At 40.7% G+C, this 142,536-nt stretch overlaps 9 protein-coding genes across 19 annotated transcripts in view; 4 read left to right on the forward strand and 5 right to left on the reverse strand.

The window, feature by feature from the left end:
* Positions 1-12,303: 12,303 nt before the first annotated feature.
* On the reverse strand, positions 12,304-27,067 carry LOC133132127 (zinc finger Y-chromosomal protein 1). Of its 4 annotated transcripts, none has more exons than XM_061247312.1 (8): positions 26,775-27,067; positions 25,640-25,722; positions 21,016-21,351; positions 19,198-19,341; positions 18,825-18,962; positions 18,138-18,272; positions 17,904-18,056; positions 12,304-17,223 (listed from the first exon to the last, which is right to left on the reverse strand). In XM_061247312.1, exons 2-8 carry the CDS (start codon positions 25,704-25,706, stop codon positions 15,974-15,976), a joined length of 2,223 nt encoding a protein of 740 aa, XP_061103296.1. In that variant the 5' UTR covers positions 25,707-25,722; positions 26,775-27,067; the 3' UTR covers positions 12,304-15,973. The 4 variants fall into 4 exon arrangements, with proteins under 4 accessions (XP_061103296.1, XP_061103297.1, XP_061103295.1 ...); XM_061247313.1 differs by having other exon boundaries at positions 17,904-18,053; positions 26,775-27,046; XM_061247311.1 differs by lacking the exons at positions 25,640-25,722; positions 26,775-27,067 and adding an exon at positions 23,289-23,442 and having other exon boundaries at positions 17,904-18,053.
* On the forward strand, positions 26,203-40,701 carry klhl15 (kelch-like family member 15). 4 transcript variants are annotated; one of them, XM_061247317.1, is made up of 4 exons: positions 26,203-26,213; positions 36,851-36,938; positions 38,232-38,943; positions 39,266-40,701. In XM_061247317.1, the coding sequence occupies exons 3-4, from the start codon at positions 38,239-38,241 to the stop codon at positions 40,373-40,375; spliced, it is 1,815 nt and encodes a 604-aa protein (XP_061103301.1). In that variant the 5' UTR covers positions 26,203-26,213; positions 36,851-36,938; positions 38,232-38,238; the 3' UTR covers positions 40,376-40,701. The 4 variants fall into 4 exon arrangements, with proteins under 4 accessions (XP_061103301.1, XP_061103302.1, XP_061103298.1 ...); XM_061247318.1 differs by lacking the exon at positions 26,203-26,213 and adding an exon at positions 27,673-27,866; XM_061247314.1 differs by lacking the exon at positions 26,203-26,213 and adding an exon at positions 31,230-31,453.
* Positions 40,702-43,755: 3,054 nt separating this feature from the next.
* Positions 43,756-54,061, reverse strand: c7hxorf58 (chromosome 7 CXorf58 homolog). Its single transcript, XM_061247319.1, has 7 exons — positions 53,624-54,061; positions 48,590-48,684; positions 48,237-48,339; positions 45,566-45,697; positions 45,142-45,350; positions 44,886-44,985; positions 43,756-44,740 (listed from the first exon to the last, which is right to left on the reverse strand). The coding sequence occupies exons 1-7, from the start codon at positions 53,759-53,761 to the stop codon at positions 44,471-44,473; spliced, it is 1,047 nt and encodes a 348-aa protein (XP_061103303.1). The 5' UTR covers positions 53,762-54,061; the 3' UTR covers positions 43,756-44,470.
* Positions 54,062-57,066: 3,005 nt separating this feature from the next.
* apooa (apolipoprotein O, a) lies at positions 57,067-67,843 on the forward strand. Of its 2 annotated transcripts, XM_061247399.1 has the most exons (10): positions 57,067-57,255; positions 61,559-61,660; positions 61,786-61,905; positions 62,519-62,551; positions 64,897-64,951; positions 65,114-65,209; positions 65,666-65,757; positions 65,933-66,031; positions 66,896-66,964; positions 67,589-67,843. In XM_061247399.1, exons 1-9 carry the CDS (start codon positions 57,082-57,084, stop codon positions 66,947-66,949), a joined length of 825 nt encoding a protein of 274 aa, XP_061103383.1. In that variant the 5' UTR covers positions 57,067-57,081; the 3' UTR covers positions 66,950-66,964; positions 67,589-67,843. The 2 variants fall into 2 exon arrangements, with proteins under 2 accessions (XP_061103383.1, XP_061103384.1); XM_061247400.1 differs by lacking the exon at positions 62,519-62,551.
* A 1,346-nt stretch (positions 67,844-69,189) lies between these two features.
* On the reverse strand, positions 69,190-75,283 carry LOC133132169 (diamine acetyltransferase 1-like). Of its 2 annotated transcripts, none has more exons than XM_061247401.1 (6): positions 74,986-75,283; positions 74,454-74,505; positions 74,266-74,349; positions 70,607-70,708; positions 69,806-69,846; positions 69,190-69,497 (listed from the first exon to the last, which is right to left on the reverse strand). In XM_061247401.1, exons 1-6 carry the CDS (start codon positions 75,049-75,051, stop codon positions 69,330-69,332), a joined length of 513 nt encoding a protein of 170 aa, XP_061103385.1. In that variant the 5' UTR covers positions 75,052-75,283; the 3' UTR covers positions 69,190-69,329. The 2 variants fall into 2 exon arrangements, with proteins under 2 accessions (XP_061103385.1, XP_061103386.1); XM_061247402.1 differs by lacking the exon at positions 74,986-75,283 and adding an exon at positions 74,751-74,972.
* Positions 75,284-81,455: 6,172 nt separating this feature from the next.
* On the reverse strand, positions 81,456-87,184 carry LOC133133635 (diamine acetyltransferase 1-like). Its single transcript, XM_061249743.1, has 6 exons — positions 86,936-87,184; positions 86,748-86,799; positions 86,555-86,638; positions 83,104-83,205; positions 82,672-82,712; positions 81,456-82,020 (listed from the first exon to the last, which is right to left on the reverse strand). Exons 1-6 carry the CDS (start codon positions 86,999-87,001, stop codon positions 81,850-81,852), a joined length of 516 nt encoding a protein of 171 aa, XP_061105727.1. The 5' UTR covers positions 87,002-87,184; the 3' UTR covers positions 81,456-81,849.
* A 4,571-nt stretch (positions 87,185-91,755) lies between these two features.
* On the reverse strand, positions 91,756-99,243 carry prdx4 (peroxiredoxin 4). The gene is made up of 7 exons (XM_061250527.1): positions 98,962-99,243; positions 94,385-94,502; positions 93,987-94,103; positions 93,766-93,888; positions 93,152-93,282; positions 92,179-92,213; positions 91,756-91,902 (listed from the first exon to the last, which is right to left on the reverse strand). The coding sequence occupies exons 1-7, from the start codon at positions 99,173-99,175 to the stop codon at positions 91,852-91,854; spliced, it is 789 nt and encodes a 262-aa protein (XP_061106511.1). The 5' UTR covers positions 99,176-99,243; the 3' UTR covers positions 91,756-91,851.
* Positions 99,244-99,652: 409 nt separating this feature from the next.
* LOC133134103 (pyruvate dehydrogenase E1 component subunit alpha, mitochondrial-like) lies at positions 99,653-110,616 on the forward strand. 3 transcript variants are annotated; one of them, XM_061250524.1, is made up of 12 exons: positions 99,653-99,824; positions 103,529-104,596; positions 105,169-105,237; positions 105,378-105,551; positions 106,495-106,621; positions 106,787-106,878; positions 107,002-107,094; positions 107,186-107,341; positions 107,478-107,549; positions 107,801-107,868; positions 108,201-108,309; positions 109,505-110,616. In XM_061250524.1, exons 1-12 carry the CDS (start codon positions 99,768-99,770, stop codon positions 109,667-109,669), a joined length of 2,250 nt encoding a protein of 749 aa, XP_061106508.1. In that variant the 5' UTR covers positions 99,653-99,767; the 3' UTR covers positions 109,670-110,616. The 3 variants fall into 3 exon arrangements, with proteins under 3 accessions (XP_061106508.1, XP_061106509.1, XP_061106510.1); XM_061250525.1 differs by lacking the exon at positions 103,529-104,596 and adding an exon at positions 101,917-101,937 and having other exon boundaries at positions 99,663-99,824; XM_061250526.1 differs by lacking the exon at positions 103,529-104,596 and having other exon boundaries at positions 99,664-99,824.
* A 1,655-nt stretch (positions 110,617-112,271) lies between these two features.
* LOC133132396 (ribosomal protein S6 kinase alpha-3) overlaps positions 112,272-142,536 on the forward strand; it is a 33,731-nt gene continuing 3,466 nt past the window's right edge. The window contains exons 1-21 of the mRNA XM_061247821.1: positions 112,272-112,605; positions 117,304-117,348; positions 127,878-127,994; positions 132,279-132,360; positions 132,584-132,664; positions 133,283-133,362; positions 133,710-133,816; positions 134,523-134,560; positions 136,075-136,217; positions 136,765-136,835; positions 137,558-137,646; positions 137,935-137,999; positions 138,182-138,284; positions 139,481-139,608; positions 139,808-139,933; positions 140,041-140,130; positions 140,224-140,382; positions 140,675-140,836; positions 141,786-141,862; positions 142,000-142,117; positions 142,412-142,536. The exon at positions 142,412-142,536 is cut by the window's right edge and continues 16 nt beyond it. Coding sequence (XP_061103805.1) covers positions 112,543-112,605; positions 117,304-117,348; positions 127,878-127,994; positions 132,279-132,360; positions 132,584-132,664; positions 133,283-133,362; positions 133,710-133,816; positions 134,523-134,560; positions 136,075-136,217; positions 136,765-136,835; positions 137,558-137,646; positions 137,935-137,999; positions 138,182-138,284; positions 139,481-139,608; positions 139,808-139,933; positions 140,041-140,130; positions 140,224-140,382; positions 140,675-140,836; positions 141,786-141,862; positions 142,000-142,117; positions 142,412-142,536 — 2,069 coding nt within the window. The 5' untranslated portion in view covers positions 112,272-112,542. The remainder of the gene's footprint in view (positions 112,606-117,303; positions 117,349-127,877; positions 127,995-132,278; positions 132,361-132,583; positions 132,665-133,282; positions 133,363-133,709; positions 133,817-134,522; positions 134,561-136,074; positions 136,218-136,764; positions 136,836-137,557; positions 137,647-137,934; positions 138,000-138,181; positions 138,285-139,480; positions 139,609-139,807; positions 139,934-140,040; positions 140,131-140,223; positions 140,383-140,674; positions 140,837-141,785; positions 141,863-141,999; positions 142,118-142,411) is intronic.

Consider the following 142,536-nt stretch of genomic DNA (forward strand, 5'->3'; position numbering starts at 1 on the left):
AGAGTTTTAGTATCGCTTGGAGGACCTGAAAATAAGATGACAGTTACAATGTGCTTTGCACATCTACACCTTCAATGCTACAGCAAAGTACGTATTATGTGGATAGACGTGAGGTTGGGTTATCAACAAAAAATATATAATTCAAGAAAACAATCAAAAATGTAAACCATCTACAAATCAAAGGTAGCATGCAGAATTTGAGTTCTTGTTTTTCAGTAACAATAAACATAAGGATATGTATATATGTATCTGCTCATCCCCTTAAATGGTTCTGTGAGGGTGGGACATAAACATACCTTGTCTTACCAATATCAGACCAAGCGGGCAATCTACTAAATCCTGTACATGGGGTGATTAATTCACAGGAATTTTAAGGACAGGCTCTTGTAATCTCAGCTTTTACATTTGATTATTATATAGTCACCATAATCTTATGTTGCCACAGCTGAAACTGTTCAAATCTCTTTCCAGAGATTTTCAAACAGGTGGTTTCAATCTACACAAAAGGAGCGATTAAATCTGTTAATGTAATACAAAGGACAATTAAATATTAAATATTAAATACAAAAATGTATCTTTAATTGAGACAAAGCATGAAGAGGTTAAAAATAAAAACAAGCCAATTCATTTAAACTTGCCAAAAACAAAAACAAATTCAACTGAATAGTTGTTTGCGGAGTTTAACTAACTGCAGGCCCTGTGCTATACAACACCAGTAACTAAGGAAACCACCACGATTTGTCACATCTATCAGTCTGGTCAGTTACATTACATTGTTTTTGTGTTTAGTGATTGTGTTGAACTTGAAGTTATCTTAGTATGCGTATTAATATGCTTTATTTCAGGACTAATGTAAACTCACCATGTTCCGAACACCAAGTTCACTCACCATGTTCTCAACGAATAATGACAAATAAAAAATGTACTTCCAGATCTGCTTTGTTTTTTGTGTGTGTAAAGTATAATTTCTTCCATTTTCATAAAAACTTGGTATGAGTCACATACATAATCCATTTCAGCATACAGTGCTCCACTGTGACGTTGTGGTGGGGAAACTGTTGCTAATGAGAGACTGAACCGGGCAGGCATATACGACTGTGTTGTGACCATCGTGAGCTATGGTCTACCGAACACAGGGACATTGTGCAGTTATTTGTTGATTTCTCAATAATTATTGGTCCAATTCACATCAATCAAAGTGTTTTAATGCCTGGCCATATTCATAAACCACATTCCTCATGAGAAAAACGACCATTGAACGGATGTTAACTTCTGGTGGATGCAGCTGCTTCTCCATGTTCTGTTCAGAACACGGTGAGTTTACATCATTAGATTTCCGAGTTTGTAATTTTTTTGGACAAAAATTCTAGGTGGTGCTTTGGGCTATGATAGCACCACTAACTTTTTCCCAAGTGGTCCTATAGCACCAGTAGCATCACTTCATTTCTTTATCCCTCCCTCTTCTCCTCTCTGCTTCCGACACCTGATATCAGACCCCTACAACTCATCCAGATCGCCGCAGCTCGTCTGGTGTCCAACAGCCCCAGACACTCTCACGTCACCCCCCTGTTCACTCACCGTCACTGGCAGCCTGTTATGACTCAAATCCAATTTAAAACATTGGTGCTAGCATACCAGGCAGTTAAGGGATCAGCCCCAGCATACACCCAAAAGCTCATCAGACCCTACACGCTCCCTCCCTACTTCCCTGTAATTTCTAAGTAGCCATGTATGCTATATGTTGTTATGATCACACATGCATATAATTATTTTACCATCAGAAAAAGGGTTCAAGTTTTTATCTATGTGATCACTTTAGCACTTGGAACCGGACTTCCTTCTAGGGTTTTCAGCGCACTTGTCCCTGGTTATGATTTGCACTTTATTGTACGTCGCTCTGGATAAGAGCGTCTGCCAAATGATTGTAATATAATGACATGTAATATTTGAAGTAAGAGCTTCAAATTAATTGGGGTTTGGCACCAAATATGGCACTTCACCCACAGCATGTATCTCACAACTGCCGTTACGTTTTGTTTCACCAATAATTAAAAATTACTCTTTACTCTCAATTTTCTCCTCCACCTACTCTGAAGACAGTGATTATAGGTTTGTTTAGTGAATGATTTAGTGAATCTTAAGAGTCACCCACTGCTCATGCATACAATCTGGAAAAAAACTTAATTTGTGGCTGGAGCCAGAGATGATAGTGTTAAGGGGAATAGGGGTGCTGTTTCTCAGTACTTAACTTTTCTTAAATTCATAGTAATTTGTGTTAATGCCGGAGGACCTGGGAGTTGCCCTGTAATGAAATGGGCTATGAAAAAACAAGTGTGTGTGTGGGGGGAGCGACTTGGCTGTAGCAGCAAAGGCGAAAAAGGAGGAGATAGGGTAAGAACACAGAGACTGAAGAGGAACAGACCAAGGAAGAGAGGGACGAAAGATAGGAAATGGGAGGGAAACGACTGTGGGGGTTCAGGTGAAACAGAAGAGGGAAAGACAAACTAAGCACAGGTTCAAGAGAGGCAGAGACAAAGAGGATAGGGGAACAGATATTTCTATCCTCTACAATGAGGAGAGTGTTGCTATTACTGCTATTGGCTGCTCTGCTGATCCAGGAGACTGGTAAGTAACACTAAAGTCAAGAAATAATTGTTAGCCAGGTAGTTTCTTTTAGCAATGACACCCTGACTTATTATTACCATGATGCATTTGTTGACTTTCAGGACACATGCTTTATAATGTCAATGGTTTCAAATGTAGTTAATTACATGTATAACATTAAATAACCTGTATTTCTACTTACTGCTTACTAGATTTTATTTGCAATGATGTACATTAATGATTAACATTTGTTTGTTTAGTAATTATTTGAAATATGACTTTATTTAAAGATGTGTAGTTTAAATATGGCAAGACAACCTGTATGCCATGTTACTATATATCAGCATGTGTGGGTGGATGTGTGTATAAATATAGTATTAATCTTAAGGGCTGGTGAACTGATGTCAACATGTTCTCTTATATGGTGATGAAAAAATGATACAAAATTCCAAAATAGTGACACTAAACATGCACTAGATTTTGTTTCTGAGAATGTGGCAAATTGAAATAAGTTGGAATATGTCATAAAAGATGTTAATTTTCAGTCAACCATTTATCGGTTTATCAACCCTGGCCAGCAGCTCCCTTGGCAATGACTTAGGATCTATCCACAACATGCAGCAGACAACTATTTGATATGATTCTATTATTTTAAAACCCTTTTAGCATAGGATTTGTGTAATCAATAGCACAGAGACTGACTGGTTTCAGTACCACTGGTCTAATATAGACTGTTTCTATCCAGATGGAAAGCGTAAAGGAAGCAGCAAAAAGTCCAAGATTAAGGAATCCAATGTAGTGAAGAAGATCAAGAAAGCACTTGGTAAGTGTGTTCCCTAATGTTTTTCTGTCCTTCTTACCTACCAGCTCTTTTTCTTTCTCTCTTTTATTCGGGAAGATACATTTTAGTGCAAAAGTACTGTACATAGAAAAGAGCAAATTTGAGATTTCCAAATATTACATAGTAACATATTAAGTTATCGGGCGGCACGGATGGTGCAGTGGGTAGCACTGCCGCCTCACAGCAAGGAGGTCCTGGGTTCGAATCCCCGTCGGCCGGGGCCTCTCTGTGCGGAGTTTGCATGTTCTCCCCGTGTCTGCGTGGGTTTCCTCCGGGTACTCCGGTTTCCTCCCACAGTCCAAAGACATGCACGTTAGGCTGATTGGAGAGTCTAAATTGCCCGTAGGTATGAGTGTGTGAGTGAATGGTGTGTGTGCCCTGAGATAGACTGGCGACCTGTCCAGGGTGTATTCCTGCCTTTCGCCCAATGTATGCTGGGATAGGCTCCAGCCCCCCTGCGACCCTGATCAGGATAAGCGGGTTCAGATAATGGATGGATGGATGGATATTAAGTTATCGACCAGTTTCAAATAAAAACTTGATCGAGGCTGTCTGGGATAGCCAGAGGCAAGTGAAGCCTACAGAATAACTGTGGCAAGTTCTCCAATATGTTTGGTATGACCTACCAGGACTGTCGGACAGTGTAGCTAAGATAATTGATGCTATTTTAAATGTGGGTGGGTTTTAAAGGGTGGTCATAACTAGAGTTGCCAAGGGAGGGATTTTCAGCAATTTTCCATGACAGCTTTCCGTGGGCTCCAGAAGTATTGATAAATCTTCACAAAAAGTAAAAAAAAAAAAACCACTTATTGACATAAGCTTTATTTTCCAACATGCGTAAAGTAGTGCGCTTTATTAACGATTCAGTGGAATTAACCAAAAAATATAACATTTTTCAAATAAAAAAAATATTTCCCCAAAAAACTGGTTCCACAATTATTGGCACCCCTGGTTTAATAATTTGTGCAAAGATCCCTGGCTAAGATGACAGCCACAAGTCCTATAGGTTTCCTATAATTTGTGAAAATGTTAAGAGAACACATTTTTGACCATTCCTCCATGAAGAACTTTTAAGAATTATCGATATCCTTGGGATTCTTCAGTTCAGACCACACGTTTTCATGCGATTTAAGTCTGGAGACTAAATATGGCCATTGCAGACCATGCTTGTTGTTTTTACTTAACCATTTCTGTGTGGATTTTGATGTATGCTTGGAGTCATCGTCCTGCTGCAAAGTCAAATCTGTGACTTGGATAAACTGTCTCTGCACTGAATCAGCACTTTGTCCCACGTTTCAAAATGAAAACAATGGTTGTGCTCCTCAGTCTGCTGGATTGAGCGAACAGCTGAATCTGTCTCTTTGAAGAAGGTAGAGCTCTCAACTGATATTGACAGTTTTAATGCTGTACAGGCTATTTTAGTGGTTATACTGCCTTCCACAAATTGTGGTTTTACAGGCTGTGGGAAAAAGCCTCAAATAAAAAATCTGTCTCCTTTCAGGCTGTGTGAAAGCACCTTCTGCTCTATGGCTATTGCATTATGTGAGGAGCACTTTTCCAGTCGCAGCTTTAACCCCCAGATAAAGGAGTGCAGTGAGCATGTGCGAACGAGCACTGGGTCTCTCTCAGCAGTCCCCAGCACAGCACTGATTAGCCTATGCACAGTGAGCTAATGTGGGCATGGATGGCAGCACACAGCAAGGGGAAGATGGTGGCAATGGTGTTGTCCTTGTGATGTCCCTCTCTGCAAGGTGGCAGATGGCATCTGCTTCACAGAGTGGCATGACCTTCAGAGGAGACAAGCACTGAGGAGACAAGGACTGAGCATTCAGCCCAGTGTCTTATGTGTTATTTTTGAGAATTTTTCTTTTTACCTTTCAGTGTAAAAAATGTTATGCCTCCGAAAGTCCAACCCCTTGTCCACTCCATAGGAGGTGGTAACAGTGCGTTGTCCTATTACAGGTTGATATTATACAGTAGTGTGCAAATACAGTCCCCTCCAAAAGTATTGGAACAACAAGGTCACTTCCTTTGTTTGTTTACCTGACCTTTAAATGGTACAATGTTAAACACATTTTTTAAATCACCTTTTTAAGAAAGATTACTTGCAAAGGTTGGGTAGCCCTGTCAGTTAAACATTTCCTGTAGCCAGCTAAGAGTCTTTCAATTCTTGCTTTTGGAATTTTCCTTCCTGGCAGAACATCTCTAGCTCAGAAATATTCTTCAGCCTCCTTGCATGTACGGTATATTTGAGATCTCTCCTCAGATTTTCAATAATATTCAAGTCTGGGGACTGTGGTGGCCATTTCAAAACCTTCTTCCGTCTTTCCTGGAGGTACTTCATGGTTGATTTCGTTACCCACCCTCTTCAACCTTTGAACATTAGCATCTAGAATGTCTGGATAATTGGTTGAATCCATTCCATCCATATTTCCGGTGCCTTCAGCTGCCACACAACCCCAAAGCATAATGGATCCACCTCCATGCTTCACAGTTGGCAAAGTTTAAATAGCATTTATATAGCGCCTTTATCCAAAGCACTGTACAATTGATGCTTCTCATTCACCCATTCACACACACCAACGGTGATTGGCTGCCATGCAAGGCAACAACCAGCCCATCAGGAGCATTTTGGGGTTAGGTGCACTTTGACACAGCCCAGCCAGGGATTGAACCGGTGACCCTCCGATTTCCAGACAACTGCTCTTACCGCCTGAGCCAATGTCACCCCTATGGAAAGTGTTCTTCTCTACAAAGGCTTCAGACTTTTCTCCAAAAATACCTTCAATTTTGGTTTCATTAGTCCAAATCACAGGCTTCAAGCTCCTAATGTTTTTTTGTTTTTTTGCATACTTCAAGGTTCCTTGTTCATGTGAGTATTTTACATTGGAAGGAAGGTTCTGTGTTAATGTAAAGGTTCCATTTTATGGCGAACATTAATGTGAGGGTTCTGTGTTTGCATATGTTCATTTTTAGGTCCTAGAATATGATTTAAAGGTGTTTGACTTTCAGATCCTGTTGGGATTCTAAATTCCAAGAAAGAGAAATATGAAACCAAAGATCTTGGTGAGTAGAGCACCCTCTTGCATCCCTTTATATGCCATTAAACACCATCACAATACAAATATTGTATTTTTCATTTTAGCTAAAATAACGGAGGATGCCATTGTAAATGAACATTTACGATGTAAGTATCCAACAACATGATCAACTGAGAATATCTTATGTATTTCTTATGTATATTCATTATTTTGTCATATTAATTATTTTTTCTTTCTCCAGTGTCAACACAAGGTCAGTAGTCTGTGTGGCATTTTTATTTTTTGTTATCATAGAAATGTCTAGAATTTCATACCTCATTAAAAAAAAATGTTAATTGTTATATTTATTCGACAGTAATGAACTGGCTCCATAAAGTAGTGGATGTGGGTAAGGAATCCTTGTCATTTTGTAAAATGTTCTGCCTCTCTCACCATAAGACTCTTTCACTTTAACAAAGGTGCCTATTTGTTACTCATAAAATTGTAATCTTAACAGGTAAAGGCATCGCAAATGGTGTCTGCAGGACTGGTGAGTACTCAAGTACCTTCAGAGCTGCTATATATTGAACTTCTTGCCCTCCCACTTATTATTCTGCCACGCTTGTACAGTTTTGACAACAGTCCATTGAAATGTACCATCTGTTGGTGAGTCTGACAAAATATCTGCTGTATAATTGAATCAACTTTCTCTTTTTTACAATCCTTATGAAATGGATTTTAGCTTGCCTCGGACTATCTTTGAGGTCTTTTTCCTCTTTCATGAGAGAGATTAGGTGAGCATAGCCTGGCTGAAAAACCGGCCATCATAGGCTGACCTGGCTGCCCTGGGAGGATAGGCTGTGCTCCAACTGAATCAGGGAGACGTCGAGACAAAGCTGCATTTCCTAACAGAAATAATTTGAGGGATTGGCTGTAAGATATGTGGCCTGCCACAAAATGAGGGACAACCATTGAGGCACCATCTCCGTTATCTGTATTGTTAATAGTTTATTTTATTTTATTACTGTCCTTATTAGTGTTTGCCATTTAACATGTAGATTGTCTGTAGCTTTGGCATTAGTTATTTATTTGCTTACTCTGCGGAGGCGTTGGTTCTTCACCTCTGCATCGTGCGTTAAGAACAGTCTAATGACCACCTCGTTGTGGATTAGTCCTTACATGCAAAGGTGACAGTCTGCACTGCACATATTCTTTGTTTCATTTCAAATCCCATGTGCTGGAGAACAGAGCCAATAGAAAATAAATTGTAATGTCCAAAACATATAAATTGCACTGTCTATATAAAATGTCAAATTGAAAAAACTCAAACATGATCATTTTGTCTCTCTTCCCTACAGTAAAACACCTGTGATGAGCACAAGGTGAGGTGCGGATCAGCTTGGGGGTGATGCTTCCTGTATTTGTACTATTCCTGCAACTATTTTACCTGCAATATTACTCTTATACCTCAAAATATACTGAGTGGGAAATGTATTAGGTAGACCTGTACACCAGCTTGTTAATGCACATATTTAATCAGCCAATCATGTGGCAGCAACTAAATGTATAAAAACATGCAGACGTATTCAAGGTTCAGCTGTTGCTCAGACTAAATATTAGAATGGGGAAGAAATGTGATCTAAGCAAGTTTGACCGTGGAATGATTGTTGGTGCCAGACAGGGTGGTTTGACTATCTCAGAACTGCTGATCTGTGATTTTCATACAGCCTCTTGAGTTTGCAGAGAATAGTGTGAAAATCTAAAAATATCCAGTGAGTAGCAGTTCTGCAGGCAAAATTAGGCTGTTAATGAGAGAGGTCAGAGGAGAATGGCCAGACTGGTTGAAGCTGACAGGAAGATTTACATTTACATTTTAGTCATTTGGCAGACGCTTTTAATCCAAAGCGACTTACAAGTGCATAGGTTCTACCACAAGTCAAAGCATCAAGATGACAGTAACGCAAATAACAATGCATTACAACAGTTCGCAGAAGAGCATCTGTGTTACTAATCGAATGTTACAACCATCCCCGGTCTATATTGCTGTCTGTCTAGGTCAACTTGGACATGCCTGTCCTACATAGCCTACAACTATACAAGTGTGTATCTTGTGACGACAATAGGCGAGTGACTATGGGATGCAGGTAGCCAATCCTAAGTCCTGCATGTTTGTTTGGACTCTAAAACTGCTAGGTGTACAGTGGTGAGAGTCAGAGGATGCAGGTTAAAGTGAATGCAATTCATTATACAGAATTTTCAATTAAGTAATACACAATGTACTGTGAATAATGAATGGCTGTACGCAAATGGTGTGCAGGAGGTCATATTAGCGAGTCTCCTCAAACCATTCCATGTTTCCCCCCATATACAAGGCTCACCAAAAAACAACATCATGAAATACAGACAGAAGCATCTCAAAACACAGTCCATTTTCCTTTATGGGGCTGCTGAAAGGCACACTGGTGTAAACTACCCTCCTGAGCAGCTAGTAGGCAGATGTATGTATATTCCAACATAAATGGTCAAATAAATGCTTAAATCATCTTAATCTCAATCTAAATACTAAATCTCCATTGTTATATACTAAATGTCCATGTGTTAAGCACATACTTTAATCTGAGTTATTCCAAAAGGAATGATGATTACAATCATAAGATCAATGCTTTCCAGATTGTAAGCAAACAGGGCTTAATACCTTCACCCCCTACAATAAACTTGTGATTTTATCACGTGTTTATTATTCTTGTCTTTTATCAAAAATGTTATCGTCATTCTTTTTATATTCTCCCTTGAGAAATTTTAATGACTTGGAACCTAACCTCACTTGCCTCATTTCTTGTGCTAGTCCACACCTGAGAGAGCACTCTTTACCGCTTCGCATATGCAAGAGCAATTACACTACAAACCACTGGGGGGAATGAGATGGGGGGACAGTGGATGGAAAAGGAGGTGTAGTAAAACCAGGAAACAAGTCGAAGCCCTCCGATTACAATTCAATTAGAAATTACAACATTATTCAACTGTGCTGCACATCATGGGACTGTACAAACTACACAAATAATTATGCTAAATATGCTTTTAGTTGAGTGATATGTATTAGACTGTATTAGCTGTGCTCACTCTTCAATATGCTTTTTCCCCAGTCTCAGCCATGTGAAAACCAGTACAGGGAGAAGAGGAAAACCAGTACAAAGGACAGCACCAGGAAACTGCCAATGATGTGATAATTAATAAACTGCAATGTGTTTATACACAAACAGTCTGTTATATGATTACACAATATCAGTCTGCCTTTTTGATTGCACATTGACAACCTTTCCTAACATCTCATTTGATACTGGGAAATTGTGATCTGATAAGACATTGACAATGATCTAATTAGACATCGATAAGTCCTGATCTGATGAAACGCAACATATGTGACACGCTCTATGAAAATCCAGTCACATTGAACCCCAAAACATATTTTGGGTTTTAGAAACCACTTGAAACCATTGTAAGATTTTTAACGATACCAAAGTTATCCCACTTATCCTGATATCAAGGGAGTTGCATTTTCAGTGCCACCAAACCATGTTTTTGAGAAGAATGGCTTCAAAGTTTCATCTTGTGAGGCTGGGAGATGACTGACACTGGGCTAACAAACTTTGTCTTGTGAATAAACCCCTTAAAACGATATTTTTACTCTGAACATTTGAAAATTTACTCTTGACATTAAGACATACAGACCATGAAAGCAAATACAATAACAGGTATTTCTTTATATTTGTAAGTTTGTTTTAGTTTTTGCCTCTATATCCTGGGCCAGTATATGACCAGCACTGGACTGGTGGTTGCTGGAGCTTTCACACTATGAACAAGCACAAGCAGAGACTACTACCAGAAACCCTTGGAGTGTAGTGTATAGGGAATTAAACTATTTAGAAAAGATTAGAAATTATGCTTTAGTAATCCAGTGAACTTCCCCAATAGGTTTACTTGGATCAGTCCAGTCTGAACAGAATCTGAATCCCGAGGCAGGTTTGTTTAATTTCAAATAGAGATTTTGCGAGTTTGGCATTTTCTACGAGTGGTCTGTGTAAATCCAATAGGATCTATGACCTTTCAACAGTATTCAGTGGCATGAACCCAGAGCACTTGTGTGTTGTAACTCAGAAATAGCACTGTAATTTGCTGAGAACCAGGCTATCATTTTATATTACAATCCATTTGCACAGCTAGGCTACACATATAGTCCCCAATAGACTCTACCCACATATTCCTGGCAGTAGCTGTTAAGTTTTAACTGGTCTGTCATCAACTATAGACGGGGGGTGGGGGGGTGGGGGGGGTGCACCAGCCAATGCCCTGATGTAAGTACATATAAGAGAGCAGGCGAATGATCAAGAGAAGAATGTCATAGTTCCACCAAAATCCTGCTGGCTTTAGAAGGAATCCACTGTTGTTGCCATGCTACTGAGAATATATGGAGCCCCGAGACTATATTACAGAAACTTCCTTAAGACCGAAGTTAAAAAAAGGGTTTTTCACAAACTAAAATTACAGAAGCAAACTAACTTAATCTTATCTTATTCCGTTCTCTTATCTTTAGGTTAGGAAATCTTAACTATGCAACCAACGTCTCTTTTTTCATCTTGTGCACAGCTGATAGGTTAGGTAAATAAACAAACTGATGTTAGTTAGTGGGCTAGCTGCAAGCTAGCACTCATGTTATCTCCACTTTTTATTCTTTATTCCATCTTTATTACTTCGGTATACTTTCACCTAGAAACTTTGTTAAACTATTAAGCTTTCTTAGGAGAGGTGTGCAATTATCTTTTCCTTTTTGATAGCTTTTATACTTTTAGAATTATTTAACTATTAATTCTGATTTTCCCGTTAGTGAAATGATTGGTGGAATGTTAAGTTGCTAGAGTGGTGACAGTTGGAATTAGAATTTTTAGACATGTTTTTTTAAACTGCCATTTAAGTTCTCCCTCAATACTGGGATCCTTCCAGAGAACACTGGCGTCCTTCTAAAAAAATGGTAAGACCTGCAAACCACTCTGTCCCTTTCCTCTCCAATAGGTAAGCTTCCCCTATATGTACAGTAACAACACTCACCTGGCCATTTTCAACGGCCCCTTTGCAGAAGAATGCCCCATTCACACCCAAGTGGGTAATTTCTTCACTTTGAATCATACACTTGGCATCATGACAGCTGAATAATGACTGGAGACTGCAGTGCACTCACACCTGCCCTCATAGCTACCTGCCGTTATACACCTGGCCAGAGAACTCCTTCCCCAATCTCACAGGAAGCACCTGGTCACACACCATGTGATCCCCTGGGAGGGAGATGCGACACTTTTGGAATTTTCCCCGTTGTTTGCCGCATGGAGAGAGCACCCATTTACAAAATAAATTATAAAGTGTCTTCACCCTTCCACTTCACAGGTTCTGTGCAAAAATAATAAATTAACACAACAAATTAACAAACAATAAACAAAAATAAAAGTAAATCCGACACTTTTCAGCAGCGTCTTCTTCCCGAATGTTCAGTGAACCGAAGGATAAATGAAATGAAATGAAAACTCCACTACAAAGCTGTCTCTCTGGAGTGACCCCACGGTCTCGGCCCCGCACTGTGGAAACGAGCACACTTTAAGCACCTGTGCCGATACGTTCACGCAAACGCAGGTGCATGTGCCCTCTCCACCAGCAGGCGGGACCAAGACAATCTGCTTCTCCAGCAGACCGAAGCGCCCACACCCCTATTCCACTTATTTATCACCATACTTTAGTCTGAGTCATCAACCTCACAGTCACAATGCTGTGCCCAAGTCAGACAAATGTTCATCCAGGAAAAATAATCTGCTTTTTATTATCTTTTCTTTACAAATATGTCAGGTTACACCTATTACAATACACATTTCTTGGTATTTGTTGTCAAATGTATACATCAACAGATTTATTTTAAGATCTGTGTACAAAACCATAATTTAAACATTATATAATCCTAGTTACACTGAACTATACAATAGAACATTCAACAATAGTAAAATAAATACAATAATAATAAAAAAAAAAACTCAAGGATCACATGGGAGAAGCGTTTTCAAAAGCAAGAGATACACATCTGAATAAGTGCCTGATTGACACGTGCACTGACCAATAACACCAGCATGAGACCAATACCTGCCCTGACCAATTACATTTTTTTAAAGGAGGGGCAATAAACAGTTCATCAGGTTTCAGATCTCCACTGCGAATGTCTATGGTACCACAGATATGCACTCTCACAGAGTGGCTTCTCCATTGTTATTTACAGTATTGTAGCCTATTACACTAAAACTGCATACATTTTGCAAATCAACGCTCAGTCCAATTGAACACAGAGCAGATCTAAGGAGGTCTGGTGGGTGTCATTGCGGAGTCTGAACAAGTGCATGTTGGGAATGCTGAGGATGACAAACAGGTGTTGGAGTGGATTGAAGAGCAGTATTGGGAACACACACATATGCAACACTGACATGCTGTACAAAAGATTAAAAACTAATCCCAGAGGTTCACACTCTACACTCACCTGACGAAGAACCAACACCAATGACTGTCTTTGCCTGCTGAGTCTACATCATCTCTGAAATGTACATAATTTTTTTTTCTATTTCAAAAATTCCAAGTTATATCAACAGAAGATGTTTCCATTAACTAAAATTAGCACCAGGTCACATAGAGGTTTACCAGATAAGCAGGCCTGAGGGGCAGGAGCAGCCTCTGCAGGTTTAGTGCCTCCTACCCCTAAGGATCCAAAATGATTACCCCTGATCTCATACATACAAACACCACAGGGCTGTGTCACACACACTGACACCAAAACTCTCAGCTTTACAGAACCATGTGCCCAGAACAATACAAAGGAATTAAACGCCAGAAATGAATTAGTCCACTTCACTGCAATGAGTGTTAAGATAAATATGCAGTCTAAAGATGTGAAGCCCTGTGTAGCAGACACTGCAGTACTTCAGTTGATTGAAGGACATTTCCATGGTGGCTTTCACACCTATTTCATTTGGAGGGTGCAAGAAAGCCACACTTCATTAACAATAGGCCAATACACTTTAGACAGTTTGCTGTGACATGTATAAAAGGTTGGATTGGATAAATGCCTGAACAAAATTAAGAGACAGGGTCTGAAACTAACTTTTTGTTGAACCAAACACTGTTTCTGGTGGAAGAATCTTTTTTTTTTTACCAGACTCATGGACATTTTACCAGACATTTTTTTCCCAGCATACACATGAGCACGCTTTGTAAAACATTTTAAAAATATTTAAGACAAATTTGACGCACAATGCAATTAAATGAGACACTTTATAGTCTCCGACTGCCTCCAGTATAAGAGTTTTGGTGCCGGCTATAAAATTGTTTTAACTTCTGGGGGGCAAAAGGCAGTCAGCATAGAATGACTTGTTCAGCCTCAAATACCAGTATTTACAACATACATCATTATTATTCATTAGAAGTGGAAACTCAAAACACTATTGCTTTTTTTAACCTCAATTAGTCTTCAACATTATCATTGGTCTTCCCCTTTTCAACAGGTTTTAATTTTTTTACTCCAGTGATGTGTTGCCGTATGTTTTGTGACATCTGACCTGGGTTTGATCATTTTGGCCGTGATTTTGTGTGACTAACATATTCAAACTCTGCTGAAGCAGGAGTACAGACTGACGACTACCATCAAAAGCACACCGCAGACACCAATCAGAGTAGCCAAACGAATGCAAGGATTCTGTGGGAGATTCTGTTCGCATATTTTGAACCTATGCTTGCAACAGCTGTGAACTTCCTTTCTGGATTTGTTCGGCAGCTTGATTTCTACACAACGTCTGGTAAATTGTTCCCATTTCCCGATGTTGCCATAACCTACCCGCATTTGGTGGGTGGTTGGGAGCTAGTTCCAGACCCTGGACTCAGACAATGTGGTTGAGGATTACGCTGAAACCTTAATGTAAAAATGAAGCATACACTCAAATATCATGCTTGGAAAGTCAGTTGCCTGTTTCCAGGAGAGTAGCTGGAGTGAAGTAGCCAACAACACAATTGCCTACCCCACTTAAGAGAAGAAGCATTGCCATCAAGCCACTGTGCGATCCGGCATACTGTGGTATTTCACACAGAAAAATGGGACAGACATGGTGAACGCATGTCAAACAGCTTCTGTAAAAAAGAACCACTGGAAAAGGAAATAAAATTACACTGTCCACTGTAAAGAAAAAATAATAACTGCAGAAAAGGTCAAGGTAAACTCCCACAAGGGAATCTCCCTGCCTCAGTGAAATATTTGTAATGGGTAAATGAGTCTTATACAAGCAATTGGTTTAAAAAAATTAAAAAATAATTCCATACTCTAACTGTCCATTTCCTTTTTAAACTGAGAGAAATTGAGGCTTTGGAGTGGCTCAGCAGGTATAAGTACAGAGCCTACAGAACAGACACAAGCCTGGGCCACTAGCCCACTATAACCAGGAGCTCCACAGATGGCAGAACAGTTATATTTGCCTGCCAGGGTAGGGAGGGCTTAAAATCTCTGGTTACTATTGCATATGCACCCACCCCTGACTACTAGTCAAACACCCACTGACTACCAGTTGTCATGAAGTATACAGGAGGGCTGCATGTGATCAAGATGCAGTGCTACCTGTACAGATATGGATGGCAGAGGTGATCCGAGATCATCGTTAAAAATAGCTGATTCCAAACTGGAGAGATCTGAAACAAATCTATCTAAGATAATTTGAGAGTAAATTCCTTTTCTTTTCTTTTTTTCTTTTTTTTAAGAAGTAGATCTGAAAGCCACCTGTGTGTCCTCACGGAAGTATTTAATTTTATTTTACATTTTTTATTGCAAATTCTACCTTTTTAACCCCATAAGGGCCTTCATGGTTACAATTTTGTGATGCACTATTTGAGGCAATCAAAAACAAAAACAAAAACCAGTTCACTAACAACGGTCCTTTATGATCCAACTTCATGAATACATATTGCTCAATATATTTGACACATTAATTTGCAGCCTGCAAATTAAAGAAATTACTAAGTGTACTCTGCGTCCTAAACAAAAAGCCTCTCACAAACAGCAGAATGGAACCCAGACACTGGTACATCCTGCCATATACACTCCCACCAGGAGCCCACATAGCTAAAGTGCAAGACCGAATCTTCTCCACTCCATAAACCTTATTCGTTTGTACAATTTTATTTCTCTTGCAAAAATGTATACTGCAAATAACACAATCAGGAAGACGGAATTCATAATGATGATTGGATGTTAGGGGAACACCCAGGGGTGACGTGGTGTTCAGTGGACACATTCACACTGTAGCCATGCACCGGGCGTCCTAACACGCACGCATGTACGCAGTCCATAGGCGAGGCCTCTTATGGAGGCCGCACGCATACCGCAGGCGTGCTAGCGCTAGAGTGACGGATGTGTGGTCAGTGTGTGGGCAGAGCTCCAGAGTTATCACTCTGCCTGTACCAGGTCCTTGTGGTGCCGCATGATGTGCTGGTTCTTCTCAGAGGGCCGGCGGAAGCCCTTGGTGCAGAACTGGCAGCGGTGTGGGTAGTCCTTAGTGTGGATCGAGATGACGTGGCGCTTGAAGCCTGAAGCATCACCCGTGCTATAGTCACAGTACTGGCACTGGTACACCCGCCTTTCGCGGTGGGCTTTGGCCCCGCCCTTAGACACCACCTTCTTAGTCCCCACCGCGGGCACAGTGGCGAAGGGCTTCTTGGCGCTCTTCTCCGTGAAAGCCGGCGGCTCCTTGGTGTGGACCGACAGGATGTGGCGGCTGAGCACGAATGGGTCGGCGATCTTGAAGCTGCAGTGGCGGCACTGGTGGAGCTTCTTGGGGTTGTGCGGGGCCGGGTGCGGGGCGCGGTGCGAGGCAGAGTGCTTCTTCAGCTCAGACGGGCGGTGGAAACCCTTGCCGCAGACAGTGCACTTGTGCGGGTAGTCCTTGGTGTGCACGGAGATGATGTGGCGCTTCAGGTCGCTGGAGTTGGAGCTCTTGTGCTCGCAGTGGATGCACTGGTGGGTCTTGGCCTCGTCGTGCGTCAGGGCGTGCTGCTGCAGCTCCTCGGCTTCGGGGAAGGTCTGGAAGCAGCGCTCGCACTTGAAGGGCATCTCTTTGCTGTGCTTGGTCTTCACGTGGGTCTTGAGGTTGGAGGAGTCGGCCGATTTGTAGTCGCAGTAGAGGCAGCAGTAGGGCTTCTCGCCCGTGTGCGTGCGCATGTGCTTCTTCAGCTCGGAGGGGTGCCGGAAGCCCTTGCCGCACTCCACGCAGATGTGGGGGAAGTTCTTGCTGTGGACTGCCAGCAGGTGGCGGTTGAGCAGTCCTTGCTCGGCCGTCTCGTAGTCACAGAACTTACACTTGTGCATCTTGGTGGCCGGGGGCGTGACCTGGCTCTTGGAGCTGCACTGCTGCAGCTGGTGGGCGTAGAGCGCCGCCTGCTGTAGGAACTCCTTGCCGCAGTCGTCGCACTCGAGCGGGGCCTTGCTGCTCTGAGTGTGCACCTCCATGTGGTTGTGCAGGCTGGCCTTCTTGTTGGTGGTGAAGTCGCAGTCGGTGCACTGGTACTTCTTCCTATTCAGCACCTCCTGGTGTTGGTTCCTGGTATGGCGCTTCAGGAAGCCCCGTGATTTGAACTTCTTGCCGCAGAGAATGCAGGGGTAGACAGTCAGGGGCTGACCATATGGCCCTATGATGATTGCTGAGGAGAGAATGGCGAGATGAAGGAAGTTAGAGTGAGAGATGGAGGGGGGGTGGAGGGTGGAGAGAAGGAAAAGGAGAGAGAAAAGGGGTAGGCAGGATGGGGAAAAGTCGAACTTAGTTCCAGTTCATGTAATGTAAACTCACCGTGTTCCGAACACCAAGTCAGCTCATCATGTTCCGAACAGTGCAACTTTCATGACGAATAACTAAAAAAATACTTCCCTCTATGGTTTTTGTGTGTGTAAAGTATAATTCCTTCCGTTTTCATAAAAACTTGGTCAGAGTTTCCAAGTTTCCATTTCAGCATACAGCATACAGTGACATAATAGTGCTCCACTGTAACATTGTGGTGGGGAAGCTATTGCTAACGAGAGACAACGAACTGGGCAGGCTTACACAGCGGTGTTCGGACCATCTGCCAACACGGCCTTCCAAACACAGGGACGTTGTGCAGTTATTTGTCATTTTCTCAAAAATTATTAATCCAATTCACAGCAATCAAAGGGTTTTCGTGTCCGAGATAGTCAATAAGCAACCATAATCATAAACCACATTCCGCAGGAGAAAAACTACCACTGAACGGACGGTAACTTCTGGTGAAAGCGGTCACTTCCCCGTGTTTTGTTGGGCGAGTGAACATTAGATCAGAGTTCAGATCGGTAGTTGTCAGTCACACACCTGTCTGGATTTGGCAGGGCTCAGTCCGTCTCTTGCTGCGCTGCTTGTTGGTCTTGTTGACGCTGCCAGACTCGGCGCCGGACTCATCGATGTGCAGCAGAGCGCTGGCCGCCCCGTTCCGGTTCTCACAGCTCTCGCTCTCGTCCACTCCTGCTGAGCAAAGACGCCTATCGTCAGCACTGAGGGCAAGCAGGCAAACGCGTGCGTGTGTGTGCGTGCGCCTGCAGTACTCACCATAGGCAGCAGCCCAGGCCATAGGCATAAAGTCCTTGTTGAGAGCAGTGTTGTCATAGGAACGGTCCTGTGCCACTGCATCCTCCCCCCCGACCACAACCTCCATGTACACCTCGTCAGCGATCTTCGGCACACCTGTTCAGACAGGTACAATGAGCTCAACTAAGAACCAGGAAATCTTGGCAGAAAATATGGTGCCTCTACCAGGAAGCTGAGATGTGGACATAGGTAGACAATGACTCCAAACATATACATCAATATCCGCACAGAAAGGGTTAAGACAAATCAAAGAACCATGCTCTGCAATGATATCTGAAATCCCATAAAAAAACCTGTGGTCTGAACTAAAGAGGATATCAAATATTGTGAAAAGTTCTGCATGGAGGAACAATCCCTCCAAATATGTTCTCTAACCTTATCACAAAGTACAGAAAAAGCCTCATGGCTGTCTTCACTGTTTTTTGGGGAAATGCATTTTTTCTTTGAAAGATGTAAGACTGGTTGATTCAATTGAACCATTCATAATGTACACGGCTTTACGCATGTTGGACTATATAAGCTGATGTCAATAGCAGTATTTTTTAGTTTACAGTTTTTTGTGCATATTTATTAAGGGTGCCAATAATTTCAGAGCCCACTGTATCTCTATCAATGTATGGAGGGAACTCTGAGGATTGAGTAACTCACCGAGGTCATCCTGGTGAGGACGTGCTTCACTCACAGACATGTACACCCTCTTCTCCCTGAGGGATCGGGCTGAGCTGTCCGTCAGGCCCACACCCTGCTCACACTCCATCACACTCTCACTGATGTCCACAGTGCCTCCTGCAGATTTCAGAAAATTCCCGCCTGTTAATCACTCAGTGGATCGAGTTGTGCATCTTGACTACAGTGGGCTCATTGTACCAAGCACAAGTACTGAACACAATGCATATGGAAAACTTGAATAGGCATGACAAGGGCTGTGCCTCTCTAAAGGGGTTCCCTCAGGCCCTCTCATAGATCCAAAATGCCTCCTTCATGAGTGATCACTCTACCAGAGCTCAAAAAAGCTTCTTACCCAAGTCCTCCTCGCCTGAGTCAGCCTTGAAGATGTACACCTTGATGACCTCCTGACCGTCCTCCTCTTTCCCCTGGTCATTGACACCTCCTTCTGCAGTCATTTCCGCCTCATCGCTCTGCACCATCTTATCCGGCTCATCAACTGGGAAAAGAAAGGTAGAGAGTTTAGCTTGTCAATCCTGCGAGGGAAAATCAGTGTCACTCCAAAGAAATATACTGGATGCAGCCCTCAGCTAGCACCCATGCCACCTTATGCCGTTCTCATGGCAAAGTACTTCAGTTAAGCAGGTCTAGGCTTTACTTGGGAATACCAAGTTGTTGCTAGAACAGGTGTCATGCCACTTCTCAAAAGACTAAGACTGTTGACCCTGGTATCCTGGTCAAATTCCCAGGAAACTGGCTCTACATCCACCTAATCACTGGCCACAAATTCTGATGCATTCCTACCCACTTTGATTCCCCGGGTTATAGCTGCAGGCTAGAACTTGATTGAATCTGGTTAAATAAATTCCCAAAATATATATATATTTTTTCAATAAACAAAATTGTATTCCTTTATACAAATTGCTTTGATAATAAGATGAAGAAATATATATATATATTTTAATAGATATGTTAGAACAATTCACACCCATTTCCAGAACTTTCCAGAAAGAAATGACACGAAAATGACAGGTAAACATTTTTATTTAAATAAGCAATTGATTTAGACTGAAATAACCTTGTTCTCTCATATTCTTGAGCATAAAATCTAGCACATTACCGGATTATTTTACGTAGCCTTTTTATACAGCATAAAAGGTGTGCCATACATCAAAGAGGTGGCTCTGTGTCAGGGATTCAGTTCTGATTAAGCAAGTTCTTAACTTCCTTAACTGCATTAACTTCTTTTAATGACCAACTCAGAAGCTGTTCGAACACTTACACTGTGATTACCAAGTTCTCACAGGATGGCCGTTACGGCCTGTGAATGCATTCAGGATATTTGGGGTTCCCTGATCCTAGCTCTCATCACAATTAAGAGATTAAACTTTATTGGTGTGCGGATGTTGATTCTCTCAATTAGCTGCATGACAAAGTCGGTCTGCCATTTTGTGTGGTACTGCCTCATCTCATGTGCATCAACAATGGACAGCTAAATCTGGTACAATGCATTCTAGACAATGTGGCAGACAGAGAACGTGACAATTATTCAAGAACTAGCAATATAAAAAAACAATGAATCTATGATAAATAATGTAGTCCACAAAAAAACTATTCAATGAATTATTCATTTCATGTCGATACATATTTCATAATTAATTTTGAATTCATGCACAGACTGAGAACAATCAAACTGGCTGGACTGTGGAGGAAAATGACCAATATTAAAAAACAAGCCAAGGAAAAAAAAACATGCCAAGGAAATATAAAATACACAGTGGCCTATTCAGACCTCTTCACTTCTTGCGCACTTTATTGTGTTATAGATTTAATTTTACATGGATAAAATAATAAATTTTTTGCCCATCAATCTACACTCAATAAGCTATAATGAAAGTGAAAAGATGTTTTTAGAATTTTTTGCAAATAACAAAAATGTCAAAAAACATGTCATTATGGGTTATTGGACGTAGATTGATGGGCAAAAATGTCAATTTTATCCATTTAAAATGGACAACACAAAGTGAAGGGGCCTGAATACTTTCTGAAGCCATTGTACCTGCAGATACTCACAGTGTACAAATATCATCATTCAACACTGAATGGAGCTGCTACACACAGTAAGTGACATTGTGAAACAAAGGAAAGAGGGGATGAGAGACAGGGAACTCACGGGAGATCATCAGGTAGTCCTCACAGGTTTCTTGGTCTTGCTCGTGGTCAAGCTCGCCTTGGGCAGGGCAGTCTGCCACCAGCACTTCTTCAGGGACCACATCCACCTGCAGCCCCTCCTCTGCTCCGTCCAGTGACATCACACAGGTCTCTATGGCGACCTCCTCCTCATCAGTGCACTGCACGTATTCGGCCACCACGTCCTCGATGGCATCCTGAATGACCAGCTCCTCTGGGTTGAAGCCATGCACCGCTACTTCCTCCCCATCCACCTCTGACACAAAGACCGTCTCCTGCAACTCCACCAGAATCTCCTCCCCCCGGGCATCGCCCTCATCTGCACCACAAGAGACAGACACGTCAATCACTCATTCACCAAAACTGAACCGTAAACCAACGGTTTTTATCTGCACATGAATCTAAAAATATACTGCCATATATGGCACAGTTTCTGTACTGTACTGATTTAATGTATATCCACTAACTATTACATTACAAAGAAGTGAGCCAAGCTTCAGTTGATTAAAAATATGATTGCAAAATATTTTTTCTTCGAAAAAGACGCATAGGCATTTTTTAATGAAAGTAACATTACATTTTATTTCAACAGATAGTGTTTATACATAGTCCCCCCATTTTAGGGCAGCACAATGTTTGGGAGACAGCAATGTTATGGAAATGAAAGTAGTCTTGTTTAGTATTTTGTTGCATATCTTTTGCATGCAATGACTGCTTGAAGTCTGTGATCCATGGATATCACATGTTGCTGGGTGTCTTCTCTGGTGATGCTCTGCCAGGCCTGTATTGCAGCCTTGCAATGGGGCCACTATGTATCAACACCGCTGTAATTTAGTAAACCAAAATGTCTGGAATAAAAATACCCCATATAATAATAATAAAATCTGAGCATGTGCACGTTAATTGAGATTCCAAATCGAAAATTGTGTCAAATCAGAGGCAAATCAAGACCTTTGCCCCAAACATTATGGCGGGCACTGTATTTTCTATGGGACATATTATGACAATAATCTCCAAAAGAAAATAAATATTAAAAGCGAAAGTGAAAGATCAATCTCTCATATATATATATATATATATTTTTTTAAATAAGCTTAAAAAATGACTATGAAATATGTGGGCTTAACAGACCAGTATGCATGCAACAGTACAGAAAAATTGTGGTTCGGTATGTACCTCCGGTTCGGTACACTTTCTGTACAGCAGAAGAAAATGCTAAATAAAACTGCTTTTCATTCGTGGCTAAATGGCTATAATTTCTTCCTGGACAAAATTTGCCACATTACCACTCGGGAGTGTTTAATTTAAGTTCCGCCCTGAATTTGAATATAACCACAGATGCGTTTGAGCAAGACTGTAACCATTTGGTTTGCAGCATGACCCGAACTGAAAGTCTGGTACTGATTGCAAGTAGATCGAGCGACAACAGGTGACACGGGCTATTTTCATTACACAGTGGTGCAAGTGAGGGAACAGAGTGACAAAACTGCCACTGTTACATTCCTGATCTGTACACATAACCACAGGAAATATTAGGGAAAAGAATGCTTTAATACTACAAGACAATTAAGATTAATAACTAATTCTGCAGTACGCTTGATGACGATGTCTATGATAGTTGTTTTAACTCCTTAGATTAATGTCACCCGGCATGTGCCAAGCAGCAAACCCATTCTCCGCTGACAGTTCTTTTTAACTGTACTTATCCTTGGCCCTGCTGGGGAAAAAACATGACCTACCAGCTATCAAACAGCTATACCCTGCTATCATTTTGATTTTCAATGTGCAATCACTGATCTGTAGTTTCATACACCCGGATAGATTTGGGGGTAAAGTACCTTTTTCTAGAGTTCCTCTTTTCCAAACCAAAAATAACTCCTTGAATGAGAACAAGCTATGTGGATACTTTCAGATCTCTGACAAATGGTGTCTGTAACACTCCTCTCATCTATCCACAAGACTTTGTTCCAGAACTCCACAGTTAAACATCCGTTTTAAGCAAACTCAAATATGGCTTACCAGTGCATCATACAGGGAAACATCAGAGGCTATGCTGGTGTAGTCTTTATGGTTGACTTAACAGTAATAGTTTTTGTCATTTTTAAGCAATTGACTAGTGACTAGTGACTTCAGAAAGTAAAAATAGCACAAGTCCAAATGGGTTGCACTACAACTTAAGATCATTTTCATGCACACACTGCCCTCTTTACATAATTTCAACATAACACTTATTCAAAAACAATTCAATTAACTGACCTGTCATAGTCATTGTGCAGCCCTCAGTATAGATGTCCAAACTGCAGAAAGATCTCATTGTGTAGAAACTGACTGGCTGCCTCATGCTCCACTCCTTCTCTATCCCTTTGCCTTAACTGACTGTTCTGCTCTTTAATTTTTTTCTCTCACTGGAAACTGCTTGCTCACAACTGTAATGAAGAGAAATCACACAACTCAACGGCATTTATATACTTTATATATATTTGAGATGCAATGGTTCATGGTGCACATGTGTTCGGGTCGACTTCATGTCAGACTGAATTTTCAAAATAAGCACTCCCAACTTATTTTCTTCTTTTTTTTTGTATTTTTTCATTCGTCATGTAAAGAACATTCGTTTATACAGTAGCTGAAGCAGCAGTCGGTCGGTCAGTTTGCAAAATGGCAAGCACATGAGGAAAAACCAGAGTTAGATGGCCTATTTTCACTGACATCACTGACAATGTGTCCATAACAAGCACAACCAGCACAATTTTAATGTGGTGTTTTACCTTTTGAAAGAAAACTTAAGATGCAACCATGTCCTATTCATTTTGTCAAAATAGTAAATAAATGGTAAAATACTACAACTTCAAGAGGAAAAATAGGCTATTTGTTTAAGAATTGTATACATTTTAATCTGAGATCTGATGCAGGTTGAGTTTATGCAGCATTTTATACTGATGGCCTATAATGTTTCAATTTGAAAATAACAAAGTGGCACTTTAAAATAAATCCTGTGAGTTTCCAAGTGATTTGATTAGATTTCATATTAAATAACTTTTTTATTTTAATTTATGCTCAAAAATATCAAAATTAGATCACCATTGGCAATGACACGTTTTTTCTCTGCTTTACCAAAAACATGCAGAACTGTATCAAACCAGAATCTTGACACCAAAAGCCTGAACCGAACTGAGTTTTCTGAACCGTTGCATCCCAAATATCTATGCACCAAAATTTTTCACTTCATTTATACACTATCATATGCTTTGTTTTCCTTAATCTACATAAAGATTTGGATTGTAAAATACAAATGACTGCCTAGACTCTTTTATGAATTTATACTTCCTGTGGACATAAATTCAATCCATTATTTTGAATAGCTCAAAGCCACCTGTAATTTGTACCTGTAGAAATGATGCTTCTGTACATCAATGCAGGGTATAAGACATGCTTAAGACTTGCATTAATGGGTAAATAAACACTGCCAGAAGACTGAAGACTACAGGCCATTGGGATGTTGAAGGTATAAAAACATGAGCACTTTGGAGAGCACCAGAGAAAGATTGGTATTTAAAAATGGGTAGATCGAAATGATAGCTGCAATCTACATATTCCCAAATCCCTTTCCCAATAAAATGTTTGTAATAAAGATATGTGCACTATCAATGCATTTGTAGTGCAAACAGCATTCCTGGGCTTGTGTACAACAATTCTAAAATGTGAAACAAGTTTGCAATAATCCTTGTTTGCTATTTTTACCATTCTAAATGTAAAAGCTCAGGGGGTTTAACAGCCTCTTCTGCTTTACTGCAAATAGCAACATGCCCTAACTATTGAAGAGAGATCTCATGGCTACAAGCAAGCAGAGAATAGTATCATAGATCCCACAACCCATATCCAATACTATCTCACATAATGCCACTACAACTACAGAAAAACATGTTTGTGCATTTCTGTTGCAGGTGCATATAGCTATGGAGAATCATGTTTGTTAAAATAAACAAACAGAAGTGCCAAGCACCTTCAAATCCTTGAATAATATGTATAATACATTTTTTTTTTTTTTTTTTTTTACACATACTCTACACTTTGGGGACTCTGAAACAGCTATTTTGTTTTAGCTCCTTGTTATCTTTACATAATCTGGTCATAATCCCAAATTGTCCAACAACAGTAGACTGCATTTTTGCCTCCACAGTAACAAGATCGCTTCCTTCCAGGATCCTTGGTTATCAGTCCTTTCATACCAAACTCTAAATTTACATGCACATGGTGCTCTGATTTTGCTGAAGCTCTGGTTTATTGATCAACACCACTTCCTTGCATAAAAATCACACATTGCCCTAATCGTGTGTACCGTCTGAAAATCAGATATAAACAATTCCCATAAATATAATATATTTGTATTCTTTGAACACTGGAAATGAACACTTATGTCAGATTCCAGCACACCCAGCTTGCCTTTTGGTTTGTACTGGATGAGCTGTACTGGATTATATTGATAAAATATTAGGGAATGGATTAAACATAATTTGTCACATTATGGATGGATCTTTTTTAGATGGAATAAAATGTTTTTTATATTTATACATAGACTACGCCTGCAGTACCAAACTGTAGATTACCTGATCCGTGGAATATTATCTTGGGCTCTTGAGAGTGGAGTGCCAGCCCTGTCACATCGTCATCCATCCTCCTGACACCACATCTATGTGAACAAAGCAGCCAATCACATCAAAAGAGGCATGGCGGCCAGCAAAAATTATGGGCATGCCAGTAGCTATAGCTAACTGTAATTATTCTAAATCAACTCGAGTAATATTTCCCGATTTGCCTAGGACTAATGCATTAGTAACGTTAGCTATAATTTCTATATTTTGCTATTAAGACCATATAAACATATAAAAAATGTAAGGCATGAAAAAACATTATACCATGCAATAGCTACTTGGTTTTCACACATGAATAACATTGTTTGTCTTAGTGCATTTGTTCTACAACGCTATATTATGCGTTTTATCTAGCTAGCGAAGTAACGTTAATGTTGGCCATCTAGCTAGCTAGCTAACGTTATCGTACGAAGCAATTGGCTTAGTAGCTATTCAATTGCTAACCAAGTTACCGTTCGCTAATGTTAGCTACATGCCTTTCATTATTTCTGCCCCCGCCCACACCATAGCGAAACTACCAGCACACACGGTTAGCTTCTATAAAATACTTATACTAGGCGTGTAAGCCATTTTTGGGTTGCAGAAATGTCCGTTTAAAATGGCGTTAATATCGCTTCCTCTCATAATGTTGCTATCGTGATATATGGCTAACGTTACTCAGGCGCCTTCACAAGCCCACAATCGCCATCTTGATTAATATAACCGTAATGGCCATTGTAAGAAAAACAATCTTGTAACCAGAACTAGCTGCATACCTTTGTACAACCACCTACTTCGTAGTATTTGGATTTTTATGTAGTAAAAATATTCCAGGTAGATAGATTGTAACCCAAGTTAAATAACTAACCTTACCTAACGTTTTAAAAATTAATGGACCCATCTCGAGGAAACTCCCAATTTCGCAGAGGCCTTGCGGCCTCCCCGCGGCCTGGGCCCGCAAAAACAATGAGGCCTAACTTAATGTTCTAACCCGCCTTTCGCATTTCTAATAAACGTTTAATTGAAAACGAAACAGAATATGAATCACGCAATGGATAAATATGTGGAAATATTCGATGGTATCAAGAAGAAAATAATATACACAGCTTACCAGATATCAGTTCGTTAAAGGACGGCCTCTTTCTTTCTGACGCTTCCCCGGGCCGTCCAGGTTTCCCCAGACTTGGGCAAAATTCAATCGGGAGTTTGTGTTGGGCGGGCCGCTGAAGCTCAGGGAGGGAGGGGCCGAGTCTTGCGGAGCTCCACTGATACACATTGACGAGCAACAGCCCCCAGCTCAGGCTGCGCCTAACCCGCCGTCAGCACGACACGTCACAGCCTGAGAGCCGTAGGAAAATGCGGAAGGGTCTTGAAAGTGCAGTTGATACAACTAGTCTAGCCACCGCAAACAGGCCAAGAATACAGAACTACAGGCTATATTAGGCAGGAATTCGCATTATTATTTGTCTGACCGACATGCCTATTTTTTTTTTAAAGTGTCTTGAGTTGCTCAGCTGGGGACCATATCTGTATCGCTAGATAATTGTCGACCTTTAAACGCAAGTAGTGGATTTAATTTCGAACTTTTTAAGTTAGGAACAGAAGGCCACATTAACATTAACATAGACATTTACGTTGGTTTGGTGACATTAGATTAGTTCGCAAATGGAAGGCACGGTCGCTAAGTTAGCTAACTAGCTAACGTGAATTGTCTTGCAAACGTGTAATGTTAACATTATTAGCTAATGTTTGGACTCATTTTATGGGGACTGTAAGTGTCTTCTGTTAGCCGCTAGATAACGTAATGTTAGAATGTAGTTTGGGAATGGTCCACGTAACGCGTTACAGATAGTTAGCCAACTTTGCTAAGGTTCTCGATGTGCCAGCCATGCTTTCGCCCAAATTGTACTGGTTTGCTGTCAATGTTGCGCGTTAATTTAATAACTAATCGGCTTTCTCCTTTGCTGAATGTATTTTTACGTCAGCTAGTCAGACAATGTATACCCACATTTATTCAGATAAGGTGCCCAGCTAGCCATTTGGTAAGTCCAAATGAACAACTGCCATAACGTCTATACTTTCGTCCTGTTCCTGACAGCTGATTGTCTGTCACCAGCACATCCATCATTCGTAAATAACCTGCTGTGATAGTGTTCGTCATTTCATGCTTCACATTTCCTAGTTACCTGGAACTATGTGGAAGGTCAGTTGTAAAATATTCCTCGATGGTTGTAACCCAGCATCATTTGCACATTTTCAGAACCCCCAGTCAGTTGGACTAGTTCATACTAGTTACCTGCCCTGACAATGCATCAGATTGAATGCATACATGAAAAGGCATTAAAACAAGTGATTTTGACTCTGTGTACTAAACAGAAAGTAGGTTTATTTCTTAGGCGGAAGGATGCATGTCCTTGAAAGTCTATAGTCATTGCATATAACACAAACTACAGTCCCCTCCAAAAGTATTGGAACTCCAAGGCCAATTCCTTTGTTTTGCTATGCACTGAGATAAAACGATGAACACAAGACAAGAGTTCAGAATTTCAGCTTTAATTTCCTGGTATTTACACCTAGATGTGTCTAAACCACTTAGAACATAGCACGTTTGGTATCAGACCACAATTTAGGTGAGCAAAAGTATTGGAACATAGTGTATTTGAGTAAATAACACTTAATGTTTGGTAGCATATCCCTTGCTTGCAATAACTGCATCAAGCCTGTGACCCATTGATCACCAAACTGTTGCATTCATCTTTTGTGATGCTCTTCCAGGCTTTTACTGCAGCCTCTTTCAGTTGTTTGTTTCAGGGTTTTTTCCCCCTTTCAATCTCCTCTTCAGGAGGTGAAATGCATGCTCAGTTGGTTCTGGTGATTGACTTGGCCAGTCTAAAACCTTCCACTTTTTCTCCCTAATGAAGTCATTTGTTTTGTTGGCAGTGTGTTTTGGGTTATTGTCTTTCTGCATGATGCAGAATGGTGAGTTCCTCCCAATTAATTTGGATGCATTTCTCCGTAAATTGGCAGACAATGTTTTTGTTGACTTCTGAGTTACATCATCAATAAAGATGAGCGAGCCCACTCCAGAAGCAGCCATGCAAGCCCAAAAATGACACTTCTTCCACCGTGCTTCACAGATGAGCTTGTATGATTTGGATCATGAGCAGAGCCCTTCTTTCTCCACACTTTGGCCTTTATCACTTTGGTGGGTAATCTTGAGGTTAATCTTGGTCTCATCAGTCCATAAAACATTGTTCCAGAAATTTTGTGGCTCATCTCTGTCCCAAATTGTAATCTCACTACTGATGAGTTGTTTGCATCTTGTGGTATTCTTCTTTGAATGACTGATTGAGATACCTTCACCTCTGCTCCTTGGAGATTGTTTGTGATGTCACTGACTGATGTTTCAGGGTTTTTCTTCACAGATTTTGTTTCTGTTTCTGTCATCAACTTCTGCTGTTTTCCTTGGTCGACCTGTTCGATGTCTGTTGCTCAGTACGCCAGCGGTTTATTTCTTTTTCAGGACATTCCAAGTTGTTGTACAAGCTATCCCCAATGCTTGTGCAATGGCTCTGATTTTCTGATTTTCCCCTCTCTTCTTCGCTTCAAAATGGCTTGCTTTTCTCCTAAAGACAGCTCTCTGGTCTTCATGTTGGTTTATCTTCTCTAACACAAATGCAGTCTTCACAGGCAAAACCCAAGACTAAAACTAAGAGTAGACATTCATAACTATTTATTGCTTAACCAATCAAACAGGACACATCTAGGCAACAAGAAACACCTGTCAGTCACATGTTTCAATACTTTTTCTCACCTAGAAATTGGTTGGTCTGATACGGTGATATGAGGTGATATGTTCTAAGTTGTTTATCTAGATAAAAATACCAGGAGATAAAAGCTGAAATTTGGATCTGTCATCTCATGTACATCTTTTGACCTCAAACTCAATTGTCTTCAGTGTATAGCAAAAACAAAGGAATTGACCTTCCTGTTACAATACTTTTGGAGCAGACTATACATACACGCTAATATAAGGCACACATCACTTACCATCAAGTCAGTGCATGAATGTGTGTGCTCCTTGGTCCTGTTGATCTGCGTGCTTACTCGTGCTATATTTTTTCAACAATGCGAACAGTAAAAATGCCATGACTGTATGCTAATTTCAAAGGACTTTATTTGTTGTATCGTGAGTAGAGATAATATAAAAACAAGATAAGATAGAATACAAACATAATCTTTTTTATATATATAAATAAAGTATAGCGATAAAGGAAATACAAATAAATGCCCAATCAATAATCAGGGAATGCAAGGAATAAAAATGGGTTTTTAAAAGTTTATTAAAAGTGCCAGTGGAGTCAGACAGTCTTATGGCAAGAAAGAGACTATTCCACAGTCTAGGGGCAAACACAGTGAAAGTCTCCCTTCAATTTAAGACTAGCCCTCGACTAGATGTCCTGAACACTTTTTAGAATAACAAATACAGGCAGACAAGGAAAGACTGGTAAGAACTGCACCACAGACACAGACACATAGTGCATCATAGACTGAGCATTGTTGTTTCATATTTTCAATGTGAAAATTCTGTATAGTATGTATTTATATTAGTCTTGAGAAACATCCATTGAAAGTTATCAGTCAAAAACAGTAAGATAAGGAAAAATGTTTTTCAGTTTAGCAGGTCATATTAGGTGATATTCTGAACATTTATTTTCAGTAAAGAAAAAAGTTTCTTATCATTAATATTTACTGCGAGAATATGCCTTAAAATAGATATTCCCAAAGATTGATAGTTTTGCTTTGCTGTGACAGACATTTATGACATTTATGAAGTGTGTGTTATTTACAGATGGCACTGGCTAAAATAAATCAATCAATGCTTGACTTTAATAGTGGGTTTGAAACCATTCTCAAGTTTTGTTACATTTGTATGCACACCTGCGGTGATCACATGGGGTGCTGAATGGACAGTGCCTGGATTGTCCTTAACCTGAGAGAAGCCTTTCTGCTGCCAGTATGTTTACCCACAAACAAAACTATGAAACAACTTGTGGAGGCTACATTGTTACCTTGAACTGGTTAATTAAATATTATGGGCCAGTTTTGCAGAAGCACGTTAAGCCTAGTCATTGACTAAATTCTAATTTGAATGGAGATTCTCCGTACAAAACTGCATTTAGTCCAGGACCATACTTCATATTTGTCCGTGAAAAAGGCCCTATAGATTAAATAACCTTCTATCAGCACAAATCTCAAATTGGCAGCCTATATAGGCCTATTTATTTCATGAATAACTGAAGATAGAATGCAGTCATGCCAAATTTCAAATCAAAAGATATACAGCTGTACACTAAGTGACTACCACAAGGTGAGCCCTCAGTACCGCGGACGATGGAATGCGCTGAAATGCGATCCGTTTATTAGATTTTTGTCATGAGGGCTCCACATCTGTCGGTCGAATAAGAATAACCGTACTACAAAATCTCTGGAATAACCGAGTTTATTTTGCGGTTGAAATCGCGATCGTAACAGCAGGAAATGACGTTAGTGCAGTAGTAGATAATATGGCGTCTGTGATTGATGTAAACGCCTTGGACCGACACTGTTTTGTTAGCTTACTGAGTTCCTATAATGCCTGTTAAAAAACGACGGAGGCACGCGAAGAAATTGCAGATTATATCCGCATAAATCTAATTCCGTCATTATCGGAAATACAGCCAAACCCGATGTCCGAAGGGGCCCGTGCTCCCTGGTCAAAGCGGGGTTGTGTGGAGTCGCATCGCCGAGGTGAGCTGCCTTGACATTATTATTCCCGAGCCTCGGAGGAACTAGAATGAACTCAGACCTGCTGTTGTATCCATATCGTCTTGTTTTGCGTCCTCTATGATTTGACACCTGGCCCGACTGACTGCATTACAGTCAGGTTTATTTCAGGTGCTAGTGTTGCTAGCTAACCTGCAGCAACTTCGCTAACACTATTCAGCACCAGCTTAGCTACCATCCCCGTTGCAGGACCCCGCGAGCTAGCCGAACATTGTGTCAAATCAACTCGATTTGGTAGCTAGTTCGTTATATTAGCCAGCTAGTTAGAAACAGCTAACGTAACGTTTGTAAAGCAATATACATATGCTGTGTAATTGAGGAAGCATGGTAAATTAATTTAGATTCGATGTAATTTTAAAATCGTGTAAGTTTCGCCAGTATAAACTGAAGTACAAGTAACGTTACCGACCTCATTTGCGGATTTCCACGAGTAGAATAACGTTAGCTCACATTAATTACTGTTGCAACGATCGAAAGTAACAGACAGGCAAAAGTTACCGTTAGTTATTTTTGACCTGCCTTTAGTTTTTGTGTGTTTCCTTTGTACATTTAAATTGGATCTCGAATGTAACGTTACTACACGGAAATTGATGGGCCAGTTTCACAGACACAGATTTAAGCTAGTCCTAGACTAAATTCATTTTTGAATGGATATTCTGCGTACAAAACTCAATTTAGTCCAGGACTAAGCTTAAACTATGTCCGAGAATATATATTTACGAGCATAGAGCATTCGAACTTTGAGGTTTCAAGACAAAAAAAGAATAGTTTATACGAAATATTATTGCGATGGTAGTTTGCGTAAAATCTTTTGCAGTGTTTCTGAAAAATTGAACGGCTATGGCCAAGTCAAACAAAACTGAACTTTCACTGTAGGCCTACATAGAAAATTAAGCCTAGATAGAAAAAGTATCGACCTTTGGCACATTAAAAGACATAACTTTAGCTACATTTAGTAGGCATATACTAAATAGTCCCACAAGATTCACAGCATGCTAATTCTTGAATTATATTTAAAGGGAGGGTTCACATTTTTAGACCCTCGTCTGGCAAAAACTTCTCACCACAAATTATTGGGGTAAATTTGGCGGTATATGTCAGGCCCAAGCCCTCCATTTAGCCATTAGCTATTACAGGGAATGCCCAATTATGTGCCATAGAGGGCCAAGGGTATGCAGGTTTTCATTCCAAAATGAAATCTGGTGTCACTTCAACCTGAGAGGAGGGTATGAAAACCTGCATACTCTTGTCCCTCCATGGCACATGATTGGGCACTCCTGCACTTGGAATGTCCTAATAAAGCAAACCTATGGGCATACTGTGCAGGATTTAGTTCCTTGCTTCCGTACTGTATTTGCACACAAAAACATGTCCATACCCCCATTCTCAACCCCACCTGATGATTCTGGCTAGCTGTTTGTATCTTTGTAGCACCATTTCAGACTACAGTGGTTATAGCCATGATTGCAATGAGTTGAGAATCACGGTCTGATATGATTTGTAAAACATCTGCTTCAGTAGTCCCTTTCCGCACAAGCCACTTAGCTATTTAACTGACATTACTGTTTACATTCAGTTATAGTCAGTAGCTAGCCTATAGTTAGCTAAGTTACTGCAATCTTTCAAAAGTAGCTAATTCATAGCAGTCACTTGCAAGTATAGCTCTACCAAAATGCTCGACTGACATTTCCGATCGGTTTTCTATGGAGCGAGATTACTCTCAATATTATTCACAAATGCGTGTAACATGATCCACAAATTAGAGTGATAGAGATGAATCACAAATGTGTTGTATCCACACTCGAATATCTCTCAACTTGTGCCTTGTGTCTTCTGATTTGTGCAAATGCATATTTGTATATGAAGAGCAAAAATTTGTATCAAACGCCAAAAGGGTCACAATTCACCAGGGTTTAGTTTGCTAAGTAATAACGGCAGTTACCTAATGTTACTGAATGCTGGCCAGCCACTTGCTTAATGGTGAGCCACCAAGGCGAACTCTTGCAATCCAAGCTCACCAATGTAGTAGCCAATCCATACACTTCTCCTCTCGCCCTCCTCCTTCTGTTGGACCATAGGGTGTTTGCGGTCAATGTATTGGACACATGCCTTTCAGATACTGCACAGAAAGAAAAAATGTCCAGTCTTTAGAATAACAAATACAAGTAGACAAGGAGGGTATTGGGTGGAAGTGAACAGACACAGGTTGTCAATGTATCATAGTAATGACTGAGCATGTTTGTTTCATGATATTTCTCTATAGGCCTTTAAATGCTTCATCAGGTGGTTGCTTAAATATATTCAAAACTTGTCCGTGATGTGCGATCATATAATTCAGAAAGTGGAGCAGGTACAATATGTTATGCAGCGTTCTAGTTAGTCTGTCAACTTTGTTTATGAAGGTAACACTATGGACCATTGTCAAGCTACAGCTAGCACGGCAAGCTACTGCTAGCATAGTGGTGGACAAATTGTTTGTCCAGGTGCCCGGGACAACCAGATTTTAGCCTCGGCAACCAAACCTCAGCTACGCAAAGCCCAGCGGACAACCAGAATGTCATTAAATGGTAAAAAAAGTTTACCGTCTTGCTCAGGGACACTTCCACACACGCAGGGTGGGATCGAACCGGCAACCCTCCGACTACAAGACAACTGCTCTTACCACCTGAGCCAGAGGGGTCCTCCAGACAAACTTAAGTGCTCACAGCTGGCTGAATAATGCTTGATAATTAGCCAGAATTAGCTGCCTAACATTAGTAATTGTTTACTTATAGCAGCCAAACTTAGTCAAATATGTGACTGAAACCTGTTAGCAAAGTGAATTATTTTGTTTCTGCTATACACTGAAGACAATTCAGCTTGAGGTCAGAAGATGTACATGAGATGACATCCGAATTTCAGCTTTTATTTCCTTGTATTTTTATCTAGATGTGTTACAAAATGTGATGTTCTAAGTTGTCTATCACACCACCCAATTTTTAGGTGAATAAACGTATTGGAACATGTGACTGACAGGTGTTTCTTCTTGCCGGGATGTGTCCTGTTAGATTGATTGGTTAAACAATGAATAGTTCTTAAGACTACTCTTGGTTTTAGCCTTGGGTTTTGCCTGTGAAGACAGCATTTGTGTTCGAAAAGATAAACCAACAGGGTCTTTGGGAGAAAAGCAAGCCATTTTGAAGCTTAGAAGAGATGTTAAATCGATCAGAGCCTCTGCACAAGCATTGGGGATTGCTTGTTGAACTAGGGGCGACATGGCTCAGGCAGTAAGAGCAGTCGTCTGGCAGTTGGAGGGTTGCCGGTTCGATCCCCCGCCCCGGGCTGTGTGGTTAGGTGTCCCTGACCAAGACACCTAACCCCCAAATGCTCCTGACAAGCTGGTCGGCGCCTTGCATGGCACCCAATCGCCGTCAGTGTGTGTGTATGAATGGGTGAATGAGAAGCATCAATTGTACAGCGCTTTGGATAAAGGCGCTATATAAATGCCAACCATTTATCATTTACCATTTACCATGAACAACTTGGAATGTCCAGAGAAAGAAAGAAAGGAGCCACAGACCTCGAACAGGTCGACCAAGGACAACAACAGCAGTTAATGACAAACATTGTCAGATCGGTGAAGAAAATGAGATTACAATTTCAGTACAGAGATGAGCTACACAAGTTCTGGAACAAAGTTTTATGGACTCATGAGACCAACATTAACCTCTACCGAAGTAATAGAAAGGCTAAAGTGTGGAGAAAGAAGGGATCTGCTCATGATCCAAAACATACAAGCTCATCTGTGAAGCACAGTGGAGGAAACGTCATGGCTTGGGCTTGCTGCTTCTGGAGTGGGCTCACTAATCTTTATTGATAATGTAACTCATGATAGCAGCAAGATAAATTCAGAAGTCTACAAAAACATTCTGTCTGCTGACAAATGGAGAAATGCATCCAAACTAATTGAGAGGAACTGCATCATGCAGTGACCATACAATGACCCAAAACACACTGCCAACACAACAAAAGACTTCATTAGAGAGATAAAGTGGAAGGTTTGAAACTGGCCAAGTCAATCACCAGACCTTAACCCAGTTGAGCATTTCACTTCCTTAAGAGGAGATTGAAGGGAAAACCCCCTGAAACAAGCATTGCAAAAGATGCTTGCCTCCCTAGTGTTTCTGATCTGACCTGATCTGACAGGTGTCTGGGGGTTTTTCTTCATCATTGGTGAGAATCTTTTGTCATACCATGCCCTTTGTGGTTACTATGCACACCAGTTGTTCTTGGCAAGCCTATGGTTTGGCCTATATCTCTGTTTTTTTTTCCTGTTATTTATCAGCCTCTTAATGGCTTTCTTGCCTTTCCTTGGCACAACTCTGGTCCTTGTGTTAACAAACACCAATTACAAACTCTAAAGGCAATGAAAAGCCTAGAATCAATATTGAAAGTACTCGCACTAAGGAAGCAATTGCACACACCCAACTAATTAGAAACACCTGGGAAGCCATTTGTGCCAAACATTATAATGTCCTGAAATGGGGGCTTTGTATAAAAAGTGCTGTCATTTCTACATAGTTAAACCAAAATGTATAAAAATACATTTAAACAAAATCTGAGACTATGTATTTTAATTATAAGTGAATTGTTAAAAAAGAGTACAGGGCCATATCAATATTACAATATTTTTTAGTCCCAAACATTATAGAGTTCACTATATGGCCATGGCACCACCCAGGGAGGGGAAGGATTCAGTCATCACATACCATCAAACCCCTCTGGTTAATCAAAAGTCTGAATTTCTGCTTACGCCTTTCGGAACCTTATTCCTATGAAGCGATGGCTGGTGAACCATGGAGTGAAGACAACAGTGTGCTTGATTGTCTGCGCTCCTCTATATGGATAGTAAAGGTCCCAGCAATGTGAAAGGTTATGAGAGCAATTAGGGAACCCAAAATTAGGAGGAACAGGAAAAATCTGGGTAAAATGGGACATTTCATGTCCTTAATATAAAAATGTGAGATTTTGATGTAGGCCAAATGGCCCCGTCAACAGTACAATAAAAAAGGTCACATACATGACTACATGCACAATCTCCAGAACAACAATGTGATGATATTTTAGCTTGATTTACAGGCTGTAACAAATTAGAAATGTTACAACTATATTTCTGGATGTATAGCTTGCTTTAAATAATCCACTACCTTGATCAGCAATGTAGTAAGCTGTGGCGCTGTGGGTATTAACAGGCACAAATGCGTGTGCATGTCCATTCTACACCAACACAAACCATGTCCCGCTGGGGAGTGCGGATGCATGTTGATGGTCACCAGATTCATATTTGGCCTTGAGAGACTGAATCACTGTCTCTGTCCACAGAGCAGGGGAAACACAAGCAAAGAAAATGTGAACTTCCTCCAGGCACAGTGCCAGCCAAGCTCCCGCTCAGCCTGGAGGCACCTAAGAGGTAGAGTTTATCTACTTGTTAAACGGCATGCTTCATCTAACTCACTGATGTTGCTTGCTGAGGTACCTATGGGGGTGCTCATTTATTTAAAAGAGCAGTGTCACACTTTTTTCAGTTGAGTTTATTTGGATTAAATGCTTACATTATGTGTGTAGGCATTTTTTAAATTACTGTCAGTGTAGCCGTTTCCTAAATATGGGGCAAAACATCTAAAGGCAAACACGTCCAGTGACATCACTGGACGTGTTTGGCTTTAATCTCCAGCCTGTGTTTCCCAGAAGGTAACGGGCGCTTAAACTCCACCCTTGAACACAGAGACTGGTTTATGGATGGCCTCGATGGCCCACATTTATGAAACGGCTACATACATAATTCAAGAATTTAATCCAAATAAACTCAACTGGAAAAAAAGCGTGACAGTGCTCCTTTAACCAAATGCCATTTTGCATTGCAGTCTAAAACACCAGCTGCTTTTCGCTCACTAATACCCACAACAAGAAAATGTAAGTTTTCCTTTTGTACATAAAAAAAAAAAAAAAAGAAGTCTGCCTAACACTTCCCTCCTGGGTCATGTCTGAAGATACCGCATTGATAATGTCGGTGTACCACAAATCTTTGCACAAAATGAAAACATTTAAAATAATGTATTGCATAAGTCTGTGATCACCTTGTCAAAAGTTGCCTACTACTAGTCTATTTGGTAGCGCTTCACTGTACTGTAAGTGATTTACACTGGTAGACCTTGAGTAATAGGTCTACACATCTGAACTGGTGAACTCTGTATGGTACTTCTATTTGTGTTTTTTACAGTATATTTGGGCATATATATATTTTTAAAATATGTTTTTTATAATGTTGTGCATCAATTAGGCTTCGCATTGAGCAATAGAGCATTCAGAATCACATCCTGCACGTGTAGAGGAGATCTTTGTGAGCATAAGCATGGGTGTTTAGTGCATGTCAGTGATTTCACTAATTATGAGTGAAGGGAGAAGGTAGAAAACTGCAGAATGGAGGAGTAGGAGAAAACGGTGCAGTTCTTGGTGTAGTAGTGTACCTCATGGTTTTGGTAAAATACTCATCTCCCCAGTGTTGACTGTCTAGGGTATTCTAGTATTTTTTAGCAGCGACTCTTGTGCTCTGTCAGGTGTCATAATAAGCGATGGCACACATTTTGGAGGATTTGCGCTCCTTTCTGAAATTAAACGTGTATGAAAAGGTGCCATTGATAGCAGTCCACTCAATGAGCTGCTCCCACGTGTGGATTTGACCTTCCCATGCTGTCCTCCACAGGTGTCTGATGGCAGGAGACGTGGAGGTATACCTGTCCCAGGCTCACGATGGCAGCGTGTCTGCAGGTTTCCGCGCACTTTACGAAGAGCGTCTCCTCCTGGACGTGACGCTGCTGATCGAGGATCACCACTTCCAGGCGCACAAGGCCCTGCTGGCTACGCAGAGTGACTATTTCCGCATCATGTTCACAGCTGACATGCGTGAGCGTGACCAGGACAAGATTCACATGAAGGGTCTGACGGCCACTGGTTTTGGGCATGTACTACAATTCATGTACTACGGCAGGCTGGAGCTGAGCATGATCACAGTGCAGGAGATTCTGCAGGCGGCCATGTATGTGCAGCTCACGGAGGTGGTGGAGTTCTGCTGCACCTTCCTCCTGGCCAAGATCTGCCTGGAGAACTGCGCCGAAGTTATGCGTCTGCTGGAAGACTTCAGCGTGGGCATCGAAGGTGTGCAGGAGCAGCTGGATGCCTTCCTGCTGGAGAACTTTGTGCCTCTCATGGCTCGTTCTGATTTCTTGTCATATCTGAGTTTTGAGAAGCTGATGGCCTATCTGGACAGTGACCAGTTGAGCCGCTTCCCAGAGATTGAGCTCTACGAGGCAGTACAGGCGTGGCTGAGGCATGACCGCAGACGCTGGAGGCACACCGATGCTGTCGTCCAGAATGTGCGTTTCTGCCTCATGACACCTTCCAATGTCTTTGAAAAGGTAAAGGGTGACATTTTTCATTTGCAGAATTATTCCATTTGCTTTGAAAATTCTCTTGTCCCAGAGCTTTCATTAAAACACACACTACTTGTTTTCCCTTTATAAACACACTGCCAGCACTAGTTCACCTGTCCAGTATGAACTCCTCGTCAATTCTGGGTGTAAAACCCACTCGAGGCACTTCACAAACCTAAGTGAGAAGTTGCCCCGTTTCTATGTTTTGAATAGGGGCATTTTGTTCAAAACATAATTTGATGTGGATCTAACTATCTGTTGTGCATGAATGCATTATCTAGTTAATGTTTGTGAACACACCCCACAGGTAAAGACATCTGAATTCTACCGATACTCCCGGCAACTGCGGCAGGAGGTAGACCAGGCTCTCAACTATTTCCATGAGGTCAATGAGCAGCCACTCCTGGACACCAGATCCAACCGAATTCGGTCCATCAGACCACAGACCGCCGTTTTCCGCGGGATGATCGGCCACAGCATGGTAAACAGCAAGATCCTGCTGCTGCACAAGCCCAAAGTGTGGTGGGAGCTGGAGGGCCCGCAAGTGCCCCTCCGCCCCGATTGCCTCGCTATCGTCAACAACTTTGTATTCCTGCTGGGTGGTGAGGAGCTGGGGCCCGATGGAGAGTTCCATGCTTCCTCCAAGGTCTACCGCTATGACCCGAGGCAAAACTCCTGGCTGCGCATGTCCGACATGTCAGTGCCACGCTCCGAGTTTGCTGTGGGCGTCATAGGGAAGTTCATCTATGCGGTGGCTGGCCGCACGCGCGACGAGACCTTCTATTCCACTGAGCGTTACAACATTGTGGAGGACAGGTGGGAGTTTGTGGACCCCTACCCTGTCAACAAGTACGGCCATGAGGGCACCGTGCTCAATGGCAAACTCTATATTACCGGCGGCATCACTTCCTCCTCCACGTCTAAGCAGGTATGTGTGTTCGACCCCGGCAGGGAGGGGCTGCCGGAGCACCGGACACGCCGCACTCAAGTCCTCACAAACTGCTGGGAGAACAAGTCCAAGATGAACTATGCCCGTTGCTTCCACAAGATGATCTCATACAACGGCAAACTGTATGTGTTTGGCGGTGTGTGTGTAATCCTCCGTGCCTCCTTTGAGTCACAGGGCTGCCCATCCACTGAGGTGTACGATCCAGAGACAGACGAGTGGACCATCCTTGCTTCCATGCCTATTGGGCGTAGTGGACACGGGGTGGCTGTGTTGGACAAGCAGATCATGGTGCTGGGGGGGCTGTGCTACAATGGTCACTATAGCGACTCTATTTTGACCTTTGACCCTGAGGAGAATAAGTGGAAGGAAGACGAGTATCCCAGGATGCCTTGCAAACTGGATGGCCTGCAGGTATGCAGCCTGCACTTTCCAGAATATGTGCTGGAGCATGTGAGGCGCTGCAGCTGAGGCAGGGACTGCCCCCTGCTGGCTCAGCTGTGATACACACAAACTGTATTAGAAAAATGACAAAAGAAATAGCTGTTTAAAAAGTTTACTGCTGTTTAAATAGCACCTCTAAAAATGTAATGCTTTTATCCCCAAGAGATAATAGGTAATTGCTTACTTGAAGAAAATAATTCCCAGATTCTTTGGTAATTTTGTGACTGGATTGTGCATAAGAGGGAAGACAATGTTTGGGTAGATTGTCATTTTCAGATGCAATTTAAAAATGACACATTTCTTAAACAGCATTCATTATTAAAATAAACTTTCACAGTTTTTGACCATCATAAGGTTTTCCATCTTTCATATATATTTTGTAAATTGAACGCCCTCTGAAATCAGTGTCATGAATGCTTTTTAAAGGGTAACTTTGCAAAGTTGGTAAAATGGAATATACCATTATGCCGTTCCTTAGTTTAGTAGGTATGCTTATTGAGAAGGAAATGACCAGCTTCACAGGAAAAATCGCCAATTTCAAAGTACAGTCATATGCAAAATGTTGGCACCCCAGATCAAAAAGCCTTTTACAATGACTATCTTGGTGAACAGAAGTGAACCTGACCTCTAAAGTGTACAAAGTTAAACATGACACATTTATTCAGATTAACACAATTTTTAACAGTTTGAAAATAATTTTAAAAAATGAAAGAGGCCCTGTGCAAAAGTTTGGAAACCCTGTCAGTTAGTACTTTGTAACTTCTAAGGCAACTATAAAGGCAACTATAACAGCTTGCAAATGCTTCCTCTAGCCAGCTAAGAGTCTTTCAATTCTCGTATTTGGAATTTTTCCCCATTCTCCATATTTGAACAGCTCTAGCTCAGAAATATTATTCAACCTCCTTGCATGTACAGCATGTTTGAGATCTCTCCAAGATTTTCAATAATAGTCTGGGGACTGTGGTGGCCATTCCAAAACCTTCATCCGTCTTTCCTGGAGGTACTTCATGGTTGATTTTGAGGTATGCTTGGGATCATTGTCTTGATGGAATACCCAACCTCAACTTCAATATCTGGGCTGACCTTCAAACATTAGCCCCTAGAATTTCTTGATATTTGGTGGAATCTATTCTTCCTTCCACTCGCACAATATATAAGTTTGTGTTGAGGTCATAGGAAAGGCTTCTTTCTGTCTACTCTACCATGTAGGTCTTTGTTTAAAATCCTGTGACCTGTGCCTGCTACGCTTGCTTTGCTGTTCATTTCTCACCAGGTCTCAGGCCATTCTATCTGAATATTATTTTAGTCTTCTAGACCTTGCCTTGACTTTAACTGTTTTCTACATTTTCGACACTGGAAATAGACAGTTTGAAATGTTGAGAGATTTTTTGTAGCCATATCCTTCTTGGTGGAAATGAACCATCTTCATTCTGACATCATTGGACAATTGTTTCGTGGAAGCCATGGTTGTTAACACCAGATAGAACAGCCACTGCATTTGGATACTTTAAAAGACAGTTACTGCAGAATAAAAAGTTCAGCCCTGGAATTATATTCACCTGACTCATTGAAGCCATAACAAGTCAATCACCTGGGTCTGGGCCTTATGAATCATCTTTTATTATTTTTTTTAATAGCAAAGAATAACCCAAAAGGGTTCACAAACTTTCACACAGTAAAACAGAAAGGTCTCATGTTCAACTCTCTAATATTTACAGTTCAGGTTTGCTACTGTTCACTAAGATATTAATTGTAAAAGACCTTTTGACCCTGGGTGCCCACATTTTTGCATATGACTGTACATGAAGGTTAGGCTCTGACATTACTGTGTGACAGACTTTAATGCATGAGAAATAACCAAACATTTTCATTTTATTCAGTAAGTCACATTACATTTTGGTTGAAGCTGAGTGTAATCCTTCTCACTTCATTCCTGCCTGCCTCCATTCTTCAGAATGCATTGTGAAGCTGACCTTGCCGCATCTGCACTGATAAACGGCAGTGATGCTGCATTTAGAAAAAACATAATAGCTTAGCTTAGTGAGCAACTATTAAGAATAGTTCCTAAAGAAATATTTACTGATTTGCTGAGAGAATGAAAGCTGGACTAGTTCCTAGGCCTGGTAACCATATCTGCTTGGTTATTGGATGTTTTCTTTATGGATACATAGTAGCATAATGGTAAGGGACAACATACTTAATTTTAATGAAGGTTCCCTTTAATTTACAAACCTTTATTTCACAATTGTTTTCCCAGTGACAGTAGGGAAGTCCTAGCTTTGTTGAAGGTGCACTGTGATGTAATGCAGTGATTTTTACACATAGTGGCTAATGCTGTGGATTGGGCAATAGTGTGTGGGTTTATCTATGTGGGCTGCATGGGTGTTTGCTATAGGTGGAAATTAACAGGAAGTGTGGTTCTACCATTCAAATTTGAATTGTGCAATAGCAGTTCTTTATAAGGCAGGCATACAGGGCAGGGTCTTGTCACTGAACATTCCAGAACCCACAATATTCTAATTTCTGCTGCTTTATGCAAGATCTATTCTCATCTGTCTTATTTATTTTTGTATCATTCAATCGTATTTTATTTGTATTTTTATGTGACTGTGTTAATTGTGTAAGTACAACTCATAGTTTTGGTCTTATCATAAATGTATTTTTTGAAAACGCTTCAAAATGTTCTCTTCAGTGTGAATTTTGCTTTTTCTGAATGGGGAATTTTACATATTTGCAATATTTAACACATTTGATCATTTATCTTTGAGTAATGCCATTTTGAAATATTCATCATCCTCACCTTAAAAACATAAATTCATTTTATTATTTTTTGTGTTCACCAATGTACAGTATGGTATCACCTCAGATATTAGCCTATTAAACTAACCAGATGAGCAGTGTTGTATTCTTAATATTAAGATTTTCCATTATTATCATTTTATTAATGCAAAAGTAATCCAATTTGAAGTGGCTTAGGGAAATTTGGGGCATATCTAAGTACAGTTTAATTGACATTCAGAAGCAGCAGATACTCCTATAGATAAGAAAAAGGGAGGCAGGAAGGAACATGGGAAATGACTGTCTGGTTAGTCTATAATAATATCGGTGATATCACTTCCTTTCTCACAGGGCTGTACAGCAGGGTGGTATCACATCCTCTCACAGGGCAGTAGAACAGAGCAAGGTCAGTCATGCAGTTTCAACACAAAGGGCCGATTTACATAATCCCTGTGATTATGTAAAAACTTTTCAGTGACGATTTCCACACCACTCACTGACCTCCCTGCTGCTAGATCAAGGATCTCTGCAGTCCCTTAGAAAGGGGGTTAGAGCTCATTGTTTTTCTGTGGCATTTGCAGCAGTCTGTGCTACTGCCTGAAGGGAGAGAAATACTGTGAGGACCATGGTCAAGTGGTAAAACACTTCGATTTTAATATAAATATTATTTGGAACCTTTTCAAATTTTATAAAAGATTGATACTGGATGCTGGATTATACAATGGGCATTAAAGATGAACTGCAGAAAGAAAAAAATATTACTGCGCTAAACCCATCAAGAAACATTTGGTACATGTAAGATGGTACAGTTGTACAGAATGATCATAATGGTTTTTTTCAGACCTCAATGTTCTTGTAGTGGACTAAAGAGACTTTAGTCTGGGTGATGGTAAATTAGCTATCAGTGCCATTAACCTCACCATTCCTGGTAATTAAATAAAACCATTTAATGTGGTAGGCTGCAATTTCTAGACCAGATGTGCATTATTGACAACCCTATTGTCCATGTTTGGGGGGAAATCGTGGTCATATTGGGTTTATTTAATAAATCAATAAAATGATGATGAGTAATGAAGAAATAAAATGTTTGACAGCTTATATTTATTGCAAGAAATTATCCACTCTTAGACTACTTTATATCACCATATTGAAAAATATAGTCTGCTAAACCAACTGTTATGTGTATGTGAGCATTCAGTTTAACATCTAAGTAAGCAATCTTGTATTTGTATGCATCATCTATTCAGCTGGATATTTTTTGAAGGAGCTTGGATGTTATTTGCGCAAGGACAGAAAAACCTCTTTAAGTACAAGCATCATGCCAGCATCTTATACTGCTTCCTACTACTCTGTATCTGTTCGAGTCTGCATTGACAATTGATCTGCATGATCGGGAGGTGATGCATCCATATCACTCAGAGAGAGCCTTTTTGTCCAGGAGTACAGTCTCTCCGCCTCTTCCTCCCACTCAGAATCTGTGTAGTCGTCCTCAGGCATAACTAAGAGCTCTGTTTGCGGGGCCTCGAGGCTTGGGTGTCGTCCTGTATCCTTTTCCGCCTCCCCTTTTCCTTCCTCATTGATTTCCTCTAGTTTTCTCTCCTGTTTCTCTTCCTCCTAGAAACACAGCAAATGCAGCACAAAATACCCCTAACATTCTCAGGGCACACATTTATCCTGGACACCCATTTTATGTTTGCCAGGCTAAAGATTGTACAGAACGGTTGGTGGACACAAGAAACGGGTTTTGCCCTCAACACACCTTGTTCAAGGAATAAAGCTGTTTCCTCTGGGTGGCCATTCTGCAGGCCTTGGAGGACCGGCGGGAGGAGGGGAGGGGGGAATATCCCATTGCAGCATGCCTGCCAATACAGAAGGGGACAGGGCACATTTTCTAAAAAGTTCACAAACTGATAAGACAAGGCTAACTAAGGCTATCCCTGGAAAAATGATAATTATACACTGTCTTTGATCCAGGACACACAAGGTCATCCAGACTATAACCAAAGGAGATGCACCTGAGGAGTCGAGGGGTATCTCTTCTCTGGACAGGCCTGCCCCCTGGGGCTCCTGACAGGAGATGCTTTCTTAGTCTGTTTGCCATAAAGCCATTTTCATTCCCTTCATTTCGCAGGATATCCCGCCACAGTTGTTTAAGGGCAACAGTTCTCCAGCCATTGTCTCTCCCACCCAGGTGTGCTGGCAGCTCATCCAGGTGGCTGTTGAACTGCATATTAAGTGAGTCAAATAATCAATTATTGAGAGACTTGGGTGTTCAGATTTGACAACATAGCCTATTGCAAAATATATGTCCCAGATAACAGCAGGCCAGGTTTGTGAAGCCTTCACACTGCACTATTCACAAGAGAATGCACAGTCACTATTCATACAATAACATTGATGTAATCCCTTACAGAGATAATATCAGCATAAGTTCCTCACCTGCATATAGTCTCTCTTACTATGAACATCAGTCATGTCCACAATCTTCCCTATATGGCTCTGGATCTCATCAGTAGTGATCATATCAAGGAACTTTCTGTTTCCCATAATCCTACATGTATCTGCTGTGGCCTGCAGGGGAAATGGATAGATGATGATGACGATTATTATTATTATTATTTTATTGTTCCCCCCCCCCCAAAAAAATGTTAATACATAGCCGTGCAAAACACAACACTAGCAGAGTTAAAGAGAGATGGATTTGTTCCTGAGACTTTACATAGTGAAACTGTAGTAAAAACTACCCAAAACTGCCATTTGTTTTATTTTATCTCTGCCACATCTTGGCTGTCTTATTTGACAGAAGAGTACCCCTAAATATAATGCAGTCCATAAGTATTTGGACAGTGGTACAATTTCTGTTCTTTTGGCTCTGCTCCAACACATTGTATTTGAAATGAGACCATGAAAATTAGGTTAAAGTGCACTGTCACCTTCAACTTGAGGGTATTTACATCCATACATCCCACATCTGTGGGAATTGCATCCCATTTCATACAAAATCCCTCCATTTTAGGGTAACAAAAGTATTTGGATCAGCTGGACAGCTTCTCAGCTGTTTCTGATTAGTCAGGTGTATTCAATCACTTCCTTGGGGCAGGTATGAGAAACATTTCAGTATCTAGTCTTGATTCTTGGCTTTTGATTGCCTTTGGAGTCTGTTATTGGCACATGTAAACATGAGGACAATAGTTAAATGAAGAAATTATGAGGCTGAGAAATAAGCCAAACAATAGGCTTCAGAAATCAACTGTTTGGAACTCCAGTAAGAGAAAGACAGCACTGGAGAGCTCAGCAATCACAATGGGACTGGTAGGCCAAGGAAGACAGTTGATGAATGAAGAATTCTCGACATAATGAAGAAAAATCCCCTGTCCGACAGATCAGAAGCATTATTCAGGCAGCAGGCGTGGATGTGTTATTGACGACTCTGCAGAAGACGTCACAAATATATCTATGGAGGCTACACTACAAGATGCAAACCACTCTTTAGCTGAATCAAAAGGATGACCAGGTTAGTTTTATAAGTAGTACAGAAAAGTAGTTCTGGAAAAAGGTCTTCTGGACAGATGGCAAAGTTGACTTGTATCAGCGTGATGGCAAGAGCAAAGTGTGGAGGCTAAAGGAGCTGCCCAAGAACCAAAGCACCCCCCTCCCATCTGTGAAACATGGTGGTGGCGGTGTTAGAGTGTGGGCATGCTGCTGGCTCACTTTCCTTCATTGATAATGTAACTATTGATAGCAACAGCAGAATTAATTCTGAAGTGTACAGAAGTATCTTATCTGCTCAAGTTCACTCAAATGCTTTGCATGCAGCCTCATAATGGCTTCCTTCACTGTCATTGGCACAGATCTGGTCCTCGTGTTGACAAATGCCAATAACAATAAAAATCAAGACTAGATACTGAAAGCTTTCTTATACCTGCACTATGGAAGCAATATACTACATCTGACTAATCAGAAGCAGCTGAAAAGCCAAATTTGTTTGAGTATAGTGCTAAAAGAACCAATATTACACCACAAATTTCGGCACCCCTGGTTTGAATGTCTGTTACAATTAATCTGTATGTGATCGAAAGCAAACCTGAACTCTAAATGGTTGAGTTAAATATGAGACCTTTCTGCAAGTTTTATAGCCAGATTGTTTTTTATTTCCATTTTTTACAGTTCATAATTTTTTTTTTTTTTTAAGGAAAAGGGCCCTATGAAAACCTTTGGGAACCATTTTGGATTATTCTTTGTTACTTTTTAAAAAGATGATTACTAAGGCCCAGACCCAGGTGATTTACTTGTATGGCTTCAATGAGTCATGTGAGTATAATTCCAGGGCTGAACTTCTTCTTCTGAAGTAACTCCATGCCTTCTAAAGTATCCAACTCTGTTCTGTCTGGTGTTAACAACCATGGGTTCCTCTAAATATTTGTCCAAGGATGTCAGAATGAAGATGTTTCATTTCCACCAAGAAGGATGAGGCTACAAAAACCTACCTATTTCCACTGTCAGAAACATTATTACAAAATAGAACATAAATGGAACAGTTGAAATCAATTATTATTCAAGGTCTAGAAGACCAAGAATAATTTCAGATAGAATGGCCCGAGACCAGGTGAGAAATGTTCAGAAGAACCCACACATCACTGCAAAAGAGCTGCTAAAAGTAGCAAACACAGAGTTTCCAGAAAGAACGACATCAACAAAACATTAAGCATCTGTAGTATGCAAAAGAAAACATTGAGAAGCCTGAAGCCGTTTGGAAGAGTGTGCTTTGGACTGACGAAACCAAAATTGAACTTTGTGGCCACAACCAAAGGTATGTTTGGATGAAAAATGATGAAGCCTTTGTAGAGAAGAACACCTTGCCAACTGTGAAGCATGGAGGTGGATCCATTATGCTTTGGGGTTGTGTGGAAGCTGGGGGCACAGGAAATATTGCGTGAGTGAAAGGAAGAATGGATTCCACCAAAAATCAAGAAATTCGAGATGCTATTGTTCAAAAGTCAGTCTAGACATTGAAGTTGAAGAGAGATGGGGTATTCCAGCTAGACATTGATCCAAAGCATACCTCAAAATCAACCAAAATTAAAGGTTATGAACGTTAGGAATGCCTCACCTGATTTGAGGGGCAGAAGAGCTTCTTGCCAGAAAGGTACTTCCCTCCTTTCAGATCAATGATCTTGAAGACCACTACAGGAGGAAACTGGGAGCCTGCAAACCTGTCAATAAAATCAGTGGATTTTTTTAAATCACATAAATAGTTTTTGCTTTTGCATATAAAACTTACCAAAAGACAATGGGTTAGTTGGGTTTAAACGGATTATATTTTTACATACTAATTTATACAGCTGGATATTTTACAATGACAGTGTTCCATCTGAAAATCTAACCAACAAGTGTTGAGTTATAATCCCAGGTTACTAACCATTACACTAACTTCCACTCTTGGGTAATTATCATTCACCATACCTCAATCTGACTTTATAATGCATGCTTGGGTCTCTCAGCAGCAGGGCCTCTCTTGGGCTAAGCTGGCAGAGAACAGCAGGTGCAATAGTATGCTCCTGTAAGACAACAGAGCAATGGTGAGAGGAAAGCCAATCATTATGACACATTAGTATCTGTATAAATACATGTATAAAGCTTTATTACAAAAGCTGAAGGCCAACTCTAAATAATGCATATAACTCACTGCATTGGCTGTGGCAATTAGAACCATTTTTCAACCAATGAGCTTGAATTATTGTACAGCTGTGCAATGTTTTGGATGGCCCGTCAACAGTGCATTTGAACCTACAAAATCGCTTGTAAGTTTCAAGCAAAGTTACATCATAGGATACAGCAGCCTGTGGTATAAATGCATCCGTGCATGTTTACGTATGCTACAGTAACAATTGTAGCGGCCGTGCTTATTAACATGCTGGTTTCATGTAGCTACAAACTTTGTTTTTCATCTCCAAAAATGTGATCATAATTATATAAATTAGAATTTTTTTCCGTAATTTAATTCAAAACGTGAAACTTTCATATATTCTTGATTCATTACACATAAAGTTCAAGAGATACTGGATTACACAAAAATCCAGTATCTCAAAATATTACAATAAGGGATTTATAATACAGAAATATCGACCTTACTGAAAAGTATGTTAATTTATGCACTCAATACTTGGTCGGGCAATCATGGGGAAGACTGCTGACTTGACAGCTGTTCAGAAGACACTCATTGACACCCTCCACTGGGAGGGTAAGCCACAGAAGGTCATTGCTGAAAGGGCTGGCTGTTCGCAGAGTGCTGTATCAAAGCATATTAATGTAAAGTTGACTGGAAGGGAAAAGTGGTAGGAAAAGGTGCACAAGCAACAGGGATGACCGCAGCCTTAAGGGGATTTTAGATTTTCATGAGCTATACGCCGTAATCATCAAGATTAAAACAAAAAAGCTTGAGATATTTCACATGATGTGTAATGAATCTAGAATATATGAATGTTTCACTTTTTGAATTAAATTACGGGGGAAAAAAAACTTTTCCACGATAGTGGAAAAAGAAACTGACATTTCGCATTCCGGTTAGGGTGATATGCGTGATTGTAACTTTGTAATTTTGCATAATTTCTGGGTTTTGCAAAAGCTGGGTTTATCTATTGGTACGCTCTAACCCAGTCACTTGCTTTCACAAAATAAAAAGGGATTCTGATTTGATAGCACAAGCCATAGCCTATTATTGTTTTGCGATTCATTCATTTTGATCACCATGTTCAGAGGAGGAATGCAAGGACCAATGGACCCCACTCCCGAGATGCAGAAAATCTTTGATGAGGTAGAGTACACTCAAATTCATCTCCTGTACAATGACTACTTTAAGTTATTCAATGCGGTATTTAAAACAACCTGCAATCGTTTGCACATATACACTAAGTAATTGAATTCAGGTGTTCCAATCACTTCCATGGCCATGGGTGTATAAAATCAAGCACCTAGGCATGCAGACTACTTCTACAAACATTTGTGAAAGAATGGGTTGCTCTCAGGAGCTCAGTGAATTCCAGTGTGGTACCGTGATAGGATGCCGTCTGTGCAATAAGTCCAGTCGTGAAATTTCCTCACGACTAAATATTCCACAATCAACTGTTAGTGGTACTATAACAAAGTGGAAGCGATTGGGAAGGACAGCAACTCAGCCACGAAGTGGTAGGCCAACTTTCTGCAGAGTCAATAGCTACAGACCTCCAAACTTCATGTGATCTTCAGATTAGCTCAAGAACAGTGCGTAGAGAGCTTCCTGGAATGGGTTTCCATGGCCAAGCATCTGCATCCAAGCCTGACATCACCAAGCGCAATGCAAAGCGTCGGATGCAGTGGTGTAAAGCAGGTGGACTCTAGAGCAGTGGAGACGTGTTCTTTGGAGTGACGAATCACGCTTCTCCGTCTGGCAATCTGATGGATGAGTCTGGGTTTGGCGGTTGCCAGGAGAACGGTACTTGTCTGACTGCATTGTGCCAAGTGTAAAGTTTGGTGGAGGGGGGATTATGGTGTGGGGTTGTTTTTCGGGAGTTGGGCTGGGCTCCTTAGTTCCAGTGAAAGGAACTCTTAATGCTTCAGCATACCAAGATATTTTGGACAATTTCATGCTCCCAACTTTGTGGGAACAGTTTGGAGATGGCCCCTTCCTGTTCCAACATGACTGGCACCAGTGCACAAAGCAAGGGCCATAAAGACATGGATGAGCGAGTTTGGTGTGGAAGAACTTGACTGGCCTGCACAGAGTCCTGACCTCAACCCGATAGAACACCTTTGGGATGAATTAGAGCGGAGACTGCGAGCCAGGCCTTCTTGTCCAACATCAGTGTCTGACCTCACAAATACACTTCTGGAAGAATGGTCAAAAATTCCCATAAACACACTCCTAAACCTTGTGGAAAGCCTTCCTAGAAGAGTTGAAGCAGTTATAGCTGCAAAGGGTGGGCCGACATCATATTAAATCCTATGGTTTAAGAATGGGATGTCACTCACGTTCATATGCATGTGAAGGCAGACGAGCGAATACTTTTGGCAATATAGTGTATGTCATGTAACTTTTTTCACCACGCAAATTCATGAATGTGCTGGGCAGATCTGTGCCTAAACTACTAGCTAGCATAAATACAAATAAGTTAGTGAATTGTTTTCTAACAGTTCAAAGTCAAAAATAGGGTTGGCGATCTTTTCAGGCCAAGTTACTTAGCCTGTTTTATGAGCATTTACGTGATTTTTTTCTCTCTGTTAAACCACGAGGGCAACTGTAAATGTACCCATGGTGGTTGGAACACAAACGCCTTACACAAATTCAGTTATGGATCGCTGTGTAAAGTATAATGTGGAATGCTTTCACAGCCTACAGTACTATGGAGAGGCTTCGTCTGATACAAAGGTTAAGTTAGATTGAATATCGAATATTAGGTAGGCTTCAGTTCATAATTAAGGCATGTTCAATTAGTTCAATTAAAAAAATGTTCACAAATATTTGTATATTTGTATTACCATAATCAGAGTAATTTCTGTCTAATTGCTAACAAGCACAGTATTACAGCCTGGCTAGTCTACCTAGTTGGCCCGCTTCATTTCAAACACTTGCAATATTTTTATTTCATGTTCATTGATAAGTAAGAATAGAAACATATATTAAAATGGGAAAACAAGACAGTGAAAGAGGATCCTGCCAGGAAAAGGGCCAACAGCTCCAATGGCTCTAATGGATCAGGACACTAGTTTATAATTTATAATTTATTTTCATTTTCTTTTCTGTTTGTTGTTATTATTATTATTATTATTATTATTATTATTACTATTATTATTAGCCTAGCGGTTGTTATTGTTACCATATGTTTTATCATTTTCTAATGTTCAATGCTGTGATAAAGTGTTTGCCCACTTCCAAATTTCCTCTTATTGCATATTTGTCACACTGAATGGTTTCAGATCTTTACACAAAATGTAATATTAGATATCAAATTATAGGAAGTGTTTGATAACAGTTATTGCTGCAAAAGGTGGTGCAACAAGTGACTAAATTTAGCACTGTACTACTAGATTTTCATGTGTATGCATTGACAAGTGTATTTCATACCAATAAAGCATTTTGTATTTTGATTTGAGACTCTTAAGATGGTCCTGTCTGGCGATTGGACAACTGCCCTCATTGTTCTACATTTCTCCTGCAGGTCCACATAGGGGAGACGAATATGTCCACCTGCGTGTCTTTAAACCCCTATTCCATACCGGGACACTCAAAATGCATGGTTACCAGACTGGCAAGCATCAATCTGACATTAGTTGTTACTTCTGACCACCAAAAATCCATCTGGATACTCAAGAGTATTGTGCCTAGTACCTAGACTACAATGCAACAGAGCAATACAATCTACTATGCTTATTCTGTAATTTTAAACTTTTTTCAGTCTTTCAAGCAGCTTTTAAAAACATTTGGTCCTGCACATGTATTTTATTACACACATTTTACTGAAATTTAAATGCAGTGATATTTGCAGCAATGTTTTCAGCTAATAAATTAGTCAAATTAGTTAATCTTGTTGTAAACTTCCAGTGAATAAAGGCAAACAAAGGGGTAAAGTGTGACTGTATTCATACAATTTCCACACTCTTCACTGTTTAGTTGTATCCTTTCCATATTATTATGTGAGATTAAATATATCATAATTTTCAGCACCTCATGGCTCAGATATTTGCCTGGGATATTCTATGAAGGCAGGGTCATTCAAAGTATTTTCATTCAGTTATTTGACCGAATGTGAGCTCTTGCAATTGACTGTCTTTTAGAAAGAAATGGTCTGTAAGCAGCAAGAATGCTGAAGGTGTGTCCAACTTCTGAGGAAGAGTGTTGCCTGCACTCCCTCAGACCCAGAATGCACCCATTCTGGAAAGCTTAAATTGGTATCGAACAATTTTCTCATAGTTTTTCGTAGTTCACATGTCACCTACCTGAACCAGTAAACTGAGTGACGCACTCATTTAAAGTGTGATAAGACCTCAACATTTTCCAAAAAAAGAGTAAAGATGGTAAATGGTCTGGATTTATATAGCGCCTTTATCCATAGGATACTATATGTATCAAGAGGATACATACATGTCCTTCCTATGCAATTGGAGGCAGTGGATCAAGCCAAATGCTTTCATGAATATTTACACTACCGTTCAAAAGTTAGGGGTTACCTTGTCTTTTTCAGCTTTTTCTGATTTAATATTTTCTTTTCTCTACAATCCAACAATTCATACGTGGACAAATCGTGGACTCGTTTTACACATTTTGGTTTCACCATGTAGTAATTACAGCACGTTTTATATGTTGTCCCCAATTTGAATGCTTGAGACAAATTAACATAATGTTAAATAAGTCATGTTTTGTATTTGGCTGCATACCCTTGCTTTGCATTTTCAGGTTGTCCAAATAAAAAAAGGTAGGCTACTCATAAGATTGTTCATAGTGATAGTTGATAGGCTACTCACAGTTGCGCGAACAGTGCTTAACAGCAGATTGAAAAGCCACCTGTCCTGGTGTGAACGCCAGCATGCCTGGATTCTTCGGGCCGCCGATTGTCGCTTCTCCTGGTCGAAGCTATTTTCATCATACGACATATTGTTCATAATTCTAAAAACGCATCTAGACAAAGTTATGTTTCGTTTGGCCTAATCTATGCCGACCAGATACAGACCGCCTACATATGCCGTGTGTATTAGCTAACCTGCTTGACACTATTTCAGAATTCATGCCAGGAGTCTAGCCTGCAGTATCTGGCTTTCGCTTGCAATAGGCTACCCAGCGTTTCTCACCTATACCCATGTTCCATGTTTTTAAGATAAACAAATACATGTCTTCATTCAGGACACATATTTAGCTTAGCCTAGGCTGCTAGCCTAATATGAGTGAGCTAATGCCGTTGAGATTTGTATTGCCAGTTATGTAAGTGGAAGGGTTGCTAAGGAACACCAGGGGCTATCGGAAATCTGGTCTGTTTAAGCTATCTCCACCAAACAGCTGAGACGCGACGAGACGGTTTCAGAACGTATTTAGAAGAAAGCTTCGGTGTGAAATGTCCAGTTTTAGGACGTCGGCTCTCGGCGGCTGGCGTTTTGTAAACTGAAAAAGAAAAGTCTTAAGGATTTTAGAACAATCAGTGATTTAACGTTATAGTTCACACGGGTGGTTATGGAAACAGTGGTTTATTTGTTTACTCGGCGCTTTGGTGTGGACTGCCTAGTCCATATTCGCGGACGCTTTGAGATTTAAACGCGGACAATCCGAGATTTCTCTGGTCTGGTCTCGTCTCGGATGTTTGGTGGAGACTGGGTTTTAAAATAGGCACGATATTGGGCTGCATTCTGGACGAACCTAATATAATACCTAATATAACCTTATTACATGGTATGGGGAACGTGAATCATGAATCCATTTCTACTCGGCCTGAGGACGTCTGTTTCAGCGGGCTATAAACAAATTTACCATATCCTATATAATGGGGAAATATATATATATATATATATATATATATATATATATATATATATATATATATATATATATATAATATCAAATACGTCAGTGGTTGGTATGAATGAATTTGAGACAAAAATGCATTTGAAGTTTAAATAAGTGGGAACGAAAATGTCTAGTTAACACGTGTTACACTCAGTAACCCCTAAATTAGGTACACCTTTCTATAGGCTACTGGGCATGACCCTATAAACAGGTGCTGGAAACATTCTTTCGAGATTCTGGTCCATGAACGTGCAGATTCGACAGCTGCACATTCATGCTGTGAATCTCCTGTTCCACCACATCCCAAAGGGGCTCTATTGGACTAAGATCTGGTGACTGTGGAAGCCATGAAGTAAACTGAACTCATTGCTCACTCACACCATTATAACACCACCACCACCATGAACCATTGACACAGGATGGATCCATGGATTCTGTTTACGTCAAATTCTGATCCTTCCATCAGCATGTTGCAGCAGAAATTGAGATTAACTGCCCGGATTTGGTGTGCCTGTGAAACGGGTGAGAAATTGCCGAGTCCGAGGTGGGATTTTAACCCCGACCTCTCACTCGTCCAAATATATGTTGAACAAACACGTTACCAGTCAGCTAAAGACGAATTCTCCCCTAGACAAGGGCAACAAGGTTTTTTTCAATTTGAGGGATACGTCATCAGGAAGTGTTGTTGAGGTAACCTGCTACAAGCCTTCACTTTCACTGCACTTCACCATGCTTACTAGCGAACTAGCTGAGCTAACCACGCTACACCTGTGCCCACTGTAGCTTTAGCTGGACTGGAACCTGGTGTAGTCTTCTGCTGCTGCAGCCCATCTACTTCAAGGTTCAATGTGTTGTGTATTTAGAGATGCTCTGCATACCACTTGTAACGCCCTATGTGAGTTTCCTCTGACATCTCTCTTTAACAAGGCGCTTTACCCGACAGAACAGCTGCTCACTGTATGTTTGTTGTTTTTTGCATCATTCAACTCTAGACTGCTGAGCATGAGAAGGAGATATGTTTCTGAGAGTCAAGCCTTGCAGCAACAATCAAGGCCATTTAGATCACATTTCTTCCCCCATTCTGATGTTTGGTCTGAACAACAACTGAACCTCTTGACCATGTCAGCATGCTTTTATGCATTGAGTTGAGCCGGCGTACAGGTGTACATAATAAAGTGGTCTGAGTGTATATAGGAAATATTTGCCAATATGGACATTGCTGTTTATGTTCTTGTCTTCATTGCCTAGTGAGTAAGCACACAATGACCTAGAGACATGAAGTCAAATCTATTAATGACAATGATTATATAATGTGATGTTGAGTAACTTAGTAGGCCTTTATGAAGTGTGTTTTTATAGCTGTGCTTGTAACGGGGAGGTGCGGAGAGCCAAGCGCGACTAAGGGTGATCCTAAATGAGCGAACACACCAAAAGTGTCCGCCACCCAGGCCCCGGGGAAATAGCAGAGACCGGGGTACAAACGGAGACAGCTCCGTACAAATAAGAGCCCCAAATAACGGCTCAAAAATTAAAACTACCCATTAAAACCAGAGCGAAGAAATAACGAAAAACAGAGTGCATAGACGTGCGCACTCAACCCCCGAAACGGGGGGGAAACCCAAAATAAACGTACAACCTAGTGTAAAATACTAGGCACAGAAAATAAAACACCAGAAGTCGCAGCTCCGGAAAAACTTAAAACAAAAAGTACATACCCGGGACACCGCCCCGTACCCACAGACTCACACGAGAAAAATAAAAGAAAACCAAGAAACTCAAACCCTAGGAAGGTGTTCGAATAAGGCACACTGCCAGCGAACAGAACCCCTTCCTTACCTAAATTAATAATGCTTTTTTTGCTAATAGCAAGAACCAAAACCCAGCACAATACCTGACTCGAATACCAGCGTCTACCGTGTGCGTCTACCAGCTTGGGTGACAGAGCATAAGTGTACACCGAAGCAACGACTGAAGGGGAATGAGAGCTTAAATACTCTCCAGAGGTAGGTACCTGGCTGATACTAATGACTACCAGGTGAAGGTAATCAAGCACCCCCCTGGTGGTCACAGCCGGTACTCCTCCCCAACCCTGACAGTGCTATCTTATGTATAATCCTTCTTCAGAACTTTATTTTTGGAATCTGCTAAATTAATTTCAATTCAAACTATTCAGACTTTAGTGCTTACTTCTAGTTACAGGCCAGTGGTTCCCAAACCTCAGCTCAAGTACCCCTAGCCAGATCCAGGTATTTTATATCCAGATTCCACTCATGCTCAGCTGGTCTCGGCAAATATCAGTAAAATATAACGCCTATGTTAGTTCGCCTTTTCTAAAGCTAGTCTATTTTGTTGTCTACTAATCGGTTTCAAATCAATCCGAAAATGCGAATAAATTCATCCGAGTGCTTAGAAAAAGTTGTTGGATGGTATGATATATGACGGTGTTCAAAAAGACGACGACCAGACTATCGCCACAGAGCTCTTTGCTATCAAGTCTGAGCTCGCCTCGGCAGATCTACGGCACCATAACGATACATTAAGTGTGTCCGCTCTCTCATGCCGTAGACGGAACTGTAAGGCACATCCAGAAAGAATGTACAAGGTGAGAATAAAAAACGTGTATTTAGCAAAACTAGTATCACGAAGTAACTAGTATTGTAACTGTAATCACTCGGTGTGAGAAGTAGCCTAGGGTATGATGAGAGGCTCGTTAATTGAAAGGCTGGATATTTCTGGGGTCTTCGGGTTTCGCTAAAGGGCTTTTAAGGACAAGTGCGTTGACATTTGACAGGCTAACACAGTGAAGCCTGATTAAATTGGGTTTCGTTTAGCTTACAACTGCTGTATTTTATTATTCGCATTCTAGACTGAAATATCCGTGAATGAATGGTGATATCCGTGTCTTCTGCATGGCCTATAATAAATTAAAATCACATAGCAACATGATCGGATTTGGACGTCTGAGACGAGGAATTTGCGATATTGCATGATAAATAGTAGTTATTATTGAAAATAAAAAAACCATTTCAGAATGAGTCCATCTATTGCCTACGTGTGTATGTATTGATGAACCCAGCATGAGTTCAGCTGAAAGCCGGTTATATTTGGTTTAAACGTGAAAACTTTTCGGACATCAGTTGACTAGGTCACTAGCACGTACGGTACGTAGCCAGGCTATATCCGGGTAAAAACCTGAACATATTCCGTTACTCCGTTTAAGTTAAGTTAAGCTATGTCAAAAATGTCTGTTGTCAACCACATAACTCAGTACTCTCCATCCTAGACGTCAGATTTTCGGTTTTTATTCACTACGGATGGTCGCAAAACGTTAGCCATCGTTGGCCAATGCAACGCATGACTTGTGACAGGATCATGATGTGTGCTGAAATAATTTATGTCGATTCGCCATTTTGTCAACAGATGGAGATGCAGATCTGGGAATCCGGGATTTACATGTAGCTAATCAGAAATGCAGGTTCCTTGCGGAGTTTATATTGATACTTGGGCTGACATTATAAGTCTTCTTATAGAATAGTGGCTGCTCCATATTTGCTATGAAGAAGTGTTTTCCCTTAATTTAAAACACCATATGCACAAAATGATTAGGCTGTTCCCCTCAAGGTTTGAACTGTATCCATGAGAACAACATGTTTTATACTGTAGGCTACCAAAATCTACAAAATCAACAGGAAATCATCTGTGCTCAGAAATTGTCCAGGCATAATAATGACAAGGCTCACAAGTGAGATGGTGTTGTCCTCGTAAACACAACACCCCCTCAGAGTCAGAGGTGGAAAATAGAATAAATAGAAGCAGAAAGTAAAAGTCCTGCTTTGCATTTCTTCTGCCCATTCACCTTTACATTTACATTACATTAATGGCATTTGGCTGACGCTCTTATACAGAGCGACGTACAGTTTATTAGACTAAGCAGGAGACAGTCCTTCCCTGGAGCAATGCAGGGTTAAGGGCCTTGCTCAATGGCCCAATGGCTGTGCGGATCTTACTGTGGCTACACCGGGGATCGAACCACCTACCTTGGGGGTCCAAGTCATGTACCTCGTTTGAGCGTCTGCCAAATGCCAATAATATAAAAAATGTAATGTGTGTGCATATGAGGTCATGATCTCAGTATTTTAATCATATATTTACACCAGATTGATGCATTTAAATGTAAAAAATGTACAGCTCATCACTGACCTCGGAATTTTTTTTAGATCTGCGTACGATATTTTTACCCCCTCCAAATGATTTTATCAACCATAAAATGTAGGCTGTATAATCTCAAACAATCTCATAGATTGCCCAACAAAGTAATTTAGACATATCTACTTAATGTAGTAGGTAAATTCATATTGATATTTAGTGCTTGCACAATCCACAGCAGGGTCCCCAATCTTTTTTTAACCGTATATAGTTAAATACATTACAAGGGAAATGCTGTCAAGTTAGCAGCTGACGTTAGCTAGCTGCAACAGACATCGCAAAGGACACCCTAGGATAGACTCATCATGTTTCTGGAACGTAACGTTAATTAACTCATAATTGACACTTGTATAAACCGTATTATCATATGTTTTATAAATATACCCTTCGCTGTAATGAAACACCTGCGATTATCACACGGTGTCAAGATCACAATATCAGAGCTAATGCTGCATTCCAGACAAAATGTAAAAAAAAAACCCTAAAAAACAAACAGACATGTGAAACCATTTGGGAATATACCATTTATTGACTTTTGACGATTAGCAACTGATATATCTAAACCGGAGCGCAGTTAACCAGTGGTATAATTTCTGCCGTTGGGTCAGTGCAGAATGCGGACAGTTAATGTGGTTTTACGTTTGCCACATAAACACCACCAGTTTTTCATGGCCAGCCATGTTTTTTTGTTTACGTTTGGCATCGTGGACCTGGAAAGCTTGGAGGTCGGAAGTTGGACATTTCAACTGGGAAATGCATAACTTGAATCGTGGAGAAACCGGGATAAACGTTACAAGGCTGGAGTAGTATCAGACAGGCCGCCCACAGTTACACTCTCATTGGCTGTCCGCAATTTCAATCACAGGAGTGTGGCCGAATCGGTGCTTATATATTTATAAGCGTTAGCAAACAACTATGCACACAACACTCAAAAACATTCGGGACTAGTCAAAAAAGATTCCCCGCTGAAGCTCCGGAAGGCCGATGCTGGTGACGCCACTGGCTGGGAGTTTTCAAGACCAGGCTTGATATGGTGCGAGATGCTATGTGACTAAGCATTAGGTACACTTTAGTGCAGAGGTCACCAGCCCTGGTCCTGGGGAGCTACTGGGTCTGCTGGTTTTCGCTGTTACTCTGCACCTAATTAATCAATTGAGCAGATGATTACACAGCTAACTCACCTCACCTGGTTCCCTGGGTCTCAACAGGGTGCTGATTTTAAGGTGTAAACAAAAACCAGCAGACGCCTCCATTGCTGAGCTGATTTGTCTGTTCTCATCGATATGTTATGTTATGTTAACTGTACTAATTGGCAAATTCTCGTGATTGGAGCAAAATCCCGTGGAGGCCTTTTACTTTCTGAACCTGGATTTTACACCTCTGCTCTGCTTGCACCATGTGTGCAACAATTTGTTCAACCACAATGAAGTGTAAGAAGTTAACTACATTTAGCGCATTCATTGTGGATACACTGCAAGTTATTGTAGCTCTCCGGTTTCAGTCTGAGAATGTTACACAGGCCCTCAGAAATGTGAGCGTTATGTCATGTTATCTTATCTTGTGTCTTGCAACCTTGTTTTCCACCCCTTTAGATGTCTAGACTCTGGCTTTTGCTCACTAGAGCATTATCAGCTCACTGGACAAAGTCCATTTTTTCTGCATGGAGAACTAAGATTTAAAGCTAGATATAAGTAGCCAAGTCGTAATTCCCATCAGTTTCATTGGCATTTTTGACACTTCCAGATAAAAAGAAAAATATGGGACCATCTATGGGAGAAATGAATGCAGTTTTCCTAGTTCCTTCAAAGACATTATAACATTTGGACATTTGTTTCTTATTGTCTTATTGTCATTGTCTGAAAGCATTTTTGTGTGTGGCCCTGGAATGCAGGAAATTACTTATAAAGATATAACCCCCCCCCCACACACACACACACACACACCCCAAGTCCCACTCTGTAAAACAATTCTGGGGAGAAACATGCAGAAGTGTATCAGTGTAATTCAGTTACAGTTGGATATTAATGCTTGAAATAAATTCCACTTAACACAGTGCTTTGTATATTACCTTAGTTTAATACACCACTATCTAAGATGTCAAAAGTTTCTTTAAATGTAGTGCTTCATGGGGTGTCTCGGTGGCGCAGCCTGCAGAGCACTGACCGCATGCTCATTGTGAGCCGCGACGTCAACGGTTCAAATCCGACAGTCTGACAATTTGTCGCATGTCTTTCCCTCTCTCTCACCCCCATTCTTCCTGTCTCTATATACTGTCCAATAAAGCTGAAAAAGGCCTAAAAAATATCTTTAGAAAAAAAAATTGTCGTTCTTCATATCAGTTTTCCAACTTTCCATTAGCTCTGTACAGCAATGTTTAGAGTGTTTGGGATTGATTGCTTGAGGGTCAGAGCTTAATTATGCTGCATGTAATCTGATTCTCATCATTGTCCTCTCAGTGAGTGTCCTTCCTGTTCCTGTAGGCCCAGCATGTGTATTTCTCCAGGGTTTAAATGATCAACATAGGATTATACAAGAAATCCCTAGTTGCTGATGTAATTCTCAATGTACAATGCACAACCAAAGAAATGTCAATATAATGGAATCTTAAATTGGACATGCTGTAAGTCTGGTTGTGTCATTCTCCTGATCCTGAGCTGGGACACTGTTTTCACAGTCACTCTGGTTTTCTGTGCCTTCAGGTGGCAGGGCTGACAGCTGCACCAGGAGCTCTGGGTCTGATGTCCGGGACAGTGTTTGCTGCCAGAGAAGAAAAACCTGATGTCACCCTGAAGTCCGATGAGGTACCACGTTGCCCTCTCTTCCACAGTCTGGCATGGCTTTCCTGTGTGGCCGCTATGGTCATCCTAACTTTGGTAGTTTTTTTTTCCTTATGGCTTTGGGACTGATCACATGGTTTATGCTGCAGCTCTCCCTGTACACCACGCCACAGCAGAAGTTCAGATATGTGAATCCAGAAGCTGGGCAGTTGGAGCAGAGTGTGGCCCTGCTGAGGAAAACTGCTGAGCCCTACACCACCTGGTGTGAGGTATACTGAACCATACTGTTAAGTACTCTGTTTCTCTGTGACATTTTCTCCAGACTCTGAGTATGGCCGCATCTATACTGCTTCAGCTTATGTCGCTCTATGCCAGGGAATCTATGCACAAATCGTTAGTCTGTGTGTTGGTATTTGTTCTAACCAATTTCCTCAGTTTTCTGACTGCTCTTTGAACTAATCTTTAGGATGCACTTACTGTCTCGCTTTGGCTGGTGCTTATACTAATGTCAGATCAAGATATGATTGAGCTAATTAAATAATCAAATGTAAAAAAATCCTTATAGGGATTGGCCCTTGTTTGCACACCGAAGTGCTCGCTGTTACCACAAAAACACATCTGTGCTTTAGAGTCAAAGGTTACCATTTACTTCGGTCAAATGCACAGTCAACATTTCCTGTGTTTTATTGTAAGGAAATCATGTGGTCCAGTTAACAATTGACATAACTGTACACATTAAAAGGTTAGCATGAACTGTTTCTTCTTTGTGAACAGGACATGTTGGTCTGCTTGTTGCAATGCTTTGAATATAATGCTTCAGTGCTCTTTGCTTCCATCATTGCATGTTCTTTTTATTACGCCAGTCTTCTTGTTCCCTTTCAGCAAACTGGCCTTGCTGTTGCAAAGAAATCTCAGGTACTTATTTTTAGGGATTCAGAGGAAAGGTGATGGATGATTCACTTTAAAGGGGAAAAAAACTAAAAATGCAGAAAATGGAAAATTGAAGGGGAAGTTCACCCAGAAATCAATTTCCAACTACCCAGGGTACGATATATCCATCCAGATAGTTTTGCTGAGACATCATTCCTAGATTTGACATCATATAATGGTCCTCGATGGACCTTTTTCTTCTGGTAATAAATCCTCCAAAAATGTAAATTTGACAAACTCAACAGCAACATATTTTTCCAATTATAACGCCACAGTTACAAGCAAACATCGACTGCTCAAGTTTCATTTTGGGGTGAACTTCCCCGTTAACAATTTCTCTCATTCTATTCCTTTTTCAAAAAGGTTATTTTTATTTGATGTTATTTTTGTTATCCATTTTTAAGCAGGCTATAGCCTTTTCATTTTTTATTTGTGTCTATAATCAATGTGGATCAATGAATTATGTATTTTCTGGCACTCTACCTACAAAGATGACCATTTTAAAGGGGCACTAAATGTTATTTGTTTCAAAGCTTCTGGGTTTCATGACCATTGATTTCTACGAATGTATTTACATATTTACATTCATCAGAATACTCTTGAGTTCATTAAGACCATTTTGAAACAATAACCAAATTAGATTCTTTATGCATTATTGCTTCTTTTTTATTTATTTTTAGAGTGGAGGTTTTCTTTTGAAATATTAATATTAATTAAATGAAAAATATACAATTGTAGTATGTGTTGAAGCAACCTTGGTTTGACAGGGTGACTAGGGTTAAATTGATAGCGGCAATTGTGGTCTGGGTGTGCTCAGTCAGGTGCCTCCAATCTGCCTTTATCAAATGTTTTTTTCTTTGATGAGGTGGATAATAATATTTTTTACAAATGTACCATAAAGCTGAAATGTTCTGTCCATCAGATCCATAGCTATCAGTTGCTGCAACATTAGAGGACATGTTAATAATCAAACAACTCTGTTGAGGAGTGGAGGGAGATAAGGGGTATAATTGCTCAATTGTGCAATAAGCATAGTTCCTTAACCTTTAACCATTTAAATGCCCTGTCTGCCATAAATATAAGGCTGGAGCAAAACATATTTTTCATGTATGTTATTCTCTCATGCTTCTTATCTTCTGCACCGTTGTTTAGGACTGTATCATGTCAGTGATATAATCTTTTTGAAAGATGATTTTTTTTCTTATAAGTATTTTTGATCCCATCTAAGTGAATGTTTGTAAATATTTGTACAGTATGTTGATATATTATCTTAACTACCATAGAGGCTATTTGTTTATTTTGTTTGGCCCTATACAGGTCAAGTTACAGGGCTTTATTTTTACAACATGCAGCTAAACCTAAACTATTAATAAAGCCTTTATTAATAATACTAGTAATGTATTGAAGCAGAATCCATTAGTGATAGTCACAGTTTGCAAAGTAGTCACTAAAAAGTCATTATTTCAGAACACATGAGAACTCATTTAAAACAGGAACTTGAACAGTTAATATCCTTGTGTCATTCTCAGAACAAGACTGTACGTTTGCATAGCTCCAAGCCGTTAATTTGTTCGTTTTCATGCATTTACACAGACCCCATGCATTTTTGGTTCTCTATTTTGTCTTCTCTTTTCGTCTCATATTTTGTCACTTCCTGTTGTATTTGGGGATGTGATCATTTCTGCTGAGGTACTGGTGGCAAGTGATGTTAAGAGCTTGAGGCTGTGAAGCACATTTAGCACATTCATAATATATTGGGAATTCAGCTTCCCTTTCAACTCCTATATATCATATTCAATATCTCTAATAGCATTATATTATATGTACAATGAAATTGCTTGCATCTACAGTGGGCTCCAGAATCATTGACTGGCAATGCACAAAAATAGACAATATAATTATCGAGGAACTCAAAAATGTGAAAAATACTGTATTTTATTAATGTTTCAATGGAACCAACCAAAATTAAGGTTCCATAATTATTGGCACCCCTGTTTTAGTACTTTAGTACCTCTGGCAAGGATAGCAGCATTTGGGTCATTGTCTTGCTGGAAATTCCACATACAGTCAAGTCTCAGCCTTATGGTAGAGCGAACTAGATTTTCAGCCAAAATTGCCTGATACTTTGTGGAATCCATTGTACCACTGATTTTAACCAGTGCCCCTGGACCTCTGCAATTAAGACAGCCCCAAAACATCACTGACCCACCAGCATATTTCACTGTGGGTATGAGGCACATCTCCTTTTTAAGATCAATCTGTGCTTATAAATATTGTTCCTGCATGTTCAGCTGTTCTGTGTTTGTTTTTTGTATGTCCTGTATGTCCAGGGTGTCTACAGAGATGTAAAGCCCAAAGTTGAGTGCTCCATTCAGTTCGGAAAGGGTGAGACAGGCTTGCATCTGGTGACATGCCAACATGATACACAAACTTCCCCCAAAAAAATATGAGACTTTACAATGAAAGAATACACCATGTATAAAGCACACACATACACCACTTATACAGGATCAAACCTAGTATATTTCCTTTTGTCTGCGCTTTCAGGTTGCTATGGCTATTTGAAAGATCCTCCTCCTGAATTCTACCCCCGGGTTGGTGTAATTGGATTTGCAGGCATCCTGGGACTCTTTTTTGCAAGAGGTAACATAGGGCACAAATTTATGCCATTCCAATTATATCAAAACCTTTTGCATCCAAGCCCCTCTCTCAGGCTTATCCCCCATTCCTGTCTGCACCCTTGGACCTACTTCTCCCATCTTTTTAATTTTAACTGGCTGTATTGCAGTGGTGGAGGTCAGGTAGCACTGGCTGGCCTTATTGAAAGGTGTCAATAGATGTTAGACAGTATGGGCCACTTTCACTGACACGGACTAAGCCCAGTCTTAGACTGAATTCTTCTTTGAATGGAGATTCTCTGTCCAAAACTACATTTATCCCAAAACTAATCTTAATCTGTGTCTGTGAGATGTAGACCTCAGCTCTACAGGGACTTTTGTTCTCTCATTCTGTAGGATTTGCATTCACTGAGTGTGTGGTTTCCAAGTTTGCTTTTCTATGGGAAGAGGTCTGTGTTCACTGAGTGTGTATGGTCCTCAGGTTCCAGGATTAAGAAGCTGATCTACCCCACAGGCCTGATAGCTCTTGCAACCTCCATGTACTACCCTCAGCAGGCTGCCTCAATTGCCAAGGTGATTGGATGGAATATTCTAGAACCAGAGCTTCCTGTGTGCATATAGAACACATGCCACCCTGGGAATAAACAATTTTTGTCATAGATCAGCTTTAGAGATTTACCACCTTCTCTGGTATCCTTTACCAATTTACTAATCCTTCTCTCTTCATGTCTTTCTTGCTGAATTTCAGGTGACAGGAGACAGACTGTATGACTGTGCTCTGCAGGGATATATTGCCATGGAAGCTCTCTGGGAGGGCAAAGCTGCTACTAAGCAGGGGGAGGAGAAGGTAAGGCACTGGAATATATCTGTGCAACAGATGCATGGATACTGTGGTAGCAACCATCATTACCACCTGGTCTGTGCAAGGCTGCTTGGTCTACAGGGTTTAAGTTCAGTAATTTAATTTCCCTTTATTTAATCTTGGAGAGAGTCTAAATTGCCCGTAGATATGAGTGTGTGAGTGAATGGTGTGTGTGTGCCCTGCGATGGACTGGCGACCTGTACAGGGTGTATTCCTGCCTTTCGCCCAATGTATGCTGGGATAGGCTCCAGCCCCCCTGCGACCCTGTTCAGGATAAGCGGGTTCAGATAATGGATGGATGGATGGATAATCTTGGAGACACATTGAGAGCAGGTGTCTTCTTTTGCAAGTGTGCCGAATGTACACATAAATATAACAATAAAATAAAATAACAGTAAAATAAATCATTAAGATTCAAAAGGAAAACAAAAAAGAATTTAAAATAGTAATACATCATATAAATATATAAAATATATATAAACATTTTTAAATATTCAAAAGTCAGAAAACCAGACTTATTTATCATCACTTTAATTTATGAACACTAAGGTATTCAGTTTCAGAGTTTGCTGTAATGCGTTCCAGGTATCTGGGGCACAAAATATGAAAGTGGTTTTTCCTAAATTTGTCCTGACCCTGGGAACCTGATGTGATAATCAATCTTGATACCATTTCTCCAGTCCATAAGTATTGAAAGATATGTTGGTAGTTTTGGTAGAACTGCCTTATAAATCCCCCCAAAACAATCTATTTATCTTGATGGAATGAATATCTCTGGTGCGCTGGTGAGAAGGGGACTGCAATGCATCATTTGCAGACAAATGCAACATTTTCTGTTTCCTTTGCCAGTCTTTGAAGACAGAACAGAAGACTCAGGACAACAGCACACAAAGTAGAGACTAAACATGAGCATAGAAGGTATTGTATATTCTTACCACAGCCAAACTGTGCCACATACATACCCACTGTTCATCTGTTATGCATGTCTGTGTGACAAGTTGTACTTAGCCACCATGCTGGAGTTTCCTTTCAAACACCTGTCTATCATACCAGGCATCTGTAACATCTGCATATCATACTTGGGCAACACACCTGTCCATCATGCCTCTAACACATGTTCTACAGACCTCACTGTGATCCCCGGGCACTGCTCCAAAGTAAATGGCAAATGGACTGCATTTATATAGCGCTTTTATCCAAAGTGCTTTACAATTGATGCCTCTCATTGACCCATTCACATACACACACACACAACAACGGTGATGGGCTGCCATGCATGGTACCAATCAAATCACGTTCGCAAACTTATGTTGCCCAAGTTCGTGCTTGAACTTGGCTAGTCAGTAGACATTAGACTAATGTGTTACAACTCTATGGTTACAACTAACCTATTCATCACACAATTCCCATCTAATAGCATCCTATAGTATATTGGGACATCAAGTTCATCATAAAATCAGACTTCTTCCTGATATATTTAGTGTCTATCCTAACAACTAAACGGTAACCACATTTTCTAATGCATCTGCTTGATATTCCCAGGTGCAGTACATCCAGGGGTCACCAGGAGCTCACGTACTTATCTTGGTAACACAGTTCTTCCCAGAAATACGTCAAACAAGTACTTTCTTTTCCATCTCCTGGGACCTGCTCTTGCACTAGCCTATTCCTCTTTTTTTCCTTCACTCTACCACAGAGGAAGGGCCTGTCACAGATGTCCAAAACTTGAATTGTACTGCTGCTTCTCGGTTCCCCTTGTAATTGAATGTATTTATGTAAAGACGTTTTAGAAAGCTATCTGACTGAGCCATTTTTTTCTGTCTGGTATTCATTCCACCATGACGCAAACAAGTAACCTTTTCTTCACATACATTTTTGACTCTGTTATAGACAGGCTAATGTCGGCAGCCAGATGGATGGCCCAGACAATCTGTCCCATTCCCTTGCTAGCTTATTGTCAATAGATGTAGGCTGGAGCCAGGGAAGCCATTTTGAACATCATTGAAACATAAAACGTCCAGGGATGAACAGAGGAATAGACTACAGTGAGCGGTTCACTGCACCAAGGAGTTAATTCTGTCTTCTGTGTATTGCATTCAGGAATGATAAACTATATTAAAAATATATATATTTCTGAAAAATCACATGTCCTAGCGTCTTGAGGGCTGATCTAATGGCAAGTGGGGATTTTTGAGAACATTACAATTTTTAAAGGAAGTCACTGGTACCCGATGAGAACCATTTCAAGTTTACAGAACCACAGGTTCCAGTTGGAAATTTATTTTTTCTCTGTGATGTTCCAAAGTATTTCCTCTTTGAGGTATATTATTCATGAATACATTCTGATAATTGCATTTGTACTGGGCTGAAAACCCTGGTACCATTTATTTCTCAATCCTACATGGTGAGAGTCACTCTAATGTCACAGAGAAATTACAACCTGGCATAGGCCGAATGGTCTGTTCCCACTCTGTACTTTATATTCTTTTATAAGAGTATTTACACAGCAAAAACACATGATGATCAGCTTTGGGAAAGCCCCAGGTTTTGGATTGGTCAGAGAGATGTTCCCTTTCTCTGGTAAATACAAGAATGTGATGTATTGTTGATAATTCCTTTCATCTTGTGCGAGCCTGGCACATGTAAAGAAAACATAGGCCAGTCTCAAGAACATGATGATTTTTCTTTCATGTCCACAGGATACTTACTACATCTTGGAACATAACATTGTAGGTACTGGGGTTTATGACAGGAGCAATAGAATGTCTGACTTGTACCTCAGCTCAAAATGCATCACCTGAATCTTTAGAAAAATCCAGTGTTTCCAATTATTTTCCATTACGTCCTTTAAATGTGAAAATTGTTTGGAACAGATTGGACCTTCATCTTGCAAAACTAAAGACTGGCACAGATAATGTAATAAAATGTCATTATAGCAATAAATAAATAAATATTTAATGGCTATGATTGCATTATATGGAGGTCATCTGATATGGATAACAGTAACCTAGATCATGGGGTTTGTACCAAATTACTTTCCTTTAAGAATTTTTTTTTTTTTTAACCAAAATATGTTAAAACATAACCAGCCTAACACTATATTCAAAAATTATAAAAACAAAACAATGTCAACACAAAGAAAATAATATTGTGTATTTTATTGCATATAATGTGTGAAACAAGCAAAGACCAAAATTTTTTTTTTTGCTTACTCAAAAAAGAGAAAGGAAAAGTAACAGAATGCCCCACCCAGGGGGTAAACGTGTCCACATCACGGCCATCTCTACTTGGCGGACATCTTCAGCAGGTACTCCTTGTCTATCTCGAAGAGCCGCCAGCCCTCCTGTAGTGAGAGGTCAGACGCGCCGCGCCGCTTGTAGAACTCGATGGATTTCTTGTTCCACTCGGCCACAATGAAGTGCATGCTGCTGCAGCGCGTCTTCACCGCCGTCTGGAACACCAGCCACGAAGAACATCAGTGAGCCATGTCTGAACCCATCCAACACTACTACAGTCAACCAAACCAGTACTGATACTTGAACTGAATTGAACTTTAAAAGTACACTCGGAAACATTAATTTAAGATTCAATTTCTATTCTTATCCTTTTTTGTAATTTGTTCCATTACCCTGGAATAATCAGAAAAAATTCACAGTGACGGGACAGACCGTCCAGCCTATTTTAGATGTGCTACAACCATTACCTCTCCATGTTTCGTGAGTGCACAAACCAAACCAATAATGAATAAGTAAAGCTCACCTCACTGAGCTTCTTCAGAATCTCTGACCCAATTCCATACCCTGGAACACAAACAGGAAGATCATAAATACTTAAAACCCAGCACAGAGGCAAACAGGAACACAGTTATACAGTGAGCATATGGTTAAAGGGCAGATGTTTAGCTTTTATTAAAGGAGTATTTTGAAGTTTTCCAGTCCCTAGGCTGTTCATTGCCTTTTGAGTCTTATTGGTGTTTGATCTCTGTAATTGCAAAGGGACTGGTAGGCATGGAAGACAGATAGTGTCAGTGACTACTGTCTGCTGAAGACTTCATAAACACAACTAGACAGGCTACACTGCAAGATGCAAACTACTAGTTATGTTATTCCTACCCAAGAAAAAAGAAGAAAGAGAAAATTGTTTAATGCACCAAGTTCTCTCATAACTCGTTTTCTTTTAAGTCCACTGTGTGGCCTAAGTCTCTGTCAATTTTGTTTTTATTTATTTATTTCTCAGCATCATAATTGCTTCATTGACTTTCATTTGCACAACTCCTCCTTGGTCCTCGTGTTTACAAACATCAATAACAGACTCCAAATGCAATCAAAAGCCTAGACTCAAGACTAGATACTGAAAGCTCTCTTATACCTGGACTAAGGAAGTGAAAGAACATCCCTGACTAATCAGAAATGCCTGTGTCCCCAACATTATGGTGCCCTGAAATGGGGGAATTGGTGTATAAAATATGTCTATAATACTTCACCACATGTGAATCCTAATATATATATATTTTTTTAACACACTTCTATATAACAAGGATGAATGTAGCTAAGGTTTTACCTCTGTACTCCGTCATCACATAGAAGTCCTCCAAGTACAGCAGCTTTCCTATCCAGGGGTCATAGGTGAAGTAGTACATGGCAAATCCTATGATAGTATATCCTAAAGAATAAAAAAAATAAAAATACAAAAATCATATGAACATGGTATGCAATCTTATAATGCTGTCTCTGAATGAGTTGTGAGAATATGCATGTTCATCCCAGAAAAGCAATAAGGGGAATGAGCTTCCCCTTGCATAACATAGCTCTAATGTACAGTGCAGTCTGTAAGTACCTGGACAGCGGTACAATTTCTGTTCTTTTGACTCTGTACTCCAGCACATTGGATTTGAAATGAAACAATGAATATATCACCTGATATGGATGTAAACCCTCAAATTAATGGCGACAGTCTGCACTTTAACCTCATTCATGGTTTAATTTCAAATCCAATGTTCTAGAGTAGAGCCAAATAACTCTTATTGTACCACTGTCCAAATACATACAGACTGCATCATGTGTCATCTGTGGAGACCTGGTAGCTGGTCACCCATTTTACAGTAAATCTGCCTCTTCATTACATTACATTAATGACATTTGGCAGACGCTCTTATCCAGAGCGACATACAACAAAGTGCAAAGTGCATACCCATGACCAGGGATAAGTGCACTGAAAGACCCTAGAGGAAAGTACAATTTCAACTGCTACCTGTACAACAAAGATAAGGACTAGGGACTTAGCCTGACTCGTACAGTAACGGGATATTGCACTCTGGCCACCTGCCCTGTTCCCAGAATCCAATTAACTGCAGTGGCTTTGGAATTTCCCTTCATTACGAACGAAGGCCAGCTCCAGTGCATGCCCGTAATAGATCATTACTGGAAAGAAGCCAAAGGCTCTTTTGTATGGTCTGATAAGTCCTCTGAGCCACAGAGTGACATTATTTACAGGTTTGTTTTGGTGTTGGGGCCAATGCACAAGTATGTGTGTGTGTGTATGTGTCTGAATAGCCAAAAGTAAGTTACTAAAACTGGGCTTCAGAGAGACATGCTTCCGCTTGAGGGTAACATGACCTCATTGGAGACATCTGTCACCATATCACTTCCTAAAGGCCTCCTTACCTTCTATGATCAGGGTCATGTTCATTACAGAGTATGTGTGTGTGTTTATGTGTCTGAATAGCCAAAAGTAAGTTACTAAAACTGGGCTTCAGAAAGACATGCTTCCGCTTGAGGGTAACATGACCTCATTGGAGACATCTGTCACCATATCACTTCCTAAAGGCCTCCTTACCTTCTATGATCAGGGTCATGTTCATTACAGAGTAATGAATCTTTCAGTTACCTCCCCGCCCACCGCTGTACAAGCCAAGAGCCGTGTACATGGCAAAGCTAGAGACTGTAACCTGAAGATGAGGATACATTGAGAGTGTATCAACAGGACAGAAGATATGCTTGTTTAAATTATGTTTGGAACAGAAGCCGCATCCAATGATGTGTAAGGCTGAAATACTACTATGGTCTTGAGTAGTGGTTCCCAAACTCGATCCCAGGGGCCCCCTGTGTATGCTGGTTTTTTTTCCAACCACAATTGCAATCCCAGATATTAGCTGTTAACTTTTCTAAATTAGGTACTTGTCATGTTTTGAGGGATGTTTTACCCTCTTAGGACACATTATGTCTGAAATTGCTTTGCATGCAATGAAGAATACAATGCCCATGTTCATATTGTGCTTACTGTGATGTATTGCAAACAATTACATAAAATGAGGTAACATGTTTTTATAGATCTAATTAAAGACTGAGGTTTATCACAAGGCTCCTAATTAGGTTGCTGAGTGCAGGTATTTAAGTTCTTTCATTGTTCCCGTCAACTTACTGACACAATGCAGGTTTGGCTCATAAACATTTTCTTAGTACTTGAATACTTCCTACATTACCTACGAAATGCTTACTTTTCAGATTATCCGGATTTTGAAATCCCATTTTTTGCTATCCCAGATCAATTCATCACAATACATAGGTCAAAGTCAGTCTAATTTCAGAATTTTGCATAATTAGTCCTATTCATCTGCCTTAGTACCCAATACATTGGCCAGTCAGTCTAATAAAAAATAATTAAAAACACTTTAAAACTTAAAATAAATTTTAAAAAACTGCCAGACACAACTGTTTTGAGAGCACAATGTTTTTCCTGATCAATCAACCCTAGTTAAAATAATGTCTCACTACAGTGTGTCTCTTTGACTGTCCAACTGGTCCATATGGATTCTGGCATAGCATTTTGTGAGTAAGAACTATGATATTCTTGTTTTTGCACATACCCAATAGGCAATTATTTTAAAATAGATACCATAATATATTTTCAAATAACATCCCAAAGCATTTACAATTTGTAATGGTTTCTTTAGACCACATTTATTATTGTGGGTTCTTCTTGAATATATTTTATTGTCCATTTAGAATGGATATTACATTACATTACATTATTGGCATTTGGCAGACGCTCTTATCCAGAGCGACATACAATTGATTACACTAAGCAGGAGATCCTCCCCTGGAGCAATTCAGGGTTAAGGGCCTTGCTCAAGGGCCCAACGGCTGTGCGGATCTTATTGTGGCTACACCAGGATTAGAACCACTGACCTTGTGTGTCCCAGTCATTTACCTTAACCACTACGCTACAGGCCGCCCTGTTTTGGAAGGGTTTGTGTTAGGTGCAATCACTGGATAAAACAATTTATTAAAGGTTAACCATGTGTCCCACATGCCCCTACATCAACCTTGAATTCATCCTGAATCCACCCTTTCAGTGGGATCAAGATTATCCTGATTTTCAGTATGAAACCCTATCCCTACACTAATCTCCACCTTAGAAATTTGAAATACCCAAAACCAACACATTTGATCTAGATTCTAAGTATGATTGGATTACAAAATCCTTATCCCAATTTTTAGGATCAGGATCACAGCTTCTAGTTTGAAATACCCAATTTTAGGATTTAAAGGAATACACCAACATTTTGGGAAATATACCTTTTGTTCCAATTTATCCAGATTTAGAAGAGATTTCATTATCATTTGAACTTCGAAGCTGTCTTATTTACACATGGTATCTCCTCTAAGTCTGGGTAAATCGGAAAAAAAGGTATATTTCCAGATATTTTGCTGTATTCCTTAAATCCTATCCGATTACTTTTTTTTGAATCCACACTTTCACCAATTAGGAACCTGTTGATTCACTTCAGTCTTTGATTTGTTCAGTTACTCCATTTATGTAATTGTGTTTGCAGTATAGCACAATGTGAATATGGAACTTTTATTCTTCATTGCATACATAGTTATTCCTGGTGTGGTCTAAGAGGGTAGATAATCCCTCTAAACATGACAAATACCTAATTGAAAAAAAAAGTTGGGATTGTGGAATTGTGGTTGGAACAAAAACCAGCATAGACAGGGGGGCCCCGGGACCGAGTTTGGGAAGCACTGCTCAAAGGTATAAAATTCGTGCGCTAACATCCGTACAGATCTGTTTCCGCTGGACACATTTTCCCATTTCGCTCAATAAAATTTCATTTCTATAAAACATAAACGTTTTTAATGCACCATGTTGGTTGACGTAGTCATCTAAATCAAAACCAAATGTATTTAGTAAATAATATTTGAAATAGTGCTAACCCTCTACGCTCTGCTGGTCCTTGGGCACTTCGGCGATGACGCAGTGGTAAAATGGGTGATCCCCGAAGCCATCTTCGAGCAGGTCTGTAAAGCAACCATTTGGTTATGGTCTCCCATTATGTTCTCACATTCAGCCTCGATCTGAGAGTCCATTTTACGTATACCTTCCTGTTCTATAAAATACGCACCCTTCTCAGTCAGAATGACCTGCTCCTCCATTTCTTCGAATTTTGCAAGTTCCTAAAAATGCACAAATATAAACGGAAGACAACGTTTTATGCACACCATTAACACTTGGAAATGTGTAGGCTACCATGCGTTGTTAAATTTAGGCTACGCAGTATTTTCTTTGTGTTATAGATAAGCTAATAGGTTAGGCTATCCAGAATGATAATTGAACTGTATCCTTGAAGGTGACTAGCAGTCTTAAATAACGTACATATCTAGGTAGTTTTGTTAAAGGGAAATATTTTACTTTTACGCACCGTAGGCTAGTCGACACAAACAAAGCATAGCGTTGTGGGACTGGGAAGGTGAACACGTTGATAGAAATTTTCAGCTAGACAAAGGGACAAAAACATGGCAGTACCAAACGTATGGCTGTGCTATTTTTGTTGTTATGTATTTATTTTTTATAAGTTATAAATAATCTATTCGCCATTTGTGTCCTCACAACATATTTTAAAGCGATGGTCATTTAATTTTCATAACGTTACCTACCTTTATGAGTCGCAATAAGTCAGGCACGTCCTTGGGTTCAGCTTTCCGTAATATAAAATTGGCCATTTTCTTCTTTTACTCTTTTTTCCTTTTCTCACGAGTCCTCTGTATGTGAAAAGAAGCAAAACGTGTTTCTTCATTAATTTCCCAGGGGTATACCCTCCGTAGTCAGTCTGGGATCCTGACCCCTAGAGAAGAGATTACATACAGACTAACCGCACGTAGCGCAAGAATGTGTCATATGCCTACTGCTCTTCGCTTTATAAACACCGTTTTCCAGGCATGTCGCAACACCGTTCCGGAAGAGCTACCGGGTCTTTGACGTCACCGTCTCCAAGTTACTGGATCGCGTGACATTAGGTCCGCTAGTTCTGCGGCCATAGAGCGAATAAAGCAGCTGAGGTCAACAACATTCACCGTCGAAACCCACCCCCACGAAACGAATTTTAGATTTTTAAACGTTTTAAAATATTTTTAAAAGAATATAATAGTTCATCATTGACATTAGTATTATATTGTTTTCTCTTTTTTCTTACCATAACTGATTAATAATTACCATCATGAACACCTCCCCCCCTCCACACACACACACACACACACACACACACACTTTTGCTCTATCCAAACATAAATAAATAAAATTGATCATTGACTTTCAATAACCAATTATTTTGATCCACTTCTAGAAAAAATAATAAAACATTTTTTCAAGTTAATTTTAATTATTGGTGTTATTTTTTATTGATTTATCTACCTTTAACTATTTCTTTTACCTTACCTTTCTCTCATGTCCCACTGTTCAGGAGGCTTAGCCATTTATAAAAATGCCCTGTTCAAAATAACAAATACAAATAATTTTACTCGATGCAAAGCATACAAGGGAAAGATTCAAAAAATGTCTTGGACTTTACATTTGTAAAGTGATAACTGTCCTGAGGTTCAGTGTAGCAGCTTTCAATGATTGACAGTGATTTATATCCAGTCCCTTTTATTACATTACGGTGCATCATAGTCATTTGACAGATGTTCTTATCCGGAGGGACGTACAATAAAGTGCAAATCAGAACCAGGGACAAGTGGGCTGGAAACCCCAGAGGGAAGTATGGTTCCAAGTGCAAGAGTGATCACATAGATAAATATCAGGTACTGTGTTTCTCGATTTCCCTAGTCCCTAGCATTTTCGCTTCTTGTTTCCCTCTGTGCTTACCATAGACTGTTTTCAGTTTCATTCCCTTATTCATTTGTTCCCCTGTGTCTCATTTTGTGTCTCCGCCTCCCCACTCCTTATATGTACTTCCTTCCTGTCTCAGTTCACCTGTTTCTCATTGTGTGCTTGTCAGTAGTCCATTTAAACCTGTCCTTTTCTGTTTCTCATCGCTAGTTTGTCTTTCTGTTCCCCACCCCGGTTCTAGCTTCCCCGTACCTGTGCCCTGTATCTGTTATATTCTGTTCTGTTTGGAATTTTATGGTTTTTGATCTCTGCCTGGCTTTTTCGATTCTGCTTTGGATTTTTTGGATTTGTACCTCTGCTTTTCGGTCTCCTCGGTTTTTGAACTCTGCCTGTCTCACATATACCTGTCTGCTTGGATCTCGACCATTGCCTGTTTGTGGATCTGCCCTGTGTCAATAAGGCCTGCTATTATGTTATCCCTGAATCTGTGTTTGGTTCCTCCTGTCCCGAAACCAAGAATGGTAAATGGTGCGCTGTACAATTGATGCTTCTCATTCACCCATTCATACACACACTCACACACCGATGGCGATTGGCAGCCATGCAAGGCACAGACCAGCTCGTCAGGAGCATTTGGGGGTTAGGTGTCTTGCTCAGAGACACTTCGACACAGCCCGGGCGGGGGATCGAACTGCCAACCCTCCAACTGCCAGACGACTGCTCTTACTACCTGAGCTATGTCGCCCAAGAAGTAGCAATACTACAGTTTTGGCAACTAGAACACTAAGAATAGTAAAATAATTATACAAGCAGTGCAAGTGTAATCAATACAGCATATAACATACATGGACTTTTATGGACAGCCATTCCACTGAGCTACCATCTTGCATACACATACAAGTTTGAACATGAGGAGAAATACTTGGATATATAAAATTCTGTTAAAATATCAAAAAGTTTATTGTTACTTGGTTCTTATTAATCTTTTGAGAGTACAGGGTGGCATTAAAAATGCAGTTACTTTATTTTACTTTCAGCAACAAGAGAGTGTCCTGCTCCTGGCACAAAATACTTGTTATCCTTCTGAGAGTGGAGAATTTCTGGAAATTTTGTCATGTGGATAAATCAACGAACAATTGTTGAGTTAATATTGGCTGCTTTGACTATACATTGTTGTACTAAACCTTGAATGCAGTGCTGAACATCTTTATAAACTTAGGGAAAATATTCAGTCACTGATGAGTCACAAAATAAAATCAAACCAATAGGAAATGCAGGCCTATACAGTTCTCATCATTCTGATAAATAAATAAATACTTGAGAAAAGAGAAAATAACAGTGTGGTCTGTAAGTATTGCGACAGTGACACAATTTTGTGGGTTTGCTTCTGTATCCGATAAGGGGTCAATACACCACAATATCCCGTCACACTAGCCGGACTGGGGACTTCACTAAGGGTGCTACTTAAACTCTGAATTTTTCTGCCAATGTATTTGGTGAATTGTGAGGCCTGTCAATAATTCATATTTACCCTGCCAAATTAAGAGCAATGGCTTTTTTTCTCATGATCATGCACACAAGCTTACTGTCATAGCACTTAACTGCTTAAATCATTGATAAGCAGGGGTCTCTAACTCAGTTTAAATGAAAACATTCAGATTAATCTGGGAATAAGTAGAACCCTTGCTTTTCTGCAGCTGTGGAATAATTGGTGGTTTCTCAACAAATTTCTCTTATTTTTAAGACTTACTATATTCAAAGCAAAATAGAAACATTTAAAGTGTCAATAACTGGTTGCCAACAATGCCTCCTTCCTATAACTTCTACATCACAGTACATCTGAGTGAGTTCTTAACCCCCTCTGCATTTATAAAATTTTATGTGTACTTTGACAAAGGTAACCCATTCATTAACCACTTTTTAATTGTGGTTGTTTAAATATAAATATAAATACATTCATTTGAGTCTTCACCACTGTCTGGAAGATGAGCCATGAAGAAGGTGAACTGTAATCCATATATATATATACACACTCACCGAGCACTTTATTTGGTAATTATTAGACTTTTTTTTTACTTCTACTACTGTAGCCTATCCACTTAGAGTTATGATTGCCTTGCCTATGATGCGTTGTGTGTTCAAAGATGCTATTCTGCATACCACTGTCGTAATGTGTGGTTATTCGCATTTCTGTCACCTTCCTGTCAGCTTTGACCAGTCTGGCCATTCTCCTCTGACGTCTCTCATTAACAAGGCATTTATGTCTGCAGAACTGCTGCTCAGTGGATTTTTTTGCACCATTCTTTGCAAACTCTAGAGACTAGTGTGTGTCAAAATCCCATCAGGAGATCAGCAGTTTCTGAGATACTACACCCTGTCTGCAACCAACAATCATTCCATGGTCAAAGTCACTTAGATCACATTTCCCCCCATTCTGATGGTTGATGTGAACATTAACTGAAGCTCCTGAGCTGTATCTACATCATTGTATGAATTGCACTGCTGCCACACAATTGGCTGATTAGATAATCACATGGTGTAATAAAGTAAAAATGTTCCTAATAAAGTGCTCAGTGGGTGTATACAGTGTATACACAGCTACAGTATTATTGGCACCCATGATAAATATGCTAAAAATACTGTAAACTAAAAAATAATAGTTATTTACAAAAGCTTTATTTTCCAACGTGTCCATATATGTGTCCATATCTGACACTTGACACTTGAATTTGCCCTACAATTAGTCATGTGAGAGTCATTGTAAATCCATAATAAGCATGGTAACTTTAGTGCTCCCTGCACAGACATGGGTGGCACAATGCATAATACATTATCCATCCATACAAAGTAGAAGGTTGAACAGGCTTTTAAAAACACTAACCACTGTCAAAATATTGCAGTGTATTTCCAAATGTATTTACAGAAATAGAAACATGCGTAACAATACCTAACTTGCATTTTATAGCAGAAATTTCATACAGGAGAGGATGTTTTCAAAAGACCAAGTAAAAACGGGCCAAATCCAGGCGTGCAAAGCTTGTAGAGACCCAAGTAGACTCAAAGCTATAATTGCTGCCAAATGGGCTCCTACAAGTACTGATTTACTTATATAAATTAGAGTTTTCACTTCATCGTTATGGGTTATTGAGTGGAGATTAATGGTCAAAAATTGCCTTCTGAAGCCACAGTTTTTACAGACCATTGCTAATTAGCATGTTAACTGTTACCAGTTACTTGCATCTGTCCAAAAGACCCTAACAATCATTTTTTAGTCTTTGAGCCTTGTTGGAATGTGACTGAAAAAAGCTGTGACCTATGACATTCTTTTCTTTTGTTTCCATGCATCGCCTGCTCTCTATGTTGATGACCTGTGCTCGTCTAGACTTACAGGATACTTTCAAGGAAATTTGCACAAAACAGGGTGCCGTCTGTTCTTTTGGGTATTACTGACTTGCTGCCTGCATAAACTATGCAGCTTTTTGTGAGCTTGTGTAGGGAAAAATACAATGCCTGCTTCAGTGTTCTTGGATGGCCACCTAACACAGTCAACCTTACTCAATTATCACTGGGGGTTTGAAACAAAGCCTTGTGACAATGGCACCACAAGGATGATCAACGGGTGTGAGATGGGCATTGCTTGGTGACAATGACCATTTTGCTTCCTTCCACACCACATACATAGCTATGTAAAGCTGTCTATTTGTTTGCTTGTCACGGAATTAGGGACAGGAACCTGCATTTTACTACAGCATTTTATTTCAGATGTGGCATATAAAAGCTTGTACCCACACAATACTACTTTGTAAGTGCCCTGCTTTGCTTTTGCCCAGTATGTTTCATACTTTAAAGAAGACTGTTAATAACTTGTTATTGACCTACACTTTGGAACAACAAGTTCTACTTTACAATGGACCAAATTCCTAAAGCTGGCAGAAATTTCGACAGGAAGAAGCTGTGAAATAATATAATTTATCCATATGTAGGAATTCGGTTTTTATGTATGTGCGTGTATGTGCATAAATACATTTATATTAGCTTATATCTTGTACCAGACACCTTTCTCAAAGATAACATACTTTACCATGAAGTTTTACACATGATACATTATGAAATGTTTTTTTGTTAATTGAAAATTTCTCAATGGTAAAACAGTGTTCTGCAAGGGATCCTAGCTCATTGCCCCACAGACTAGTGTAAAACGCTCCAGTCAAGCAGTCATGAGGAGGCAAGATGCGCACACACACACACACACACACACACACACAAAGATATTTGCTCTGTGAAATTATAATTGTGATGTCATTGTGCTTTCACCATAACATGGGGTGTTGTGAGACATCCTGGGATGATACAAGAACAATGAGGTCTAACTGACATGTTGAGGAGATATGGCTGGGATGTCCTAGTGATTCTGTGTCTCTGTGTCTGTGTACACTGTAATTTTGCGACATCCTGTGTTACACTGCAGTTATTTTTCAGGGTTGAGTACAGCCTCACCCTTGTCAATGATAAACAGAGACTCTCTGTACAACCCTCCAACGCAGTATAGGCCTCGCCCTCTCACCCAGCCATTAGAAGTGCAGAGGTCACAGTATTATCATATCATCACAGCAGTGCAGAGAATAACTCTGATGTATTGTCCACCCGCGTAGGGGCTGTGGTACTGAATAGAAGCTGTACTGAGTGACGGGGTGTGGGGAGTCAATGTGTGACCGCATAGACACACATTGTATGGACACACAATCATCTCCAGATTTTCTGTTTAACACGCAGGATTGTCATGTGGTTTTTTGTGGATTGTCAAGTGGTTTAAACAGAATCAACAAATCACTTATGTGTAGAATAGACATTTACACTGGTAGTTGCATTACTGTGGAGTTGAATGAGAAAATAAAGAGAAAAATTAATTCCATGATTGCAAGCCATGAGGAAAAAAAACGTGAATGTTGCTGCATTTTTGTAAGTCACTGTGTGGACGTCAATGCATGCAACATAATATAATCTCTCCTTAAAGCCAAACTATCCTTTACCTGCATTTTTTTTATCCTAAAATGTAGGACAGCTATCGGAAAAGAAAGATATAAAAGATAAAAAGGGTAAAACAGATTCTAAATATTAAAATTGAGGGTTGAGCTCAGAGGCAACTCTTTGAAACAGAGGGCCACAGCAGCTAAAAAATCCTGCATACTATGTGACATACTATGTGGGCAATCTGTGTGGGGCATGAACTAAAATTCCCCCTGTGGTACTCCTCATGTCTAACTAAGAGGTGTGCAAAATGAAGACATTTATTTCAGAATAATTTAGGGTAATGTATTGGAGAGGACACAACTGACATGGTGCCAGGTACAGACTGATGTGGACTTGTTACATAAATGACTTTGTTACACAAACACAAAATGTAGAAAACAAATGACAAAGAATTGTTCACAGTTCTGTATGTACACTGACAAAACTAGAATTTTACTGTAGTCTGTTTTCCAACAAGAATTGGAATTAAAGCAGTTTCATTATTTTTATTATTTTCAAAATGCACTGACTGATCTACAAGCTAAAAATCAGAAAACACAGTTATGATAAAAGCACTATGTTGTGATGAAAGAAGAATCAGTTTAAAAGCCCACAGGATTATAGGATATGCATTTTGTGTGCTCCCCTGCCCCTTTCAAGGGGCAATCCAAAACTGACTTAGATCACTCCTCAACGGCCATCTTAAGCAGGTGCTCTTTGTTGATCTTAAAGAGCCGCCAGCCCTCCTGTAGTGAGAGGTCAGACGCGCCGCGCCGCTTGTAGAACTCGATGGATTTCTTGTTCCCTTCGGCCACGATGAAGTGCATGCTGCTGCAGCGCGTCTTCACCGCTGTCTGGAACACCAGCCACGAAGAAGGTGAACTGTAATCCTCTCCCTCTCTATACGTTATATATCTATACACTCACAGAGCACTTTATTAGGAACATTTAAACTTTATTTTTACTTATTCATGCAATTGTTAATGAGAGAGGTCAGAGGAGAAGGGCCAGACTGGTCAAAGTTGACAGGAAGGTGACAGTAACAGAAATAACCACACATTACAACAGTGGTATGCAGAAGAGCATCTCTGAACACACAACGCATCATAAGTCTAAATGGATAGGCTACAGCAGTAGAAGTCTAAAAAATGAGTCTAATAAATACGAATAAAGTGCTCACTGAGTGTATATATACTGTACAATGTATGAACAGCTCCAGTATTATTGGCACACTTGATAAATATGCAAAAATATTGTAAACTTAAAAAGATGATAGTTATTGAGATAAGCTTTATTTTCCAACATGTGTCAAGTACTGTGCTTTATTAATGATTCAGTGGAATCAACCAAAGTCTCACACTTATTGGCACCCCTTTGTGCAAACACCACTGGCAAAGATGACAGCCATGAGTCTTCTATAATTTGCACACACCACCAGAACCACCAAAAGAACGTTTTTGAATGAGCAGTGTTTGGAATAGTAGAACTGAAATATTTGTGCTTACCTGACTTAGATTCTTCAGAATTTCAGACCCAATTCCAAAGCCTACAGTTTAAAGAAAGTCAACATTACACCATTTTCAACAATGTACATTTTCTAGGCACTATAATAGGGCCCTGCTTTTTATGAAGTCCAATTTTGTAGCCTACTGTTTGTTGGAAATGTACTATAGGCCTAGTATTATTAAGTACATAACACAGATCATACAATGAGACCAGTCATGAAGAGTTGGTGTTAACTAACAAATTGTAAACTAAATACATGAGACCTATAACAGGCTATAATTGATCTTTGGAAATAAATCCATCAGTGAACAAGCTTATGTTCCAAAATCTACTAGAAGCAGCGTACAGACATTTGTACTTCAAACAAGTATGGCCTTAGCTCTGATACATAGGACTTTGAATAGTTGAAGACCGCCATGTTCAACATGTACCTCTGTACTCCTTCATCACATAGAAGTCCTCCAAGTACAGCAGCTTTCCAATCCAGGGGTCATAGGTGAAGTAGTACATGGCAAAACCAATCACAGCATACCCTGGAAATCATAGCCACAGTCAAGATTTAAGATCAAGCCAAACAAATCTGGCCAAGTACCGTACAGGATGTCAGCAAATATGTGAATTCAGGGAGCAGGATGTGGTTGGTGAGATGTCAATCTGACAGGGATTACAGATTATTGAAATATTAACTCCTAGCATAATATTTTTAATCAATTGTGGTATGGTGTATGAACTTAATAAAGAATATACAATAACAACTTAGTCTGCAATCAGTAATACAAAATATAAATAAATACAGGAAAACTACAAATATTAATTTCGAATGGAAATTAATACATTTATATCAATATTATAAAATGTATTTATTAAATAAATAACATTATTATTATTATTTTGTATCCCTGCCAGAAAATGTCATATAGGCCATGTCATATGTCATATGTTTGAGTTTGAGGCAGTACAACTTCAAACGTCATGTTAATGTACAGCACTCTTTCAAGTTCAATACCTCAGGAAGATTGGATCACATCAATCAATCTGAATGATGCCTTTTTCCATGTAGGCATCTATTCCCTTTACACAAAATTCCTTCACTTTGCTACAAACACACAGTTATGCACTTCGGTCTCTCCCTGAGCCAACGGGTGCCCGTGTAGAGGCAGGTCTGGCTCTGTTCATTCTGATTTATATCGACGATTGACTAATCATCGTCAGCTCAAAGGTCAGAGTTGTGCAAGACACCCAGTGTGTTCCATCACACCTGTTGTCTCTTGGTTTCAGAGTAAACCTTGCAAAAAGCAACCTAAATCCCAGAATGTAACTTTCTTGGGACTGGATATAAACTTAAACTGTTTTGATTCAAGCTCGCCTATCAGTGGACCACATTCTATCCCTCTGAATATGTCTCTTGCAGTTCAAACCTTGCTCAAGAGTACAGTATCGCACATTTCTCAGACTACTGGGCTTGATGGCATCAGCCTCACAAGACTTTTACTCTCAGGGAACCCAGCTTTGGATCATTCTCATGAGGAAGGTTGTGACGACAGACCCATCCCTGTCTGGGTGGGGGGCTACTCAGGATGGACACATTGTGAATGGGACTATTCAGCTATTACTAGCATTGCACATGCTATTAATAACTTTTAAAGAGCTGCATCCAATGAATAAGTTCTTTGCAAATTGGCAAAACTTTTGGAGATGTCTTTTTTTATATTTACTCAAAACAGTGGAAAATCCATAGTTCTCAGCTGATGGGTCCTTGAGGCAAATTTACTCTGTATGTAAAGCGGGATCTTGTGATATTACTTACTGATCCCAACATCAACTCCATTTGTAAATTCAGTTGATCGCTATTGCACCACCATGTGGCCAATGGGCACCAAATTTCATGAATAGTGGTGTGGATGGTGCCATCTACAAGTATGCCAATTTACATGTAAATCAACCAGGTAAAAGGCAGAAATTGACATGAAAGAAAATCTACAAATTCAAGATGGCGGTGACCAAAATTAACGTTTTACATTTTAGTCATTTGGCAGTCGCTTTTAATCCAAAGCGACTTACAAGTGCATAGGTTCTTCCACAAGTTAAAGCATCACATCCATAACTAGTAAAATACACAAAGTGTTGTTCTAAACATATAGTCATCATAGTTAGACTAGAGGGATAGGGATATCAGAAAGGGAGGCGGGGAAAATCAGGAGGTAGGACTAAGGTACAGTTTGAAAAGGTGTGTTTTTAGTCTGCGTCAAAATAGGGGGAGGGATTCTGCTGTCCCGACAGTGGTAGGCAAGTCATTCCACCACTGAGGAACCAGAATGGAAAACAGGCGTGAACATGCAGCTCGACCACCAGGTGCTCTTAGTGAGGGAACCATAAGGCGACCAGAGCTGGCAGACCAGAGTGGTCTAGCTGGGGAGTAGGGAGTGATTAAGGATTGTATGTAAGGTGGGGCAGTCCCCTTAGCAGCCTGAAATGCCAACACTAGGGCCTTGAATCGAATGCTGCGGCAATAGGAAGCCAGTGGAGGCCAATGAGGAGCGGGGTGACATGAGCCGACCTGGACTGACTGGTGATCAGGCGGGCTGCAGCATTCTGGACCAGCTGGAGGGGCTTGATGGCGCAAGCTGGGAGACCGGCTAGGAGGGAATTGCAGTAATCCAGGCGGGAAATGACAAGCGCCTGGACTAGGAGCTGCGTGGCTTTCTCTGTTAGGAGATGGCGTATATTGTAGAGGAAGAACCTGCAGGTTCTGGCAGTGGAGGATACTTGTGGAGCCAGGGTGAGGCAGTTATCAAGAGTCACCCCAAGATTCTTTGCCGTATGAGAGGAGGAAACTAAGTCCTCAACAGTCAGTGAGAGACCATACCATTCATGACCATACCATTCATGCATGCTTGGAATAACCATTGTCACCCAAAAAAAAAACCATAAAACGGACAATGTTCAGCTTTTGATTATAGCCTGTCTTTAACAGAGAACAAAACACAGGAGGCGGAGGGTGAGGAGGTTATGCCCTTCAACTTTCATATTTTCATTTCAGTGTTAATGGCAAAATGATGCCCTCTGTAATCAAGCATGCTACCTTCAAAAAATGGGGTCACAGTTTTTCCTGTCAGTATCAGAGACACAGTTGCACCTATGTACTTCCCCCGACCAGTGAGTCAGTGCAGTGGGGTTATTATTTGTGTCTCTGCTTCTTTGGACCTTACCTGCCATGAAAATGTTTGTGATACGCTATTATGGATATTTCCCCACTCACCCATGGACACACCAAGGGGCATTTACACAGCCAAGCTAGAGAGATTGCAGATTGGGGATGAATTACAGTGTTTCATATCACAAATGATGTTATGTGAGAGAACCAGTGTGTGAGTGAATGGTGTGTGTGCCCTGTGATGGATTGGCGACCTGTCCAGGGTGTATTCCTGCCTTTCGCCCAATGAATGCTGGGATAGGCTCCAGCCCCCTGGACCCTGTTCAGGATAAGTGGGTTAGGATAATGAATGAATGAATAATCTAAATGTCCAACCAATGTATTTTGGTGCCTGAAGTACATAATGCTATAGTAACTATTTTGTATTCATACATATACAAATACAAATATATATATATATATATATATATATATATATATATATATATATATATATATATATATATAGCCTTTACAAAGCCTGCCAGTAACAACATTTGTTGACAGCACATAGGCTTGTTGTGAGACATTCATTATAGCCCAGCTTAGATGAATATTAACTTTTGCTTGGCCTGCAGCCAAGACACTCTATGCACTTCAGCGGTGAGATAATAGAAACCGTTTTCCGGCCTGAGTTTAAAAACAAAACTCGTATGTTCACTGTAATCGCCCTCTGAAAGACCGCCTACCCTCTGCGCTCCGCTGGTCCCTCGGCACTTCCGCGATGACGCAGTGGTAGAACGGGTGATCTCCGAATCCGTCCTCGAGCAGATCTGTAATTAAAGTGAAGTTAGTTGACTAAAACGACAGCGCTGCTAACGCAGGAGTTGTAGATGCGTTATAGATGCACGAATTCAACAGAGAGCATTCTACTGTAGCTACCTTTCTCAGTCAGCATAACCTGATCTTCCATAGCTTCATATTTAGCCAGTTCCTGAAAAATTTAAGTGAAAAATAAAATGTTTACCTTGAGCATGCGAAAGCACATTTAATACTGTGTTCTCGTTATAGGCTATGAAGTTTACGGATAATCAAAACACAATGATTTCCTTCGTCCAAGAGTTATTTACCTTTATGAGTCGCAGTAAGTCAGGCACGTCCTTGGGTTCGGCATCCCGTAATATAAAACTGGCCATTTTCTTCTTTTACTTTTTTTCCCTTTTCTTACGAGTCCTCTATATGTGAAAAGAAGCAAAACGTGTTTCTTCATTCGATTCCCAAGAGTCTGCCTTCCGCAGTTAGTCTGGGATCCCGACAGTTCTATGAAGAGATCACATTCAGGTTGTAGCTCAAAGCGTCCGCTATACTGAAGTGCTTTGTTTCCCTTCTATTTAATGTACGGGTTCATGGGGGCTGGGAGTTTGGTGCGGCCCGCTGTCCAATCAAAAAGAAGATAAGCGGGTCAGAGAATTATGTCAGCTGTGAATCAGAGTTTATTATTATGCGAAATGGGTGGTCGAAAAACAATACAAACACTGTAAAAACTGAAATGCGGGTCTTGCTTTATATGCGAATGCAACACATTAAACTAATAGTGGAATTTCAACGTTTTAAGATGCCATTTTAGTCGGGGCTTTGAGTTCAAAATCAAGTCTTCGGTGTTGATCATGAAAACATATTTTTCCTTCTTGCATATTCCGTTACAATTTCAGATTCAGTCTCATTATACCCGTAATTTAATTTCATTTTGTGTGAGATCAAATACATTTTGCCATCACAATTTCATTTCATTTTAAGCATAAGATTAGCACTGCCATGGTTTTTTAAAATTCATTAATTTTTTTACAATATTTGCATATTTGCATATGGGATTGAACGACTGATACATTATTGTATTGTATCAATAATGATCCCATGTGCAAATATTGTAAAAAAAAAAAGAAAAGAATATACAGTCTATAGTTCCCACCGAGGTACTAGGCTGTTGGCAAGAGCCGGTAGTGGACAATCTACAGCTAACCTGCTAAAATAAAAATCTCTGCAATGCATTCTTTTATGTATGCATTTTTAATATAATGTTAATGAAGCAAAGTTAATTTTGTATATAGAAACTTATAGGCCCAATCCCATTTCTAATTTTTACACCCACCCCTTGCCTCTCGGAACAGAGTTACAAGGACGAGTGGTTGAAATCTTCCCCTTTAAAATGGGACAACCCTTCGAGGCCCTTATACGTCATCAGTAGTCGTCGATGGCGTTTATGTATGCCACTGTACTCTTATACACTCTATGACGTATACAGACGCGACGAGTTTGTTGCCGAACATAATCGCACAATGCCGTTCCCAGATAGCAAGTGACTCCGGCTGACTTCGGGGCAGATCCGACCCGGAGTCGCTTGCTGTCTGGGATTGCTTGCAATTACTATAAATTATAAGAGTGACAATAACAGGTATGTAAATTTCGTTGGGCATGACAGGACAGGTTAATCATATTGAATATAGGCAGTTCAATGTTCAAGTGTTTTCCTGCTTTTGCCTCCCTACTATGGCAAAAATGGTAGGCTATTATCACAATGCCATTTACCTTTTATCTGATGGAGATGAAAAAGCACGGACGCTCGTGATTCGTTCACAACTAATCCATCTCATTTATATTATTACATTATTGGCATTTGGCAGACACTCTTATCCAGAGTGGCGTACAGTTGATTAGACTAAGCAGGACACAATCCTCATGCAGGGTTAAGGGCCTTGCTCAAGGGCCCAACGGCTGTGCGGATCTTATTGTGGCTACACCGGGATTAGAACCACTGACCTTGGGTGTCACAGCCATTTACCTTAACCACTACACTACAGGCCGCCCGCTATCAATCGATCAAACAACTAATCAAATAATTAAAAAAAGAACACTGCTTCATTACCAGACCACTTCATGACAGAATAACAGAACTAGTATGACGTATTTTCCTGTGGACTATTCAACTCTAATTGTACATCAGTGAGTGTAGGGAACCATGGAAATAATGCATTTATTTTTTTAGGCTATTCATTGTATGGGGTCTATGGTAGCAGTGTTCCTAAACCAGAAAGACTGCACACTTCAATATTTGTTTATTTATCGAAAGTCATATCGTAATCGCAATATTCAACAACGTTATCGCACATTTTCCTCATACTGTGCAGCCCTAATATACACTCAGTGATCACTTTATTAGGTAGACCTGTACACCAGCATAATAATAATAATAATAATAATAATAATAATACATTTTATTTGAATTGGCGCCTTTCTAGACACTCAAGGTCACCTTACATTGTGCAAAATACAAAATAAACATGGTAAAAACATGATACAAAATATCCAATTAAAAACCATCAACAAAAAAGAAAACATGATACAATATATCCAATTAAAAATAATTTACAATGAACATACAATTCATATGAAACAAACAGACAGTAGACAGAGATAGACACAAGAACATGTAAAGGGAAGGAAAAAGTCAGGGGTATGCAAGAGTAAACGGATGAGTTTTGAGAAGTTTTTTGAAAGATGACAGTGACTCTGTATGGCGGATGTGTATGGGTAGAGTTCCAGAGCCTGGGTGCTGTAGAGCTGAATGCTCGAGCACCCATAGTAGAGTCGGGTGGTGGGGATAGACAGGAGGCCAGCTGAGGAGGAGCGGAGAGTGTGAGTTGGGGTGTAGTCGTGTAGAAGGTCAGAGAGATAGGGGGGTGCAAGGGTGTTCAAAGCCTTGTATGCGAGTAGGAGGATCTTGAAATCAATGAACTGTTGAACTGGTAACCAGTGTAGCTGAGTGAGGATGGGTGTGATGTGGTCATGAGATTTTGTGCAGGTGAGGATTCAGGCAGCAGAATTTTGTATAATTTGAAGTTTGTCGGTGAGTTTGGTGGGGAGTCCTGAGAGGATGCTGTTGCAGTAATCCAGCCGGGAGGTGACAAAGGCATGGATTAGAGTTTCAGCACTGGTGTAGGAGAGTGAGGGGCGGAGTGGGGAGATATTGCGTAGGTGAAAAAAGGCAGTCCTTGAGATGTTTTTTATGTGGGGACCAAAGGATAAAGTGTTGTCCAGGATGATGCCAAGGCTTTTGACTGGGTGTTTTGGACAATGTGGATTTTGAACCAATGAGCATGATTTAAGTTTTATTGCCGTTGAGTTGAAGGAGGTTTGTAGTCATCCAGGTTTTAATGTCATGAAGACAGCTGAGGAGGGATGGGGGGGGGGGGGGGGGGGCGGCAATGGGACAGAGGGCCTGGTTGAGATATAGAGTTGCGTATCATCTGAATAACAGTGAAAGTTGATGTGATGATAATGCATGATACGGCAAGGGTAAATGGAGGAGGTAAATGATGAACAATAATGGACCAAGCACTGACCCCTGAGGGACACCATGGGTAACTGCAGCTGACCTGGACCTATGGTGTTTTAGCTTGACAAACTGTTGTCTCCCCGTCAGGTAGGATGTTAGCCAGGCTAGCACAGTACCGGTGACCCCCAGGGTTGCTAGGCGCTCCAGAAGGAGTGGGTGGGAGATGGTGTCAAAAGCAGCGCTGAGATCGAGGAGAATGAGGATGGTGAGAAGTCCAGAGTCTGCAGCACGGAGGAGGTCGTTTGTTATCTTGACAAGGGTTGGAAGCCAGGCCGGAAGCCAGATTGGAAGGGTTGAAGGAGGTTATTTGAATCCAGGTGAGTTTGAAGTTGGGCTGCCACAACACGTTCAAGTACTTTTGACACAAATGGAAGGTTGGAAATGGGACGGAAATTGTTTAGATTTCCACACCAGATTTTTTGGGTATTGGTGTAATAACAGCCAATTTCAGTGAGGGAGGAACAGAGCCAGAAACCAGGGATGAGTTTATAATCTGTGTGAGCAGTGGGGAGAGGGCAGGGAGTGCAGCTTTAACCAGAGTGGTAGGCAGAGGGTCTAACTGGCAGGTGGAGGACTTGGCTGTGGTAATCATTTTGGTTATAGTCTCCTCAGTGACTGGAGTGAAGGTGGAGACGGCTTTGATATGGGGGGTCCATGGGGGTGGACATCCAGGAGTGCAGGGCAGTGGGTGGGGGTGACAGGCACAGCTGTTTATGGATGTCATCAATTTTAGTTTGAAAGAAGCTCAGGAATTTATTGCACAGGTCAGTGGAGGTGTTGTCAGGGGAGTAATCAGGTGGTTTAAGGAGGTGTTTCACTGTAGAGAAGAGGGTTTTGGAATTGGCTCTCACTGTTGATGATATTGGAGTAGTAGGAGCTTTTGGCCGCTGTGAGGGCATTTCTGTAGAAGTTAATATGGTCAGAGTAGGCTTGGAAGTGGACGGTTAAACCAATGCAAGTATTTAATCAGCCAATAATGTGGCAACAACTAAATGCACACAAGCACACACACATTATCTAGAGGTTCAGCTGTTTTTCAGACAAAATGTCAGAATGGAGAAGAAATGTGATCTGAGTGACTTTGACCATGGGATGATTGTCAGTGCCAGACAGCGTGGTTTGAGTATCTCAGAAACTGCTGATCTCCTGGGATATTTTTACACACAACAGTCTCTAGAGTTTGCAGAGAATGGTGCGAAAAACAAAACATCCAGTGAGCAGCAGTTCTGCAGGTAAAAATGCCTCATTAATGAAAGGGGTCAGAGGAGAAGGGCCAGACTGTTCAAAGCTGACAGGAAGGTGACAGTAACACAAATAACCACACATTACAACACTGGTGGGCAGGAGAGCATCTCTGAACACACAACACATCAAACCTCAAAATGGATAGGCTACAGCAGCAGAAGGCCAATAAGCCTAAAAAATACCTCACTAAAAAGTGCTCACTGACGTGTGTACATATTAGAAGCGCTAGTGTAGTTTCAGAAAACCGCTATGCAATTTCCTCTGATGCATTTAATAAAAATAAAAAATAAAAATAAAAAGTCAGATGACAAATTAACAAAATTATGTTTTTATTTTCAGCTGATGCTAAATGAGACACGAGAGCAGACAGTTTGAACAAGATTAAACGAGCCTGATGATATTCAGGGTTTAAGTCCGTTTGTCGAAATATTTCAGTTTGCCAGAAGGGTCAGGGATTATCTGTGAAGGAAGGCATTGAAATTAGAAAAAGTTGTACACTTGAAGACAATTGCCTGATAACCGTAGAAACATAAAAATTCAGTTGACTGAATCACATGAAGCCAAAAAAAAAAAAAAAAACTTCCACCTTTTTCAATAATATGCAGCATTATAATAACATGGCATAATGTTTATATTTTACTTCTTATACAAAGGCAAACCAATACAGAGCTACTGTACTCCTGTGTTATTTTAGTATTCACACTTTATATAGTGAGAGTCAGAATCAGAACTCACCGTATCACTCCCTGGTTTCCAGCCTGCTGGACAAACTGCAACCAAACAGAAAATCATTAACATAATGGCAAATGCAGGGAGTGTGCCATTGACACACAAACACATCAATCATTAATGTACCACACAGCAAACAGATTCCTGGTTGAGAGATTAACAGCAATTTGAACAAAAATCACCGTTTAATGAGCACATATACAGGAGTGCCCATGCAGCACAACAGACAATTTTAAATTAGGGTGAAAAGGTGGGACATTTAACTTCACATTCTATTTTTTAATTCCTGTATTTATTCATTTATTCATTATAATGTTTCTCACACCACTGCCAGAGACACGTTTACAGGGGCAGCTCACTCAAAATTAAGGTTACCCAGAGTACCACAAATTCATCCAGAGATGTGAAAAATGTTCTAGATTTGATTACTTTTTTAGATTATATAATGGACTGGCGAAGCACACTAGTATTCTGAGGCAAAGTGTCAATTGCTTTGATCAGTGTTTTATAGTCAGCCATTTGCTGTGCTTGGTTTGCATATCGAAACAAAGTAAAAATTTAGTCAGCTTGCAATGTCGGTCAACAAAGACATGGACACTTTATTGGTATGCTTTGGTGTAAAATTCTGCTTGCATGGACACATTTGGCGAGTTCCGGCAGTAGAAGAAGTTCCCACCGCTTCTCTGTGTATGCTCTGTGTAAAAGTTATTTATATGATATATTGATCAGATCTAGGCATATGCTCATTTGGGGTACAGTCACCCTTTAAGTAACATATGCAACATTAAATAACCTGTTAAGCACAAGTTCATCTGTTTATAGTATAGTTCATAGTGTCAGCAGATGAGGGCTCGCACATGACTGCCTAGCTACCTCTTGTTGTATCCTGACTTTGGGGGGAAGGTACTAAGACCAAATTTGCCACTCCTTGTGGATTTATTTAGCAGTAATGTGTTCAAGCCCTGGGTTTGGATTTTACCTTCCCCATGTTTGTCGGTATACTGGAAGGCCTGCACCAGCCGCAGCGTCTCATCCACTGACCGGCCCACAGGGAGGTCGTTCATCGTGATCTGTCGAAGGACTCCCTTGTCATCGATGATGAAGAGACCCCTGAGAATTAAAAAAATAATAAACAACGTAAGAAACACAAAACCTGGCTAATCCGATACAATCTGAGCTACCATACAAGGGTAATCTTGGGTTAAGGGTTAACCACCAATATATCATGACAAATGTACTCGCATAACTTCAGGCTATATTGATTTAAGTATCAACGGAATAACGCAAATCTGTTATTCCAATACATTTGGTTTGATAAATCAAAGAATGATCCTTTCCACCACAAGCTAAGTATAAATAGTATTCATACCATCTACAAATTTCTACAAACAGTGGAGCTTCTCCACAACATATTTTGTGAAAAAAATAATAATAATAATCAGAGCAGTAAAAAGTGACACTTACTGAAAAGGACTGGTCATGGTCTATGTGCTATGTAACCTCCCTTCTTAAAAACATCCCCTAAACTGATAAATTTACACATCTAAATTTGTAACTGATCACCTGTAAAACTGCTTATGATTGTTTCCATACCTGAGAGTGTGGCCTTGGTCCTCCAGGAACACCCCATAGTCCTTTGCAATTTGATGTGTAAGGTCAGACAGCAGTGGGATCTTCATGGTACCAAGCCCGCCCTGTTTCCTTGGTGTGTTGATCCTGTCAACACAGAACCCGTCATACTGTTGACACAGCAAATACGCCTTAGCATAGTCTACATCAGGGCACAAACATTTCAGCAGCACAGTCAGTCTTACCAGGCCAAGTGGGTGAACTGGGAGTCCACCGAGCATGCCACAACATCAGCGTTGATGGCATGGAACTCGTGCACGCGGTCACTAAATGCAATGATCTCTGTGGGGCAAACAAAAGTGCTGCAACAAACAGGAAACGAACACCATGAAAAAAGGAAGGACAGCAGTTACTTTCAGGGAAAATATTTTTTCACCCACATGTCCCATCTACAAGGCTCTTTATAGCAATGATGAAAAAGGTGCAACCACTTTGTCCCAGAGATAAATCTGACAATTTTTTCAGTCAGGTTTCTCTCTAAACTGTCCACAGGTTATAATTTTGTAAAGTATGTTTATTTTTACAAATGTAATTCATAGAGCTAGTAATTACAAGCAGGGCTAGCTCAGATACAGATACTTACAAATCCAGCGGGTAGAAGAAGAATACAAGGTATTTTCCTGTGTAGTCAGACAGTTTCAGCTCTTTGAACTCCCCATTGATGACAGCAGTGCCCTCCCAGTGGGGTGCAGGCTTTGAGACTGCATAGAAAAACAACACTGGTAAGACTTCCTGTCTCCACCTATATCATCCTGTTGCAGGACTGCAATGTCTGCAGTTCCAGATGAGCAGCCATTCTCAGTTTCAGACCACAAATGCGCAGTTTCAGTCAAAAGCAGAAGGTTGTGAGGTGTTTATTGTGACTGGCTGGACAGATTGCTGAAAAGGAATTTGACAAATGTTGAATGTTCTGAGCCATCTAAACTTGCTTTTTTCTCATCAAGCAAGTCATCCATATTTTTGTTACTGCCATCTGGTGGTCTGTGAGGTAATGCATCTTGTATGTTTTTCTTATAAGTATCAAAAGGTACAAAAACCTTCAAATTAAAACTAGAATTTTGTCATGTCACATGTACTCTTCCATTGAACTGCATCCACACTTAGAAAGTAAGAACAGTATCAGTGACAAAGTCACAATTAGCTCAAGCTAAATACATATAAAATCAGCCACTGCCTCTTAAGTCACCTGTAAATTTGCAGGACAGGATACCAACTCAGTTATATTGTGGTGAGATTCTCTTGAGATTGGGGCACCATCACAGATGAGAGGAAAGAAGAGGAGAACCCAGTCCTGGAATTGCAATTACTTGTGGACAAGGCCGAAGAGACACTGGAGCTTAGCCCAGAGGAGCACACTCCTTCTGCCCACTATGTGTAAGCAGTGTGAGAGGTGTAAAATGTGGTTCAGCTGGTGGAATTTGCTAGTAGTGCCATTTCAGATGTATGCATATTATTGTACACCTTCCAAAATTGATCAAGGATCAATAGTTATGGGACGTGTCCACAGAAATAATGTTGAAACCTCAGATTAGTTGTGGGCAATACATTCAACTTGAAAAGATCAACATTAAAAAATATTCAACTTATTTTCATACATGTGCTCAATATTCTTGGCTTTTGGTGGTCTTTTTGCTGGAGATGGAGGGGCTAGACTCAACGGAAGACTGAGCTGTGAAGAAGTGAGCAAAACTGAATTTTTCATGCCACACAGCTGGGTGCATGAGCTTATGGTAGAGTGGATTACGAGCAATATGGAGGTAAAGCGGGATGTTTCAGAAAAGATACTTCCGGTATACTGCTCCTTATTAAATAGAGCAGTGAAAGCTATAAGCAAACTGAAGAAAAACATTTTATTTATACCATTTAGACAATGTGGTCTAGCTAGGTAATGTAACTTTAATGTTAGCGGTCAGCACCCCCCTAACCATGTAGCTAGTGAACGTGAGCTAGCGAACATCAGTAACATGAATAACCAGTGAAAACTAGCTAGCTAGCGTTATTGGAAACCCTAATACTTTAACATTACCACCAAAACTAGCTAGCTAACTAGTTTTACAACAGGAAAAGTCGGATTTAACGTTTCATGTTTGTAAAGTTATCATCCCAGTGTCTATACGGCCGCCGATGAGTGTCTGGTGCATATTAGCTAACATTAGCTGCCAACAACATTTGTGAAGGACATGAGCAATACAATCAGAAGTTCTGATTTTGTTTTACCCCCCATGTCTCTGACACTCAAACGTATGTCAGACATCTCTGTGTCAGCTGTTGTTGACTGTGCCAAGCTGCCAAACTGAGACTGTAAACAAACTGTAGGATCTGGGTTATCCTCCCTTTTAAGAACCGGAAAAAGCCCAACGAACCAGTCTGATAACATTTGGCATTGCAGTCCAAAACACCACGCGATTTTGGCATCGTTAATTAGCTAACTGTTTCTACACAGCTCTAGTTAAGTCAACCTTTGTTTACAAACATTCTGATTTGCCGAAGTCCTGATGTCAAAACCACACCCCCGGAGTCATAAAGAAATGTCCCCATTCCAAAATCCCATTTAATTATTTAAATCACTTAATATAAGTGAAATATAAGTGAAACTGAAACTGTGTTTCAAAAATAAAAAATGAGTCAAAAATAAAAAATGAGAAAAATGAATTAAAAATACAAATCGCCTACAATGGCCCAATGACTACTTATCCCACTACAATATGCCAGGCACTATTTCCTCTGTATTGTATCTGTGACGTTATGTGCATCACGCTGCATCTCCAGAGCCAATATTTGCATTGGGAACAGTGATTTCCTGGCAGGTAGTGTAGTGTTTTTTAAGGCTTGATATGGGTACCACCACAGAATTTTCTTTTTTTCCAAAACTCTTAAAATGTAAAATTTAAGTTAACCGGCATGATTTTAACTTCATTACAAATAGGATACATATGTGTAATTAAGCAATGTATGTAGCATGAGATGTCAAGTGCAATTGGGGAAAAAATCCCCCATAGGCACAAATGTTTTGGTCCATGCCATGAGACCGGCCAGCCGAGGATAGATAATGTCATATTTGTTGTTGTGTTTGGTACACAAATCTGATCATGTGCTTGTAACTACAATATAATTTTTTTTAAGCCAGATAGCAAGTGACTCCAGACTGCATGTGTGCTGGTACAGGCTGACTTTGGGCCAGAATCGGGGAAGATCCAGCCCAGATCCCTTGCTGTCTGGGAAGTAATGAAAAGCTGAATGTCGATCATTTGCTGATGATACAGAGCCTTGTCATTTTGTGGTTGCAGAATGATTTAAAGGTACAATAGATCATTTCAGACTGCTAACGGTCAAGAGAGGAATAGCAGCAACAAACACCTTCAAGCCACAACACTGTTAATCCCTCCCCCTTCTCTGGAAACACGTTGACATTGAAATGCCATTGGCTGCGGCAATTACAACTAACGAGCTTGAATTATTGTACAGTTATACAATGTCTTGATACAGAGTGTCGGCCAGTCAACTGTATATATTGAAACTCAAATTTAAGGACTATAAGCACAGGTAGAGGGTGAGTCAATATGTATGTGAGCCTTTTTCAATGATTGGAAGGTATTTACAATGGTCTTAACAATGTCTCAACACAAAGATCTTACCTATTGTACCTTTAATGCTTCATTTGCTTGTATGAAGTTGTCGCTGCTGCAGTCTATGATGAATTGCGTTAGCCTAGCATTTAGCAGTATACCGGAAATGCAGTTCAGCGAGACATCCACTTTACTTTCCCATTTAGCTGACTCGTTCATAGAAAGCTCACGGAGGCTTAAAGACACGAAACGCGTATCCGTATGTTAAGTAATTAAAATGTTGTTTAAAAGTATATCTACAATACAATATCGCTAATACTGTGTATCTGCACCTGTTGGCAAGCTGTTTCATAGTTCTTTGCAAACTCCGCTGCTGTTTTCAACCGCTATTATTGTAACGGAAATAAGAAGCGTAAGGTTAATCGCAAGGGATTGTGGGATATAGCTACTACCCGGCGAAGGATGCATCGATGCTCCCTTCAATCGGAAGGCATCAATTTTTGTACACTTTGGAATAGGACGGCACTCGCTGCCTTCCTGCCTCAGAACGCTGCCCAAGAAGGAACCATTTTTGCGGCTTGAGCACAGCCAATGTCTGAAAGTGTTTCAGTCTAAGAAGTAAAATACAATTTATTACATTTATGGTTACATAAATATGTTTATAATAATAAATTTTGTTTTACAAAAGAAAAAAAGTGAATTTTGTGAGCGGAGAAGCACGTGTATTCCGTATTGATTTGTATTTATTTTTGCGGGATGAATGAACGGTTGTACCTAGCTAGCCACGTTTTTAAAATAATGTGGCCTAGTCACGAACCAATTATTGGTTTTATGCGACAATATAGCAAATACGCGTAATTAATTTCATAAAACAGAAGTTCTCCAATTTCCAAAATAAAATAGTTCCACACTCAGATTGTGTAGCCTTGCTCAACAAGCCACCGCTGGCGCGCCGAAGCAAACATTGTTGCCATTTTTATCATGACGTGTCCCAAAATTATTGATATCCGAGCGTTAGCTAGCTAGCTTGGAATCTAGTTAGCTGGCAAATCGTCACTTTAATGCTTTCTGCAATTTTAATCAGAATACAGTTCATGACGATAGAAAGGTATATTTCTGGTTAAAAATGGCAAGCTGTTATTCGACAGTGATTAAAATAGTAAATGTTTCCGACCATATGAACTTGATAAAAGCAACTTCATGCTAGCGCTCGATTGTTAACTTTCCTGCTACAGTACGTCATCTTGCTAGGAATTTATAATGCTAATGCATATTTTCTTTATACGCAGCCAACAGGACTAACTGAATAATTAAATCATATTATAATCCAATTTACACCCATTTTATGTTACAAGCTTCAAAACCGAGACAAAATGTTTATTGTCATCTAGATAAGCATATTGCTACACCATAACTGAAATCTTTGCATCAGTTCAAGTTGTGGACTTATTTAGACGTGGGACTTATTAACTGGCGACAAATTAAAACTGAAAAATTCGTTCGGTTAGAACATTTAATTTGCTGTTAACTAACAACTTGCGTGGATGTGTCGTCCTTTTATTGTAATGGTGTGTCAATACAAGAGCCAACTTACTCTTTGCCTTGCTGAGGTGCAGAGAGTGATCGGATACCGGAACGCGGAAAGCCTCCCCGGGGTACACATGTCCTCCCGCGTAGTTATAGCATTCTTGGTCCTTTTTTCCATTTGGCCCATCTTGCACTCCCGTCACGAAATGCATGAGGTGACAAAGAGCTAAAAAACCGCTAAAGATTGCAGCTAACATCTTCATGTACTGTCGGCCGTCCATTTCGTTGCGTTGCGATCTGCACGTCTCTTTCTGCAAACTACTGAGGGAAAAGCTACTTATGGTTGCCAAGAGGCAGTAAAAATCCCTCCCATTGGTGAGCTAAAACATCTCTGTTCACACCAAGGTTAACATAAAACGATTTACAGCATTAAGACAGCGTTGATGGTGTGTGTTACTAAATAAAATATATGAATAATAATAATAATAATAATAATAATAATAATAATAATAATAACAATGATGATATGATGTGAAAATATGGTATAAAGAGTAGGCTAGAGTATGAAACATAAAGCCTAAAGGTTGCAGGTGATCATACAAGTGTGAATTATTATTCATAGTTTAGCATACTGGGCCAAATTTACAACGTTGTATTCGTTATATTTATATTTTTACTCAATGTTATCTTTCAAAAGATCCGTTTCCTACAGCCATTATGACAAGTTCCAGTGGTATCTGCAAAACGTTGCCAACCCCGAGTGCATGCCTTGTTGGCCGAAGTGAGTTCAGTCAGTGTGCACTAATTACGCTGTAGGGGAAAGGACGGAAGGGAGACAACTAACCAGTGTAACTACGGACTTCGGACAGTAGCATGCAAAAGATGCTCACCGTCATTTCTAACGTGTTGAGAGGCAGCGCCGCAAAAAATGTATGTATACTGTAACGGTGTCTGTCCGTAATATCCATGTACAGGCATTTACCAGAATGCGAGTTTCTTTAGTTCTGACCTTGCGATAGCAGGCTGGCTAGCTAGCTATCCACTAGGCCCGACCTTTCCCGATTCGTCCAAAACAGTTTAGCTACCAAGTAGGATTGCACGTAACTGTTGCTACTCTCATAGAATTTGTGCATGCTTACCTATGATGAACTACATAAATTACAGCAATATTTTAGTGCGATTATTTTTCAACGTTGGCTTACGATAGCCAACTAGCTGCCAAGTTTGCGCAAGCTTGGACAAGGTCCGTGGCTGTCATTGTCATTTTTCGTGCTGGTGTGATGACTTAACTTACTGGGCATATCACTAACGTTATCTGGCAGTGTGTCTGTAAAAAGCTCGTGTTCATGATTTTAAATGATTCACAATCGCCAACAATGCAAACAGCGTGAAGTGACAGCCTTGGTTAGCTTATTTAGTTGGCTAGCCTACTATAGCCAAGTGTTTTATTTATTAGCAACCGCAACGGGTACGCTAGCTACCTTTAATCAAATAACTTGGCACTTACGTTAACTATATTTAGAGAGGTAGAAAGCAATTGAATCGGTTGCTGTGATAGTTGGCAAACTAGCTCATTTTGATATCGGCTAGCTAATACAGCCATCTGTTGGCTATTTGTAGTTCTACAGGTGGCTAGCTAAATTAGCTCAGCGTGTCCCATCTTAAAAAGACAGCAAGTTTGATAAACCTCTTAGTCTCTTCTGTTGTATATTATTACACAATTATATTATTACAGTATTACATTAATGCAACCTACATGAATTCTAGCTATAACTTTAGGTCTGAGTTAAAAATCAATGGTGGCTACAGTTTGCGCAGCTTCAGAAGGTGTAAGTAATGTCTGCCATTACATCTATTTCAGGTAACGTTAAGCAGCTAATTACGATATTTTATTTTGTTTTATGTTAAATGTAAATACCTATGTTCTATATCACTAATGACTTATCCCTAACTAGTGAATGCGCTTTATAGTTAACTAAATAAACAGTGAAATCGAACAGCGTCATCACGTAGACGCGCTGTCACAAGATCATAAAGATCATTAACAAACATATAGCCGGTTCTTAAAACATTAGCCTAGTCCACAGATATTAAAACTAATTTATCTCTTGCAATGCTCAGTCAATATGCAGACACTTAATCCTGCGGCGTTCAATTTGTAATTAACATTTTTATTTTTAAAATATATATTTTTTAACATGAAACTACATGGCCGTGGCTTATTTTATGTGTATGACATAAAAGAACACATTTTCATGGAGTAAACATCTAAAACTAGGGTTGGCACCCGACCTGGATTCTCCGGGACTGTCCCGGATTTTTGTTGTCTGTCCTGGAAAAAATAATGAAACGAATCCAGTGTTCGTTCCTAAATGTAATGTAACAAATGGTGCAGAGACGGTATTAACCTTCACGAATTACACTTTTTATTTTTGTAATGAAAGAGAAATTGGCACAAAGCACAAGGTAGTTGCGCACCACATTCCTTCAGGCTCACCCACCCTCGATAGTCCGGCTTACTCAGTTTGCCAGCTTCGTAAAGTTGACCAAATTGGGACCATTGTTTTGCGGGTGTCCAGGTATGAGCTCGTAAGTAATTCCACTCCAAATCTGTTAGTAGCCACATTTTCACTGAAAGTTCATTGATTTAAGTGTTCTACAAAGTTGCATACTATTAGGCTAATCAACCTTATATTGTTATCCCAACTCTAAAATTAATGAAATGCTGCAAATTGGTTGACAAAATTGGATGTGATCACTTACACATCTGCTCTTGCCTTTATTTATACAGTATTGTTAGAGAGAGCATGATGGCAGTTCTGACCACACAGTTGAAAATATTATATGCTAGTTTTGAATAAAAATGTAGATCCTTTCTTTTTTCTCTCCTTGCACTCTCTTATTTTTTATTCACTTTATTTGAAGTGATATGGGACTGTCCACTTACCAGTTGTTATAGATTGTTGCACATTAATTTCATTAGATTATTAATTATTCTTCTCTCTTTCTGGCTGCCCTGTAGGGAGCCCAAGCTGTCTCTGAGGTAAGAGATGGTTGGGTTTTTCCCTGCAGCTATAAAAAGCTTATTACTGGTAATGTGCTGCTCAATATTGACTGCCATTGACACTGTGCGCGTGCATGCACGGGTGAATGATGTACATTATGTGTGCAAGGTATGCTTGTGTCATGTAAAGTGCATCACTATGTCACGCACATTGATTCTGTGTGTAAGGTGTGGATGTGTAGTGGGCTCAGTTTTCACTGATGAAGGCTTTACCATGTAGGCTGAAGCTCTCCCTGAGTGATGATGGATAATTATGTATCAACTCTTTGAGACTCCTGCCACAGCCTGCATTGTCTAGATTAGGGGTGGGGCCATTACTAAATAAGTAAAATAAGTAAATTAGTACTGGCTAGCAGACGTACAATAAACAATCAGAATTTTTTATATATATATATATATATATATATATATATATATATATATATATATATATATTGCATCTTTCAAAAATAATTGCAATAAGTGCTTATTGCATCCATGTTGCACTTGTTTAGATCCACCCTTCCACCCATCAACTGCAATCTCCCAAATTTATTGTGGTTATTGTGGAGCCCTGACATATATGGTTGGGCAAGTGAAAGTGGAGAGAAAGGGGGTGGGGAAGCATAAAAAATATATATATTTTCTCTGATGTAGTTTGTATGTATCATGGGTGCAGTGTAATGTGTGAGTGTAAGGGATATGGCGTGCAAGGTGTGTGTCCCCTTGAGTGCCACTCTTTGTGAGATGCGCTTTGGGTTTTATTTGCCATAAATATAAATGTCTTCTGATTGAAACACTCTGAAGAGTCCAATCAGCAATCCTCCATCTACAAAGGCCAAGGATTTTACACACATTGGCTCTGTCTCCCACAAATGTAGATTTTCAGCTTCGCTCTCATCAAACTTGCTTTGCTGTTGATCTTTGGCAGGACCATCTCGGCTGTGTGTTGGGGTGTGAGACTTCTGCAATGGCTACCTGCTGCTGTCATCAAAATAACTGCTTTTCTCTCACACGCAGTGACATAACTCATCTAGTTTAGCAGCTGAATTTATTACAATCATATATGTCTCTTGGGTAGATAATATTTTAGTTGGATACATGTAGTGCAGTCGATTCTGTCTCAGCTTAAGCATTTTGGCTGAACCCTTTTACAGATCATGTTTGTGTTCAACCAAATGTCTCCCGCACTCTCCCTCTCATTCTATTTCTTTCTCTTTCTCTTGTGCTTTGGCTTTTTTCTTTTCTTCAAGTTGGTTTACTCTCTCCCTGTCATTCACCAGTTTTAGTGCAGTAACCATCGCAGTGACAGCTGTTGCTCAAATGTGTTTGAGAATGGAGAGAAAGTAGAGATTTTTAGGGAGGTGGTTGTTGGGATCATGTGGCATGTTGAACGGTGAGGACTAAAGTACAGAATAGAGGAACTGTTAACCGAGGGGTTGTAAGAGCTCTGTTTAACTCAGGTTTCATCCTGTATCCTATGTTGGATTGTAAATGAGCAGTTTCTCAATTGAACTCTGACTCGCGAGTGGATCCTCTGTTGAGCTTTAATCCAAATTGTTTTCTGACTGACTGGCTCTTCTTTCTCCAGTCTTCCACAAGGAGAGCTATTCTCCAGCTGCTGGCAGCCCAGTCCGAGTATGCTGACTTTACCTCGCCCCCAGATACGGCACCATCACCACAAAGACCCAGCTCAGATTTAGACTCTCCTCTCCTGGGAATCTGCGCGAGTGTGCCTGAGATAGTCGCACCCTTACCTTACCTAGGAGTCAGTGTCTGTCACCCCTTCCCAGTTGTGTCTTGCACAGAACCAGCTGTGAACAGCAGACCTGTTGAAGACTTCACAAGATCAGACCATTCAGTGCTCACTTCCAGGCACAATGTGGAATCAATCATTTCACAAGACTCTGAGACTGAGGGAAACAAAGCAGAGCTCAGCTTTGCTGGAATGCCAGAGCACATAGAGACTGCAGAACCTGCACTAAATATAGACCATCCTACCCCAGCATTTATCTCACCAGAACCCACAATTGAGACAGAAATATCCACCCCTGCATTAACCTCACTAGAACCCCTACTTAATATGGACCAAACTAGGCCAGAAATAACCTCATTAGAGCCTGCAGTGAATGCAGACCATTCCACCTCGCAATTAACCTTACTAGAACCTACAGCAAATACAGAACCAACAAGTCCTGAATTATCTTCACTAGAACCCACAATAAATACAGATCAAATCTCCCCAGAGTTAAGCTCACTACAGCCCACAGTGAATGCAGATGAACCCTGCCCAGAGTTAAGCTCACTACAGCCCACAGTGAATGCAGATGAACACAGCCCAGAGTTAAGCTTACTTCAGCCCACAGTGAATGCAGATGAACCCATCCCAGAGTTAAGCTTACTACAGCCCACAGTGAATGCAGACCAACCCAGCCCAGAGTTAAGCTTACTACTGCCCACAGTAAATACAGACCAACCCTGCCAAGAGTTAACATCCCCAGATCCAGCAGCCAGTACCTGCACAGCTGCTGGACACTCCCCTTTGCTTGGGCCTGCAGTGTGCAGTGCGGTGACCGCCACAGACATAGCATTCCCCCAACGCCCGGTGAATACCCACAGGCTGACTGAAGATTTACCCTTACCAGAGCCACAGCTTGCTGTGAGTACTGGCAGAATTCTCCATATCTACCACCCCACCCTCATATACTTATGCATGCTCCCTTTTGCTGTGCCATTCCTAATATTGGGAGTGCTCCCTGATCCCACACAAGCCCACAGATTGTGGAAAATGCTGCTGGCTCGCTGGCTACAAACCTCCCCAACTAAGTCACTCATACCACAACTTGACACTCATCACTCTGCTGTCTCTCTCGTTCCTTCTCAATTTAGCATGAATACATTTCATGTTATATGTGCAAATACAAGATTTTAAATAAACTGGCAAAATTATTTTGTGCGTCGCTGAGAGTGAGATAATGCGTCCTCTACACCTAGGGAATGGAATGGGCTTTCAGCAGCGAAGTGTGGATTTAATCAGTGAGGCCTCTGGGTAGGCTTTAGATTGCTCTCACTGCCCTCTGTTCCGCTAGTTGGTGGTGATTATTATGTTGGAGAAATTGTCCAGAATGAGATCAGTGCTGTCATTCTTTTTTGATTGGGTTTTTTCTTCTGTACCTGTATGTTGTGCTCCATTTGTTCTCCTACTGAATTATCCTGTTTTTTTCTTTGCAGGGAGCCAGAGTAGTAGTGTCGGCACGCACCTACGCGGACTTCACCCCACAGGCTACCTTCGATATAAAGGTGCGTGCTCATGCGCTTGCTTACATGTGTTTACATGTTTGTGTGCATCCTCGTGTTTGGGAGGGTAGAGGGAGTAAGTCAGTGACGGGTGATGTGTGTTGAGGTCCGATTGATCCACGTTCTGTCTGTCCCCCTTTCAGAAGTGTGATGTGCACCGCCTGGAGGAAGGCCCGCCCGTGCAGGCGGTGCTGACGCGGGAGGAGGGGCTGAAGTACTATCGCACCATGCAGACCATGAGGCGCATGGAGCTAAAGGCAGACCAGCTCTACAAGCAGAAGATCATCCGCGGTTTCTGTCACTTGTATGATGGCCAGGTGAGAAAAAAAATCCATTGGGCACAGCCAGTTTGCGAAATGGGTTTGGTGAAACGTATTGAGGAGTTGACCCCAACTTAGTGTTTGGTGTTTGTTTTAATGTTCACCAAAAACATTTTCCAATTTGTGACTTGCTCTATCAAAATCAGTTTCATTGACCCCAAAATGTATTTTCATTTTTAGAAACTACTCGAAAGAGGACAATGTAAGCTTTCTAACGATACCAAAGTTATCTCTCTATTCCAGATATCAAGGGAGTTGTGTCCCATTTAATTTTGAGTGCCTCCAAACCATGTTTTTAAAAAACATTTTCAAATTTCAAATTTTCGTCGCAAGATGGCAGTTACGTGAGGGTGGGAGACTACAGACAATGGGCTGATGAAACTCTGGGGCTATACCTTGTAATCTTATGTATAAACCCTTAAAAAAAATATATATTTTTACTCTGAACATTTACTCTTGAAATTAAGACATACAGACCATGAAAGCAAATACCTCTCATGTAACCATGAATGAAGCTCATGTGGTTGATTGTGACTGAACGGTGACAAGCTCTCTAGCTTCCAAACAATGCACTCCTGTGTTACTTTCACTTTGACATCTTGTGTTTAAAAGCTTAAAAACTATATATTTATATTTGGCATTAAGATATGGAGATTATTAAAGCCATGCTATCGTTCTACAAAATGAAGATGAAAGCCTAAAAACAGCCACGAATGAATTTTTTTTTCATAAGCATCAATTTATGTGAAATTGGTAGTCGCAACTGACTGATTATGATAGAGCGGGTAATCATATTGTATATAACATACAATATACAAGTTATTTTCCATATTGAATTTAATAAGCAACTATAAATTGATACTAAAGATGGCTCGCATCCATCTGTTGAAACTTGGGTGTCTGACATGCTGGCCCTGTGCCCCTGTGTTTCCTCGAACAGGAGGCGTGTGCTGTAGGCATCGAGGCGGGCATCAACCTCTCAGACCACTTGATCACAGCCTACCGAGCCCACGGCTACACTTTCACCCGAGGGGGCGCCATAAAGCAGATCATGGCTGAGCTCACTGGTGAGTGACTCTTTGCTGTGGTAAGAAAAAAAAGAAACAAGTAAACTTTCGGCCAGAATTGTATTCATTTAGTCTAGTTGCAACATCTGTATTCAGATCCCTGTATACAGTGCTTTATTTCCATTTTATTGCATGTCTTGTCTCATCCCTCCCTCCCTCCCTCAGGAAGGAGGGGCGGCATCGCTAAGGGCAAGGGCGGCTCCATGCACATGTACACCAAGAACTTCTACGGAGGGAACGGCATTGTGGGTGCTCAGGTAACACGCTTCCCTCACGGGTCTCTCTGGGACATAGACGTAGACATCTCTCGGGGACCCCTAGTGCAGCCCTGGACCTCTGTGTATCAGCTCTCTGTCTCATGACACCTCTTTGTCTCCAAGGTGCCTTTGGGAGCGGGCGTGGCACTTGCATGCAAGTACCTGGGGAACAACCAGTTGTGCGTCACACTTTATGGCGACGGAGCTGCCAACCAGGCGAGTGCCCTGCGTTTAATCTGTTGCAGAGATGTGCCCTCCACAGAATAGCCTTGGTGACAACTTCTCCCCCTCCTTGCCTCTTCTTCAGGGTCAGATTTTTGAGACTTACAACATGGCAGCTCTGTGGAAGCTGCCTTGCATCTTCATCTGTGAGAACAACAAGTATGGCATGGGCACATCTGTGGAGCGTGCTGCCGCCAGCACTGACTATTACAAGCGAGGAGACTTCATTCCCGGCCTCAGGGTACGAGCGCACCGAACTCCCACAGGCATAACTGCTGTGACATATTAAGGATCATTGTATAATTAAACTGGGCCCTCTTCAGCACTATTATCGGTACAGCTATGAAGGTTCTGTCCCTGCGTGCCTGTTTCTGTAGGTGGACGGAATGGATGTTCTGTGTGTGAGGGAAGCCACCAAGTTTGCTGCAGACCACTGCAGAGCCGGGAAGGTGAGGGTTCACCATTTTCCATTGTCTATTCAGGAATGTTAAAAAAATGTTAATGCCATCGCTGTATAAATGTCGGTTGCCGCAAATGATTGAAAGATAGGACATTAAACTAATCTTCAAAAATACTGACCCCCCTTTGACCCCACTTTGTAAATAGGTGGTATAGGTACTATAGGTGGTATGTTGATCTTTTCTTGAATTTTATCATTACAGAATTGAAGGCCTAACTGATCATGCTTTCATTTTTGAAGGGTCCTGTTGTCATTGAGCTCCAGACATACCGTTACCATGGACACAGCATGAGTGATCCTGGCGTCAGGTGAGATGTCTTTGTCTTGGTGGAACAGCAAACGACACTCTTCAATGTCCTTAAGATTACTTCTGTAATGGCTTTATGTAGTGTATATATTTTTATTTCAGACACCCTTATAAATAGTTGCAACATTTATAATATTGATATACTCTGAATATCACTGTACAGCAGGGTAGATGGAGGAGTAGATGCCTGTGATGATGATCCTATCCAAGATTCAATCTCATGTTCTTAGTTTAGTGCTCTAAGCATTACTTGTGTGCCCTGCTGTACCCTCCTTTTTTCTTGTCCACCCTATGAGTCCACATACCCCTGACCCCCTGAGTCTTTCTCCACAGTTACCGTACACGTGAAGAGATCCAGGAGGTGCGCAGTAAGAGTGACCCCATCTCCTTGCTGAAGGACCGCATGCTCACCAACAATATGGCCAGCGTTGAGGAGCTCAAGGTGAGACCGCACCCCAGCCCATCTTCACTCTTGTCTGGAAAATCAGTCTCCTCCCCCCGCCTGCGTGTGGAAAGTTGCACAACTCCAAGGAATGCAACCTGTCAGCATATTTGCAGCATGTGGGTTGTGCTATGGGAGATGAATTAACTGCGCTCCTACTTCGGACTTCCTTGTTTGTGGAAGCAGGAACGGATTTTCCACCAAAAGTGTAGAAGTGTAGCGGCTGCTGGGTGGCTCATGGTTCAGCCTGTTAAGGCGCTGATCTATATCTTGATGGTCCCACGCTTTTGGACTGACTGTGCCAGTGCCTAGTATGGCTGCTAGGTCCACTGGAGAATGCATAATCTATGGTGGCATTATCGAGGGTTTGGAAGGGTGCAGTCAACCAGACTCCTCACTCAATAGCAATCAGGTACCTATTTGTTTGCTGAAGCAGCACACTGAGTGTCTGTGCAAGCTTGTGAGCTGCAGTGCGAAAAAGCAGTACTTGCTTGTCTGTTCTCTCCTGCATTAACTGTAGATTACGGCATAAGCTGCATTCAATTAGGGATTCCAAACTGGTCAAATATTAAGAGTGATTGAATTAGTGAAAAATTCACAGCTTTTTCAGGGTTAGCAGGGGACTAGCAGTCATGTTGCTTGCAATGCTGCACAACGGTTGTGACCTGCTGTATCAAAATCAGTCACATTGCCCCCAAGATGTATTTTGAGTTTTAGAAACTACTCGAAAGAGGAGAATGTAAGCTTTCTAACGATACCAAAGTTATCTCTCTACTCTATATTTCTACTCTGAATATTTACTCTTGACATCATGACATACAGACCATTAAAGCAAATACATTAACATGCTGGCTAGCCTCCAAGCAATGCACAACTCCCATGAAGCTTAAAAACGATAGACTCTGCCAAGATATTGTTTGACAAAATTATGATGAAAGCCTAAAAAATGCCAAAAATGTAAATTTTTTGATAAATACTGCTTTATGTGAAATTGGCCGTCAACAACTGATTATGAAAGATTGGGTCACATTTGTGTTAAATATTTAATATGTATGTAACATACACTATATGTCATGATAGAGCTGGTCACAATTCCTGTTTCTCATGGAGTTGAATTATTGATTACAAATTGACATGGTGTACGAAGTAGAATTTAAATTTTTTTTGTCCTGATTAATGTTTTGTATTTTAACAGGAAATTGATGTAGAGGTGCGGAAGGAGATTGAGGATGCAGCACAGTTTGCTACCACTGACCCTGAGCCCCCCCTGGATGATCTGTGCAACCACCTCTTCCACAACGAACCACCCCTGGAGGTGCGAGGCACCAACCCCTGGATGAAGCTGAAGTCTGTCAGCTGAGAGCCTAGAGGAACCTCACCCCCCATTGCCCAGGCCCACCCTGTCAACCCACTATCAAGATTATTTTCCCCCTTTTTTTTTTTTGTTCCCCATCAAGGCATATCTCCAGTTAACGCCTCTTAGCAGTCCCCACTTTCCTCCCAGCCATGACCCAAACCCCCACACTCCACCCAATGTGTCCAGGCTGGGCTCAACAGCATTGAGCACTTCAGCCAGGCTCAGAAACATGACATTCCCAGTCATGGTTTCAGTAACTTTGTAAAAACATATACTGGCCTTATTATTCATGTTAACATTATTATTTTGTTGTGTTTCAGTGTTAAATTAAAGATCAGTTAATGGTCTAAGGTTTATAAAAGGGATCTTTTCACTTTGCCAAAAAAAAATGTTACCTTGAATGATAAAGGCAAGAAATATTTCTTGGCTGCTGTTCATGTTGCTATATTTACAAATTTTAGATTTTAGAAAAATAGAAACGGCAAAGGCCAGCTTGTCTTCAGAGGCAGTTGTAGCAACAAGGCGAACAAGACCTCGATGCCATCCCTAAATTGACACCTTGGACAAATACAAATAATCCTTTTTTTGTTGTGCGAAAGGTTTTGTAAGTTGCTCGATGTTAATACTAACAAATATAAAATGTTTGCCATCTGTGGACCATCAGTGACAGAGAAACTCAAATGGGAATATACAATCTACCTCTCTTTTTCTCTGTCTCTGTAACCTTGAGTAACAAACTGTGTGTGAGACATGGGATCAGAGGGAGGGTTCTAATGTACACAGGGTGGATGTGGAAGTGTTGTCTCTAGGTGTTGAGGAAGGCAGAGAGGTGGAAAGAGATTTTATTATGTGGAGGTCTGAAAAATTTAATCCAGAAAATATCAAGGCTGTTACCTGACATTGTACTTGTGCTGTCTAAAGGAAATAAATACATTGGAATGTCTGAATTATTTTGTTTCTGACTCAAGTAACTGGAGAATTCCTGTCTTCAAACATTGTTCCCAATTATTTTTGTGGGGAATGAAGGCTCCTTATCCACTAGAGGGCAGAAGTCTGTGTTAAGGCTCTGACTGAGTTTCTGGCAAGATAAACCAATCGGGCCCGAAAGGGGAGATTCTTTTTGGCCTGGTTTGTTTATCTTGCCAGATGGCCAGGTTGCAACAACCCTCACACTATTACTTAGAGGAGGCAATTGGTAACATTTTTCCATTTACATACAGTCTATGTACACAGCTATTTAGTGATTCAGGTAAAATTCATTTATACCTTTAGGGTATATCAACAGTTCCCCACCTGATCATTTAACCTATAACCTCAGAGTTGTGAGCCAGGTTTCCTAATCTAACTACTGTGCTAGATTAGCAAAACTTGTCTCAGACTTGGTGAGTTATTATGGCTCATGATTTTCCAGATGTTGCTGCCCCAACTTATTAATGATCTGTGTTTGGCTGAAACTTTCTGCTTATAAGTAGCGACAATGGTGAGTGAATTTGATAGTCCTGCATCAAACATACAAATGTCAATTTGCTGTTTTCTTGATTGTGTTGCATGGATTCTTTAATGTTTTACTCCTTAGCTTTTTGCCAGGCTTGACAGCTAGTACTGAATAACTGCACAATACATTAAAAAAATAAAAATAAAAAACAGTACCCAGTCTCAATGAAGTAAGGACAGAGGGACACAGTAGCCCACTGTAAATCTCAGGCAGTGCTGCTTGTAAGGTTGTGGGTGGCATATTGGTGGCACTCAATAGGCACGATTGGCAGTTCCAACTCAAGAAATTTTTGATTTTATATAGAATATTATACATAATAGATACTACTATGCTATAAAAAGGTTTAACACTGTCTCACTTAATTATTTCATTAAAATAAGATATTTTTAAATTTGCCCTCATTAGCATTTCTTCAATACCCTAAAGGAATGTGGTTTATTTTTCTAAATACTGTATTGGCATACAGTACTTTATAGTATAGGTAGACTGCTGTTTTGTGTTGACCACATACATTTGAGAATGCTGCCATTCTAGAGAGAGGGAACGTCTCCATGTTCTGCTCCCTCTAGTTTTCATCATAGTGCAGGGCAGCTATCTCTGCCTATATGAGCATTTGAACTATCACTGAGTTTCATGAATCTCACCATAGGCTATTCCCCAAATGTATGTAGGCAATGCACTGCATCCATCACGCACACATCTGTTTTTTTGCACAACCATTAATTCATTTAAATGTATTGTGTGCTTGGGCATATGGCAGTGTAGTGTGATGGTTGAGAAACTGGACTTTACTAAAAAATGGGTTAATTCTCAGTCCAAAACATTCTTGAATCAATGTCAAAATACAAGACTGATGGTGGTAGTAATCATTTTAATTAATGCAGAGCTGAAATTGAGCCAGGTATGATTTATGTTTCGCTGATAAGGTCAATCGGGTACGGAGACCTCCTTGTGCTCCTGCCGTCGGCGTTGAGATTCTTACCTGTCTTTGATCGTTGGATGCGAAGCTCCTCCCTCGGCCCATGACGCAAAAGCGATGCAGAACCCAGCCTCTGACAGACAGGTAACCCGAGCCACGACGGCGCCATATTGAGGGAAACGGAAGTGGGTGACTGCGATAGCGAGTTAAAAGGGAGGCAAGTGAACAAAGTTACATTGAAGGGAGGGGGGGCTAAAGAGGAGGGAAAGTATTTTGATTACGGTATTAAAACTAAACCGGACTTATTTCGCGGGGAAGCGGTCGCCCACTTTTAAGGATTAACATTTGCACAGTCTTTTGCCGCCTCTAGGAAACGACGTATCGTATGTAGCGAGATAGCTTCCTTGCTAGCGAGCTAGCTAAGTTCATCAGGAGATTTTTAGGACAAGCCCGTAAGCCAAGATGCCGCTGGCACAGCTGGCGGACCCCTGGCAGAAGATGGCCTTGGGGAATGCGGAGAGCGAGGTAAAGATTCTGGCCGATCATCCTCTGTAGATCCTACAGAGCGGATCGACATTGGACCAATCAAGTGCTATTTATTTTACAACATTCTTGGTACAGTTAGCTAAGTTGTGACAACTGACACCTATAATAGAATTGCAGGTCGTAGTGTATTTTTGCTACAAGCTAATCGATCAAAAAGTTGTCCACCAGACACCGGAAATATAAGTTATATATTTGCAATGGCGAGGGAATGTTAAATCTGTGTTTAGTCTGAAACTACTGAGTGGCAATCAGTGATATCTCCCTGAAAGTGGAGCGGTAACGTTAGCTAGAGAGAATTAATAGTACAAGGAAGCGGTGCTGTTTCACGACAAAAAAATGTGTGACATTGTAAGAAGTCAGAGGTCTGTTGCTTTTTGACTGTCTTTTGCTCACAAATTAATGGCTTTCGACTATATGTTACTGTGTAAGCTTCAATAATCATCAATTAATTTACTAACTTCACTAAGAAATGTAGCTACGTTACTTGGGTATAACTGCTAGTAGTCGCATCATGTACTTTAATCGTACATTCACCACAAATCAGCGTACCATATGTTAATGTGTAAAACCGAGGAAAAATAAATATAAGGGTTGTCTGTTATAGTATAAAGGTATTTCCTTTACTTATTCAGAATATACTAGGTCTCCGTTTGGACAGGGTATTTATCCGTGCAGGACCATGTGCCCTGATGGTGTTTCTGAGTCCGAGCTTCTCGCCGAAGATATGGTCTTTAGTCAGCGCTAGAGACTGCCTTTTGAATTCTATTGAGAATTGTGAATCACACATGATTCATTAGTATGAAAACGGGAACAAGTTATGTAGGGTAAATTATTTTGTCTAGTCTCATATTATGCACATTTCTTGCACCAGAAAAATCTAATTTGATTTACAAGCGTGAGACATTATACAGTAGGGTTGGGTCGGTTATGAAACGCTGTGTGTGCATTGTAGTCAGGAATGGCAGCCGCCACTCGAAGTTGCGATCGGGCAGCTAGCTTGGGGGAGGGGATTGTGGAAGGAAGCTGTCAAAACTGTGATAGTAGTAGGTCACTGTTGGGAACAAAAGAGAACAACTGAGAGCGAAGGAACGATGCAATAACAGTAACCCGTTAACGTCATTTAAACCCATGGCTGTTTTTTCTAAATTCCCTAATGTTGGAAAGCAGTTTTTTTTCTACAGTAATAATGATTCTACAGGAATTCACTAACCCTTGTCGTTTCTCCGCATTCCAGCGTTGCAGAAAACACTAGACAAAAAAATAGTCAACTAGGGCAAAACGTTCTCCAGGGTTAAAAAAAGGCTGATTCTTGGGATTCCGCGTGACGCAGCTCTAGTACCATTCTTGGTTTTACTTTTTCAATAATGCTGAATGTTATACAGGCTGTACGTGTTTCTAACACTTAAATATGACCATACATCCATTCTGACAAAATAACCTGGAATGAAAAATGATGTATTGATACACATTGGTTTATTATAGATTATCTAGCATTCTATGATGAATGTGGATAATGTGTGTCCCAAGCAATCAAGAGGGGTGTGGTTGCTAGGCCTTACATTTACTGTTGTAAATTTAAATTGGAAACAAATTTGTTGCATTTTGTATTTTGTATTTTGGACAGGAAGTAGTTTACTCCTCACATTGTGGGTCAAGTGAAATTTTTTATATTTAGAAATTCAAGAAAATCCATTGCTCTTCTAAGATAAGTCATTACACAGCTGATGGTGGAAAAAACTGCTGTAGTTCCATTTTCTTCTCTCATTCCTCTCATAATCATGAACTACTTTTAGAATGCACAAAAAATAAATTTATAATAATTATAAAAAATTATTATATATATATATATATATATATATACACACACACACACACACACACACACACACACACAATTTTGTGTACAAAAAATAATTGGTGGAGTTTCTGCAAGTCCACAATGGTTGTTTTTTGCTAATCGGTAATAAAAAATGCATAAGATAATTTCTAATTGTAGGCAAGTGCGGGGCATATTGTCACATTTTGTTCTTTTATACATTTCTTGGGCTCTATACATCACAATGGAATATATTTCATACCAAATGGAAGAATTAAGTCACAAGCACATATCCGCCCCCCCCCCCCGCCCCCCATTTAAAAATGTAATTGAAATATGGGGCCAGATCTGGGATCCCCTTTGCCCCCCAAGCGCAATTGCTGGTACCCCTGTTATTGTCAGAGACGAATCTCTGCGACTCAATAATCCCCATGATGAACAACTGCAGAACATTCCCCGTCGATAATCTCTGCAGCAAACACTGGCACTGTGGCAATTGTAGTGTACTTTACTGTATATCCGATTAATTTAACTCTTCAGAGTCAGATTCACAGTTCAGGCACACACATATTCCTAAATCTTGGGTACAAGTGTCAATTTGATAGTCAAATCCTGTCTTGTGTAGTCCAGGGATATGTCTGCTGCTCTTAACTATTTGCATATCTAACATTAGTACATTACATTTACAATGATTTTAACTGAAACATAGTTTCCAATAATATAATATCACCATGATTTTTGAACAAATTATTTGTGTCAATTTACAGTTTATCCTGTTTTTGGAGTTCTGGTAGTCCCCTTCAAGTGAATAATGAAGGGAGATTATTTTTTGTAACTACTACAGTTTTGTATTTATGAGGGATATTTACATATTGGGAACTGTTGTTCAATAGAGACTGTCACATATCCCCAGGGCAGCAAACGCATAACTGAACCAGGATGAATTCATTTATCTTAATTTTCGCTACACAACAATAAACAGTTGGCTCAAATTTGAGTGCTTGTTTATTGTACACTCGGCCTCATTAGAAGCACAGTTCTGTATGATGCTTATGAAAAGGTCATCTGATGAATTAATGCATATTAATGTAACAGAAACATGAGGGCTCTTGTTTTGATGAAGAACAAGTGTCTGACGGTATCTGATCACGCGAAAACTGCAAGGGCATTAAGGGGTTTCGAAAAGTTGTGTCAATGACACAATTAGTCAATTGAATAGTCGATTGAAAAAAATGCCTACTGTAGCTTGTTGGATTGCTTAATTAAAGTACAAGTGTACTTTCATTTGAAGAAACTTATCAATCATACTGGTGTAAATTATAACAGTCGAATAGACACTGTTTAGGGTTGGTCTCGGACAATTTGGTAGTGACCAGTCGTGATATTGATCCACAATCCTTTGTACATCATGGAAGCAAACTCAAACATTGACTTGGAAATGAACGACTTAGAGGGGGAAATACGGAGATGTCATCACCACCATTATCCTCTCGTGAATTGTTGCTAAAAAGACTTTGAAGTAACAAGACTTTTGCATTTTCAACAGATAGACATTGAACATTTGCATTTTAAATTAGATTAATTGATGAAAGAACCAACAACACATTATTAATACATAGCACTAGGGCACAGGATATAAATAATTTCAAGCAAGCTTAGACTCTTCATATATTGTTAAGCTAGGTTTACTTCTCTTTTTGAGAGAGCGAGAGAATTTCATTTGGAACACTTTTCCATCATGCTTGAACGTGCACACCGTTGTTGAGGTCCGAGAATGACGCATAATATTAAATCATGTGGCTCTCAACTCATTTTCCAAATCCTCCTGAAAAGATGACCCACGTCAGTCCTGACCTTTTCTTGTTCAAGGAAAAAAATCTATATTCAGCAGGCCGTTCAGACCCCATTCTGAATATGCTTATTGTGGCAGCCCCTTTGTTGTATGTGCTGTCACAGTCTCTGTAATGCCTCAAGCAGGATTGCACCATTGTCCAGATTCACCACACATGTCATTAGCACTCAGTGAGAGTGCGTACACACAAAAACCAGTAACCGCCATTCAGCACTTGTATTTGAATTTATGTTGTACCTGGTGGCTTAAGTCTTATGCTCATATGTTTGTTCAGTCGGTGCCAAATCCAAAGGTATCAAACATCTTTCACCCCTTTAGTATCGGTCCATTTTCTTAACACAAACTTGAAAATTATATGGCCAAAATACTCTAAAAGGACACATGGTAACCAAATGATATTATGGGCCTCATGAGATGTAAAATAAATATAGGCTAATATGCTAAATCATCCTGGAGAAGTTTGCCTGTGACCCTCCCACCTACCTCTCCCGCTCCTTGTGCTCTCCACAGACGGCAACAGTCGAATAAGATTGTAAAAATGAAAGTACAATAATCACAATAACATCTTGACATACTAATATACTGAATGAGGTCCCCTGATTGAAGTTTTTTCCAAATACTTCCACTTTCTCTGTGTTTGAGCTTCTGTAGCCTTGTTTTAATAATATTTAGAGTAATTGTGACTCTTGGAAAACAGACCCTAAAGGGCTACCTTTCAGAAGACACCAGGATTATGCCTGTAGTCAAAAGGGTTCAGCAATAGTAACCATTCTAATGTGGATATGTCATTCTCAAATCTGTTGAGAAAAGGGGTTCATTTTAGGTTTAAGTTATGCTAAAAGCCTTTCCATGCAGTACATACAGCTGTCCTATTACTGCAGAAGTACCAGTTCGTAAGGATATCTGATTTGGGAGATCTCATTTTATTTTTGACCTTTAGGTACTTGTGTGGACTTTGATGAACTTCCAATACCTGACAAAGGTGTACCTGTTCTATCTTTTTCTGCAGGTCTTCGAGGAATCCATGGGTGAAGATGAAATGTCAATGTGCAGCGTAAGTTCCCTCTCTTTGTATATATACACTGTTCAAATCACACAATGTCTTGATTCTGAACAAAATTATTCACCAAGGTTGATAAATAATTGATAAAGTACAGCCAATAACATTACAAATGACAGTTACTGTTCGAAATGTCTGTTTCAATCTTTACATATGATTGCAAACCCCCATTTTCCGCAGTCATTACTCTAGCGTACTAACACCATCTGATACCTTATCCTTAAGTAATCATGATCATGTGGTAATTTGGTACTAGAGAAGCCACTCCCATTATCGTAAGCACAGTTGAAAATCATACCAAAAATATGTCTTAATTTTTTGGCCACACTATCATTTCAAAGTTCAGTTTTGCTTTTGGAATTTCCAAAAAGAAATCCCCTTCTCTTGAAACTTGTCAGTGTATTGTTGTACTGAGAGATGAAGACTATTCCATGCGTGAGATGGCCAAGAACCTGAAGATTTCTTACAGTGGTTTGCATTACTGTCTCGAAAGGAGAGAGCAAATGGGATCTAACCAGGACAGGAGAAATGGAAGGCCCAGATGCACAACTGCAACAGGACAAGTGCATCAGTTTCTAGTTTGAGAAACAGACAAGAAACTGAATATTTCAGTGTGTCCGGGATAGGCAGTAATACTCAAATTTGTTTCAAAAAATGAAATACTATTTTGTAACTTGTATTTTATGATGTAGGAAAAATCTGCATAGAACCAAAGTACTTTATAGTTTTATTTTTAAAAATATATTTTCGCGAAAATATTTTTCCTTCTCATCCATCGAAGTTAACCTTTCATTGCCTGCCTTTTCACTGTGGAACAAACCTAGTGTTTGAACCCTTACCTGGGCCCTTTCTACTGTGCTGATGCTGGGCTAGGCTTAAACAAGGTGCATCAAGAATCTCGTGCCCCGCTACAAGCCCTCTCCGATGGTCAGGGCCACAGCTGTCATTACACATCATGACGAAAAGCTGCTTCAAATAACCCATCAGTTGTCAATGAATGTTAACATTACATTACATTAGAACTATGGTAGATGCAGAGTGATGTACAATAAACTGAAAAATAAGCTGAAAACCCTACAGTGAAGTACAGTTCCAAGTGCTAGAGTGATGACATTGATAAAAACTTACCCTTGTAGATTAATCAGATAAACTGACAATTTGGCAACTATGACACTAAGAATAGTAAAATAATTATACATAAGTGCGATAATTGCAGCATACCATATACAACATACATGGCTCATTAGAAATTCTAGGGAGGGGAGGGGAAAGGTACAGCCCGAAAAGGTGCGCCTTCAGTCTGTCCTTGAAGGTGAAGAGAAGTCTGACCTCCACAGGAAGCTCATTCCACCACCATTGGGCCAGAGCAGACAAGTGCATGTGCAACAAGGAGGAGGCGCCAGGTGTCCTGAGGTAGCAGAGTGGAGAGGTCTGGCAGGCGTGTAGGGTTTGATGAGCTTTTGGATGTATGCTGGGGCTGACCCCTTAACTGTCTGCTATTCACAAGAGAGGTGACGAATGGGATGGCAATTGGCTGAAGGAGAGATGAAGGAATCGGGTTGAGGGCACAGGTGGTGGGAAAGCAGGAGCTGGGAAATAGAGGGCTCATTCCAATTGCTTATTTTTCTTATTTTTATTTTTCTTGCTATTTATCTACTCCTAGCTCGACACATCATGAGAAGCTAAGAAAAGTGGCTAGAAGAAATTAAGACATGCAAGTCAATAACGTGATTTGGCAAATGGAATGTCCCTGCTCCTTCAAACATCAGTTCAAAGCCATGTTAATGGGGAGAGGTGGATCCACAGGTTGATCATTTATAAGTCAGGCTTTCCGAAAAAATACTTGCGCTGATGTTTTCTTGCTCAAATGAAATATTGGCAGTTCCTAAGTTCTACTTCTAGCTCCGATGAAGTGGCTGTGAATGTCTGCAGCTGTCGAAGAACACTGCAAAGTCACCCACAGTAACTAAGGTGGGGGAGGTGGTGTGCTAAGAAGAGAAGAGAAAATGGAAAACAATTGACCTGGGTTAGAAGTGGAATTTTGGTTTTTCATGGTGATCTACCTTGGTGGTGGTGACAGCCGAAAAGAATGCTGCCAGGAGGGACTGGTAGAATGAAAGGTCAGTTGGGCCCCTAGATTTCCCCCTCTTCCTTTCAGCTGTATGTAGACAGGCCCTGGGGATATGTAGGGTGTCAGACATCCATGGACTGGGAGGAGAATAGCGTGCCAAGACCAGAGGACGGGGAGAGTTGAGTGCTGAGGAGTGAGAGGAAAGCAGAGTGGAAGATGCAGACTCAGTGGGGAAATTGGAGAATGAATCCAGAGCTGCGAGAGAAGCAGTGCTCTCCCAGGAGGATCAGCGGGAGATCTTTGGGAAACACCAACACGCCCTCGTCAAGCCGCATTTTGCGCTGCGAGTTTCATGTGCGTAAATCTGACCCATTGAGGTTTTTCTATCGCTAGAATGCTGGCTGTTGCTAGCAATCTATTCAATTCATCCATCCATCCATTACTTTAACCCGCTTATCTTGATCAGGGTCGCAGGGGGGCTGGAGTCTATCCCAGCATACATTGGGCGAAAGGCAGGAATACACCCTGGACAGGTCGCCAGTCCATCGCAGGGCACACACACCATTCACTCACACACTCATACCCACGGGCAATTTAGACTCTCGAATCAGCCTAACCTGCATGTCTTTGGACTGTGGGAGGAAACCCACACGAACACAGGGAGAACATGCAAACTCCACACAGAGAGGCCCCGGCCGACCGGGATTCAAACCCAGGACCTCCTTGCTGTGAGGTGGCAGTGCTACCCACTGCACCATCCGTGCCGCCTCTATTCAATTCAGTCTGCTTTTTTGACATTACTGTTTATAAGATGGATATTGAGTGAGATGGAGAGACTGTTTTTTTTCTTGTGTTGATCTCCATTGTCACAGCCAGTCTTGTACTACTTTCAGAAGGAGCTGAGATGGACTTCAGTAAATTAACTCTGTAGAAAGAACACCAATCAGCACACTCTTGTAAGATATAACCCACTGGACTGATTCTGTTCCAAAATACCGATATTGCTTCACCAAGGGGTGGTCAGGTTGAGCTGAGGAGTGTGAAGGCCAGTGCCTGGTACTGGTGTGCTAGAAGAATGCGGGTTTGCAAATGTGGAATTGGAGTGAGTGCATGTGGGAACAAAATCGCTGGGGAACACTCCTTCCTCAATCCAGCGGCCTCATTAGTCAGCTGAACGGAAGTCGCTGCATCCTTTCATTGACTGCTTTGAGCTTCTCTCTGCAAGCGCTACAGCTGTTATTACTGCCTTGAGCATGTGAGACTTGCATCACGTTGACCGGTAACTTAACTTGCTGCTCTGCTGTAAACTCTGGCCCGTGATGTCACATTTGACCCCAGCCAAAAATCTCTGTCCACTACCTGTTAAAGAAGCAGGTTTCAGCTTGGCTAACTAGCTAATTAGTTGGCTATCACCAAGTTAACTAGTTGGCTATCACCAAGCCATAGCCTGGCTCCCTTGCTTTATTGGCTTTTCCGCTTTCATCTGCAAGGACACAGGGGCAGAGTGACTCTTTCATTGGATTCTGTGGCATTTAGTTTTCTTACTGTATGTTCTGATATTTTCTAATTAAATATGGGATGCGCCATTCTGCCAGTCGGTAATTTTTTGGTGTGAATGAAGGATTATGGACAGGGAAGGCTACACTGGTGATATTTGGTCTCTGGGGTCTGAAATCAGGCTAACACATTTGTGGAAGGTGAGAAAATAGGTAAAGAAGCAAAAGAAGTCAAGTGTCAGTGGGAAGAATTGATTCGCTTTTGTTTTAAAATGCAAATGACAAATGTGTTTCTGTAATGCCGGGAGGTATTCTTGTGAAGGGAAATCACTGCAGATTTTAGCTTAGTGTTGGTCACTGTTTGAATAAAGCACTGGGTGTCTATTGAGTGTATCTAGAGTGTAATCTTAAAATTATGAATATGAATGTAGAAAATCACAATTTTTGCTTTTTGTAATTCGTAATTCGTGAGCTGTTCAGCACTTTGTTTATTCAGACCAATTCCCATGTCACTAGGCCTTGTTGTCAGGGTGATGTTTAGGACTTCCTGTCCATCCTTCAGATGATTAATTGAGGATAAATCTGACCTGGAAGCAACTAGAGAGGGGGCAGCAGGTGTAGAGGGGACGAAGCAAGTTGGCATGGATCTGAAAATTGAATTTGAATTTGTGACGTATAAACAGAAATTTGGTAGGAGATGGCTCAGAGCCTGACCCTATTCAGGTCTCTCCTTGATGACGTTAATATTCAGACATAACTACGGAGACATGTTCATTGGTAGATGGGAAGTTGCTATTTTCTAAACATATGGCCAAGATCAGAAGTCAGAATTTAGGCTACATTTTAAGCATTTCACACTGCTCACACTCCTGGCATACAGTCGAATTATAGAGCCAGATAATTACTGAACCCAATCAGTTTAATTCAAGGGATCAAGTCCACAAGACCAGTGGACCAGTTCCCTAATCGTTTTACTTGACTGCCACCATAATCAACACTGAATTAAAAGAAAATGTTAGCACTTGTCTTTACTAACACAGTATGGCGGTTATTAATCATCAAAATGAACCTTCTTTTTATTTGTAAAGAAAAGAAGTTCAGCTTGCAATTATTTGTTAGTAAAGATTTGTCAGCACTATTGTTCAATGAATCCAGGCCAATATCTCTGAGTCTAGGACAATGTGGATTACAATGTACAATGTGGATCGCAGCAACATGAAACTGCCCCTTTATAATAGCAATATTATACTGTCCCTTGGTGATATTGGTGCTGTGTCTGCAGATTGATGCTATTCAGCAGTTTTAAAGCTGAATTGCATCATGTATGTTGATGTAATGGATCTACCCCAACTAGATAAAAGCAGTTTTCTTTTCCAAACATAAATTCTTCAGAACTAACTAGACGGAGGTTCCCAAAGAGCTGAGCCCCAGGCATGCCATCCCTTTGAACACACACACACACACACACACACTCACACACACACACACACAGACATACACACACAGACATACCCACACACACACACACACACAGACATACCCACACACACACACACACACACACACACACACAGACATACCCACACACACACACACACACACACACAGACATACCCACACACACACACACACACAGACATACCCACACACACACACACACAGACATACCCACACACACACACACACAGACATACACACACACACACACACACACACACACACAGACATACACACACACACACACACACACACACACAACAACAACAACAACAACTATGCAGCAAGTCCCATCAGAGACTTTCTACAGATCAGTTTTGATGCAGTCGTGTAGTGGGAGACAGAGCTATCTGGCTGTGATCAGTAATTACTCTGTGTCATAACAAACCCGACAGAGTGGAGCTATTTTCATGGTTCGTTTGGCTCTAAACTTCATATTTAAAGAAAGAGAGCGAGTAGGAAAGGGAGAGTAAAAGAGAAGGCCCTTACTTGTGTATCATAGATCACAGACCCAATCACAGTAATGAGGCAGGCAAACAATGGGATTAGTGTGGAGCTGAAGCTCATTAAGCATTTTGTCTGTCAGTGATTGAGATCACTTAGAGGCCTCAGTCTGAGGCCCAGTCAGCTTTTCTCTATTCTTCTGCAAACTGTTAGCACTTCCGCTGGTCCTCTGCAGTGAACACCATTGTGACGAACATGTCCACAGGCACACACACACATGCTTGTACACATGTGACCTGAGTGTGCCCTGAATCCGGGCACATTGCCCCAACCACTGACCACAGAGAAAAAAAAAGTCTCACACTACTTTCTCAACTTTACTTCTCATTTAGAATGTGACACTGCCCTTTACTATATCAGTTACCCTGGCTGGATCACAACTGCAGGACAACACCAACGTGACAGAATGACTGCTATTATTAATCATTCTGTGCCATTTGCATACTCTATTTGCAATTGTATGTTCACATTGGAAATGTATTACTTTGAAAATCTGATGTTGGGGCTGCTGCATTTAGGCACCATGCTTCGGTACTGTGCATGGATGAGCCCAAAGTTTTTGGATTGAATCGGAACAGTGACTGTGCCGAATCTGGCCGGTAGCCTCATAGGGCAACATGCAATTGGTGCAAAATCACCCCAGGCTATGGGAGGGTTCAGTCAGAAAGGGGCAATTAACCATCATATTAGCAAAACCAGTTTTCACAAATGTCAGATGACAGAGGTTTCAGTCCTCACATCTAGAGGGTCAAAAGATTATAGAACAGCTCAACAAAAATTCAGTGATTACCAATATAGGGGACTATACAGTGAATATCTGAGCTGGATGAAATGGAAATAGATATTTTTGCGTGGACTGTGCATGGTTTTTGCACTGATGATGACCCAAAGCTGCTCGGAAGGCTGCTTTCTTCAACAAATAGCTTTTATTGAACAATATTTTATTAACATTCTTAAAACGTCAATCAATTTTAGATTGAATATTGTGACCCAAGTAAATATCAGTGTGTTGAACATCAGTCAGTTACTGATCATCAACACTGCCAATTAGTGACACAATATAAAACAACAAGCATAGCTCCCTGCCAAGGAGCTCCTCTTGTCCTCATAGATATTCTCTGTTGTGCTCAATTGTTTACTGAAGATATAGAGATGGAGTCGTCAAAGGACTGCTAGGTATCTAGAAGACTGATAATATTTGGAAAAGGTGCTCTTTTTCTTTCTGAAGAATTTCTAACAGGTGGAATAAGTTGCTATTGTAAAAGTTGTTGCTATCTATGGCTGTTAATTGCAATAGTGATAAAAAAACAGAATATCAACACTGAATAGTGTAATTAGTCTGTGAAGTTGTTTGTTGTATTATAATATCATGACCATGTTTGCACCTTAAAGTCCTTTCAGCGCATTGACCCCACTGCCCCCATTGAGAAGAGTGAGCTTTGTGTGTCCTGCTCTCCACAGTCTGGCCTACAGGGCCTGCGTGGGAATGCGTGCATTTTGGAAGATCAGTAACTGATGTCCTTGCCTGCTTTTTATGGGAAACAGTTGGTGAGATGCAGAGAATGGTAATGATAGGGTGCAGAGGGAGGTGAAGGCCAGTATGGAAGGAAATGGGTTTACAGATACAGTGGCCTCAAAGTATTCAGACCCTTTCACTTTTTGCACACTTTATTGTGTATTAGAGATGGATAAAATTGCCCACATTTAATAACCCATGATGCAAAAATGAAAACGTGTTTATGACATTTTTGATTATTTATTAAAAATCTAAAACTGAAATCGCTCATTTATAAGTATTCAGACCCTTAATTCAGTACTTTGTAGAAGCCCCTTTGGCAGCAATTACAGCTTTGAGTCTTCTTGGGTAAGTCTCTATGAGCTTTGCACACCTAGATTTGGGCAGTTTATTCCATTCTTCCTGGCAGGTCCTGTCAAGCTCCGTCAGATTGGATGGGAAGCATCTGTGAACTGCCGTCTCGCCACAGCTGTTCTATGGTGTTTAAATCTGGGCTTTGGCTGGGCCACAAGGACTGTCAGAGACTTATGCCGAAGCCACTCCAGCATTGTCTTGGCTGTATGCTTCAGGTCATTATCATGCTGATGGGTGCACCATCGCCCCAGTCTGAGGTCGTGTACACTCTGGAGCAGGTTCTCTTCAAGGTTCTCTATTTGGCTGCATTCTGCCTTCCCTCAATTCTCCCATTTCACAATTATTGACGCCACTGTACTCCTGGGAACATTCAAAGCTTTAGAAATGGTTTTATATCCTTGCCCTGATCTATGCCTCATCACAATTTTATTGCAGAAGCCTACAGAGTTTCTTGGACTTCATGGCTTGGTTTTTTTCCTGACATGCAGTATGAGTTGTGGGACCGTGTATACACAGTGTGCCTTTCTAAACTGGACGAATTCTAGACACATCTCAATGATAATTACAGCAAACAGGATGCACCTGATCACAATTTGGAGTGACACAGCAAAGGGTCTGAATACTTATGTAAATTTTCAGTTTTTAACCAATTTGAAAAGAATTCTAAAAACACATTTTCACTTTGTCATTATGGGTTATTGAGTGTAGATCGATGGGCAAAAATTTTATCAATTTTTTAAATGAAATCAACACGAAGTGTGAAAAAAAGTGAAGGGGTCTGAAATTGCAAGGTGTTTCTTCAAACCCTTTAATTATTGTGGGGCAAAGCTGCAATTACTGTGCAGAAGTAGATTCTTCCTATTCTGCTTTCTTTAAACCAAGGTTTAGAGTAGACCTTACAGTGTCTGAAAAATGTTGTCTGGTCAGACGTAGATTGATACATCACATGACAAGTGCTGCAGCCCCCCCCCACTGTCCCCCATCCATAAGATTCATGGATGTATGTACATATTACTGTGGGGTTATCTAAATTAATTTCTGTGGGTGCAGGTATTTGTAGGACTTGATGTACCCTGATGTGTCTTCCCGGGAAACATAACATTCAGAAATGGTCCCCTGACCTGTGTTTCTAGGTGTCTACACCTGTCTGTTAAGTCATATGGATTAACTGTCAATCCTCCAGTCTAGACATCCCTATCCTATTATTTGTGCAAGATGCAGAGATTCAGAGGAGAAACTGAGCCTTTGGCCATGACTTTTGTCTTTGTGGGGCCACCATAGCAACAGTCACGGCAATGAGTACTTTTGCAGAATTGATTTCTTGCCCTGCTTTCTGTCCTTTTATCCTGCAGTTTTACTGTTGAGATTTTGTGGCTATGCGCAGGTTGTATTTGATATGAAATCTGTGTGTGTACGACTGGCTTGGCCGGTGAAATACTGGCAGTGCACTATTCTTTAATGCCTCTTTCACCCTTTTTCTCTCCATTTTGGTATAGGCAGTCGCAACTCTGTTGTGAAGACAACCATGTTCTTGTACTTGTGCAGTCTGCTTGGGCTGCCTGCACCAGTTTTCCAGTCTCTGGTGCACTGGCCCAGCCGATTTGGAGAGAAAGAATGTGGAACTTCAAACACCTGCTCGTGTTTTGAAATTGCTATAGTTTAAAAAAAGGGTTTTTACTTAAACAAAACAATACAAAAAAAAGCTCTTTATGTCTTGCATGAGATTCTTTAAAAAATTGCTTGGATATTTAATATTTAAGAATCCAATGGCAATATTGCGGCCTGCGCTCTCCATGGCAGAGGTCAGACACATAGGCGGAAACCTTAGAAGGAATAATGATGCTGCTCAAGCGTGAAATGGCCCTTCTCTCAGTCTGCTCTCCTCCCCCTCCTCCCTGTCCCCCCTCCTTTCTCTTGTCGTGTGAGTCAGAGACACAGAAGAAGATGCAGATTTCATCAGATGTACCAGCCTTGCATGGATGTCTTTGATGTGTGTGTTATAGCCGAACAGCAGAATCAAAATACTTATTGACATATTTATTTGTGCTTGTTGTTGTATGCGTGTGTGTGCGTGTTTCTGTTTGTGTGTATATGTGCACATGTGCATCTGTGTGTATGTGTGTGTATGTGTGTATATCTGCACATTCACGTGAGTGTCTGTGTGTCTGTGTGTCTGTGTGTCTGTGTGTCTGTGTGTCTGTGTGTGTGTGTGTGTGTGTGTGTGTGTGTGTGTGTGTGTGTGTGTGTGTGTGTGTATTTTTGTCTTTTTCACTGTCCTATTTGACTTGAACGACCCAAAGAAAGGAATTTTACTGAAACAGTGTTTGGGAAGGAGGGGGAGAGTGAGCGAGAGGGCGCGAGAGACAGAGAGAGAGCTGTGTCTTTACTCACCCTCTCCCACACCCACTCTGCGATGCGAATAGGAGGAATATGAGGGGAGTGGCATGGCAACCGTGTGGAAGCTGTCAGTCAGGGGGTCCCTCCTCCTGACCGTGGGGAGTGAAGCGCAGTCGCTCTCGGCAGCAGATTCACCGACACGCGGCATGGGAGGCTGCGCCGGGCCCTGCAGCCCCGCTCGCGGAGTCTGACGGAAGGCCGCCAAGCCCGGCGACATGGGGGATGGGGCTACAGCCTGGGCCAGACCCATGCCAAAGTGGGAGAACGTCGAGACTTCCTGCCATGTGCGTGGGTGCCGTTGGGTGGGGGCGGCGCGGACAGTCAGTGCTTGGGTTTCTGTTTCTCCATCTCTCTCTATCTGTCTCTCTCTCTCTCTCTTTTTGTCCTCCCACAGTTACTGGCTTGCTCATGTGTTCCTGCTCTGCCTTTCAGTCCTGCTGCTATTGAGTTGACAGGACTGTTTATGCAGGTTTAGTGCGTACGCTTGTATGTCCTCATGCCCGTGTATGAGCCGGTGTGAGTGTGTGCGCAGTGATTTGGTGAAGCCTGTAAGTCTCTCTGATCGACAGGCTGTTGTGTTCTGACAGTGTCTCTCTGTAGAAAGGACACCGTCTTTGTGTTTCTTTATACAGGACCCATGACTTGTGTCTGTCTGTGTGGGTGACAGTGTCTTTCTCGTCTTCCTCAGGACGAAGGCTCGGTGAAAGAGATCAACATCACGCACCATGTAAAGGAAGGGTCTGAGAAGGCTGACCCCGAGCAGTTTGATATCCGCAAGGTCCTTGGACAGGGCTCATTTGGCAAGGTGAGTTTGCTATTGGATTGTGTGGAAGTGTCGAGGCCTTTGGTTGGTCTGTTCAACGGACGGTCTTTCTACTATTTGAGTCAGATTTTACCATTTATAGCAGGATGACACCATACGTCTCTTATAATACTGGTAGGAATATATAGAACCAGGTTAGATGAGCATCCTAGGAACTTCATTTTGTAGGGATATCATCTTTGAGTAAAATGCTAATTAATGGCATCCAAATTTGCCATGTTCACTGGGTAGGATCCATATAAAATTCTGTCAATATTGTTTCCAACATCCAATGTGTACCAAACTTTTCCCAGGTAATGATTCAAACACAGGGAATCCAAACAAATGTTTGAAATCCATCCTGGGACCACCCAATCCCTACTGCAGGGCCACCTCCTCAACTGCTATGTAGTACAAGATCTCAATTTTCTCTATGAGGTTGTAGGAGCTACATTTTCTACCTATTTCTACGTGTATTATAAGGATCGAGACGTATGGTGTCATGCTGTTACAAATGGACTCATTTGCATACCATGTTTTGTGTGTGTGGTGTGTGTGGTGTGTGTGGTGTGTGTGGTGTGTGTGGTGTGTGTGGTGTGTGTGTGGTGTGTGTGTGGTGTGTGTGGTGTGTGTGGTGTGTGTGGTGTGTGTGGTGTGTGTGGGGTGTGTGTGTGTGTGGGTATTGAGGCAGATACTTGGTGAAGTGGTGGGCAATGTAGTGGGGCTAAATTGTTACCTGACAATTTCTGTAGTGAATTTTACCAATTTGTCAATTTAAACCCCTGAAAGCCATCTCACTCTGAATTGTTTGATATTTTTGGAGCTGAGTATATTTTTGGAGCTCAGTGTGCGAGGGCATATTGTAGGCCTGAGACTTGAGGTGTGTGACATTTTACCCGTCAGTGACAGACATTATACAATTGTCATGGATCTCCATTCTGGTCTGTCAATTACTTGTTTAGCTCGCTTGAATAAAGCGGTGCGGGACACGCCTCTCTCTGAACAAGGGCAGCAACTGAGTGCACACTGACATTGCATTTGAAAAAAAATTACATTCATCTCAATGTATGGGAATTTCTGACCTTCCCCATTTTACTTCATTTGATGATTTGATCAAACCGATTGTAAAAAAAAAAATTAAAAAAAAAAATTTAAAAAAAAATGTTTGAGCTGTCCAGTTATTTTTCAAAACAAGTTTGCTTCAGAATTTTCAAAATGCCTACTATATAATTCGGGTAAGACTATTTTCTTTTTAAGAATCCAAAACCTATTGTTGAAAAAAATATTATATTTGTAAAATCTGTCAGGCTTAACAGGGTTAAGCAAGGACCCATTCCCAATTGGACATTGCCCTGCCTTCCCAGGTGCGTGTTCCACAAACATGAAACAACTTAGATCCTGCGAAAATGTCTGGGAATGCCAATGGGTTCTTATCTTAGCTAAGCACACAGTGTTCATCAGACATGCAATGCAGGCCACCTTGGATGAACAGCTAAATATCGCAACCTAATGTTCTAGGGCTGGTGTATGGGGTTTCTCTTCTAGGGCTGGTGTGTAGACTGTTGCTGTTCAGTTAAGTGCCATTATCCATGCCTTCCTGTCATGGACAACTGTATAATGGACGACTGTCTCCTTCAAGGAGTAATGCTCACTGAAAGGCTCTCTCTTTGATAGATAGGCCCATGTGATTCCATGTCATATTTATGTTACATTTGAGCATTTAGAAGATCCCCTTGCTCAATGGATGACAACATCCCACCTCAGAATTGAGCGCACAATGCTACACTTCCTATGCATTTCAAATGCAGCATTGAACATTTTCCTTGAAGTAATTGCATTTTTTTTTTCAAACCCATCATGCTGTTTGTCCTCTGCATACATTATTTCATTTCAGTTGTAATGTATCATAATATTTCTTGATCATTTTGAAAATGCTTTCGCAGTAGGGCGCGCCTACAAATGTGTAGAGAAAAATTATGGAGTTTGCCAGTTACGGTGAAAGTTCACTGCTTTTATGTTTGGCTGTTAAATCTTAAGCTTGGTTATTTGTTTAACTTGCTCATAGATTGACATTGCAATGACACATGCAATAACTGTAACAGGGCAGTGTTAACGAGAGGGCATGCAAATGCATGAACTTCGGCAGACTATATTTTTACTGCCACTGACAAACATAAGCAAATGGGAGAAATCGGCTACCTCTTCAAATTGTTATCTGAGGCAGCTATTAAATTTCTCTTGTCATCTGAGGCAGCTATTAAATTATTTGTACAGTGCTTTTTACAGAGACAATGTCACCGGATAAAGAGCAAATAGGAATAGTTTGAAGTGAAAAAACTTCACAGTCAGCACTCAGATTATAGGGGACACCTATGCTCTGATCCCCTCCTTCACGAGTTGCTTAATCAGGAATTGGAAATACAGTACTACTGAGCAGTATTGCTTCACTGCAGAGATGCTGTTGATATTTTATTTCATTTTATTCAGCTAGTGATAAACTTGCTAATATATTATATATTTAGCAATAGCCATGTTTTATGTGGCAGCACATTAGGTGTGAAAAAAATTTAACAAGGGACCTACATAGGCTGAAGAACCCTCTGCCAGCGATAACTATTTATAAAATGTAAATCCCTGTGTGCAGAGCTAAGAGTTTTTAGTCCCATAGCTTGACTCCCTGGTACCGTTCGCTCTTAAACCCTCCTCTTTGAGTGCCTGCTGTGATGTCTGAACCACGTGACTCCATGGGTCACACCTTAAACATTTGACTGTAGCTAACCACACAGTGTATTCCTCTGTCTCTGTGCTTAAAACAGTAAATATGATGCAAATGTTGCATTCTTGAACTATGTATTTTGTTTGCCCCCCTGTCATACCACTCTTGTGCTGAATATTTGACAATTGGAGTTACTGTAATCTGAAATACAGAATTGGTTGCTGGCGCTGGTCAGTGGTTACATAGGTTCCATTTTGATTGCACTTCCCTTTTTGCTCTAAATGTTGTCATGGTTACTTTGTATGTTTATTCACACAATCAATATTCACACCAAAAGCTGTTTTGAAAGAGGAACAAAGTTTGAACTTCTGTTCAGTTATTTCCTAATGCTCAGAAACCTGAGGGGAGCTTTAAGATGTGGTAGGGATGAAGTGATGTTTAGTCTGCTGATTAACCCATTTTAAAAGTTGAATATGCCATTCTAAACGTAATAGCCTATATTTAAAAATGTTATGTGCACTCAGTGATCGCTTTGTTAAGTAGACCTGTACACCTGCTTGTTAATGCAAATATTTGATCAGCCAATCATGTGGCAGCTGTTTTTCAGAAGAAATGTCAGAATGGGGAAGAAAATGTGATCTAAGTGACTTTGACCGTAGAATGATTGTTGGTGCCAGGGTGGATTGAGTATCTCAGAAACAGTTGATCTTCTGGGATTTTCATGCATAACAGTCTCTAGAATTTGCAGAGAATGGTGTGAAAAACAAACATTTCTTTGTGAGCAGCAGTTCTGTGGGTAAAAACACATTTTTAATGAGAGGGGTCAGAGGAGAAGGACCAGACTGGTCGACGCTGACAGGAAGGTGACAGTAACGTAAATAACCATGCATTACAAGAATGGTATGCAGAAGAGCATCTCTGAACACACATTGTGTCAAACCTCTAAATGGATTAGCTACAGCAGCAGAAGACTTAATGAAATAAAAAATAATAAAGTGCTCACTGAGTGTATATACTTGAAAATGTATACTTGCAGCATCTGTTGGCAAATATTGTAGCACTGAAGCCTCACCAGAAGAATGGAACTAATGAAGAGAAGAGGATTTATTGTTCTGAAGAATTTTATTTCACTTTCATGATGGTCTAAGACTCCTGTTCATAAGGACCATAAGATGGGCTCTGCCACCTGCCACACCACCATGAAGTACTTCACAAAGTGTGTTTATTTGTTGAATGGGCAGATCTGCCTTTTCAATCCCTGTTCCTGAAGCAGTTAGTCATGGATTGGAATCTCCATGTATTTGGTAACATGTCTGTTGTGTAGAAGCATATTTTAGTAGCACCTAATCTCTTGTGTACAGCTGTTCTCTGTAATGCATGTAAGAAATGCTGTGAATATTTTGATAACATATTCTTCAGGTTTTCTTTTCAAAAGCAGGCTCTTTATTTGGGACCTTAATGGGTCACGTAGATGTTTGTCTTCTCCACCAGTGGGCCAGTTGATGGTGGGGTTGAGCTGTGTTTTGGTGACCTTGGAAAACTATTAATCCACCTTTGTGTTTTCCCTTCAGGTGTTCCTGGTGAAGAAGAGGACTGGGCCAGATGCTGGGCAGCTCTATGCCATGAAGGTGTTGAAGAAGGCAACACTCAAAGGTAAAATGTGTGTGTGTGTGTGTGTGTGTGTGTGTGTGTGTGTGTGTGTGTGTGTGTGTGCGCCTGGGGTCAGAGCCAACCTGCTATTTATTTTATCCCTGTAGGATTGATTATGTCCACACTCGACATGTCCTCCTCTCTCATCTTTTATTTACTCTGCTGCCATCTGCCAGGTTTGGTGTGTGTGTGTTGTGTGTGTGTGTAACGTTTCTGTTTCTTTCAGTTCGAGACCGGGTTCGGACCAAGATGGAGCGCGATATCCTGGTGGAGGTCAATCACCCTTTCATTGTCAAGCTGCACTATGGTGAGACCTTGAAACAGAATAATTAGGAATAAAAAATAAAAATAAAAACTTGTATTGGTATTCCATTGTAAAATCAGGCTTACATTACTCTGAGCTATGCGGCTGTTCCCACACATTTCCAGATTCATTGCATTTCTGAAATGGGTAAGCCTGTTCATGGATATGACTTCTTATCATTAAACCGCTAATTTTTCTTTCCCCGCTGACAGAACTGGGCCAAGCTTTACGGAACCTTGGCTCAGTCTGGCTAAAGCATGGACTCAGTTCCTATTGGAAATGCAATACACAACTTCCTGTGAATTTGACTTTGCGGACAACTGTGTTGTTGACACCTAAGCTGGAGAAAGTGATGTGCATTTGTACTTCTCTGGCTTTTTTTTATTTTTTATTTTTTAAATGGACCATTCAGCAAACCAAGCTATGAGCAATGGTAGTGACAAAAGCAAGCCCCACACATCCACACTCCCCTAATCAATTTTGCTTTATGCTTAATCACAGCTGGGTGATTTACAGGTCTTTAAAGGGTGTGGGAAGGTTGATTTTGTATTGAGTGTGATTGTTCCGGTGCTGTTTTATGAGCCATTCTGAGCCATTTCTGTCCACATGCACCTTTTATAGCTTTCCAGACTGAAGGGAAACTCTACCTGATCTTGGACTTCCTTCGGGGAGGAGACCTCTTCACTCGCCTGTCCAAAGAGGTGTCTGTTTTTTTTGTTTTTTTTTATCGAAGCAGTGAAAGAGGCCTGGATTCTATCAATCTTTGTCCTTTGCTCAACTGTTAATGAAGAAATTGGCCAACTTTGAAGAAAAGAATGAGCACTTGCATTTACTCCAGAGTCACAGCTAAGGACAAAGTTCAATTCAATCCAGGTCAGAGTGTGAAAGATGGAGTGTCCATGCATGTGTGGAAGAAAGTAAGGATGTGTGTGTCCATTACAGTGGGGGAGGGGGAGGAGAGAAGGTGCGCATCAGTGAAAAGATCAGAATGCATTTGTATGTGAACATGTGCATGTCCAATTCAGCATGCCCTCATTTCTGCTCCAAGGTGATGTTCACAGAGGAGGACGTGAAGTTCTACCTGGCAGAGCTAGCACTGGCCCTGGACCACCTGCACAGCTTGGGCATCATTTACAGAGACCTCAAACCAGAGAAGTAACTATATCTGTCATTTACAGGCACCTAAACCGGAGAAGTAACTATATCTATTATTTACAGAGACCTCAAACCAGAGAAGTAACTATATCATTTACAGGGACTTCAAGCGAAACTATTATCTATCATTTAGAGACCTCTAACCAGAGAAGTAACTATCTATTATTCACTTTCACATCCACAAAACATAAGGTTTAAAAATTTTACTTTGATACACTACATATAAACTACCAATGCATAAACCTCTCAGAATAGGGTGAAAGTAACCTGCATGGAATGCGTGAATCCATGTGGTTCAGTGTTCAATCTAAACAGTCACATTCATACTCATTTACGATGACGTTGTTGGCAACAGGCCATCCTGCCATTGTCTGTAGCGGATCAAGGTGGTTTCTGCTGAAATTCATGAGAGCATCCCTGTTGACTGAATTTCAAGCTTTACACCTATACTGCACAGCTCTATGTCTGTCTGTGTGTATGTTGCACTAAGATGCTTTCTAACTTACCAAGCACCACAAATCGGTTAACCCTTGCAGTTATTTTAATCTGAACTAATCTGGTCTAATATGTATATCATTACACTCTATCCAGTCTAGTTCAATAACTTCTCCCTCACGGTTCATTGTGTCCTCTTCTGCACTGGGTATTCATAGGGTACACAGAGTCTGGTGATTAATCGTGACAAAGTGAATGTTTCTCATTTCAGCATTCTTCTGGATGAACAGGGCCATATCAAGCTGACAGGTATAGCATTTCATATTATTGCTCAGCGTAACGCAACACCTCAGGGCAGTTCAAGAACTTCAGTCACAGATCAGCATGATGATCTCTCGGAGCTGGTGTCCTGAAATACACTCAGATTTACTTCATGGGTACAGGCATACCTGCTTAGTGCTACTGCATGTGTACAGTGGCCTCCAGAATTATTGGCACCCTTGATAAATATGCGCAAAAAGTGCTGTAAACTGAAAAGTAGTGCTTTAAAGTAGTTCATTAATGATTCAGTTGAGTCAACCAAAGTCTTACAACCAAAGAGCCCCCAATCTCTGCAATTCTTAAACCGCAATCCTTGGGTTACTTCTGACCTCCCTCACCATTTTATTGACGTCCGTGGGCACTTGAATCCTCTTCCTGGCAAGTTTGCAATCATTTTATTATTATTGTCGTTACAGTGCTAAATTGTATGTTTATGGTATACTTTAATGAAACAGGAAGTGATGGACTGACATTGTAGTTCCTCTAGACTGAGATTAACTAAATTAAAATAAAATAGTATTGCCAATTTCACTTTGATTTTATTTACAACAATTGTTATGGGTGGCAATCATTTTGGCACCTATTTTTTTTTTACATTGAAACATGAGACTAAATACATTGAAATTATGTTCAAACATACTGGAAAAATGATAGTTTTCCAGTATGTTTGAACATAACATATACACTCAGTGAGCACTTTATTAGGTATTTATTAGACTTATTTTTGGGACTTAACTGATTAACTGATGCTCCTGACCCGTATCGGCATGATTTTATGCATTGCACTGCTGCCACACGATTGGCTGATTAGATAATTGCATGAATAAATATGTGTGCAGGTGTTCCTAATTAAGTGCTCAGTGAGTGTCGACCATTATCCACATTGTTTATCATATGCAGCCTTTTTTTTCCACTAATATTAAGGGTGCCAATAATTCTGGAGTCTACTGTATATGAAATGCATGTTCTTTTTGGCAATCTTTTTTTTCCTTGGAGAAACAAAATCTATAATCTATAAAAAGAAGAAAATCTGTAATTTGATCAAAAGAGGAAAGGGTAGTCAGCAACCATGAATGCTTTGGGTTCTGCTTTCATTTAATTAGCCCTGACTGTGCAACCCAATTCTGGGGATGGATGTAGCATAAACTCTGGATAGTTTCTGATTGTTAGCTCGGGGCAAAATCTTCCCAAATTAGTTTTTGAAGCCATCTCACCCAGTGAAACTTTACTGAGTCTTATTCATCTTACTTTCCTCACCTTTTTTCAGTTATAGCCCTAAATTATCATTCAGTGGTAGAAAATTATACTTCATTTTATTATTGTTCATATGAAGGTGAAATGAGGCTGTTTTTTTTTTTTTGTGCCGTCTTCTGCTGAAGTGGCCTAAGCTATATGTGCCAAAGGGCAAAGGACAGTAACACTCTGGAATCATATACTGTTTATTTATATCCAACAGTTTTCTGTCATGTGTGTGAATGGCTCTTTTCTTTTTGTGTGTTAAGACTTCGGGCTGAGTAAGGAAGCCATCGATCATGAAAACAAGGCCTATTCCTTCTGTGGTACAGTGGAGTACATGGCACCGGAGGTTGTGAACCGCAGAGGCCACACCCACAGTGCTGATTGGTGGTCATATGGCGTGCTCATGGTGAGAGGGGCAGGGTTTCTAGTGTAACCTGATTGGCATTCAATCAAACTTTGTTGATTAAAAGTTATTTATTAAAGCAAAATGAAGTAACGTTAAACCAGATTAAAAAGGATTTGGGTCATTCTACACCAGCTCCAGGAGGTAGCACCACAGCACCTCTTGGAGTTTCTCTTTTTCTGTGTGTTGGTAGACAATTATGAGGCACAAACTTCCTGAAAACTTGAGGTTCATACTCCATTTTGTTTTCTGGTAGAGCCATTTAAAGTTTGCCTCATGTCACAATGGAAAAAAACATGTTGTGGCACAAAATGTGATATTTAGAGGTACATAACTTTGTAAAGAAAAGCCTTAATTCTGTATCTCAAGATCATTTTGTATGTAGAATTCATAGCGCACCTGAGAAAACATGAAGCTATTTTTGATTTAGAGATATTTGGCCTTAAAAATGCTCTTTAGGGTGCTGTGGTGCAACCTGGTGTTGGCATAGAATGGCCCTCTTGCAATTCATAAATGCTTCCATGGTCCAAACAAGTGGTTTCTTTCACAGTTTGAGATGTTGACAGGAACACTGCCTTTCCAAGGGAAAGACCGAAAGGAGACCATGACAATGATCCTAAAGTGAGTGAGTTTACCTGCACATCAATATAGTCCTCTGAGTTTTCACTGACCAAGTGTTAAAACACTGAGCTTTGCACTATGAGTGTGAAAATATTCTGCGTTTTAACACGGTCTGGGTGTGAATGCATCACCCAAAAGCTTCCTCACCGTCTGGGTATGAATATATTGCCTCTGAATTTAACGTAAGAGTACGTTCAAACCCTGGCCATTGAGTTTAACGCTGATTTTAAATTACGACAGGCAATTTACACATGACGTCTTGGGTCCCCAAAGTCTCTTTAGTACATAGTTGCATTTTTCTGATTGCCACAGGTGGTAGGTGTTTGGCTGATATCTTGGGTTAAGTTAATGATTTAACAATCAAGAACAATATGTTGTGTAACCTTTAAAACTGCAGTAGTAAAATCAATCACTTAGTGGAATAAACCTACTTACTCTAATTAAATGGCCTTTTAAATGGCGGCCTGTAGCATAGTGGTTAGGGTAAATGACTGGGACACACAAGGTTGGTGGTTCTAAGCCCGGTGTAGCCACAATAAGATCCGCACAGCCGTTGGGCCCCTGAGCAAGGTCCTTAACCCTGCAGTGCTCCAGGGGAGGATTGTCTCCTGCTTAGTCTAATCAACTGTACGTTGCTCTGGATAAGCCAAATGCCAATAATGTAATGTAATGTAAAAAAATCCTTGCAGTCAGTTTTTCCGTTTTCTTTGTCCTCCTCCTAGGGCCAAGCTTGGTATGCCGCAGTTCCTGAGTCCAGAAGCACAGAGCCTCCTGCGGAACTTGTTCAAACGCAACCCTGGCAATAGACTAGGTAAGCAGGTTATGTAAGGCAGGGATACGTAAGATATGTAAGCCTGTTACCTCTACTGCCAGTCTATAGCAGGTGTCTCTGATTAATTAAACAAGCTCCTCTAGTTAGCTGTTGATGCTTCAGTCTCTGGTGCCCTTGAGATATTGTTGGCACAGTGATATAGAATATGAAATATGATGTATCTAACGGATGCTAGTGTTTTGAAGTACAGTATGAATGACTGCAGGTGGTGATGTACAATATGCACTGTCAGAGACTGTTTGTATGATGGACTCCTGGTGTTTACAGGGGCTGGCCCCGATGGAGTGGAGGAGATCAAAAGACATCCGTTCTACTCCACAATAGACTGGAACGTAAGTCTGGACATATGTTTGTGTTCATGCATGCATAAATGCTTGCATTTATACATGAGGGTCTATGTGTGAGCTAGCAGGGGAAATAGTATGGAGATGAGTCTTAGTTCTGTACTGTCTGTGTGACAGTGCAGAGAGCTCTGAACAGTGGTCTGAATGAACGTTTGTTTGCTTTCCTTTAGAAATTATTTAGAAGGGAAATCACCCCACCCTTCAAACCTGCGTCTGGTAGACCTGACGACACATTCTACTTTGACCCTGAATTCACAGCGAAAACGCCAAAAGGTGAGAGTTTTCCCATCACCATGTTATTATTATTATTATTATTATAATTATTAATACATTGAATTCATTATGCCTTTCATTTAGCATAAAATCTGAAGGCGCTACAGATAAGATCTAGAGCGGGAGCCAATGCAGAGATGCAAGGATGGGGGTGATATAGTGGTGTTTCTGCACTCTCACCAGGATCCTGGCAGCGCTGTTTTGAATATACTGGAGCTTGCATTTGTCCAGCCTTGAGGAGACAAAGGCGCGGACAAGTTTTTCTGCATCAGACAGGGAGAGGATGGGGTGCAATGTTTTGCAATATTTTTGAGGTGGTTAAAGGAGGTTTTGCACAGCTGTTTAATGTGGTTGTTGAAGGTCAAAGAGGGGTCAAACTTGATGCCCAGTTTGCAGACTGAGAAGGAGAGAGAGATGTTCGGGCCTGCAATAGTGAGATGGGTTAAGGGAGAGTGACAGAGCTGGTGGGGGGTGCCAACAAGGAGGTCCTCTTTCTGCAGTTCAGTTTCAGGAAGTTCTTTTTCATCCAGGCTCTTTTCTCCTCAAGGCAGTGCGTATGCAGCCAATGTTATTAATTAATATAAAGCTGTGTGAAATTCAAAGCTGGCTGATGACACACCCAAGGGGGATCATGTATAAAATGAACAGGATGGGTCCGAGGACAGACTCTTGTGGGACACCGCAGGTTACATTGTGAGTCTGGGACCTGGACCATCCAAGACAGACATACTGTCTTGGAGATACGAATAAAACCAGTTCAGGGCTGTGCCTGAGAGTCCAATGGTGTCTTGGAGGTGTTTGATGAAGATGGTGTGGTCGATCTAAGGTCCAGGAGGATAAAGAGAGAGGGGGAGCCTGCATCTGCAGTCATCAGCAAGTCGTTACCCTTAATAGCACTGTCTCAGTGCTATGGGCTGCCCAGAAACCAGACTGAAATTTCTCAAATAGGTTGTTGTCATTGAGGCCTTCCTGGAGCTGTGCAGCGACAACTTTTTCCAGCACCTTGGAAAGGAAGGGAAGGTTGGAAATTGGCCTGTAATTTGGCCTGTTGGTGGACTGAGACTGGGGCTCAAGGCAAAAGCAGTGCAGAAATCAATTCATTCAGCCCTTTTATGAGAAGCTCTTGAATAACCCTTTGTGGAGGGAGTAAGAGGCAGGGAGGGCTCACCAGCTCTCTGTCGTGTTTCTGCTCCCAGACTCACCAGGCGTACCTCCCAGTGCCAATGCCCACCAGCTGTTCAGAGGCTTCAGCTTTGTGGCCATCACCACAGAGGAGGAATGTGAACAGTCACTGCAGAGCACCAGTGTCAACTCCATTGTACAGGTATACACATATACACCAACGTGTGTGCACACCCAGTAACGCTACACACTCACAAACATGCATGGACTAAAGGACACAACAAGCATGTGCATATACAGTACACACTCAAAACTCCACTCCATTTACATTCACAAACATGTACTCAAAAGGTGTTGGACGGTAAGTGATATGTGTGTATACGTGTCTCCTGTTCCTGTAGCAGCTGCACAGGAGCCCCGTGCAGTTTAGCGATGTATATGACGTTAAGGAAGACATTGGCGTGGGCTCCTACTCCATCTGCAAGCGCTGCATCCAGAAGAGCACCAATATGGAGTTTGCTGTAAAGGTGAGCCTCATAAACCTGCTTTATTTTCACAGCATATCAAGCCCATCATTTGTGAAGGATCATCCAGTGCAGGTTACTGTGATTTGCTTGATGCTCTTCATTTTCAGATCATCAACAAGGCCAAGAGGGACCCCACTGAGGAGGTGGAGATCCTGTTGCGTTACGGGCAGCATCCCAACATCATCACGCTAAAGGATGTGAGTCTGCTTACATTATTATATTATTATTTATTTATTTTTGTACGGACCCATGTTTTGTGACCACTCCCTCTCACTTCTCTCTGTGCCCAGGTGTATGATGACGGGCGCTCTGTGTACCTGGTCACAGAGCTGATGAAAGGGGGGGAGCTGTTGGACAAGATTCTGCGGCAGAAGTTCTTCTCTGAGAGAGAGGCCAGTGCAGTCCTTCACACCATCACAAGGACTGTGGAGTACCTGCATGTACAGGGGGTAAGACTTCTCCATCACTGTGGTGTATGGCAATGTCTTTTGAATTGGATAATACTATGTAATGGTCTATTCTGTTCTTTCCCCTGTATTTCTCTCTTTAGTCACAATGATATTAATGCTTAAGAACATTTAGTCTTGTTTTGTTTCCTGTGAACATCATCCTCCATCATCCTCTCTAGCACCCTTTTAAAATTGGACCATTAGTCTATTCTGACTCTGTGTAATAATGATATAATGAGACAGTGTTACTGTTATTTGTTGTAGTTCACACGTGTGCCCTTGTCTCGGTCAGGTGGTCCACAGGGACCTGAAACCCAGTAACATCCTGTACGTTGATGAGTCTGGGAACCCAGAGTCCATCAGAATTTGTGACTTTGGCTTCGCTAAGCAGCTTCGGGCAGAGAATGGCCTGCTGATGACTCCCTGCTACACTGCCAACTTTGTGGCCCCTGAGGTATTGCCACATTCACCCCTCTCTCACTTCTACTTTCTGTTGCAGATTTATTCCAAGCACCCTTTATTGGGATGGTCTATATGTACAGCATCACCAAAGTAAGGTTGTGTGGAAATTAAAAATACTGTTAATAAGTACTTTTATTTGGCAGTAGAAAATGAAAATCTCTCCTCTCCATCACCCCATCAGCAAATATTATTGGTGATTCTTCATAATATGTACCCACTCTCGTTTAAGTAGACATGGATCTGGCTGCCTATTTGCAATCTGTAACACCTCTGCTGCAAAATATTTGTATTTTATTTTTACTCATCTATATTAAAATGCCTGTATTGTAAAGGTTTATCCAGGATGGAAAGTAATTAAAATCAAAAGGATGGGCCACCAAAGCATTTCAGCTCCTTTGAGCCTTCACTAGTGTGTGATCTAAAATTCATTATTTTTTTCATTATCTTATTCAGTACTGTAATATCTATTTTCCTTTATACCGGATTCATTCAACACTAAGGATTAATGCCGCACCCATCGACCAATCATGTATTTACTTTTGCTGGCAGACTTTAGCAGACACTCTTATCCAGACTGATTTAGAGCATAAACACAGTGCAAAGATTAGGTATCCATGTACAATATAGCATATGGCTGACACAAGAAATATCATTAAAGGTAATATCCAGCAGTTAGGTTGAATGAAGAGCATGGGGAAATCAAGGACTCTTCCCTTGAACAAAGTACATTTGTTTACTATTCATTTTTATATAGGGCCCATTTCTAACAGTATTTATCCAGCTCAACCAATTTCTTTTGTTTTAACCTGTGTTTGTTAGCAACAGAACTATATTGGTTTTGAATAATATTAGCTCTGGCTGTGGCCTCATTTCACTTTTCATATTTGGCAGTGAGTGAAAGTGTGTACAGGTGCATCAGTTTTTGCGTTTTATGTCTACAGGTGTTGAAGAAGCAGGGATATGATGCAGCCTGCGATATCTGGAGCCTGGGGGTGTTGCTGTTCACCATGCTGACAGGGTAGGGTGTCCTGGGCCATGTATTCTAGGGGGCTGCTAGTGTCACCTGATGATGGTACGCCACAGTCGTTAAGGGTTGGTTGTCGCAGCTTCGCGCTGCCTTGCTTTGTCTTATGGGGTTTACTCGGCCGGTTGCAGGTTCACTCCCTTCGCTAATGGGCCTGACGACACCCCAGAGGAGATCCTGGCTCGGGTCGGCAGCGGAAAGTTTGCTCTGACAGGAGGCTACTGGAACACTGTCTCTGCCGAGGCCAAGGTACATGTCGCTGTTACTACGACCAATGCACGGGCTCATTTCTCTCAGTACTCCATGCAGCTGCTGTTTCTCTAAACACAGGGTGTTGTGAATGTCTAATCTGCAGAGGTGTTTTAAGTTCATTTAAGTCCTGGAACATACAGCATACACGTTCCTGTACTGTTACTTTGCTATTCTTTCCTTACTGTGTGTGTGATGTTTTTTTGCTGAATATTTTGAACCTGCATCTGAGTAAGGAGTGAAGAGGATGAATGACTCATCAGAGAAAGTGATGTATTGTGACTTTGATCCAAGGACCTGGTGTCAAAGATGCTGCACGTGGACCCTCACCAGAGGCTGACTGCTGCCCAGGTCATCAGACATCCCTGGATCGTCCACAAAGACCAGCTGCCAAAGTATCAGCTCAACAGACCAGATGC

Source organism: Conger conger, chromosome 7 (genome assembly GCF_963514075.1).
Source record: "Conger conger chromosome 7, fConCon1.1, whole genome shotgun sequence".
Lineage (NCBI taxonomy): Eukaryota > Metazoa > Chordata > Actinopteri > Anguilliformes > Congridae > Conger > Conger conger.

Coding starts and splice junctions, on each gene's coding strand:
- LOC133132127 (XM_061247310.1), bottom strand. CDS start 23,373: ATGAGGCAGCCAGTCAGTTTCTACACAATGAGATCTTTCTGCAGTTTG. Junction 19,342..21,015: donor GGACTACCTGATGATCTCCC/GTGAGTTCCCTG, acceptor TTCTTTTCCCAG/TTGATGAGCCGGATAAGATG. Junction 17,224..17,903: donor GCCCTGCCAAATCCAGACAG/GTGTGTGACTGA, acceptor TTCTCTCCTCAG/CAATCATCATAGGGCCATAT.
- klhl15 (XM_061247314.1), top strand. CDS start 31,393: ATGTCCGAAGGGGCCCGTGCTCCCTGGTCAAAGCGGGGTTGTGTGGAG. Junction 36,939..38,231: donor AGCCTGGAGGCACCTAAGAG/GTAGAGTTTATC, acceptor TGTCCTCCACAG/GTGTCTGATGGCAGGAGACG. Junction 38,944..39,265: donor CTTCCAATGTCTTTGAAAAG/GTAAAGGGTGAC, acceptor CACACCCCACAG/GTAAAGACATCTGAATTCTA.
- c7hxorf58 (XM_061247319.1), bottom strand. CDS start 53,761: ATGAACAATATGTCGTATGATGAAAATAGCTTCGACCAGGAGAAGCGA. Junction 45,698..48,236: donor TCTTCTGCCCCTCAAATCAG/GTGAGGCATTCC, acceptor TTTCCCCTGCAG/GCCACAGCAGATACATGTAG. Junction 45,351..45,565: donor GTAAGAGAGACTATATGCAG/GTGAGGAACTTA, acceptor CTTAATATGCAG/TTCAACAGCCACCTGGATGA.
- apooa (XM_061247399.1), top strand. CDS start 57,082: ATGATATATGACGGTGTTCAAAAAGACGACGACCAGACTATCGCCACA. Junction 64,952..65,113: donor CTCCATTCAGTTCGGAAAGG/GTGAGACAGGCT, acceptor CTGCGCTTTCAG/GTTGCTATGGCTATTTGAAA. Junction 66,032..66,895: donor CTAAGCAGGGGGAGGAGAAG/GTAAGGCACTGG, acceptor TTCCTTTGCCAG/TCTTTGAAGACAGAACAGAA.
- LOC133132169 (XM_061247401.1), bottom strand. CDS start 75,051: ATGGCCAATTTTATATTACGGAAAGCTGAACCCAAGGACGTGCCTGAC. Junction 70,709..74,265: donor GGACCAGCAGAGCGTAGAGG/GTTAGCACTATT, acceptor TTTATTCTTTAG/GATATACTATCATAGGATTT. Junction 69,847..70,606: donor TGTGATGACGGAGTACAGAG/GTAAAACCTTAG, acceptor TTTGTGTTCCAG/GGTATGGAATTGGGTCAGAG.
- LOC133133635 (XM_061249743.1), bottom strand. CDS start 87,001: ATGGCCAGTTTTATATTACGGGATGCCGAACCCAAGGACGTGCCTGAC. Junction 86,800..86,935: donor ACTTACTGCGACTCATAAAG/GTAAATAACTCT, acceptor TAAATTTTTCAG/GAACTGGCTAAATATGAAGC. Junction 83,206..86,554: donor GGACCAGCGGAGCGCAGAGG/GTAGGCGGTCTT, acceptor TATGATTTCCAG/GGTATGCTGTGATTGGTTTT.
- prdx4 (XM_061250527.1), bottom strand. CDS start 99,175: ATGGACGGCCGACAGTACATGAAGATGTTAGCTGCAATCTTTAGCGGT. Junction 93,889..93,986: donor CAGTTCACCCACTTGGCCTG/GTAAGACTGACT, acceptor CTGTGTTGACAG/GATCAACACACCAAGGAAAC. Junction 91,903..92,178: donor GGAAACCAGGGAGTGATACG/GTGAGTTCTGAT, acceptor CTTCCTTCACAG/ATAATCCCTGACCCTTCTGG.
- LOC133134103 (XM_061250524.1), top strand. CDS start 99,768: ATGCAAAAGATGCTCACCGTCATTTCTAACGTGTTGAGAGGCAGCGCC. Junction 107,095..107,185: donor GCGACGGAGCTGCCAACCAG/GCGAGTGCCCTG, acceptor CCTCTTCTTCAG/GGTCAGATTTTTGAGACTTA. Junction 107,869..108,200: donor ATGAGTGATCCTGGCGTCAG/GTGAGATGTCTT, acceptor CTTTCTCCACAG/TTACCGTACACGTGAAGAGA.